The sequence below is a fragment of the Grampus griseus genome (assembly GCF_964374135.1).
Source record: "Grampus griseus genome assembly, chromosome: 15".
Classification (NCBI taxonomy): domain Eukaryota; kingdom Metazoa; phylum Chordata; class Mammalia; order Artiodactyla; family Delphinidae; genus Grampus; species Grampus griseus.
Window position 1 is genome coordinate 14,598,321 of NC_139009.1, and position 117,428 is coordinate 14,715,748.

General features: G+C 44.9%; 2 protein-coding genes, 1 long non-coding RNA gene and 1 pseudogene across 5 annotated transcripts; 1 reads left to right on the forward strand and 3 right to left on the reverse strand.

The window, feature by feature from the left end:
- Positions 1 to 1,383: 1,383 nt before the first annotated feature.
- MATN3 (matrilin 3) lies at positions 1,384 to 21,646 on the reverse strand (the record flags this gene model as incomplete). Of its 2 annotated transcripts, none has more annotated exons than XM_082672527.1 (8): positions 1,384 to 1,741; positions 3,387 to 3,493; positions 8,308 to 8,433; positions 11,139 to 11,264; positions 12,879 to 13,004; positions 13,815 to 13,940; positions 16,721 to 17,287; positions 21,436 to 21,646. In XM_082672527.1, 8 exons carry the CDS (start codon positions 21,644 to 21,646, stop codon positions 1,682 to 1,684), a joined length of 1,449 nt encoding a protein of 482 aa, XP_082528653.1. In that variant the 3' UTR covers positions 1,384 to 1,681. The 2 variants fall into 2 exon arrangements, with proteins under 2 accessions (XP_082528653.1, XP_082528652.1); XM_082672526.1 differs by having other exon boundaries at positions 1,384 to 1,737; positions 3,383 to 3,493.
- Positions 21,647 to 32,956: 11,310 nt separating this feature from the next.
- LAPTM4A (lysosomal protein transmembrane 4 alpha) lies at positions 32,957 to 51,718 on the reverse strand. Its single transcript, XM_082672529.1, has 7 exons — positions 51,469 to 51,718; positions 42,474 to 42,594; positions 39,367 to 39,443; positions 38,496 to 38,618; positions 35,482 to 35,577; positions 34,867 to 34,965; positions 32,957 to 33,560 (listed from the first exon to the last, which is right to left on the reverse strand). The coding sequence occupies exons 1-7, from the start codon at positions 51,577 to 51,579 to the stop codon at positions 33,486 to 33,488; spliced, it is 702 nt and encodes a 233-aa protein (XP_082528655.1). The 5' UTR covers positions 51,580 to 51,718; the 3' UTR covers positions 32,957 to 33,485.
- Positions 51,719 to 51,888: 170 nt separating this feature from the next.
- On the forward strand, positions 51,889 to 81,520 carry LOC309833962. Its single transcript, XR_014297827.1, has 5 exons — positions 51,889 to 52,148; positions 79,441 to 79,574; positions 79,653 to 79,713; positions 80,111 to 80,227; positions 81,443 to 81,520. It is a non-coding gene; the product is annotated as an uncharacterized lncRNA (long non-coding RNA).
- LOC309833959 (nucleosome assembly protein 1-like 1) lies at positions 55,301 to 56,729 on the reverse strand (annotated as a pseudogene). Its single transcript has 2 exons — positions 56,421 to 56,729; positions 55,301 to 56,161 (listed from the first exon to the last, which is right to left on the reverse strand). The product of its transcript is annotated as a nucleosome assembly protein 1-like 1 (transcript).
- Positions 81,521 to 117,428: the final 35,908 nt, after the last annotated feature.

Consider the following 117,428-nt stretch of genomic DNA (forward strand, 5'->3'; position numbering starts at 1 on the left):
GTGTATCTTTTTCAGCACCAACTACATCCCTAAGATATGTTTGTTGGCACCGGATCACGGGCTCCCTATACTGGACTCAAGAAAAAAATCAATTATCTAAGCCAGGGGATTCCAGTCAACTGGTTAAGCTTAAGACATGATTAGTTCAAGCTATTGATGGTCACACTCTTGAAAATTTGTCTCTCTTTAAATACCTTTCCCTAGTTCTTGCACATGAGCTCTCATTTATTCCTCCTATAACACCATTTCTTTGTGATATATTAATATAACTAATTTGTGCTCAAATAAGTTTGGAAAATAATACTTGCTCTATGTCAGGTGCTTTCAAAAATGTTGAGCAATAACAATAAATGTTTCATATAATATTTACTGCCTTTGATGTGTTCATTTTTCATGTCTTCCCTTTACAGTTTATATTTTAGATTTTTTACTGTTTCTGGGTTTGCATCTGTAGGTTATATTTTCTTTTCAAGTGCATATATTAATGTACCCTCATCATTATTTTATCTGAATTTATGTAATTTTGTTTTATTCCCTCTCCCACAACAATCTTGATTAAAGCCTTTCTGTTTAACCTGAGCTTAAATTTTTAATTTTAAGAGCATGAGATTAAATTATAGGAGGAGTCACAGTATTGTGTCCTTTGACAAGAAACTGTTTCATTCAAAATAATTGTAATTCAGCTTAATTTAAGAAAATATGTTAATAGGCAAAGTTGATATAAGAGTTACCAAAAAAAAGCATGACAATAATATATAAAGATATTGACATTTTTATTATACTAAACACAACATAAACCAAGAAAAGAATGAGTAGTATACAATTTAAAGAACTATTTTTTCTAAGTTATAAGCATAAAAGCTGAAAAAAATTTATCAAATATGTAAGTGAAAAAAAGAGTTAGTCTTATCATTAACATTTTAAAAGACATTAGGTTTTGTTACTTATTATACCAGTATTTATAAATATATAATTTTATTGACTGGATCCTAGAGTAAAACAGCAAAGTAAATTTAGGGTTTTTTGTCCTTGGTAAAAAGTTTAACACTTAATTCACAACTAGTTGTGTGTTTCTTTCTAACATCAGAATGAATTGAAAATGACATATAACAGTTCACTTAATCTGTATTAACTATATTTAGGTATGTGTATTACAATTTCCTGATCACAGCTTCAACAATACTCTGGCAAAAATGAGAAAAAAACAAAAAGTGATAAAGATATAGTTCTAAATTGTAGTCATCTCAATTTCATTATATGAACTTTTTATGTGTAAATACCCTGTACAATTTACACTCTAAAGTAACAGGACTGGTTTACACTATAAATACTATCAAGAAAACATCAAAAGTTCGCATTTTAAGCCTGGTTATCTTACTAATATAAACATTTAAAAATTAAATGGCTCAATTAGTAAAGAAAGAAAGAAAGAAATTATGAAACTTTTCACTCTGTTTCCTACCATTTCACAGTAATAGCTTAGAGACACTAAAATTTGCTCTTAATAAGGGACATTTATTTCCTTAGAAAAATGATACAGATTCTCCAGAAGATCCTCATACTACTTATCCAGTAACATTAAAGCATTAGTAATGGCAGATTACTAGCAGGAACACTGGAGTATGCCAGAGTATTAAATACACCAAATGCTTCATATTTCCAGGTAAAAACATTGAGGAATTTAACGATGTATTTGTCCATATTCATTTGCTTGCAACTTCTCCAAAATGTCATCAAGTGGCTAAGTTGTTAAGGCTAACACCGTATATTTTTAGACATTAGAAAATGCAAACACACTTTCAAACACTTCAATACAAGATTATATATATATATATATTTACGTTCTATTTTGAACAAAAAGAGTGAAATTGTTTTCTCACCAAAAATCTAATCTATCTAAAACTCAGATATTCCGTTCTTTAGCGAGCATGATATAAAGCAGTGGTCTTCAAACATTTTTCGTTCATATGGTCCCTAAAATAATTTTGACAAATAAGTGAATCTTGTGCATGTTTAGATTACATGAAAATTTTCATCATAAGTTTTAGTTGCAAATATGCAATTTCTGCTATATTATAAATATTGATGCTTTAAAACAAAATTTAAATCAGTCTTTTAAATGTATCCCATGTAATATTAATACTGTACTGAATTGTTACTACTGTTGTTCTTCTAAAATAAAATATTTCCTTGAATTTGTATTTCCTTTCTACTTCCTCCACAATTTTATTCTACTTTGAATCTTGGAAATCTGTTCTTTATCACTCTATTATACTTCTCTGATGTAAATTTTATACAAACAACAAGCACATACACATTTATATTGAAATTACCTTTGAATTAATTTTCTTTGACCATAAGGTGCTAAATTTTTTTAATCGTCTCAGTTGAGCTACCATTACAACTATTATGGGGACACAATTGATCCAAACAACGAGTAAGTCACAATTTTGACATAAAATCATTAAAAATAAAAGGTGAATTGTAATTAGAAAGGTATCTCCTAATGGGATGAATTGGGGGAGATGTGTTTATGAAGCTTAATTTAAAAGCTCTCTGGAGAATTTACCTTTCCAAGATATTCACCTTAGTAAAGTTCAGGGTAAGTAAGAGGTATGCCTTTCTTATATAAATTTAGGAGAATGGTGACACTGAAGTGAGAGATGGGAAAAGAGAATGCCAACTGACCCCAAGTTGCATTGTAGGCAGATCGATTTAAGGAAGTGAAGGATTTGGAAATTGATTCCTTTAAAATTTTCTGTGTCCCCACATACCCCTGGAAAGTCTCTGCATACCCCTAGGGTATCCCTATCACAGTCTGAATACCATGCCTCTAAGATCCCTAGGAAAGGTGTTGTTAACTTGAACTACGCTAAGAAAAAGTACTTTTCCTGAATTACTCCTTTGGCTAAAAAACTGATTTTGAAAGTTTCTGAGGTAGTACCGTGTTACATTTTGAAATCTGCTTTTGGACCACTTGGCTAGACAAAGCACACAGCTATGTGTCGTCTGAACTATCACACTCCATTAATCAGCTGACTCGTTTTGTACATGTACAGATTCTGAATAAGAACATCATATTAAGGAATCAGGATAGTAGCACTGTCAAATAGAGCGCAATTAGGAGCTTATATTGCTATGGAAAAGCACTAGAAAAATAAATAATTACACAGCTCTTACATGTAAATAAGAATGGGTGTAATGGTCTTAAAACATTTTAAAAGAACTCTAAAGTAAAAAAATTAAAGCTGTGTATTACTATGGCTCATCTTAAAACTTAATGAATAAGGCACTTATCCTGTGGAATGTCCTAAAATGTCAGCTCAATTGTAGTACCTAAGCTGGCTTCAAGCAGAAGCAGAAAACCTTCCAGAAAGGATATGCTTGGTGTTCAGTCTCTGCAGATATGAGCTGACCTTATCCTGGAATGCCAGTGTGGCTTCACATGCACAAGCATCTTCTGTGGAGATGAGTCTTCGTGCTTCTGCAATGGCTGAAGACAATGACAATACACAAAATGTTATAGCTAATTAGAAATCATAGCAAATCAGGATATCTGTGATTCAATACTTCCTTATATATATATATATATATATATTTTGTTTGCGGTATGCGGGCCTCTCACTGTTGTGGCCTCTCCGCTCCGGAGGCGCAGGCTCAGCAGCCATGGCTCACGGGCCCAGCCGCGCCGCGGCATGTGGGATCCTCCCAGACCGGGGCACGAACCCGTGTCCCCTGCATCGGCAGGCGGACTCTCAACCACTGCGCCACCAGGGAAGCCCAATACTTCCATTTTTAATTCTTACCTAAATGCATTTTCTAGGAGATAAAAGAACATAAGAGCACATGGAAAGAGGAGAAAGTACTGTGGACTTTGTCACCAAAGAAACTGAGTTAGAGATGTTGAGGAAAAGTTTACAATTGTCAAAGCTGGGTGATGGTTATATGAGAGTTCATTCTGTTGTTCTCTATACTTTTGTAATTGTCTGAAATTTTCCATGATGTAAAGTAAATATTTAAGTTAATGCAGGGAGAAGCCAAGAATGAAGAGATAAGACAATCCCTTGTGATACTGTGTACTCATTACGAAATGAAAATGTTCACTATGGAGAACAGTGTGAGGTTCCTTTAAAAACCAAAAATAGACCTACCATATGATCCTGCAATCCCACTTCTGGGCAAATATCTGGAGAAAACCCTAATTTGAAAAGACACATGCACCCCAATGTTCATAGCAGCACTATTCACAATAGCCAAGACATAGAAACAACCTAAATGTCCATCGACAGATGAATGGATAAAGAAGATGTGGTACATATATACAATGGAATACTATTCAGCCATAAAAAGAATGAAATAATGCCATTTGCAGCAAAATGGATGGACCTAGAGATTGTCATACTAAGTAAAGTAAGTCAGACAGAGAAAGACAAATATCATATATCACTTACATGTAGAATCTAAAAAAGTGATACAAATGAACTTATTTACAAAACAGAAATAGACTCACAGACATAGAAAACAGACTTATGGTTACCAAAGGGGATTGGGGGAAGGCGGAAGATAAATTAGGAGTTTGGGATTAAGATATATCCCTACTATATATAAAATAGTTAAACAACAAGGACCTACTGTATAGTACAGGGAACTATACTCAGTATCTTGTAATAACCTATAATGTAAGAGAATCTGAAAAGTTATTTATATATATATATATATATGTATATATTACTGAATCACTTTGCTGTATACGTGACACTAACACAACATTGTAAATTAACTATACTTCAATTTTAAAAAATGAAAATGAGGAAAACAGTCCTCTATTTGTGTGGCCAAAACATTTCAAGGTTTAAAACTAGATAATTCCTGAATTCCTATACAGACTATTATTCTACTGAATGGTTTGAACTGAGAATTCTTGTTCTTACCCATAAATACTTTGGAACTAAAAATTCAGGTTTGTATTGACATTTAAGCAAAGAACATGGAAGAATGATAATTCTAACTCCAATTGCTTCTGTAATTCAGTGAGGCGGCTATTCCGACTCAATATCATAGCCCCTAAAGTTGCCTAACAGAAATAAGAGTAACTTCCAGATCTGAAGACTGATGAATAATCTTCCAACTGAGTAGTAGTACTGCTTGGGGAAAAGAGTAGTCCTTTGCTCTTGCATTTTCTCCCACATTCTATCCGTAAAATGTTACACAAAAATCCGAACGAACTTTTTGGTCAACCCAATACAAAGATAAGATACAGGGCTGGAGGACCATAAATTCACTTGATTAATCTATCTAGCTGTCTAAATCCTATTGAAACTTTTAGGGACAGCCAGCTCAAATCCCCATCTCGATCAGTAAATTAATAGTAAGCCAAAAAGTATCTACTGAATATCAAGTACATGCCCATCATCCCTGTACAGAGTATAAAATTGGTACCTATGATACTTTTCCAGTATATCTTGCCTGATAGCCTATAAGCTCTGTGAGGGTAGGGGCTCAGTGTAATATTCTCATTAAAACACCCCATAGAAAACTGGAAAACTGCGATGTTGCACAATTGAAAGTTGAGAGATGGATCCATTCACACTAGCAGCAAAAAGAATAAAATATTTAGGAATAAATTTAACAAAAGTAGTGCAAGACTTGTACAGTGCAAACCACAAAACATTAATCTGTCTCCAGTTCCTTCCTCGGGACCTAACAGAGTACTAGATATAGAACAGAAGTTCCATGAATACTTGCTGAACAAATAAGTGAATGGCTAAAGAAATGAGGTCAGAGCCTAAGCCATTATAAACCATTCTGGAATCCTCACCTTCCAGGAGAAGAAAAAATTCCCAAGACTGATTTTTCTGAAGATTAAACACTGAAGATAGGAAGACAGCACCCAGAAATACTCACATTGTAAAAGCAAGCTGCTCCTTATTAACCCTCACCCTCCCCAAGAAACTGATCCACACTTTACTTCAAATGAAGAAGTATCTGCTGAGTAACTGTCACGCGTTACGGTAGATGCTAAGAGTACAGACAAAATCTACTACCCGTGGTGGTTGGGGTCTACAGGAGCATAAAACCACAAGTCCAAAACTTGCATTTTCTTCCCCAAATCGGCTTCACTCTCAGTCCCCTTAGTAAAGATACCCCATCCTTCCAGCTGCTCAAGTGGAATAGGAAAGCCATCCTACTCCGCCCCCATCCTATCCCCACATCCAGTTTATCACCAAGCCCTGTTCATCCTACCTTCAAAACATGTCAGGAATCAGTCTACTTCTATCACCTTGTCACCATCCTAGCCCAACTGCAATAGCCCCCGAACTGGTCTTCTTCTGCTCTTCATCCTCTTCAATCCGCTGTTCACACAGCAGCTAGAGTGACTTTTTTTTTTTTTTTTTTTTTGCGGTACGCGGGCCTCTCACTGTTGTGGCCTCTCCCATTGCAGAGCACAGGCTCCGGACGCGCAGGCTCAGCGGCCATGGCTCACGGGCCCAACCGCTCCGCGGCACGTGGGATCTTCCCAGACCGGGGTACTGAACCCGTGTCCCCTGCATCGGCAGGCGGACTCTCAACCACTGCGCCACCAGGGAAGCCCTAGAGTGACTTTTAAAAATATAAACAGCATGGTGCTGCTCCACTGCTAAAAACCCTCCATGACTTCCCATTTCTCATAGAATTTCCCATGCCCCAGAGCAGCAGCATGGTTTGACCCTGCCTAACTCTCCAAACTGCCTTACCCCACACTTATCCCTGGCTGGTCATGCTTCCGTCAGACGGGTGGCCTTTCACCTCCTCTCCCCACTAAAGCCACCACTCAGGACCTGGCGTTGCTCTCCCTCCTTCTGCCAGCACTCCAGTCTCAACCTACCTCAGAGAGACCCTCCCAACCTGAAATAGTGTCCCCAACCCCCATTCTGTTCTCTTCCATCACTGCTCTTAATTTATAAATGTGTTATGTACTCGTCTTTTCCCTCTAGACTGTTACCAAAGACCATGCTTGTTTTGTTCATGATTGTATACCTAGTGCCTAGAACATAGCAGATGCTATATTTATTGATTGGATGAAGGAATGACTGAAGGAACACACAAGTAACCACAACACAAGGCATCCAGTGCTGAAAAAGAGGACATGGTTCAATGGAAGAATAAGGGGAATTCTGGTAGAGGGGGTAAAAACTGAACTAGTCCTGGAAATTAAACAAACAGACATAATTCTGTAACATTTGATTCACAAAAAGTAATTTATAGGACACCGATGTAAGTTATGATGCATAATAAAGACAAATGCCTCATAATGCATAAAAACAAATGCATGATAAACCCACTGCACAACTTAAGAATTAAAACATAACGAATGCTGTTGCAGAGACGTCATTTAAGAAGTGGAAATATAAATACAATCTAGGAGAAGATATTTGCAACACATAAAAACAACAACGAATTTATATCCAGACATGTGAAGAGTTGTTATGATAAGTAAGAAAAATATAAATAACCCAATAGAAAAATAAAGCCATAAATAGATAAGATCTTATTTTCCAGATAAGAGACTGAAGTGACAAATAAATATAAGAAGAGAAGCTTAGCCTCTTTAGTAACCAGGAAGTGGGGAAAAGAAAGACTACAGGGAGATACTTCTTTACATCTACCAGACTGACAAAAGTTTAATCCAACAAAACCAAACGTTGGCAAGGATGTGGTTCTTGGATTTTGACAAGCAGAAGAGGCAAGGGAAGCAGATTACAGTAAAGGATGGAGACAGGTGAGTACAGGGCATGCTCCAGGAATATCAAACAGTCCATGTGGCTGGATCACAGGTCTTGGAGAGAAGGAGTGAATCTGGGGCCAAATGTAGTGACAAAATGAAAAAGAGTGGTTACCAGGGGTAGGGAGAGTGGAATGGGGAGTTTTTGTTTAATGGGTACAGAGCTTTAGTTTGGGATGATAAAAAAAGTTCTGGAGATGGACAGTGGGATAGTTGCACAACAATGCGAATGTACTTAACACCACTGGACTACACTTAAAATGGTTAACATGCTAGATTTTATGTCATGTATATTTTACTGTAATTAAAGAAAAACCTGGACTTAGGGAGAGACTTTAATTAGGGGAAAAAAATGGAATCAGACCATGGAGGGAAGGATGCCTGGTGGAAAGGTAGAATTATTTCATTCTGAAGACATTTGGGAACCACTGGAGAATTCTGACCCAGGAGCAAGACTCAGAAGCGTGCTTCAGACTTGGAGACAGGAAAGCTCACTCTTAAGACTGTCCTAGCACATGAATTAGGCTTAAAGGGACAGTCTTTACCAGAACATGTCTTCTTGTCTTCATTCAAGGTGTAGCCAGTATAACAATCGCAGTGGTAAGACGCGGCCCCGTCATTCACACAGATGTGCTGGCACCCATGAGAGCCCAGTGCACACTGGTTACGAACTGAGCAGGAATGGGTCAGGAAAGAGAATATTCACAAATTACAACTGGAAACTAAACACAGACTTCCGGGAGAAAGAAGCTTTGGTTCGGTGCCAACAAATGCAGCAAATGAATCCTACAGTCGTCAGCAATGCGTCTCCCATGTTTCAGAAGGAGAGAGCCTCTTTTCCCGTTCCCTATCCCACACCCCTTTCCTTGTTATCTCTTGCAGCTATCTTGATGCCTTCTCTTTTTTGCTATCTGCAGTCCTGGGGCTGCACTGAGTCTTGATTCTATTCCAGAACTTATCTCCAGCCTTTCCTGATGACCATGAATACCTCCAACCTCTCCAGCTATACACAGATCATCTTCACCATCACCAAAAATAAATTATTAGGGACCTACCTGCACATGGAGTTACATTTGATGCTGCACAAAAACTATGTTGACCAAGGGCCTGCCCTTGATGCTTAAAGTGGGACAGAAAACACTGGCCTGCACACACACACACACACACACACACACACACAGAGAAAAAATAATAACAATGATGATGATGATGGTGATGGTGTGTATGACTGGATAGGGAAGTATTTGTGTCTGTCACAAGTAAATACATTACAAGGAACAAGGGCTTCCTGGGATACATAGGTTCTTCCTCGGCCATTGCAGAAGCCAAACTACTTTATTTGTTCTCCTCTAACTCTCCTCTTAAGTGTCATTTTATGCTCACAAACCTTCCATGGCTCACTATTGCCTATAAAATAGCTGTTCATGAAGCATAAGGCCCTAGGTAATCTATCCATAGTGTCTTTCCAACTTTCACACTGATATTCCCCTTCACTACTACAATTCAGATGTTTCCAGCAAAATGCCTACTAGCAGAACATTTTGTTTTCCCCTCAGCCCAGCTTAGCAGCAACTCTGGCGATAACAAGTGGATGTGCCTGCAGCCCCTGGCCCGTGATCTGAGGCTCCACATTTAATTTACAGGCCTTGCCACTGCCCAGCAAGGGGAAGGCAGGCCATTAGAGGGGATCTGACCCAGTTTTAGAATGGCATCCATTATTGCTGTAAAATATATAAATACCAACTTCTCACCATCTCGTCTTTTCCTTCTATCTCCTTTTGCTGTCCTGTGCTTTGCACCATGAGACGTGTAGCTTAGTGTTTGAGAGCATATGTAACCACCAGAGCAAGTGCCTGGGTTCAGATCCTGGCTCTGCCACTCACTAGGCAAGTGACCATAGGCAAGTTACTTTGTCTGTGCCTCAGTTTCCTTGTAAAGTTGCTGTGAGCAGTAAATGTGTGACTGTGCCTAAAATGCCTAGAACCGTGCATGGTACCCAGTAGGCACTGAAGAATGTTGGCAAACCGTTATCTGGAAGTGTTGCCTGGAGTAGTCTGCCTTAACTGAAAATCTCCTTTGATTTCTTTCTTTAATAAAATGGTCCATTTTATGCCATAATATCTGTTGGTTTACATGTAAATGTGTTTCTGCTTAAAGTACCTGCTTAAAGTACCAAGAGGGATACTTGTAACAGTTTGAGAAGTGCAGCCTTGAGTCCTTTCCATCCAACTGACTTAGTCCCACCCCCTTAACAAACCAGTACAAGCCACTCCCCTTGCCCTTGCCCTCTCCACTCCTCCATCTAAGCCTTATCCGCCCTCCTGCCGAGGCCCACCTCCAGTCCCAGCCCTCTGTGTCCATCCCAGACCTCCTGCCTCCCAGCCCCTCCCGCCCTTAGTCACTGTCGGTCCCTCTCCCTGGCTAAGAGTCCCTGCTTTCTTAAGGTGCTGTTTCTCCTTGCACCCAGCCTGTACGTAGCTCAGAGGCAGAAGCTGACGCTTCCTTACAACCCCACAGTGCTTAGCAGAGTCCTGGGAACAAAATAGGTGCTCAGAACTCTTTTATTGATCTCATTGTTTTAAAAAAAGGGGAATTAGTGATATGCCACTTCCTTTAATCTCTCTTGAAAAGGTCACACATTACATCTCAAGGAAGAGGAAAGCATACATAAAATCTAGAAAAATATTGAATATGCCAAAACTAAACACCACCCTGAGAGCTAGGAATTTCTCTTAGGAGTGGTTTTACATTACAAATGCCACTCTGTTCTGCCAGTGAGTTTAAATCAAATTAATGAGGATTAGCAGTTCTGGCACGGGCTTCCTCGCCAAGTTATAAGTCTCACTTTCACCCCAGACTGATCATCTAGAAACTGTCAGGGAAAGACTTGTTTCAAACTTACTGGAATATCTGTGTGGGTCTAATTCAGTCATTTACAAAGCCTCCTTTACTAAAACGATCTGGCTTTAAGATTAACGCTACAGAAAAGTTCCAGGCCAAGTTTTAACTGGAAAAAGATCAGTTCAGCCTATCACACTAAATACTTACTGTCCAGCTGACTTCCTCTAAAGTTTCCTATTTGCTTTACAGAGCTATAAAATTTTCCTGGATTAGGACCGTACATTCAATTAGCTTTTCTTATATCCCCCACTCCCTACCCATTACCCAGTAATTTTCTGAAGTGAGCTATGTTTGGAAAACCTAGTGAGCTCACTGCCTCCTGAGCAATGTTTACCTTGGTCTGAAAAGCATGGTAGAATGTCTGAAGCCCGATTCCTTACATTACCTTTAAGAATCTCTCTCTTGGTGAAATGCAAGTTGGTTTCACTGCAGTAGAAAGAGCCCCGGATGAAAGAATTTACTGAGTGGACCTTACCTGAACACGTTTTTTTATCTTCATTCAGAGTGTAGCCCTCGTAGCATTCACAGTGATGAGACCCAGCTCTGTCATTCACACAAATGTGCTGACAGTCGTGTGTGCCCAAAGCACACTGATCTTGAGCTGCCCAACAAAAGTCCAGAAGAAAAGATGTTAAACGTGGAAAAGTCTTTTATCAGCCATATATAGAAATCTTCTTATTTGCAGCTAGCGATGCAGAGAGGAAAACTTATTAGAAACCACTCAAAGCCATCAGTAATATCTGTTCTCACTAGGAATTAGCTGAGTAAAACAAACTCCTACACACACAATACTTATGCTTCTATTTTTCCCCACCCCTTTTCAGAATCATCTATACTGAGCTTTTTTTTTTTTGCAGTACGCGGGCCTCGCACTGTTGTGGCCTCTCCCGTTGCAGAGCACAGGCTCCGGACGCGCAGGCTCAGCGGCCATGGCTCATGGGCCCAGCCACTCCGCGGCATGTGGGATCTTCCCAGACCGGGGCACGGACCCGTGTCGCCTGCATCGGGAGGTGGACTCTCAACCACTGCGCCACCAGGGAAGCCCTATACTGAGCTCTTATAATCGAAGTATCTCATGAATACTTTCTAAAGCGTTCCTTTTAGATTTGTTGTATTTATGCTGAATCAGAGGGATTCTAACAGCTGGGGGACGAATTATACTAGAATCAGAAAGACATAGAATTAGAGTTTGAAGAAACTGTAGCTCGACCCTCTCCTGTAATAAATGAGGAAACTGAGTCCAAAGGAGACCAAATGACTCAGAACAGCATCAGAACTCAAGACCCAAATTGCTACTCAATGTATTTTTCTCTGTACTGACATGATATTTTTTAACTTTTTTTTTTATCTTTGAGCTTTTTGTTTTGAAATCACTTCAGGCTTATGAAAAAGTTTCAAAAATAGTGAAAAAAATCCAGTACTTCACCCCGTTTCCCCAAATGTTAACATCCTATATAAGCACAGTGTAATTACCAAAACCAGGAAACTAATACTGATACAATGCCATTAACTAACCTACAGACCTTATTCAAATTTTGCCAATGGTTCCACCACTAATGTCCTTTTTCTGGTCCAGGATCCAATCCAGGATCACACATTGCATTAAGTTGTCACATCTCCTTAGTTTCCGCCAATCTGGGACATTTCTTTAGTCTGTCTTTGCCTTTCATGACTGTGACACTTTTGAAAATTACTGAAAAATTAGTTTGTAGAATGTCTCTCAATTTGGGTTTGTCTGAGGTTTCCTCGTGATTCTGAATTTTTAGCAAGAATACCACAGAAGTGCTATTGTGCCCTCAGAACATCATGTCAGGAGATGCATGACGTCACTGTGTGTTATTGCTGGTGATGTTAACTCTGATGTCTTGGTTGAAGTGGTGTCTGCCAGGTTTCTCCACTATGGAATGACTGCTTTTCTTTCTGTAAGTAGTAAGTTCCTTGTGGGCTGTTATTTGATTTTCACATACTAAATTGTCTTTAGATTCTGGAAAGGACTCTTAGGGCTGGGTACAGAGAAGGAAATAACACACTCACACATGTGGGTCATGAGAGACACATGCTGCCATTTGTAACTTTTCTAATAAGAAAGGGGAAAAGCCCAAGATGGCAAGAGAGGAAAAGAGACCGAGCTCCCCGTCGATGTGACCCCCGCCAAACACTGACTAGGGAGACAGGTAAACAGGGAGGCAACAGTAAAGCCTCTGCCCCCACTTACCCGAACACGTTTTCCTGTCTTCATTTAAGGTATAACCTTCATAGCACTCACAATGATAAGAGCCATTTCTGTCGTTCACACAGATGTGTTCACAGCCGTGAGTGTTAAGAGCACACTTATTAATAACTATCAAAAGATGATCAGGACAAATGTCAACACATGGAAAACATGGCAAATAAATAACTACGGGCCACACCACACACACACACACACACACACACACACACACACGCACACAGAGTGCTAATGAAATGGGACAGCTTGGCACGAGAGGAAGCCTGCTGGACGGGGTGGGAATCCACTTCGTCTTGACTCTTTCACTAACAGACCCCATGACATGGGTAGGTAAGTCTTCTCCCTTCTTGTGGAGGTCTCAATTTCATTTTCTATAAAATGAGCAGGTTGAATTAAATGATCTCTAAGTTTTCTTCCTCTCAAAAGCTTTTTTCTAGGATTTAACAAATTGGACCTAATTCCCACTCTTCATTGATTGTACGTGAGTATTCATAGAGCAGATGAGTGAGAACCTCCCTAGATTTTCTTCCACTTCTAGATTCCATGAATCTTCTACGGTCACAGACAGGTAAGAGGAGCTTGTATTTAATGAAATAAAACCCAGGAAAAAAAAAATCCAAAACCTCAAAAGGACGAAGAGTTTTGGCCCCCTTCCTCACTAGCCCTTTTCCCTACTAACCCTTCTCTCTAAACCTAGTAATAAGTACTGTAATAGGTACTTATACTATTACATTACTTATAGTATTACATACTGTTTTAGGTATTACCTCACTTTTCTCCTCATGTTCCTTTTCAAGAAAAGTCATTGATAACAGTAAATCCCCCACAGGGCAGTTAGGAGAAAAGCATAATGCCAGTCCAAAGCCTGGGGTGAGTCCCCAGATAAGTTTCCATCAGCCACCACCCCTTAAGCAGCCTCACCTGAACACGTCTTCTTATCGGCATTCAAGGAATATCCTTGGCTGCACTCACAGTGGTGCTTGCCTTCCCCGTCACTGACACACACATGCTGGCACTGGTGTGTGCCCAGCGCGCATGGGTCCAGAGCTGTGCAAAGGAAATTTACAACAGTCAGCGTCGACAGGTAAGAAGCATTTCAGATACTTCCTCCTGTGTCAAAACAACATCACTCTCCAGGTTCCTCTCTGATTCTATCTTTAGTTCACTCTAAAAATTGGCTACTTGTTTCCTGCCCCTGGTTTATTATAAATACCACTCTCAGTAATGTTTAAATTGTAACTAATTTAAAATCATAGATCTTGTGGTTGACTTTCTCAAAAAAGAAAGGGAATTTTGAATTTGGAGCTGAAGCCAAACACTTTACATGAATCAGGCAATTCAATATTTTATTCAATGTATCCACCTAGCCAGAAAAAAAGACTTTTGCCTCCCAACAGAAAGAAGGGAACAGTAATGTACTTCCTGAAGTTCTATGAGCTAGTGGTCCCACTGCCACCAGAACCCAGTTTCCAACGGTTCTATAGTTTGTGTCTAAACAGAATTCACACCCAGGCTTTCCTCTAGGCCTGGAACCCACTCACTCTTGGGCAGCAATACATGTTTGAAGTTGCAAATGGTGGAGGGCAATGTAGGTAACTGCCTTCCGAATATGCGGCATGGGTTCCTAAGCCCAAATGTGTACGCGTGCGACTCTCATATCTGCCAGCAGAATAAACTTACATGCTATATACAAACCAGTAAAAAGAAAAGGAAGAAAACAACAATTAGATTACATTAGCTAAACTGCATCCTCATCTTTTTGCTCCTGGAGCCATTTTTAACCTCAGATTTTTTTCCCCCAGTGACATGTTTTGATAAAAGAATCAATGAATTTAGTCATTTCTGAGAAACCAAGGAGGCCTGTTGCAGGAGGCTGGCACCCCTGTGGCAGGTCACCCAGCCTCCACTATTTTGGCAACAGGACAGGTTAATATTTTCCCAAGAAGGGCCTTCTCATGGAATAATCTTTCCAGCTCGTTAACTACAACAGCTACCTCTCAGTCTTTTTTCCATAGAGAGGATATTTTCCCCCCAGAACAAGCAGATCTTTCGTACCAGAATGAAAAGATGACCACTCACCACTTGTTACTTTATGTCCTTCAAGCCCAACCCCAGGTGCTATCTTTGAGACCCAGCCTTGCCATAGACCAGCATCTTTATGGAAAAGTTCTCACCCACAAACACAGGGGGGTTTTCTGGGAGAAAGAAAGCTATTTTCTTTTGGGAAACCAATGAATGCTGAGTCAATGCCACCGAAGCCAAGGACAGCTTGTGAAGACCCAGTGTCCTAGGGCAGGAAAGATAAAGGGTCCCTGGCCAGGTCTGGTTGAGATGAGGCCAGACTTTGCTCCAGACCGAGACTTCGTCTCTCATTTCCTGACAAATTGTTGATTGCTGAGTTTCACATTCATTTATATATAAAGTCTCCTTGAAATTTACAATTGTAATGATTGGTTCACTTGTTTGTCTCACCCCCAGCCGCAGACTGCTGCTTGATGGTAGGAGGGACTACCTTATCTTTGTATCATCAGTGATCAATAAACACATGTTGAAAAAACAAATGTGAAATAGATTATATAGCAAAAGGTATCTACATTTTAAAATTCACCTGAACTAGAAATTTGTCCACACCTGCTTAGATAATTCCACAGAGGGCTTTGAAAGATTATCTCCAAATGATAAAAAATAAAGCATGACTATAGAAAGAAAGAAACAAAGAAACAAAGGAAGACAGAAATTTTTAAAAGAAAAACAAAAATAAATTTAAAAGTAAAAATTAAAAAGTTTGAGTCCCACAAATTCATAATCCTGGTCAGTGACCACAGATAAACCCGAGCCTTGAATGGATTCATATTCATGGGTTTGGCTGATTCATGCTAAAGATTCTAATTAAATCAGCATGTTTGGATTTAAGCTCCATCCTAAAGGAAGAAAGGAGAAGAACAGTAACAGAATAATTAAAAAATTTAAAAAAAACAAAAAATACCCTGCTTCTTGCTATCTCACAAGTGAGCTGAAATCCTAACCTTCCTGGTCCCTAAGCCTCTCCCTCCACAGGGAATAATCAGACACCGAGCTGAATCTGAAAACTGGAGTATTCACTAAGTGTACACACTGACTGACAGTTACACTGGGATATAAGCCGGCTGATCTTTCCACAGACAGACACAGTCCCCGACTTCTGCCCCAAAAACAAGCAGAGTTCTGTTAAATCTAGAGATGGAAAAACTAAAGAAAATATCTGGAAAAAATGTGGTGGGCAGAGGGGAGAAGAGAGGTGTCTGGAGATTTTTTTATTTGTATTTTTTTCTGACCCCATCAGGGAATAGCAGGATCATGTACCTTGGATATTTCCAGAATTTCACATTTCTAATGCAAACACAAAGATTTTTATGAGCAAACCAAGTTATATATAAGGCAGCTCTATATTTCTAAACCAACAAAGTATGTTTAAGTTGCTAAAAAAAAAAAAAAAAAGAGGGCTTCCCTGGTGGCGCAGTGGTTGAGAGTCCGCCTGCCGATGCAAGGGACGTGGGTTCGTGCCCTGGTCCGGGAGGATCCCTCATGCCGCGGAGCGGCTGGGCCCGTGGGCCATGGCCGCTGGGCCTGCGCGTCCGAGGCCTGTGCTCCGCGACGGGAGAGGCCACAACAGTGAGAGGCCCGCGCACCGCAAAAAAAACAAAAAAAAGAAATACACACATATGAAAAAGTATTGCTTATATTTAAGTTTTCCATAAATTTCCACCAAAAAAGAATAAATCTCTTTTTTTTTGGATACACAATGTCTGACTATATAACATCTTTTCTAGTTGGAAGCAAAGACTTACCACAAAAGGTTTCCTGGAATCTAGAGGAAAGTTTCTCAATGACCCCATAGGTCTCCACATAGAAAACGTGCTCGTCCAGGGGCTCACTGGCCATCATCCTGAGGGACTCCATGTCTGCCCGGTCCACGCCCACGGCGTACAGCTCAATACCGGATGCCTGGGCCCGAGCCGCCACTTCATTCACCTGATCCTGGGGCCGCCCATCTGTCACAATGATGGCCACCTTAGGGATGTTGGAAGCGGGTCCCCGAGCTCCTGCCTCCACTGTGAAAGCTTCGTCCATCGCTGTCTGGATGGCCAGGCCCGACATGGTCCCTGTGGACAAGGGTGTGATCCGCGCCACGGCCTGTTTCAGGGACTGCTTATCCGAGTGGGTCTGGAGATGGAACTCGATCTTCACGGTGCTGGCGTAGTTCACCACTGCCACCCGCGTGTCTGCCGGCCCGATGTCCAGAGTGTCAATTACCCGTGAGACAAAGGTTTTTACTTTGGTGAACTCCAGAGGCCGTACACTACGAGAACTATCAATGATAAACACCAAGTCCAAGGGCATGCTCTTGCAAACACCTGCAAAGAAGGGTGTGAGAAACAGACATGACTAAGCGATGAGCAGACCACAGTCAAAAATGGGGCAGTTCTGGGACTTCCTTGACAGTCCAGTGGTTAGGACTCCACGCTTCCACTGCACGGGGCGAGGGTTGATCCCTGGTCCGGGAACTAAGATCCCACATGCCCGTGCTGCCAGGCCAACACAAACAAACAAAAAAAAAACAAGAAAGAAATGGGGTCAGTTCTCCCACCCAGAGAGTTCTGGCCAGCATCCCTTGATCCCAAATACCCCACTGTCTGCTGTCTTCCCCAAGACCACCCTCCCTTTGGATGTTGAAAGCACTGAGGCCTTCAGGATTCCCTAGTGAGAATTCACATAGAGGTGTGACATTTCCCCAAATATCTCCCCTACAGGCTGGCTGAGTCTTGAAATTTCACTGGGAACCTTATCCTTCTGCTTAAAGTTTTGTTCAAGGGTTCCTCTAGACTCCCAGGAATGAATGGATTCCAGACCTCTCTTGGGCTTCTTGACCATCAGAGGCAATGGGACAGTGACCCTGAATCGTGTGAAAGGTGAACTCAGGGCACCCTCACTGCACCCTCCCCTGCCTGCCCAGGCCTCAGAGCCCCTCGGGCAATGGCAGAGTGTGAGGTAAGGCACACTGGTGCTCTCGTGCTGGCCTCCTTCTTTTACTCCACTTCCAAGGCGGTGAAAACTGCTCCAGAGTAGCCCTAAATTCTCCCTCCATCTGGTCATTCACTCACGTTTAGTGAACTTTGAGGTCCAACTAGCCCTGAGTTACAGTTTGAAAGTGGAAAGAAGGATAACAACTTAATCTGGTCCCTGTTGACTTCCATCTTTGTCAGTATGTCTTGTTTTAAGAAGCAGAGATTTTGACCTAGTATCTGTCCTACTGTCCCCACCAAAGTGTCTTAGTCACCTCTCTTTCATTTTTTCATTCACCAAATATATTTTTTTGAGAGCCTACCATGTATTAAGCCATGGGGCTACAAAAGCAAATAAGCCAGATTCCCTGCCCTCAAGAAACTTGCATCGTTCCCACACAAAAGTACCTGGCACATTGCAGCAACACAATACATTTTTGTTTTCAGCACATCCTTCTTATCCTTTTTTCCTCTAATCTCGTTCTATACTCCTCCCTCTCCTAGCCACCCAAATCAAATCCAAAAGTCAGGACTAGCTAAGAAAGAAGCCATTCCTCTTCTTTCAACACACACACACACGCACGCACACGCACATGCACACACACACCAAGCCCTGAATGGAAATGAGATCCTTGGGCATGAAGTGTCATTCAGGGTTCTTTTCTTTCCTAATAGGGGGCTGGAAATTGATGCAACTCTAAGAAGGCAATTTACTCAGTGTGTAGGGGGAAAAGGTATAGGTATTTATTCATTCAAAATAAATTCCTAGGCTAAGCAGTTGATGACAGAAAAAGCCCAGTCTGGAGCAGGAATTATGCCTGTTTTCTTTTAAAAACTGAAAAGTATCCTCTTGGTTTTAGCCTGATTCCTAGAGGTATTAACTAAAACAATAAATAATATCCTACTTTCAATAACACTGAGGGATCACAGGATTCCAACACAACAACCCTGTGAAGTTAGAGATGCAGAGGTTGTTTTTATACCCATTTTACAGGCGAGAAAACTGAGTCTCAGGAAGCTGTAAGACCTAGAAAGTGGTAGAAAATAGCAGTAGATTGCACTCCAGGTTTCCTGACTCCCAGCCCAAAGGGACCTTTCATTTCATGGTTGCCTCTCTCTGAAGGAACATTTTCTACTACCAAAATTAACATTACCTCATGTACCTAGTAAACATCCTGCTTGGTGACTTTGAGCCACCAGCCTGAAATATGCTGTGCGTCATGTATTTAGCTAGGTCAAAAGGAATTAATTCTTTAAAAAAAAAAAACCCTCCAGAATTTCATTTCGTCCCTAATTACCATGCATCGAAAGCAAAGAAGAAGAAAATCCTTCCAGGAGTTGGATCTGGATGTTTTTGCATAATTTGAGTAAAGGGAAAACTACATGTGATACAAACCCATATCTGACAATGCTGTCACTAACACCCAAGTGGTGTCCTTACTAATATCGAGGCTATGTTCTTGTAAGTAAACATGCAGGATTCCTTGCTTCTTCACTTGATTTTTCACATGGAATCATCTATGGGAGGTCACAGGGGTGTGGTGGGCAGGAATAATGCCCCCCAAAGATGTCCATGTCCTAATCCCCAGAACCTGTAATTATGTTAATTTACATGGTAAAGGAGACTTTGCATGTGTGATTACGTTAAAGGCTTGAGATTGAGGATGTTGTCCTGGATTATTCTGGTGGGTCCAATGTAATTACAACAGCTCCCAGAGTGGAAGAGAGAGGCAGAAGAGGAGATCTGAGAGATGACATGTGAGGACTCATCCTGCCTTTGGTGGCTTTGAAAATGGAGGGAAAAGGCCATGAGCCAAGGAATGAGGGCGGCCTCTACAAGCTGAAAAAGGCAAAGAAACGGATTCTCCTCTAAGGTCTTTCCAAAAGGAACATGTCCCTGCTGACACCTTAATTTTAGTCCAGTGAGACTAGTGTCAGACTTCTGAGCCACAGAACTCTTAGATAATAAATGTGTGTTGTTTTAAGCCACTAAGTTCATGGTAATTTATTACAGCAGGAATAGAAAATACAGGGGGCTTGACTCAGATGGCAGGACATTCTGTGAGCATCTGCTTACTTCCTGATTCAGACCCCCTCATCATTAATTGTTTTTGAATCTCACTCCCTTTTACTAGATAACAGCACTTTGATTCTCAGAAACCAAGAAAATGAGAATCTGAATTTCCTAAAATGTTTCCTTACTCACAATAACTGTCCATTTCTGATAGCTCTGCTAGAAATAAAAGCCCATAGCAAAGCTTAGCAGTTTCTGGGTGCAAAAAGAAGTGAATTTGAAAAAGGGTGGAATGTTGTGTTTATTAAAGAATTATCATTCAATATTGGTTTGGGTTTCAGGTAATAAAGGACCAGTACTGCATAGGAGGAACATTGACCACCCCACGCAGAATCCCTCCTCTCCCTCCCAGATGCTTCCCCAAGGGAGGTGGATCAGGACAAGAGGTAAAATTAACTTCTAGGAGAAAGGCTTCTCCCCTACCCCCATTCCTGGCCTGGAGCAACCAACTGATTACTAACTGAATTGAACGGTGGTGAACCCTGGCACTCCCTGTCTCAATGACAATGCTCTCGCCATATCAAATCCAGCCCACTGGAGCTGATGCAGGAAAGAATCCTTTGTGCTCTTCCTCAACATTATCCAGAAAGGTGCAGGAGGGGTAGACAACACAAATCAACCTGGGCCATGAAGCATCACTGGCCAGATGAGACTGGACATCCAGAAAATGGTTTGATGTAGCCTCTCTTTAAAGCAGGACTTTAACAAGTCTGATGCTGGACTTTTTGGTAATGAAGATAAAATCTTATGTAAACCATATTGAGAGCTTGGTAGCTTGAAGCAGTGGAAAGTTCCATGCTTGGGTTATCTGAGCCCTGAGTTTTATTCTGGGCTCTGACACTGATTTGCTGGGTCCCCTCCCCTTGACGAGCCTCAGTTTCCCTATATGTGCTGTCAGGGGCTGTGTCAGATGATCTTCCCTCTCTGCTGCTCTAGGATTTTTGCTCAACCAGAGAACTAAAAGCAGAATCTCAGGAAAGGTTTACTGAGCTGAACCAGAGGTGGGTCTAGGACAGAGAGCTGAGAGGCGCCTGGTGTTCCCACGGCTGCCCCATCCTCCCTGCCCAAATCTCAGGGGGCAGTTGCTGGAGTTTGACCTTCAGGAGACCCAAAGTCTAGCTCTGACTATGAGTGACCTTGGGCATCTCTCTCTTCCCTTCTCTGGACCTCAGTATCCCCACAAGATTCATCGGGGAGGGGATCTTTCTCCTGCACCACAGTCTGGCTCCGGCTGGGATGGAGGGAATACCTGGTGGATGACGGAGGCTCTTCCTCCTCATTCAACGCCTGATGCCCCTGCCCACCCAACATCCCGCCCGGCCCCGGCCGGGGATCTCCCTCCTTCCTGGAGGGTGTCCCTCCCTGAGGCCCTCTCAGGTCCCTCTCAGCCTGGGGTCCCTCTCCCGTCCCCGCCCAGGCCGTGTACCTGCGCCGCGGGCCCCGCCGTGCTGGCCGGCCCCAGAATAGGGCGTGCCGGTGGGGGCGGCCGGAGCGGGACGGCGTCCGGGGCTGCCCCCTGGGCCGCGGGTCCCCAACCTCAGGAAGCCGGGGCGGTCCAGGGGGCCGGGGACGGCGGGGGGTGGCAGCAGCAGCAGCTGCCAGAGCAGCAGGAGCAGTCCCGGCAGATGTCGCAGCATCGTGGGCTTGGCGCTGCTGCCCGTGTGCGTCGGGGGTCGTCGCTCCCTCGCTGGCTGGGTCAGTTGTGGGCCCGTGCGCCGCTCCCGGGCGGCCAATTTAAAGGTCCCGCGGCCGTGGGCCCCGCCCCGCAGCCTTCGGTCCCGCCCCTCGGCCGTAGGCCCCGCCCAGCGAACCCGTCCGGGGCCGCGCGCCGCCTGCTCAGTGCATTCCCGCGGCTGGCGTGGAATGTCTGGGGCCTCTCGGCCGGCGGCGCGGTGCCCGACTCCGGCCCGCCGCCGCCGCCGCCCCTCCCGCCCCTGCCCTGCGCCGGCCCGGTCTCGTCTGGGTGGTCTCGGCCCGGTGCCTCCCGGCCGGGCTCTGCTTCCCTCCAAACTTATGCCTCGCTGTACACCCGGGGCCTGGTCGACCCCACTCGTCTGGCCAGGGCCCCAGGCTCCCGGTTCAGGAGGCCCGAGCTCTGCCGTCCAGCTCCGTTCAGGTTTGCCTGCCTCAAGGTTTCACCTCCATCCTCACACCACATTCCTTTCCCCTACCAAGTAACCCAGGTTTTTCTGTGGGCTCTCTGTAAAAAAAATTAAAACTAAAAAAGGCTCATAGATTCTACCGGCATGAATAGACATGCTTTCATCGCAGCTTCAAAAATCCATAAACATTTGAACTTACATTACCAGGACTAGAAAGTCAAACATACATTCCCCAGAGAGCCCCCTGTGAGCTGGAAGGACAGCCTGTACCACAGGCTTCGAAGGCTCTCCCTTTATCCCACTTCCTCCCCAGAAGAGTGATGGTGGCAGCACAGGACTGGAGGCTGCCCAGGGGACCCTCCAGGAACTCACAGTCTACTGGCAGAGAAAGATGCATAAATGATGTACCTGTCTAAGGGAACAAAACACACTGAATTCAAGGAGAGACTGGCTCTGCCTGAGGAAACCAGTAAGGCTTCTAAACTAGCTTTTAAAAGCTACACTCCACACAGTAACCTTAAAACCACTTCTCTTCTTAAACCTTGCAACTTCACTTCCAGTAAAATCCGAGCTCCTTTTCATGGCCACCTCGTCTACTGAACTGACCACATCTGGAACTGTACTCTGCTCTCCATGCGTCAACCACACTACCCTTCCCTCTGTCCTGGAGGACACCAAGCTTGTTCCCACCTTGTGGCCTTGGCACCTGGTTGTCCCACTTCCCATCTGCCATCTTCTCCCCCCACCCTAACACACCCGTCTCCCTCTCATCACCTCAGAGCAGTGGTCCACCCTAACACACCCGTCTCCCTCTCATCACCTCAGAGCAGTAGTTCTCAAACAATTTCTCATCTCATCAAACCTCACAGAATCTACACACTCCGTCAGTATCCATGGGAGCAGCTTATTAGGACATTGAGAGTCATAAGGAGGGAAAACATCTCTCAGCTCCCAGTGAGAATTCACCAATTTCAAAGAATCTTAGAAGAAGCTAGAATGTTATCATAATGGGAAAGGGACACTAAGAAGATTGAAAGAAGTTATGCCAAGGTGAGAAGGGCTTGCCAAACACAATGTCTGCCAGCTCTATGGACATATGTCATTTGTCAGTCATCATACTCTTTGGATGATTCTCAAAGCCTTTGAACACTCTTACTAAACTTGAGGATTCCAACTTTATGAGTCAGCACCTCCCCAAGTAGAATCCAGCAACTTGCTTCCCAGCATCTCTTGCAGCTATATATGCAAGGGACCCAGACTTCACTGACCAGATGAGCTCAGCCATTCTGTTTCAGCAGCTAGTGGTGAAAAGAAGCAAGCACTCTGTAGACTTCACTCTGACAAGGGTGGGGAGACAGCTAGCTTTCAAAGCAGCCATGGAGAGGGTAGAGCTGGATTCAGTGCCTGGGGAAAGCAGGGTGAGCTCTGTTGTCTGTGCCCAGCAGCAGTAGCTGTAGATGTCCCCTAGAACTGACCTGCAATATCATCTGGGAGTGTTTCATGACTGTGTGATCATGATTCTATTAAGTCTTTGAGAATAAGCAGAAAATGTGGGAATTAAGTTTAAACTTTATGTTCTAATGTCTGTGCAGTTTTTAATGCCAGCTTCCTTGCTACATGAGAGTTGGTTGAAGGCCATGTTGGCTGCTCTGGAAAAGAAGAGGACTACTTTTGAAACTTAGGTAGCACATTTGTATCATTGCCAATAAGTTCTGAAGAGGTCTTTTAATGACCTACTGCTATTAATTAACATTTAGAACTCAAGACGTATTTCTATTCAAAACAATTGAATTAATATTTGAAAAGAGCAACTCACAGCAATTTTGATTCCTTTAATAAAAGATTGGCATTGATTTTTGTTGTTTCTTTTTTTGTTGTTGTTTTGTTTTGTTTTGTTCTGTTGCGGTACGCGGGCCTCTCACTGTTGTGGCCTCTCCCGTTGCAGAGCACAGGCTCCAGACGCGCAGGCTCAGTGGCCATGGCTCACGGGCCCAGCCGCTCTGCGGCATGTGGGATCTTCCCGGATCGGGGCATGAACCCGCGTGCCCTGCATCAGCAGGCGGACTCTCAACCACTGCGCCACCAGGGAAGCCCTACTGTTTCATTTTATAGATATAAGCATGAGTATTAAGTTTCATTACTTAATAAAAAAAAATGTCAACCAATTTATTAGTCATCAATGTAATGTCTTCCTCTTCAGAGCAGTCTTTCCTGAGGCCATATCTTAATTAGTTTTTTCAAGCTTATTTTTACCACTATCTACTATAACAACTACATTTTATATCATGAATCAGGTGCTACATAAATATACGATAGGGATATATACAACAGAAGTAGTAATTTCCTGAAACAAGTTACCCTTACCACATATGACATACTCTAATGTCTTCTGTTTTATTCATGTCCATTCGGTTCTATTTCATTTTTTTAAAAAAATCTGGTCATCAACATCTAAACAGAGTTCATGATTCACTAATGTTTCTCAGTCAGCAGTTTGAAAACTGTTTTAAATATTCTTTCCTAGTGTCTCTTCCTTTCCAATCTATTACAGTATCCTGTTTCTTTTATATATTTTTTAAAAAGATTAAATGTATTTATTTCTATACCCCACTAGACTGAAGGCTCTGGGAGCGCAGAGCTGACGCCTGTGTTGTCCGCTGCTGAATTCCTGTAAGTTCTCCCTCACTGCGTGCAGGTTCATGGTCTATGGTGGGACCAGGACTTCAGGAAATGAAAGCTCATAGAACAGGGCTGATATTTAGCTGTGCCTTGGCAGGACAGTAAACAGGCATGTCAGATTGTTTGTAGAAGAAATTAATTGGCATTACTTTTCCAAGAGTCAAATGATGCTGAGGAAATGGCTTTTCTCAGTTTCACTCCACTGCCTGACAAGAGCCGGCTCTGTGCTGGGCATGGGCCCCGCAGACAGGCCCTTCCTCTGGCCTCCTCTAGCGGGGGGAGTTGGTGCTCCTCTACCACAGGCTCTTTCTCTGAAGAAATGCAGGCGGAGACGCCACATGAAGCATAATGGTCTGTTTCAGCACATTCGCATGTAGGCACATGTAGAAATCAAGACCATTTCGGTTTTGATAAAGAGGTCTAAACTGTTTCGGCTAGTGAATAAATTATGGGTAACTCTCTTTAAAAATTCGTCACTACTGCTATGTTGTTTGTACAATTCTAAAAGACTGTTTCTTTATCATTCAGCTCTAGCTAGGTTATGCTCTGATAACTAATGACTCCAAAATCTCGGGGTCTTATAGCAACAAAGATTTACTTCTTGCTCTGTTATGTGTCTTTCCTATGGCTACATCTTCATCCTGGCACACAGACTTAAGGGGCAGCCTCAATCTGGAATATGCTGGTCTTGTGACAAAGGGAAGAAATGAGAGATGGCAGAACCAGATGACAGATCTTGACGTTTTTGCAAGGAAGTGGCTTCTGTTAATTCCACTCACGTTACCCCAAGTTAATGAACCCCAAACCAAAACCCCATCACGTGGGCAAGCCTGATGTCAGTGGGTGGGGAATATAAGCCTTTTACAAGAGGTATACCAAATTGCTAAAAGCCATAATGCGATCTAGCACGATGTCTTCATACATCTTTTATAATGCGATGGATGGGTACCCCCTGGGGTTTCCTCTCTTGGTTCAGTAAGAACTTTTGGGTTTTTTATCCAGATCAGTCTCTCACCAAGAGGCCCCTGGCTTGGTCTGATCGAACCACTTTCTAATAGCTTTTCGGCTCCAGAGTGAGAGAGCCTCCATGGGTTGGTCTCCATGTTCTTGCTGCTTGGTGACTGGTCAGTAAGGGAGCTGCACCAGCTCCCCCGCCCAGGCCAGCTGGCAAATCAACTGAAAGCCTTGTCATCCCTCCCAGGAGCCAAGCCCTCTCCTTCTGGTCACGTGCTGCTGCCCAGCTTCAAAGGCTCCCAGGACACATGCAAGGCTGTGGTGTCGGTTGGACTCCGAGAGAGATTTTCTCCATATTCTGGACTTACTGATTTATGACAAAAATGCCCAGTTGTGCTATTTAGAGAAATTCTCAGGTTCAGTCCTCTCTGACTCTGCTGGAAACCTAGAGAAGTAGGCCTGTTGAACACACAACCTAACCCATGCATAAGAATCACTGGGGAGACTTTTAAAGGCAGAGTCCTGGGTCCCCACCCCAGATATTCTGATTCAGATGGTTTGGGAATCAGCCAGGAATCTGCATTTAACAACCTCTGGAGGCAACTGCCACACTGAGGGAGTCTGCAACATGGTGGTCCTAAAGATCTTGGCAACAAGCCTGGACGGAGACCCACTGCAGGGGCAGGGGCAAGAAAATAGCCACCCAGCATGGAGGGTGCATGGTGGGACGGCGTTCCCACACCAAATGGGCCTTGCCGAGGGACCAGCTCTGTGGTCATGGGACATCTTGGACCAGGGAGTGACTGCCCTCTCTCCTCCTTCTCTCCACACTTCTCAAGAGCAGTCACTGATGACTTGGATCACCAAATGCAAAGGCCCCTTGGGACAGTTCAGACAGTTCCACTTTGGCCGATGCTCCAGTTTCAGCCCCTTCCTGCCGGGCTGGGGTATGACCCCGATTCTGTACCAAGTGTCTATTTCCTTCGCCACTTCCTTTTCTGCCTTCCACACTCTATACAGTCTGGAAATCCACAGGCTTTTTTCTAGGTACTTTTAAAAAATTATAATAGGTGGTTTTCCTTGTTGTAAAAGTAATATAACACTGTATAGAATCTAGGAAATGTAGGTAAGCAAAAATAAGAAAAAAGAAATATCCATGACACTACCACCCCAAAGATACACTATGGGGTATTATCTCTTTTTCTCTGCTTATATATTCATCTATTTTATTTAAAATGAGATCATACTGTATATTGTGGTCTTGTAACTTGCTTTCTGTACTTAATGCATTGCGAACAATGTTCCATTACAATTATTCTTCTAAGACAACATTTTTAATGGCTATACTGTATTCCATCCTATATTCCATTTATTTAACCAATTCTCCATTGTGGGACATTTAGTTTCTACTTGTTTTTAAATTATAAACGGTGCTTCAATGAATCTCCTTTTATGAATTGTTGTGAATTACTGTTCCTTCCCTAGAATAAATTGCTGGAAGTGGAAAGTCTGAATGACCAGGGCTTCTTTGGTTCTTTGTGTACCATCTCTGTCAGGAATTTCATCTGATGCGGTTTCAGCTACCACTCCTCTGCTGGTAATTACAAAATCTGGGTCTTTTGTCCCAATCCTGCTCCTGGACAGTAGACCTCCATTAATAACCCTGCCGGTTGTACTCTCTATTCACAGGTCACAAAAGCACTCCAAGCTCAAGCATTTCCAAGGGTGAACTCAACCTCTTCCTCTTTAATGAACTCCCTCTCCTTTATTCTCATTTCTGCCAGTGGTACCGGTATTCTCCCAGCCACACAGGCATGAAGTCGGTGTCCTCTTTCCTCTCTCGAGCCCTTTATATTAAATAACTTACCAATGGGAATTCCCCAGCGGTCCAGTGGTTAGGACCCCATGCTTTCACTGCCGAAGGCCTGGGTTCAATCCCTGGTCAAGGAGCTAAGATCCCACAAGCTGTTTAGCGCGGCCAAAAAATTTTAATAAATAAATAAAGTTACCAAGTCTTCTACCCACATCTTCACCTGTTCAGATCTGTCCAATTCTCAAGGCTTATCTCTAATCACCTAACTGTAGGAAGTATATTCTTATCTTTCCAGCCAGACATGAGCCCCAAAGGAGAGGAAGGGGAAGACAAGAAGAAATATTTGAAGAAATAATGGCTGAAAACATTTCTAAACCTGATGAAACCTATAAATCCACAGATCCAAGGTCAATGAACCCCAGCCACAAGAAACACACAAACACAGAACATAAAAAATGCACATAATGTAAAAACTGTACAAATCAAAATGTACAATCAAGGAACATCATAAAAAACTGCTTGAAACCAGTGATAGAGAAAAACTTTTAATCACCTGGAAGAAAAAAAAAACAATTTCCATACAGAAGAACAAAATTAAGCAAGACAGCAAATTTCTCAATGTAAACAATGTGTGCAGAAAAACAGTGCAGCAACATCTTTAAAGTACTGAATGGAGAAAAACCTGACAACCTAGAATACCATATCCTGGGAAAATATCTTTTGAAAACAAAGGTAAATTAAAGACAGTTTCAGACATGCAAAAGCCAAAAGAATCCAGTAACAGCAGAACCACACTGCAAAAAAATGTTAAAACACGTCCTCTGCCTTAAAAAACTAAAAATAGAATTACCATATGACCCAGCAATCCTACTGGGCATGTACCCAGAGAAAACCATAATTCAAAAAGACACATGCACCCCAATGTTCATTGCAGCACTACTTACAATAGCCAGGTCACGGAAGCAAACTAAATGCCCATTGACAGATGAATGGATAAAGAAGATGTGGCACATATATACAATGGAATATTACTCAGTCATAAAAAGGAATGAAATTGGGTCATTTGTAGAGACGTGGATGGATCTAGAGACTGTCATACAGAGTGAAGTAAGTCAGAAAGAGGAAAACAAATATCGTATATTAACGCATATATGTAGAACCTAGAAAAATAGTACAGATGAACCAGTGTGCAGGGCAGAAATTGACACAGATGTAGAGAACAAACATATGGACACCAAGGGGGGAAAGTGGCGGTGGTGGTGGTGATGTGATGAATTGGGAGATTGGGACTGACATGTATACACTGATATGTATAAAATGGATGACTAATAAGAACCTGCTGTAAAAAAAATAAAATAAAATTCAAAAAAACCCCAAAAAACCGTCTTCTGGCTGAAGAATGTTAACAGATGGAAATGTGGATCTACAAAAGGAATGAAAGCACCAGAAATCGTAGCTAAATGGGTATATATGTAGGATTTTATAAATTTATTTATTATTTATTATTGGCTACATTGGGTCTTCGCTGATGCGTGTGGCTCTCTCCAGTTGTGGTGAGCGGGAGCCACTCCTCGTTGCAGTGTGTGGGCCTCTCATTGCGGCGGCCTCTCCCGTTGCGGAGCTCGGGCTCTAGGTGCGCGGGCTTCAGTAGTTGTGGCACGCAGGCTCAGCAGTTGTGGCTCATGGGATCTAGAGCGCAGGCACAGTAGTTGTGGCGCATGGGCTTAGTTGCTCCACGGCATGTGGGATCTTCCCAGACGGACACGAGCCCGTGTCCCCTGCATTGGCAGGTGGATTCTTAACCACTGCGCCACCAGGGAAGCCCTAGGTTTTTAAATTGTTTTTCTCTTTAAAAGATAATTGTTTAACCAAAAATAAGAGTCACAGAAGGTCAGAGGAAGAAGGAATCTTGGCAGCCACTTGTTTGTAGAGTTATTTACTAATATCATTCAACTGATGGGAGGGCCAGGAATATAAATCAGGTTTCCTGATGCCTTGTCCAGATTTTCAGCTACCTAACTGAATGATGACAGATACAAAGCTCCTTTCCAACAGACCAGAAAACAGTTACTCTTTTTCTGGTTTCCAGGTCAAATACTTTTCTTCTTCCTTTTCAGACCTTCCTCTAGCCATTCTCGCTCACACGCCCCCTCATGATAATATTTGCATAGGGCTTTATAGCTGCCAACCCTCCCACGTCTGCTCCCTCACTTGATCCTAAGAACAACTCCAAGAAGTCTGTAGGCCAGGAATTTGCATCTTGTGGATTTTACAGATGAAGAAACTGAAGCTCAGACCCCAGTGAAATTTCCCAAGATGAGGGAATAATATCTTGGTGAAATTAGGAATTGAATTTCAATCTTCTGTCTCCAGATCTTGTGCTCATTCCACCAGCGCCATTCTGCCTCCCTCATGTGCCCGAATTTCATGTTATTTGGCATCATTCACCTTGCTCTTATTTTCTCATACTTGAAGTCATGACTTTTCCAGAAAAACAAAGCAACCTCAGAAAAGCAAAGGCACAACTTTTTCTTTCAGTCAACTCTTGAGCTTATTTATAACATATGCCTTCTCTGAAAGCAAAAGGAGACCTGAAAATGGCACACAGAGCATTTGCCTGCAAGGAACACTGGAACAAACGGACTTACAACTAAGTTCCACAATGACTGAACAAATTAGCCTGGAAAACAGAGCGATTAGTACACCATTCAACAGAAGGAACAAAATGTATAGTTTAACAGTGGAAAGTCTCTTGGTTTCATATTGTAAGACCCTTTAAATGTAGGTGTGCTGTACCCCACATTTAGATAACCCAACTTACACTGAAAATAATCTATTAGCAGTGAAAATTCTGTGGCGACTAATTGTTACATTCAGTAAACATTTACTACTCCCGACCCCCCGCCCCCGGTTTGCATAGGTCATTGAACTAAATGCTGTGGATGGAAAAAAAAAGAGGCCCTTATTTCCAAGTTGTCCACTAACAGGGACACAGATACAATATAACATGAGCTATAATGGAGGTAGGTGCTGGAGAGGAAAGGAAGCAGCCCAATTCACCAAATCATTCTCCAAAGCCAATTCATTGAAAGTCCATTTGTCAAATGATCAGAGGAGAGAATGACCAATGTACAGAATTTACCACTTAGTAAAATCTTCTTTTAAGTAGTATTTTTAAAATATTTCAGTATATAAAAATGTATTCTTCTGAGTACTTACTACAAGTCTGCACTTGTGCTAAACGCTGTACACACTGGCTTCATCTTAGGAAGTTATTGTATGAATTAAAGCTCACAGAAGTTAAGTAACTTGGCCACACTTACATGGTAAATCAGTGGCAAAACTGGGGTTTAAAACCAAGTTTATCTGAATCCATCATGTGATTTCTCGGCAGCTCCCTATACAGTCTGTCTTACAGCAGCTACTGATTTTCGGTTATGTACTAGGCACTGTACTAGGGTAGGTACATGAATTACAGCATTTATTTACAACTCTGTGAGTTATGAGTCCTTTTCCAGGTGAGAGACTCCAAGAAGCTGTATAATTCATTTCAGGACTCTCATCTGTTTAAAACCCGTAGCTTCCTGTCCACTAAAAGACAGTCATCAGGGACTTCCCTGGTGCCGCAGTGGTTAAAAATCCACCTGCCAATGCAGGGGACACGGGTTCCATCCCTGGTACGGGAAGATCCCACATGCCGTGGAGCAACTAAACCCGTGCATCACAGTTCCTGAGCCTGCGCTCTAGAGCCTGCGAGCCACAACCACTGAGCCTGCACACCTAGAGCCCGTGCTCCGCAACGAGAAGCCACCGCGATGAGAAGCCCGCGCACCGCAACAAAGGGTAGCCCCCGCTCGCAGAAACTAGAGAAAGCCCGCGCACAGCAACGAAGACCCAACACAAAAATAAATAAATAAATAAAGACAGTCATCATAATGACCTGCAATGGCCAATTCAAAAGCTCTCTGCACTGTCTCCCATCATGCCCCACTCTCCTCCCTCTCCACTCACCAAGCTACTTTTTGAACATACCTGGCGTGCTCCTGCAGGTCCCTTGGCCTGGGATATTCCTCCTTCCTCATTCCCCAGGTCTTACTCACATGTCACCTTCAAAGTGTGGCCTTTCCTGACACCGTTTAAAACTGCACTCTCCCTCCCCCAACCTTTCCTTGTTTCTTTTTTTTTTCTCCATAGCTCTATCACTAACTTACTATACAGGTTATTTTAAATCATCTGCCTCTCCCCACTAAAATAAGACCAGGGAATTTTTTTTTTTTTTACATTTTGCCCATCCCTACATTTCTTGAACCTGGAACAAAGTACATGCTCAAAACTTATTGAATTGCATTAAACTTTTGCTCAAGATTAAATAGAAGTGAGAACTGGGTATTGAACCCAATAGAGGATGCCAGAGAGAATGTATATTCTGGTGAGCTCAATTTTGGGAACAAGGGCCTCATGGGACCCTTGAGCTGACAGATCTCAGAAACACTTGGAACTTTACAGAGCTTTTGCAGCTATACAGTGTTAAGTAAACGTTGAGAAAGTGAAGCAAGATAGCCAAAACCACAATACAGAGTGGCATGGACAAGTGTAGGTGTGGGTGAAGATAGCTAGAGAAGGAAATTGAGTAATTAAAAAGATAAGCAAACCTCAATACAATATTTTGAAGGCCAAGAGAAGAGTGACTTTGAAGGTTAGGTAGTTGGTAACACTGAATGACTAAAAAAAAATGAAGTTAGAAAGGATAACAGAACTTTGTGATTTAGGAGGGCATCAGCATCTCACGAGACATTTTTGTGGGAATGCGAAGAGAGTATCAAACTTATGAGTCAGAATGGTGAAATGTATGAGCTACTCATGGTGAAGTTGCTTATTTTAAAAAACAGGACTAAGCATTTATCTTTCAGTGTTACCTCTATCTGAATTTCAGAATCAAATATACTAAGTAACCTAGTGTTTCTCTAGCACTAGCAGAAGGAAAAAAATGAACTTTTAAAGGCAAACAGTTTGGGTATATTTACTGGGATATTTAACTGTTACGTGACAACAGTTTTCCCTCTGATGGAAAATGATCCCTTAACAATAACATTTTCCCCTTCCTTGGTGGAAGTAATTGGGATTAATATATTATGACTGTTCTCCAGTTAAAAAGTGTAAGGCCTGTGTCCTTTCCCAGAAGACAAACCTGCTGCGAATGAAGTAGTGATCAGAAGCTGTGATGGTCCACATATCCACTCCAGGGAAAAGAACAGGCCCAGCTGGGTCCACCGAGCTTGGCTATGGCTATTCTCAAAGTACTAAAAAACCCTGGCAGTCTGAGTTTATTGTAATAGAAAATGTTGGGTTTCACCTATCAAAAAAGGATAACAGATTTAAAAAAAAAAACAATAAATATTTCAGAGATTTATTAAAGCATCTTATCACAAAGATGGAAACATACAAAATTAGAAACATGCAACCATCATCTTCCACAGTCAAGTTAAAATGTTATATATTTTTCCTGTTTTCAGAGCTGAAAATCTCGGATCTTATACCGAACTCGCTCACCCTGAATATTTCATTCATTCTTCCTGGAAGTATCCAGGGCAGCAAATAACCAAAATGCAAACTATTATATAAAGAAAGTGCAGTTAAAAAAGAATATGTGTAGAGAATGCCCGCTTCCCACCCACCCCCCAATCAAAGGCAAACAATGGCACTTTGCTCTTGCTTAACCTAGATTGTCTTCAAAAACTATTAAAATGTAATACACTTAACAACAACAAAATCTGACTTTTAATAGCTATCCAAAAAGCTTGTTAGTGTTTAAACAAAGGAAAATGTACTTTATATCCAATAAGTTTGAAGAGCCCTGTGTTGCAGCATTTTGTAAAATAAACAAGACAAAAAGCTGGTATAGGGTTTATTGACAAAGGCAGAATTTCTTCAGGCAGGTATGTAAGGAGGTGGTGGTTCCTTCTCAGGCATCTTCACTGCCATTTCATAGGTTGGCAAAACATACTGAAGAGAGACAAAAAATTATATTAGACTTAATTCTCCTTTAAAATTCTATCTGAATAATTCAGCTTTCAGAATTAATACCTTTAATAGGGGTATATAAACCTACGGAAGAGCTGAAGAAACCATTAGCTAAGTACACTTCACCCTCGAGTACACCTGACCCTTGAGCAATGTGGGCATTAGGGGCGTCGACACTCTGCACAGTTGAAAATCCACATATAACTTGTAGATGGCCCTCCGTATCTGCAGTGCCACATCTGCAGATTCAACGCAGACTGTATAGTACTGTAGTATTTACTACTGAAAAACATCTACATATTAGTGGACCCTCGCAGTTGAAACCCATGTTGTCTGAGGGTCAATTATAGCTCCTGAGAGTAGAGGTGACTAATAACCTGGAGCTTTTACACGCAGGTGAGACGTCTGATCCAAGATCACTAGAGATGGATGATGGAAAGAGGGAGGGCAGACAAAATTTTGCTTCTGAACTGACCCTGAGGCCACCAGGACGCCTTGACAGGCGGTATGTGCCGCCACCCTCCCCTCGCTCCACTGTGACTGATAAAGCAGCAGTGCCAAGTACACCTCAGGAACTTAGGATCTCGGTGAAGGGTCCCGCTGAACCACGCTAAAGGAACGCTCCATTATGAGGCTGTATTTCATCAGAATCTGTAGGCAAAGGATCAAGTACTTGTGTCTTCTGCTCTAAGGTAAAGGGCACATCTGTGTAGAAGAGTGGCATTTTTAATCTAAGTGACTCCAATGTGACAGGCTGGCCCTACATGGGTCACATATACTCTACATGCTGGAAACCTGGGAAAACAGTACAGCAGCAACTAGAGGGCCTGAGAGGTAGGCCTCCCAACAGACTCCTGGAATCCACTGCATTCATCTCCCCACAGGAAAATCAGCTTCCCCACTGGATCATATGGATGTTTTCGGAAAGCAACACAAGCTTCAGTTGATGGTACCCTATCCTTAGAAGTTCCAGAAGCCAAGAGCCTGGCTCGCCCACACTGCGGTTCCCTGTCTGATCTCCCCCTCAAAATGTAACGCTTGGAGACCGATTACGAATCAAACCTATTGGCCAAACAGAATGAGATGAGCAGTGCAGGGTGCCTCTAGCCCATGTACCCAGGATTCCAAGTGGGAAAGGCTGAAACTTGTAGATACAAGCTATCCACAAGTTTAGGATTATCCCTAAACCACAGTTATGGCATTGAAGAGAAAGTCAAGATCCAGGGTCTTCTCTTTGGAATAACTGATAAAGGCTAGTGAAGATTTAATACTGTAAAGGATCATTCACCTGTGGAGGTGCTTCAAAGGCAGGGTACACAGCAATCTCTGGCATGTTTCTGTTGTTGATATATTTATAACAGTTCCAAACACAGTTGATTAGATAAGCCTAAAAGAATACAAACAAAATTTACATATGCTCGAAACTCAATAGACCACCTGCTCTAAAATGAAGGTGACTTATAATGCTCTCCCCACTTTTCTCCACGGAGAAGGAAACCGGCATCCACTTGGACCTAGCACAGGCCAGGTGCTTTCCCTACCTGCCCTCACTTAAATGTCACAGGTTTTATTACCACTGTTTTACAGAGAAACCAGAGTTTGGGATTCCAATTCAAGTGTGCAACCATTGTGCTGCAGAAGAAATTCTATTTCTGAACCTTTGGAATTTTAACAGATTTTCAATCCAAATCATGAACCACATCCAAAAACACAATGATGTTCCTTAGGAAGAATCCTGGCGCTTCCAACCACTGCCTGGAAACAAGAGGGAGGACGTTCCCTGGAAGCTGTCTCTACCACTACATCAGAATAGGAGAACTGTAAGGAGACACAGCAACAAGAAGGTTTAGATGGACAGTGTCACAGTCCAAATGGCCCCCCAAATATTTAGTGAGCAACTCACCTTAAAAATGATGAACAAGGCAAAGAATACAAGAACAATGAACAGGAGGCAGCTGGAGTCCAAAGCCAGGAGGTCATCTTTATAGGGAAAATCAGGCTGTAAAAAAAAAGGGGGGGTGAGGGATGAATAGGCAGAGCAGAAAGGATTTTTAGAGCAGGGAAACTATTCTGTTATGATATCACAATGGTGAGTACATGTCATTACACACTTGTCCAAATCCCCAGAATGCACAACACCAAAAGTGACCTCTAATGTAAACCACGGACTTTGAGTGATAATGATGTATCAGTGCAGGTGCATCAACTGGAACAAGTATCCACTGTGGCTCAGAATATGGACTGTGAGGGAGGCTGGGTGGGCAGGAGGGGGTATATGGGAACTCTGTACTTTCTGTTCAATTTTTCTATGAACCTAAAACTGCTCTAAAACTAAAGTTTATTAATTAAACATATACACACACACTTATAATTCAGCCATGGCACCTGTATTTTGTGATAACCTAGAAAGCATCTTAAGAATACAAAAGGCACCCAAATCAGAACTGATATTCCAATAAAAATTTATAAACAGAATTTAACTCAAAGTGCTTTTTAAGCCTCAGCATCACTGATGCATGCTACTGATCACTTAAAATATATGTCTGAACACTCAGAATACTCCTAAGAGTCTATACTGAGCTCATTTTACATCTTCCTGGCCTTTGGGAACACACTGTCTCCTGTACATGACCCCAGATTTGTCCCTGGGTCACTAAGTCAGGAGGTGCTGAGATTTACCTAAGTTTCATGGGCCATTCAGTCCTACATGGGGAAAATGATTTTTTAAAAGCCAAGTGTCAGCAATTCCCTGGTGGTCCACTGGTTAGAACTCCGTGCTTCCACTGCGGTAGCCGGGGTTCCATTCCTGGTCGGAGAACTAAGATCCCACAAGCCTCACGGCGTGGCCAAAAAAAAAAAAAAAAAAAAAGCCAATTGTCAGTCTCAATGCTCATCAGAAAGGGGCCAAAAGAAGGCACGTCCCTGGTTATGAAGCCAGGCAAGCTTATACTATTTACTGGACACATAAAATGTTCTGAAAAAGATCAGCTGTATTTTTTTTTTAATTTATTTATTTTTGGCTGTGTTGGGTCTTCGTTTCTGTGCGAGGGCTTTCTCTAGTTGTGGCGAGTGGGGGCCACTCTTCACCGCGGTGCGCGGGCCTCTCACTGTCGCGGAGCACAGGCTCCAGACGCGCAGGCTCAGTAGTTGTGGCTCACAGGCCTAGTTGCTCCGCGGCATGTGGGATCTTCCCAGACCAGGGCTCGAACCCGTGTCCCCTGCATTGGCAGGCAGATTCTCAACCACTGTGCCACCAGGGAAGCCCAGATCAGCTGTATTCACTCAAATATTTCTTTAGCATTTACTGTGTGCAAGCAATGAGCTAGGTTCAGGGAGAAAGGCATTACAAACTAATTTAGGATTTACAAGCTGGCCAACAGAGAAAGCATCTTCCAGTCTGGGACACCAAGTGAATAACAGAACAGAGAAACCACTGGGGTTCTGCCAAAGGAATAGTAAATTCCTTTTGATGTTCTTCTATAAAGTTCATTTAATCTTTTAAAACTTCTAACTGTTTTTAATGGAAACATCAACACAAAGGCCCAAATAATTTTACATTTTCATTAAAAGAGCACACAGAAATCCCAAGGACCAGAAGAAAATCGTATCCACACACCAACCCCAAACCCTAGCTACGAAGTGTCTCCTTGGAACAAAAGTGTTCTTTAAGCCTTCATCTATAAATAAGAAAAGGACAAAAACTCAATGGGACCGGCTCCAGGGGGGACGTTATAAATTTTATTCAGAAGCCTTGCAAATTTTCAGCCAAGGACTACGTGATCAGGGAGAACTATGCTCAGGAAGCTGCTGACCAGGCCAGCAGGCCCTGCCCCGGGCCACCTCTCTCCAGCCCCATCACAGGCTGCTCCCACCACGTCTGCCGGGCCACCGCGGTCACCTCTGAGTTCCCTGACTATGCCACGTTCCTTCCTGCATCTCTTTTACCTGGAACTTTCTTCTGTACTTTTCCTATCTCAAGTCCTGCTCAGACTCTTGAGTGCAATTCAAAGTTCACTTCCCACCCCAGGTGTGGTATCTGTGTGATACCCACTCACAAAGCAACCGACACTTTTACTTCACTGTTTTTATCACAATTTTAATTCAATAACCGTCAACTTCCCAATTCTTTCACTAGAAAGTAAGTTTTAACTGATGTAGCCCTAGGACTGAGCAGAGTGCCTTGCACACAGGAAGCCATCAACAAATGTTTTTTGAATGAATGAATAATAAATTTGTGGTATGCAAAATGGACTATCTGAAGTGGGTTTCAAGAAAATTCCCCAAAAGACAGCATTTGTTAAATAAACTTCCATTCATCTGGATCCCACACCTCCATCCAGACCTTACTTCAGCCCACAGTGTTCCCTGCCTCTCCATCCCATGTCATTAACTTATGCTCATTTACTGCTGTCATGGGACAGCCCTAGCTTATTATCACAAATGAGATCTTCATGTCTTGACTCCCCAAACACATGCTTTGCTCCTCGAAGAGAAGGAAGTTATGTTTCTATTTATACCATTCACTAACAGTTTGCCTAGAATAGAGTGAAGGCTATAGAAGGCATCAAATATTTGCTACAGATGCCTGCAAAGACAGAAAGCTACAACTCCAATAAGTGCCAAATACAGTCAAATTATTATGTTTTTCATATACCCAAAACAAAAGATGAACTACTCCTGAAGTTCTATGATATCCATCTTTAGGGACTTTTAATAGTGGATTGTCCACGTGGTATGGCAAGAAGATATTCTATTTTCATCTTTTTGGTTTCAACATGGTCATTAAGAGTAGTAATAATAATTGCTTTAAAACATTTTAAAAAAGAAACAGGGGAGGTTAAAATAAAAATAGTGCCCAAAAGCTGACTCTGAATTTCAATGAATGAAAAAAAAAGTTTAATTAGCATACACACTTACTAACTGATCCAGATATTCTTTGATTCTTGGCAAGTAAGTGAGAGAACTGATAGCAACCAGGCAGCTGAGAACGAAGTCAAAAAGCCGGTAACAGAAGAACGGAATCAGCCAACCCACTTGATACTGAAGGAAAGAAACAGCAACCACAACATCACATCACGTATATGCAATGACTGGGTACCATTCAGTAAAACTCAGAACTAACACACCATTGTAAAGCAATTATACCCCAATAAAGATGTTAAAAAAAAAAAGAAGATGTGGCACATATATACAATGGAATATTACTCAGCCATAAAAAGAAATGAAATTGAGCTATTTGTAATGAGGTGGATAGACCTAGAGTCTGTCATACAGAGTGAAGTAAGTCAGAAAGAGAAAGTCTAGTACCGTATGCTAAAACATATATATGGAATTTAAGAAAAAAAAAATGTCATGAAGAACCTAGGGGTAAGACAGGAATAAAGACAGACCTACTAGAGAATGGACTTGAGGTTACGGGGAGGGGGAAGGGTGAGCTGTGACAAAGCAAGAGAGTGGCATGGACATATGTACACTACCAAATGTAAAATAGATAGCTAGTGGGAAGAAGCCGCATAGCACAGGGAGATCAACTCGGTGCTTTGTGACCACCTAGAGGGGTGGGTTAGGGAGGGTGGGAGGGAGGGAGACGCAAGAGGGAAGAGATATGGGAACATATGTATATGTATAACTGATTCACTTTGTTATAAAGCAGAAACTAACACACCATTGTAAAGCAATTATACTCCAATAAAGATGTAAAAAACAATACAAAATAAATTTTTTAAAAAAATTAAAGAAAATAAATAAACAGCAAAAAAAAAAAAAGTTAAAATCATAGAATACTTACAGAAATTGCTCCATATACCAGCATTGAACTGATGATAAACATAAGAACAGAGACGGCAAAAAGAACACAGGCATTATCTAAGAAAACAAAAAGAAGAATCTAATTAAGCTACTTATATAACAAAAAGAATAAAACTCTTTATGACAAAATAATGTTATTAAGTAATGAAGTTTGAGAAATCCGTGCCTTTTTCTTGTTTGTTAAATGGCCACAACTCACTGCCACTTATTTAGGATGGCACATGAAGCGGGTACTCTGCCAGCGACAGATCTCTGCTCAGAGTCTAACTTCTGAAGATGTGAAATAGATAATTATAATTCAGTGTGGCAAGTGCTACAACAGAAGCAGAAACGATTAGTTTTGCCTGTAGAATCAGGGAAAAAATATGAAAGAAATGGTACAAGTTGGGTCTTGTGAGATAAGCAGGGTTTGACTGGAGTAAAAGGCTGGTATTTGCTTAAGAGACAGATGTATTAAACACAGGGTTATACAGATGCCCCCAACTGCCTTAGATAAAATACACAGCCTGAAATTCAAGGTTCTCCCTTAATCCCCCACTCCCATTTCAACACCCAAAATCCCTGCTCCGCATCCCTTCAACCATGGCTTCTCTGCTACATCCTGGTCTATTTTCTTCTTTGTTCCTCAACCCTTCCTCAGATTGCTGCCTTTCTCTACATTCATCCATGTTCACTAAATTTTCTCACAAAGCACTCATGTAATCTCAAACAAAACAAAAACAAACCAAAAGAGCCCCCACACTTGACTTGATGAGCTTCTCAGCACAAATCTAAAGCTGATTCTCTGACTCTGGCTAGTTAAGAACCTGAAAGGCACTAATAATGATGAATGATTAGACTAACTGCTGAATGTCCACACTACTGGATAAACGTTATGTATCATCTTGTCACTTGGCAATGCACACAGCATCAATATCTGGCACTAAACTAAGTAAGAACAGCCCTCTTTAAATTTTCCTAGAGGACACAGGATAGCTAAACGTTAAGGACTTAAAGAACTTCCCTGCTGCAGCACGCAAAATGGCACTCAAAGGGAAGAATTCAAATATAAACAAACTTGAAAGCAAAATTTATCATTCAAACAATCAGCTTTCAAAAATCTGTTACTGGAAGACTAGGAGTGGATTTTGACTTCTTAAAGTGTCGGAATAATTAAAGTGAAGTTCAGGGTCTTTCGCTGGAGCAACAAAAAGCAAAACAGGAGAGATGGGGTGGTGGGTGGGAAACACATTTCATGCCTGGAACAAGGGACACTCCAGTATGTGTGAATCAATAAGGCAAACAAAATATGAGAGGCTAGATGCCAGAGAAGAACCTCAGGTTCCCAGCCACCATTACATTCAGCACCTCCTTTGGAGGCCCCAAGTGTCCACCCATCTCCAAAGTGAGTATAAATAAGGATGAATTCATATTTGAAAAACAGCCTGCATATGCTGCAGAAGTATTTCCTATAAACTGAGTGTCACTGATTTGGCTGATTAAAAATAACTATTTGGCTGATTAAAAATAACTAATCACAAACCTCATTTTAAAAAATCAGTTATCAGGCCAATGATTAGAAATTAACTTACCTTTGCAATACTGGGTCTGTAGGAAAGTAAAATCTTACCTTCCAAAGAAACACCAACTACCATATGACCAAGAACTATGTATTTTTTTTATATTTGCTCAATAACAGGGCTTCGGTAGAATATAATCAACAAACATATGATAATGAATAGATCTGATTTTCTCTATAGCAGCAACAACACTCACGCAACATGCAATGAATCTGTGACTTCTTCCCTGCAGCTCTAACAAGAGTCAGTTGTACAGACCTACGAGAATCTCAATAACCATAAATCTTTTTCTACACCTCAATTTTAAGAGAAACACACATGACAAGGGAAAACGCTGACATTAGCAGGTTCAGTAAAATTTTACAGCCTAAAGTAAAATTGTATAAATGCCAAAAAACGTCACCGGAAGCTAAAGTTTTATTTATTGTTCTAGTCTGGCTTTTAAATAAAAACAGATTACTCAGAAGAAAAAAAATCAAATGCCAGAAAGTATGTTTCTGTATGTTCTTGGTATTTCTGCTATCAATTTGACAACAAAATTAAAGGATTATATATACTGTATTTGGAAATACAATCAGGAAACTCATTTAAAAAAAAAAACACTTTAAAAACACAGTATGAACAACTGTTAGTGTTATCATACTACAATGTATAACAGATGGCCAGAAAACTCTACTTGGCTCCTAAAATAGGTTAGCCCTGAGGACAATGAATCATTTGAATTAATAACCAAATTTTTTTTAAAACTTCATTAATGGATCAGAGAAGATCATAATGTACAGAAGTACAGAACTTTATGATAAAAGCTAATCTAAAAAGAGCCTACAATATAAATACAACACACATGTGAACTGGGAACATTTTTCTGAAATGAAATTTTTCTGAAGAAGAAACTGTTCACACTAAAAAGTTTGAAGCATAATTTTCTGTTCAAATATTAAATGTTTAACATAATTTTAATATAAAATTAAACCTGTATGTTAGAGAAAGATAAATAATGAAAAATACTGCTATCAGGGAATAAATAGGTTTAAAAAGGTAATTTCCATGAACATTCATTCCATGAATGTTCTAGGAGTACTCTATTTTTAACGCCAATGTCAAATCTTCATCTAAACAATAAAAATATATTAAGAATTGAGGCCCTGGGCAAAAGATACCACCAAATATTCAAATAATTCACATTTTATACTTTACTGTAAGATTTTTGCTCCATGAGCAAATCCATCCTCTACTACAACTTGTCAGCTAACCCTCAAAGGCTCAGTCTTTTTTGTAATTCCTTCTCCCCTCCTCTCTCCACAGTACCCAAATGTATACAATACACATTTCTCAAAAATCTTCTAGCAGTCTATTACATTTTCTGGCTACAAATGCTCAATTATAATGCTCAATTATAATTTTTAAAAAACCTACAAAAACATTTTGTGCCTCGGCAAGTATAATAACAAACATAATTTAATCAATCCTCCTCCAAGTTAACTGTATGTGTATAATCAGCAGGAGATATTTTCAACTAAAAACATACCAGCCATTCTCTCGGACGAATAGTAATTGCCAATGACTTCATACTGAATGTTGACAGCGGGCATTGAGTTTGGATGTGTTACTTCCACAGTCAGCAAAATTGCCATCAACAGGTTGACCACCTGTGAAAGATAACATTTTACCAATTATACTACTAGCCAGGGAGTGAGCGGTCCTCAGCACAATCTTTAGATGTCTTCCCCTATTTAACACTGTTTTCCCTGAAGTAACAGAGACACAAAAAGGGGACTACCTGTGAGACAAAATACACAATACCATTTTAAGAATACTTTAAAGTTGGGGGCTCCCCTGGTGGCGCAGTGGTTGAGAGTCCGCCTGCCGATGCAGGGGACACGGGTTCGTGCCCCGGTCCCGGAGGATCCCACATGCCGCGGAGTGGCTGGGCCCATGAGCCACGGCCGCTGAGCCTGCGCATCTGGAGCCTGTGTTCCGCAATGGGAGAGGCCACAACAGTGAGAGGCCCGCGTACGCAAAAAAAGAATACTTTAAAGTAAATATTTCATAAAGTGAAAGTACAAACTTAATCATTTCAGAGAAAAGATGTTTGACTGATCCTGTGTCAATATAACAGAAGAAGGCACAACAATGAAAAATGAGAGATCATCACAAATTGTTCATTTGAATCACATATTTATTCATATCCCAGTCTCAGAATTTCCAGATTTGAAGAAGCTAATCTATCAGATAAATATAATTTCAATGGGCTAAGTATGTAATGATCCATCAGATACGCCTAAAGCCCCTCCACAGTTATCTCCTGTCCAGCGATAGGTAACTATAAACTCTTGAGCTACACTCAAATGCTTAAAAAGATTCTGACTGTGCCATTTAACTTTCACCTATTGGTCTTAATTCTACAGTTTGAGATAATTTGCTACCCCTTCTGAATAAGTGCTCCTCTGACACGTAAGGGCAGCCAACATATGCCTCCAAATATTGTCTTTTCTAGAATAAACGCTCAGGTACTTAAACCAGTTTTCTAACCAGCATATTTTCCAGCTGGCTCACTAGTTCCTCTTTGCTCCCCTCCATACACACATTCCAGTTTGTTCAACATACTATTAACATGAGAGAAGATCAGCCTGATCACAACACATCTGGATCTCAGTTCCCATATCCTGGGCTAACAAATTTCAATTAACGCAGCCTGAAACGGCACTGGCTGCATAAATCTTTTAAATGTCACATGAGTGACTCCCTAAAACTCCCAGTTCTTTTTCACATTTGATCCTGCTAAGCTACCACCTGTATCTACACGTAGAGTTGGATTCAGAGGCCCAAGCATAAGCGCTTATATATGTTTGCAATCAAATTTCATCTTATTAACATTCTTGCCTATCAAGATTTTCTCCATCTAGATTCTGACACCCTGCGGATAGACTTACTCTCAGCTGCCTGCATTTGAAAATATGATCATCATATAATGCGAATCTCCAACTAAGTCATAAACAAAAGAACAGGGCTGATGACAAAGCCGCCAGACAGAGGCTGTTCTCTTCCCATCAGCCAGCAACCTCTGAATAAAAGTCTTTATCTAGTCCAGAGAAACATCTTGAGACTTTGTCAAACATCTTGCTGAAATCCCATCATTGGTATCTGGCGAATTTTCTTAGTCTACCAGGGTGTAACTCCAATTCAAAAAGGAAATTCTCTAGGCCTCTAGTTGTTAGTGAATTGTACAGTTATCCCAGGAGGCACCACTTCCTTTAAGTGATCAAAACAACACTAATGATTTGAGGATTGGAGTAGGCTTCCCTATCTAGAGTTCACAGAATCTGTCTTCCTTCCCTTTGTGAACATTCGATACTTTCAAGGGATATGGGAGCTTTACCAACAGTGTTTTAAACAATCTCTATTATGTAGCTCTCTCCTGTCCACCCTGAATAACACAGCTTATCAGCTGAAGGCATTTCACATTCTATAAGACATGCAGCCCAAGTTTTATCTTTAAATAAGATAAACAGTGTCACAATACCTAATTCAGAATCAATTGATATTTCTGACTATATACTATAAATAAGTAAATTCATCTATATTACTTCACTTATTCCTCACAACAATCTTGTGAAGTAAATATTACTTACACCCATTTGCAGATGGGTAAACTAAGGTTCAGCAAAGTGAAATAACTTGTGTTAAGTTCACTGAGCTGAAGAGCTAGGATACAAATCTGGTTCTTTTTTAGGCATCCTTCTTCTTACCACTATAGGATTACTTATAACCATTCCTAAGCAACCCTTGTTTCGAGATCTTTCCAAAATAAACCATTATTTAAGGCTATAAAATGTTTATACTTTACCCTCTAAATAAATATGTTCAGTAACGTGCCTTTTTTCTTGCACTGCTCTAAAGCAAGGTATTTTATCCTTCAATGCTTGAAAGGTCTTACAAGGGACAATCATATTTGCAAGGTGACTCTCCAGTTGAAGGCTGACTTTTTTTTTTTTTTTTTTTGCCCACTTCTATTGCAATGGGTTTTGGACAGTATATGTGGTGTATGAGTATGAGTTAATACAATCACATGAATTAATTATTGAACAATCAGATATATCTACTAAAACACTGTATATTCTGTGTATGGAAATGAGTTAGAAATCAATTCACCAAACTCTTCTTTGCTAAGCACAATACGGTCATAGTTTAAAAGCTCTGCACTGCGCAGAAAAACACTTTCATGTCAAGAAAAACATGCAAACTCAATTACTAAGTGAAGGACATGACACAACAAAGATATTCAGGAGTTCAATTTTCCCTTCTTAAATATTTGTATCACATGTAGGATTTATAAAAATCTCTTTTCTTCTCCTCCATGGGTAAGTCACAGACTCACCCATTATTATCTTCTAGTATTAGTGACACTTCAAATTTCTTTTCACTGTGAGTCATACCCCCGAATATTAAACAAAACAAATATAGGTCTAATCAAAAGGACCAAGAAATGGTAAAATAAATTCAGCACTATTTCATTAAATGCTCAATTTTTCAAATCTTCATTGAATTAACTATATTTCATTAGCACCCCAACTTAACATTTTAAAGTACTAATCTGGAAAACCCATCCTTGTGATCTTAAAAGACACATCACTGAGCACCTATCCTGTGCTCATAAGCAGGCCCTATCCTATTTACTTTTGATTACAGTTGATATTTCTACTAAGTTCCATGTAGCGTTTTTCAAAACACACATAAAACTTTATAGTTTTGTAATATAAAATTTCTATGAAGAGAGCAACTATATACAAACAATTCCAGAATATTTATTCCTGATTCATTTTTCCCTTTTACTGCATTCATGAAAGAAAATTAGTAAAAATGTAATTAAAATAATGGTCAACTTCTAAACCTAGTAATATGGAGAGGTATAGAATGCAGCAAATATGTCAACAGCATGGGCAATGGACACACCAATGTAGGAGCAGTACTGTATTTAGTGAGATAAACAATATGGTTTGTGTTATAAGCCTAGTGCACACTTTATATAAGTAAACATACAGCAGTTGAAGACCAGATGTGTTAGATTTCACTTGTTTCAAAGGAATAGTATCAGATCCTTGGAAGCACTCAGCCTGGGGAGAGTAATTCCTCTTTGCTTCTCATTTCATCGCCACACCCATCCCAGAAGACCCTTGAGGACCGGTTTTGTTTCTGTTTTATTTTTTAATCATTATTCTTTAGTTTTCCCACAGCATATTTTGCCACAACCTAATATCTGCGAAGACTATAATTAGAACAGTGTTTTAGGGCAACCTGATGGGGTCTCAAGCAAGTCAGAGAGCCGTCATCAGAGAGAGACCAAAATGGACTATCTTTAAAAATGTTGTTAAATGTATATATAGTTGAATGTATGTATACAGTTGTTGTTTACCATTATGTGCAGTTACAAATGAGTTATTCCTACTATTTTTGGAGGAGATAATTCATTTAATAAATGTCTAATAAGTACTTCAAATGCTCTAATAAGTTACTATTAAACACACAGTTTATAGAGAAAGGCATACCATCTTCCTCCCTCAAGGAGGACATCTTGCTGTAGGGGGTAAAAATTTTTAAAAAGATAATCATACTAATGTGTAATTAGTACTATTTAGTAAGTACATACAAGAGGTATGCAGTAACTTTTCCAGGTACACAGTAAGGAAACCAGATCCCTCTGCCTGGGAGTCAAGGAAGCTTCATCAAGAAAACAACTGAACTATTAAAAAACTAACTGTATAGGAAAACATAGGAAGAACACTCTTTGACATAAATCACAGCAAGATCTTTTCTGACCCACCTCCTAGAGTAACGGAAATAAAAACAAACAAATGGGACCTAATGAAACTTAGAAGGTTTTGCAGAGCAAAGGAAACTAAAAACAAGATGAAAAGACAACCCTCAGAATGGGAGAAAATATTTGCAAACGAATCAACAGACAAAGGATTAATCTCCAAAATATATAAACAGCTCATGCAGCTCAATATTAAAAAAAAAAACCAATCCAAAAATGAGCAGAAGACCTAAATAGACATTTCTCCAAAGAAAACATACAGATGGCCAAGAGACACATGAAAAGATGCTCAACATCACTAATTATGAGAGAAATGCAATCAAAACTACAATGAGGTATCACCTCACATTGGTTAGAATGGGCATCATCAGAAAATCTACAAACAATAAATGCTGGAGAGGGTGTGGAGAAAAGGGAACCCTCTTGCACTGTTGGTGGGAATGTAAATTGGTACAGCCACTATGGAGAACAGTATGGAGGTTCCTCAAAAAACTAAAAATAGAATTACCATATGACCCAGCAATCCCACTACTAGGCATATACCCTGAGAAGACTATAATTCAAAACGACACATGCACCCCAATGTTCATTGCAGCACTATTTACAATAGCCAGGTCATGGAAGCAACCTAAACGCCCACTGACAGACAAATGGATAAAGAAGATGTGGTACATATATACAATGGAGTATTACTCAGCCATAAAAAGGACTGAAATTGGGTCATTTGTGGAGACAGGGATGGACCTAGAGACTGTCATACAGAGTGAAGTAAGTCAGAAAGAGAAAAACAAATATTATATATTAACGCATATATGTGGAATCTAGAAAATGGCACAGATGAACCAGTCTACAAGGCAGAAATGGAGACACAGGTGTAGAAAACAAATATATGGACACCAAGGGGGTAAAGTGGGGGGTTGGGGGTGGGATGAATCAGGAGATTGGGATTGACATATATACACTAATGTGTATAAAATAGATAACTAATAAGAACATGCTGTATAGCACAGGGAACTCCACTGTACAGTAGAAACACAACATTGTAAAACAACTATACCCCAATTAAAAAAATAATAAATAACTAACTGGAATTGGCAAAATGGTTGTTAATGGTTGAAGCTGTATGATAAGTAAATGAAAGGTTTTTATACTATTTCATTATTTTTGTCAATTTGAGATTTTTCTCAATAAAGTTTTTAAAAAGTGACTTGGGGGAGAGCATTTTGGAGAGCATATTCAAAGGCACTGAGACAAAAAAAAAAAGGTATTTGAGGAAAGATACTAACTTTTAAATATACACAAGTTATCCTTATTTAAAGGAGTCGGGGGTGAGGATTGGAAAGGAACACAGCTTGAGGGAGCCTGTCTTCACTTCTACCTCAGCTACCTACCTTTTAGACTGTTTATGGTGAAGACACTCATGAAAAATTAGCCATATATTAAATCTTTCCAAGACCTAAAATTATAACAAATGCTCAAAATGTCTTCTTGTAGTACACCATTAACCATGAAAGAGGACACCCCTGCAGCAGACTTTTAAGCTCATTTTCAATCGTTCAATAAGCATCTGCACTTACATCACATAAGAAACTGTTGTTTAAAATCACATGGCTTCAAATTTTTCAATAAATGATAGAAAAAACAATTTATGAACGTCAGAGTTTAAACTGGAGCTCATTCTGAAATTTCATATTACTTAAACCAGGTATTAAGCCAGGCATGCTTCTTTCAACTGGCTCTGGCGTCTCCGTGTCCTACTGCACTACTTAATACCATACAATTAATCCTTTACTATACAGTGTGCAATCGCCTAACATGCGACCAGTAGAGGCAGTTCTAGAAGGCAATGACACTATATCAGATACAAAGTCGTTGCTACAGTGTCTGCACCCGGCAGGAGGGAGGACTGAACCCCTAGGTTCCAAACAGCACAGGGCAATCTAAAGAGAATCATATTCTCCCACCTGGAACAGAAGAGGAAGAGTATCCCCGACAAGGTACTTGGAGAGGGAAGTGACATTCCAGTTCACCCACCCACTCCCATATTATTTCTCTTAGTAAAGAAGCTTCTGGCAAAAAAATGCACTGTTCAGACAACTCCTCTTCGTTTTGTGTCTTGGTGATCTTGTTTTCTGAATGTTACATGTCTCCCCAACTAGACAGATATTGTGTCTTTGTATTGCCAGGGTCCTGAAGCCACACTTTTTAAAGTCACCAATACAATTACAATACTGTAATCCACAAAACCAATGGCCTTTTCCAGTTCTTAATGTAATTTGAATCTGATATTACTGATCACCTTCTCCTTCTCCCTTGACACTGTACCGTTAAGTTTCACTTTTGTATCTTTGCTCCAAAGTTCTTTGCAATACCATCAGTATCTTAATGGCAGATGCCATGGCCAAGACAAGAAACACTTCAGAGCCTCTGTGTAGCAGCTAATAGGAACACAAAAGACGAATAACACATCTCTGTAATTTACTCTTTTTGTATGTGCACCACAGCCATTTACACTGTAGATAATCAATATATGTCTTAAAACAGATTAACTGATGTAAGCAGCTTATAATATTCTACTAACCAGAGAAATCCATGCAAAGAAAGAACAGCTACGGCATCTTTTTATAAAACTAAAGCACGCAAAAAGGATGCTATGCAAAATGTCTTCACATCAAGTCCTTCCAGTGGGAAACAGATTTACAACTCCCTGTTCCCTATGTTGGGAGAATAAATGCCCTTACTAAAGTTCTTCTCTCTGCATTTTGAGTTTCATGGTTTATAACTCCTAATTTTCCTTGCTATTCCCTTAATTTTTATGAGCTGAGCCCATAGCATCAAAAAAACATCTGCCTTGGAAAGAAATACAGCCAATTACATTCGGATGGTTGAAACTGAGATGGTGCTTATTTTCTTCTTGAGGAGTTAGAAATCCTTTGTTCTGTGAATGGAGGCAAGGATATGAGAAGAAACAGGAAGAGTAAGTTTGCAGGTTGAGTTCCAGGCTGCTGAGCTCTTTCTCAATTAAGTAGGAGGGAAGGTCATCTTCTAGGGATGAGGGAAGCAGGGTTGACTAAGAGGCCTGAGGACCCTAAAGATTTGAATTATTCATTTAGGGAAGGCAGAGCTAAGGACAAACAAAAGAAACTGAAGACCCAGACCCTTAGCAAAATGAAGAAATAAAAAGTTAGAAATACAATGCTGCTGTTGCCCTGATCTGATCAATGTCCAGTTTTACAAATCAGTTAAAATACAAAGGGGGGGCGGTCTTCGTGGGGAAATGTGATATAATTATAGCAATGATGTTTCTGAATATAAAAATAATGGAAATATTAAAATAAGCTTAGAAACAACCCAATAAGCCTACACATTCAAGTTTTGTTGTTTTTCATGTGCATTCATGAAGCAAGACTGTAAATAACAACATGGCAATTGGGAATAAAGTAGAGTTCCAATGGTCCTCTGCGGGTGGGGCATGAAACTGTATCTGCCTAACTGAAGATGATTCTCATCTGGTGTTTGCCAAATGGTGATGATTTCGATCAAACCTCTGGGTTGGGAAGAAATGAGAACAGAGAAAGACAAAAAGATATGCCTGTGATAAAGCTTTTCCTTTTTCGCAGTTCACAGATGTTATCAGAAACTGCAGTATCACTAATGCCACAACCTCCCAAACCAAAAACAAAAACTAAAAAAATCACAAAGTCATTAGCGAACATGACCGAGTCGGCAATATGAGAACTTTGTCAAATCTTCTGTAAAGTCATCATAACCTAAAACTACCTAAACAGAAGCACATATTTACAAGTCACAAATTAGATTCAATGTATATGGATACTGGAGATGGTGGTAAGAAATCACAAAGGTATTACTAGTGAACCACCAATCAATAACACTGCCAACTTGGTTCTGACATAGAATTACATAGATCTTGGCCCCCAGGGAATGCCAGCATATGTGACCAAAACGGAGTAAGCCCTCAACAAAGGTCTCAAAACCGGAATAGGTCTTTTATGAAAAGCGTCTCATGAGCACGGGATGGGGGAGTGAGGGGATCTACTGCATTAGGAAAAGGCAAATCGAGTGTATGTAAATCCTGGCAAATGGTATTACCTCCAAGCGTACTTCCACACTCACAACAGAGGCCTTTCTGCCTACATCACAAACACGCTGTAACATCACAAACACACTGTAACAAATAAGGTCCAGGAACCACAGACAACTGCGTTAAAAATGTATATGTCGCCTTCCCTTCAAGCAAGAAGTAATGTTAAAACTAGGCTGCATCTATCAAGGTGCATTCCTAATTGTTTCGCTGGGGAAAAAAAAAAAATTCCAGGAAGCACTGGGGGAAGGGAGAGTTCTTTCAGGTCACGGAAGCACACAAAAAGATCCCGAAACCTGGTCATTTCCAGAACTCCCCAAACCAAAACCTAGCACCCTCATCCCGCCCCCCAAGCCCCCCTACTTTTCCCAGTCCCGCTTTCCTCCTCTTACTCTCGCCCAAAAACCATCTCCTTATTCCCACCTACCACCACTCCGATTCCGCGACACAAGTCTGCCCCCTCAAAGTTAGAGGCCCCTAAAAAGGTCCCCCACGCCTTCCCGCCCCACCCCCTCCCAGTGGATCCTCCCTTTCGGACCACCCCCCACTTCCCGCTCCTGGCGCATTCCCCCCAGCGCCGTACCCTCCCGCCTCGCCAGCTCTTACCATGTACCAGGTCCCCAGGATGATCGTCCCGGTGCGGACATGGCAACAACCGCAGCACCGGGTGCTGTAGAACCGGTCGCTGCGGCTCCGCTTGAAAGTCATGGACACCATTGGGAATCTGGCGGGCCTCGTTCTTGGCCGGGGCCCTGACAAACGCCTTCTGCCCAGCGGTTGAACCCAGATAACTCCGTCACTGTCCAAAATCAAACGACGCGTTTTCTAGCCCGCCCCCGGCCCGGGCCCCAGCCAGACTCTTCGCACCTGCGCACTGAAGACCCAGCGCTGCTCTCGCGCGAGCTCGGTTTACCCTTTTCCTCCACCTTCCCCGCACACAGGCCAATGGAAGAGCGGAAAGCTAGGTGGACCCGGCCCTTGATTGGAAAAACTTTGAGATTGACAAGATCTCACGCCCAATCAGAACCGCAACTCGCCTTAGCGCTCATGGATCCCTGCCTCTTACTTGAGGGAGATGGGGGGCTTATAGGCCTAGGGTAGTTCGGGTTGAGGGGAGGCGGGTGGTTCAGCATCCCCGAGATGAGAGCGGCAAGAAGAGAAGCATTTAATGGGAAAAAAAAGAGGGTCGAGATGGAGTAGGTGGCAGAAACCGGGAACGAAGGACTTTCCTGAGTGACGTCTGCCACGTACTGCTTCGGAGACGACACGGGACCACGACTGCTCACGTGAGTTTTGCGCGTAGCTCAATTATGGGGCTGGCCAGGGGCGGTGCCCGAGGGAAAGGGGGCGGGGCTAATCCCTGCTCTGGGGCCTTCCCGGCTAAGGGAATCGGGGATTTACTGGAGGGAGAAAGGGTTAGCTTTCCACTCTCACTCACTTTGACGCCTCTTTGGTGGGAGCAAAGAAATACCATCCAGCCCTGCCAAAGGCAAGTATGAAGCAAAAGGGTTGACGAAAATGGAAGCAAAAGGGTTGACGAAAATGAAAGCAAAGTAAAGCGGAAGAACTGCTTAGCTGCTGAGTGTTTACAGGTAGAGTGATTTTTATAGGGAAAAATTGTGAAACACGATGCAATGGACTAAAAGATTCCCGGGTGTTTTCAATGAAAAACCAGCCATAGTCTGGCTCACCTTTCAGGGTATTCTGAATCTATAGGAGCTCTCCATCTTTCTTTGTGGAGCTAGGTGTGGACAAAGAATGTAACCTGCTATTTCAGTAAACAAAGGCTATTGTGGCCATGGAGCCAATCAGCCTCTGCAGCCACCACAAGTGGCGCATCCTGAGGGGATTCAGGATGGAGAAAAATAGGTTACGAGCCCTAGATGGTTATGGTGCATATCAAAGGAATAATTTTAATAAGCCCAGACTCTTGCATCTTCTCATATGTGGAAAAACACTAAATTCATTGACCTGAGATATCTGGTTTTCTTTAATTAACAGTAATTATTTGATGTTCTGACTACCTGGAATTTTTTTTTTGAAAAAAACTCCAGTATCTCCTGGCTCCTCTGTTACCTTTTTGGAACAGGCCTTCAGAGCTATCTGAGAGGATGTCTCCTGGGTTTAAACCCTCAGTAAGTACAACAAATAAAACATAATTCTCAACTTACAGCTGTGTGTATTTTTTTCAGTCAACATCTTTCAACTCTAAATGTAGGTAACAGATAGCAAGAAGTACTCGTGTCCGTTGAACTTCATATTGAGTCCCCCTCCTTGGAAAAGGCCATTTTGCAGCTATTTGTAAATTCATTTCCCAATCCTGATTTGAACAATGTAAGTGGGTACATTACAATGTGCTTTAAACCAGTTCTAAGATTTTACTGGTCCCGTCGTTAATCAATGAGTAAACAAAATCTTTGACACATGTTCATTTTGTATTTGTATGAGACATGACTTTTACCTTTTTAAGAAAATATATCGTTTCACTCTTTGGAGAGTACTCTTCCTTTTAGGGAACAGAAATGACTTCCCCTTTGCCATTCTTAGCTGAAAACCACAGTGAATTCAGTGTAAAGTTTATTGCATTGGCATGGCTTCAATGAACACTGCCTGAAATTATATATTGATTTGTTGATTATTTATCTCCCCCACTAAAGTATAAATTCTAGAAGAGCAGAGACTCTGTTTATTTCTGCAACACTGAAGGAATTGTCTGTGGACAATTATCCTGGTTTGGATAATACTCTCAAACTATCTAGGAGGCCATAGTTAAGCCAAGCTACACTGAAGAATGGAATGGGGTGGTAGAAGTTTAACTCAGAATGAATTATGATGTTTCTCCACTTGGTAGGGAGACGACTAATAATGCCCACACACACACCAAAAAAAAAAAAAAAAAATTCCATAGCCTTTACTGTGTTCTATGCATGGACCCCATCACTTTATTTTGAATCATTTCATCCTTAAAACAACTCTATAAGGCAGCCACTTTTACATAATTTAACTCCACAAAGAAGTTAAATTACATGTCCAAAGTTAGAAGGCCAGTATGTGTCAGAACTTAGATTAAAACCTAGCACACCGGTGGTTTCCAATCTTGTGGCACACTAGAATCACCTAAGGATCTTTAGAAACCACTGCTGCCTAGCTACTACCCCCAGACATTATGATTTAATTGTTATGGGGTCAGACCTGGACATTCAAACTCTCCAGGTGATTTTTTTCCTCCACTGAAGAATTTACTGGGGCTCTTTGACCTGTGAATATAAGTCTGAGCTTACAGAGCAATGTGGGGTTTCCTAGCTCACTGAGCATGTGCTTTCCTACACAGTCATCAGGATGTACAGGACTGGGGGTGATGACCAACACTGGAACCCCCCTGCCCAGGTGCAGTTGCCTCTCCCTGCTCTCTCTGCCCAACCAGCTATCCCTGGGGCAGAAGACAGCTCTGTGTGCCTCCAGTCATTCTGGAGGCTAACTCTGGGTCTGTCCAGGTATGTCTGTGTGTCCTCTGGGACCTGCCAATTGGTAATAATATCTTCCCTGTCCATGCCTTGTTTGCAGTCACCAGCCCTACCTTGGGGTAGCACAAGAATGGACTTGCCTTTCAGAGTGAAGATGACAGAACCAGCTAAAAGTTCTGTTTTTAAATTTTTTTTTAAATTGAGGTATAGTTGTTTCACAATGTTGTGTTAGTTTCTACTGTACAGTGAAGTGAATCAGCTATATGTATACATATATCCCCTCTTTTTTGGATTTCCTTCCCATTTAGGTCACCACAAAAGCTCTCCTGGGGATTCTAATGACCAGCATTATGTTATTCTGTCTTGATATAAAATGTGGCAGACAAAAACAAATACAATACAATCAAACAAAAATAATAAGATAGAATAGAAAGATAAGATGGGGGAAAGTTATCTGTTTTATCTAGATGAGCCAAAATCAATCCATATTCCAAATTAAATATATTTAACATGGCATCACATCAGCTCTTAAGGTCTGCTTTCCCTGTGCTAGGACTCTGTGTAATGGACCATGAGATGGTAGCTAAGTGTCAATCACCAGAGAACATACATACTGTTGATTAAGGGGGAAAAATATGATTATGGAAGTTTTGTCTGAATAATTTTTATCTAATATGCACACCATTTTGAAGGAGAAAATAATTTTAAGGTATTATTAGCAGCTTATCTTTTTTTGGTTATTTCTGGGAGAAAATCATATAGAAACATCCACAATATAAGAAATTAGGGCAAATTTGGAGCTCTTCAAATAGCAAAGTTTAACCTACTTTTCGCTTTTAAATAATGCCTTCAGCTTATTCACAGGCCTTTAGCACATTTTTTTTTGAGTTTTGCAATTTATTGAAACCATACGTACATTGTTTGGCTGTAGAATTCTAAAATCGTATTTTTTTCCAAAAAGGTTTTTATCCCATATCACAGAGTAATGATTTATAGCAAAGGAATACACAAGTCACTCAATTTGCTTCTCAGTGTGTTATACAGAATTATTTGCTCATTTGGTAAACATTACCTCATCTACTTCTTCACCTTCTTCATCATAATCATCATCATCATCTTCAATAGCGTCTCCAGTAAAGTATATCACTGATTTTAGGATTATATGCTCACGTAAAAAGTGACCAATTTCAAAGTCCGCAGCAAGGATAGCTTCAGCAGCATCATCCAGGTCTCCACTCTCGGGAACTTCAGGAGGAGCAAAAAAATTAAAGAGTCATTAGAAACTGTTTTGGTCACAGTACGAACTGTTCCACGTCCCTTGTGTTTCTGCTGCTTCTTAATGGTTTTCAAAGTGACATTCTTCCCTTTTTTCCTATCCATCTGGCACCCTGTACAACCCATCATTTCTGGTCCATCAAAAGAGAAAGGATGAGAATCCTCTGGTTCTGACCTCATCCTATATGTCTTTGTCAACGCTTCATTTGTGAATTACTCATTGGGTTCAAAGTGAAATTCTAAGACAAAACTCATAGGCTGACCAGCATCTGAGAACTTCACTTTAATATCTTTCAAGTGCTTCAGAATAGGTTCATCACGTTCCTGAACCATATCGCTGAGCAATTCTTAAAAACAGTCAACCAAAAGTCAGGAATTCCCTTGGGGTCTTCTTTTTCTTTATCCTTTTTCTCATCTTCAATCTTGGCCTTTTCTTTTAGCTTCTCTGAAATTTCATCTTCCTCATCTGGTTTCCATTCACGTTCTTCTTCTTTAGGTTCATAAATGGCATTAATGATCTCAAATCTCTTATCAAATAGAGGCTGATAGAGAACAGCATACTTTTTTTTTAACATCTTTATTGGAGTATAATTGCTTTACAATGGTGTGTTAGTTTCTGCTTTATAACAAAGTGAATCAGCTATACATTTACATATATCCCCATATCTCCTCCCTCTTGCGTCTCCCTCCCACCCTCCCTATCCCACCCCTCTAGGTGGTCACAAAGCACCGAGCTGATCTCCCTGTGCTATGCGGCTGCTTCTCACTAGCTAGCTATTTCACATTTGACAGTGTATATATGTCCATGAGAACAGCATACTTTCTTTCAAGATCATGAACTTCCTCATAGAACTTTGCTTCTATCTGTGCCCATTTAACTTGAAGTTTTTTGAGAGCATTCACGCGTCTTTTAACTACCCTAGGCAAACTTTCAATGTATCCTGTTGGTGTTTCTACCAGACCATCAGGTCTTTCTTGAAGGGCTGCAAGAATCTGAGGATTTTGCATCATCTGAACAGTCAGCTGATGCGCTTTGATTTTTGTTTCTTCACCAGTTTCTTCTACTTCTTCAACGTCATCCAAATCTTGACCAAGTTCAGGCTGTGCTTTGTTGTCGATGTCTGCCATGTTGTATGAACGCCAAAAATCTCGTCCCTCTTGCGTGGTACCGGGAAGGGTGAGGGCGGCGGGGTGGGGGGGCCAGCCATCTGGTCCCGGCTCTCAGCATCCTGACGGCGAGCGCTCCTTAGTCCCCGACCCTGTCACGGCCTGATTCCTGCAGCTCTCCGGTCCCCGGTAACCATTTTCTCTTCCCGCCCATTTTGTCCCCCTCAGAACAACAGTTCTTTCCTCTGACGTGACTTTAGCACATCTTGATTGATATACCATGTGACGGGGATACGAGAATGAACAAGACAAACAATGTGCCTTCCCCCGTAGTTTTTTACAGTCTGGAGGGGAAAGGATAGAAGATAGTCGTCCATCATGGTCATTATGGTAGACACGCTATCTGCTATCACAGGGTAATAAAGGGTGTAATGGGAGCACGGAACAAGAATACCTAACCTATCAGGATAGGTTTCCCAGGGGAAGTGATACCTAAGCTGATAGTGGAAGGAAACTAGGCTGGGGACAGAGAAAGCCTGAACCAAGTCAGAGGCAATACTATGGAAAAAGTGTAGTGGAGAGAGAGGGAGGACAGAGTAGGGGATGTTTGTGCAGCAGAAATGGTGTCTGCCCTGCCAGGGGCTACATTACCTAGCATCCGTTTTCCAGCACCCCTTCTGTCAAGGTGGCTGACTGAATAGTTATTACCAACGGAATATGAGCAGAAATGACGTGAGTCAAGCAGGACCAGGGCTTTTAAGGAGGGTGGGATAGTTCCCCCCATAATATCTTTGCTATCCTTTTCCCTCTTTCTCCGCTGGCTGAATTCAGAGAACTCTGAGGCCCTGGAGCACGGCAGAGTCACCAGATAGAGCCTGCGCACTTGAATCACCAAATAAGGGGAGGCCACAAGATGACAGTGGATGGTAACACAAATAAGAAGTAAATGTTAATGGGATAAATCAATACTGTTTGGGGGGTTGTTTTTTATAGCAGCTAGCGTATCCCAATCTGAAAGAAATTTAGTACAATTAGAGAAATGTGGGGTTGGGAGAGGAATGGGAAGAGAAGGGTAAGAGCTTGGGTCAGACAGGAAAGTTTGAACCAGATCAAGAAGACCTGAAAAGTGTAGGGGAAAGTTGGGAAAGGTTTTGGCATGGACCCAAAAGCCAACTGGGTACACTGTCTAACTCACCTTTCTGGATTATCTGATTCTAAAGTCTCTGTGCTTTTCTTTGTCTTTGGAGCTATTTAAAACTCTTAAATTATAGGTAACTGTTAGTTATTTTTATTCAGTAGATATGATTGACAGAGTTGATGACAGAAGGGTTGAGACTGGGAAACAGAGGAGTCAAAAATGGCTTCTAGAGTTCTGGCTTGAGCAACTGATTAGGTGCATACTAGCTGGGGTCTGGGAGTGGAAGACAAGATGTAACTAGGGAATGGGCATGTTGAATTTGTTATGGTTAAAGGCTCTCCAAGAGTCTTGTCAACTTAGCAACAGGATAAGTGGGCTTAAAGCTCAAGAGTGAGATCTGAGCTGGTGATACTTATGGGAGAGTCATTTTGTAAATGTCACAATTGGGAGAAGGTAAAATGAGAAAAGAAAAGGGTCTGTCACAGAACCCTGAAAAACACCAACATTTATGAGATGGACAGTGGCAGAGAGAACTTCAGAGGAGAATGAGGTGGAGCTGCTAGAGAATACACAGAAAACAAGAGGAGGTGGTTAATTGGAAGCCAGGAAAGAATTTCTAGCACTAAGAACAATCAACGTATAAAATGCTGTAAGAGGTGAGATGGAGGCTGAAAATGCTCGTTGAAATGAACAAGATCTTGGATATCTAGTTAAGAGCAATTTTATTGGAGAGGTAAGGACTGAAGCCAAGCTGCAGTTGACTGAAGAGTAAGTAGTTAGTGGAGACAACGAGGAGAGACCACATTCTCAGGACGTTTTGTCAAGGAAGGGGGTAAAGGATGAGAGCTGGAGGGAATTCGAGTCCAGAAAGTTTGTTTTATTTTTCTTTTCCTTTAACATGATGGAAACTTGACTATAGTATATGCTGATGGGAAGGTGCCAGTAGAGAGGGAGAGTTTACAGACAGAAAAGAGAGAGAATACTTTCGAAAGGGTTTAAAGGAAACCTACATAAATGGGAAGACATCCTTGTTAGTGGATTAGAAAACGATATTGTTGAAATGGAAATACTCCCCAAATTGATGTACAGATTCAGTGCCATTCCAATCTAAATCTCACCTGTGTTTTTCTAGAGAAATTGGCAGGCTAATTCTAAAATGCATATAGAAATGCAAAGGGGGAGGGGTAATTGGGAGATTGGGATTGACATATACATACTACTCTATATAAAATAGATTACCAATAAGGACCTACTCTATAGCACAGGGAACTCCACTCAGTGTTCTATAATGGCCTATATGGGAAAGGAATCTAAAAAAGAGTGGATATAGGTATATGTATAACTGATTCACTGTGCTGTACACCTGAAACTAACACAATATTGTAAATCAACTATACTCCAATAAAAATTATTTTAAAAAAAAAGAAAGAATAAAAATGCAAGGGACTCAGAATAGCCAAAACATTCTTGCAAAAGAGCAGGGTTAGTGGAGTTCCAGTTTTCACATCTTACTACAAAGCTATATAGTCAGAAGGGTGTGGCACTGGTATAAGGCTAGACATGTGGATCAATAGAATAGAATTGCGAGTTCAGAAGTAAACCTTTATATTTATGGTCAACTGATCTTTGATAAAGAAGCCAAGATGTTTTATTTATTTATTTTTTTGGCCGCGCCGTGCAGCTTGTGGGGACCCCGACCAGGGATTGAACCTGCACCCTCAGCAGTGAAAGCAAAGAGCAGAGTCCTAACCACTGGACCTCCAGGGAACTCCCAAGAAGCCAAGATATTTCAATGGGTTAAAAGAGTTTTTTGACCAAGTAGTACAGGAACAACTGGACATCTACATGCAAAACTGTGAATTTGGACTTCTGCCTCATACCATACACAGAAATTAAATCAAAATTGATAAACTCTTGAGTCTTTTAAAGAGAAAACTGGCAAATTAGAAGACTGCAATGGTAAATTGAACCAGTACCCAGCACAAAAGAGAGAAAAAATAAGCATTGATGACATGGAAGGCAGATTAACAAGATATAGGAGCAGATTCCAATTCCTATAAAATGGACTATAAAACAGAGATGATAATAATACTTTTCTGGTGGGTACTGTGAGGATTTCATGAGTTTATTCACATGAAGGCTTTCAACAGGGCCTAGTGTCAGCATTCAATAAATATTAGCTATAATTGATTTGAAATTTGTTTGTGTAAGTAGTATGAGGTAGAAAGCTAATGATATTTTTAATATAGACTGTTTAAATTATATTAGCGCCTGGAAAAAGATTTCTTACATCTGTTCTAAGCTTCCCGGCAGATTTTTTTTTCCTTGTTTTAATATTTCCCTGCAGATTTTTATAATCCCATTTCTACCTCCTCCCTACTCCCACCCCAACTAATATTATTTCATTACATGTTATTTTTTTAACATCTTTATTGGAGTATAATTGCTTTACAATGTTGTGTTAGTTTCTGCTGTATAACAAAGTGAATCAGCTGTATGCATACATATATCCCCACATCCCTTGCCTCTTGCATCTCCCTCCCACCCTCCCGATCCCACCCCTCTAGGTGGTCACAAAGCACAGAGCTGATCTCCCTGTGCTATACAGCTGCTTCCCACTAGCTATCTATTTTACATTTGGTGGTGTATATGTGACAATGTTACTCTCTCACTTCGTCCAAGCTTACCCTTCCACTTCCCCATGTCCTCAAGTCCATTCTCTATGTCTGTGTCTTTATTCCTGTCCTGCTACTAGGTTCATCAGAACCATTTGTCTTTTTTAAGATTCCACATATATGTGTTAGCATACGGTGTTTGTTTTTCTCTTTCTGACTTACTTCACTCTGTATGACACATTCTAGGTCCATCCACCTCACTACAAATAACTCAATTTCGTTTCTTTTTAGGGCTGAGTAATATTCCATTGTATATATATGCCACATCTTCTCTATCCATTCATCTGTCGATGGACACTTAGGTTGCTTCCATATCCTGACTATTATAAATAGTGCTGCAGTGAACATTGTGGTACATGTCTGGTTTTGAATTATGGTTTGCTCAGAATATATGCCCAGTAGTGGGATTGCTGGTTCATATGGTAGTTCTATTTTTAGTATTTTAAGGGACCTCCATACTGTTCTCCATAGTGGCTGTATCAATTTACATTCCCATGAACAGTGCAAGAGGGTTCCCCTTTCTCCACACCCACTCCAGCATTTACTGTTTATAGATATTTTGATGATGGCCATTCTGACCGGTGTGAGGTGATACCTCATTGTAGTTTTGATTTGCATTTCTCTAATGATTAATGATGTTGAGCATCCTTTCATGTGTTTGTTGCCCATCTGTATATCTTCTTTGGAGAAATGTCTTTTTAGGTCTTCTGACCATTTTTCGATTGGGTTGTTTGTTTTTTTGATGTTGAGCTGCATGAGCTGCTTGTGTATTTTGGAGATTAATCCTTTGTCAGTTGCTTCATTTGCAAAAATTTTCTCCCATTCTGAGGGTTGTCTTTTTGTCTTGTTTATGGCTTCTTTTGCTGTGCAAAAGCTTTTAAGTTTCATTAGGTCCCATTTGTTTATTTTTGTTTTTATTTCCATTTCTCTAGGAGGTGGGTCAAAAAGGATCTTTCTGTGATTTATGTCATAGAGTGTTCTGCCTATGTTTTCCTCTGAGAGTTTTATAGTGTCTGGCCTTACATTTAGGTCTCTAACCCATTTGGAGTTTATTTTTGTGTGTGGTGTTAGGAAGTGTTCTAATTTCATTCTTCTACATGTAGCTGTCCAGTTTCCCCAGCACCACTTATTGAAGAGGCTGTCTTTTCTCCATTGTATATTCTTGCCTCCTTTATCAAAGATAAGGTGACCATATGTGTGTGGGTTTACTTCTGAGCTTTTTATCCTGTTCCATTGATCTGTATTTCCGTTTTTGTGCCAGTACCATGCTATCTTGATTACTGTAGCTTTGTAGTATAGTCTGAAGTCAGGGAGCCTGACTCAAGATTGCTTTGGCTATTCCGGGTCTTCTGTGTTTCCATACAAATTGTGAACTTTATTGTTCTAGTTCTGTGAAAAATGCCATTGGTAGTTTGATAGGGATTGCATTGAATCTGTAGATTGCTTTGGGTAGTATAGTCATTTTCACAATGTTGATTCTTCCAATCCAAGAACATGGTATATCTCTCCATCTGTTTGTATCATCTTTAATTTTTTTCATCAGTGTCTTAGTTTTCTGCATATAGATCTTTTATCTCCTTAGGTAGGTTTATTCCTAGGTATTTTATTCCTTTTGTTGCAATGGTAAATGGGAGTGTTTCCTTAATTTCTCTTTCAGATTTTTCGTCCTTAATGTATAGGAATGCAAAGATTTCTGTGCATTAATTTTGTATCCTGCTACTTTACCAAATTCACTGATTAGCTTTAGTAGTTTTCTGGTAGCATCTTTAAGATTCTCTGTGTATAGTATCATGTCATCTGCAAACAGTGACAGTTTTATTTCTTCTTTTCCAATTTGGGTTCCTTTTATTTCTTTTTCTTCTCTGATTGCTGTGGCTTAAACTTCCAAAACTATGTTGAATAATAGCGGTGAGAGTGGGCAACCTTGTCTTGTTCCTGATCTTAGAGGAAATGGTTTCAGCTTTTCAGCATTGAGAACGATGTTGGCTGTGGGTTTGTCATATATGGCCTTTATTATGTTGAGGTAGGTTCTATGCCCACTTTCTGGAGAGTTTTTATCGTAAATGGTTGTTGAATATTGTTGAAAGCTTTTTCTGCATCTATTGAGATTATCATATGATTTTTATCCTTCAATTTGTTAATATGGTGTATCACATTGATTGGGTTACATACATCAAAGAATCCTTGCATTCCTGGGATAAACCCCACTTGATCATGGTGTATGATCCTTTTAATGTGCTGTTAGAGTCTGTTTGCTAGTATTTTGTTGAGGATTTTTGCATCTATGTTCATCAGTGATATTGGCCTGTAGTTTTCTTTTTTTGTGACATCTTCGTCTGGTTTTGGTATCAGGGTGATGGTGGCCTCGTAGAATGATTTTGGGAGTGTTCCTCCCTCTGCTATATTTTGGAAGAGTATGAGAAGGATAGGTGTTAGCTCTTCTCTAAATGTTTGATAGAATTTGCCTGTGAAACCATCTGGTCCTGGGCTTTTGTTTGTTAGAAGATTTTTAATCACAGTTGTGATTGGTCTGTTTATATTTTCTGTTTCTTCCTGGTTCAGTCTTGAAGGTTGTGCTTTTCTAAGAATTTGTCCATGTCTTCCAGGTTGTCCATTTTATTGGCATATAGTTGTTTGTAGTAGTCTTTTATAATCCTTTGGGTTTCTGCAGTGTCAGTCATTACTTCTCCTTTTTCATTTCTACTTCTGTTGACTTGAGTCTTCTCCCTTTTTTTCTTGATAGGTCTGGCTAATGGTTTATCAATTTTGTTTATCTTCTCCGAGAGCCAGCTTCTAGTTTTATTGATCTTTGCTATTGTTTCCTTCATTTCTTTTTCATTGATTTCTGATCTGATCTTTATGATTTCTTTCCTTCTGCTAACTTTAGGGTATTTTCTTCTTTCTCTAATTGCTTTAGGTATAAGGTTAGGTTGTTTATTTGAGATTTTTCTTGTTTCTTGAGGTAGGATTGTATTGCTATAAACTTCCCTCTTAGAACTGCTTTTAACTTTTGCTTGTCTGTAAAGGTTTTAATTTCTCCCTCGAATCTGAATGAGATCCTTTCTGGGTAGAGTAATCTTGGTTGTAGGTTTTTCCCTTTCATCCCTTTAAATATGTCCTGTCACTCCCTTCTGGCTTGCAGAGTTTCTGCTGAAAGATCAGCTGTTAACCTTATGGAGATTCCCTTGTATGTTTTTTGTTGCTTTTCCCTTGCTGCTTTTAATATTTTTTGTTTGTATTTAATTTTTGATAGTTTGATTAATATGTGTCTTGGCATGTATCTCCTTGGATTTATCCTGTATGGGACTCTCTATGCTTCCTGGACTTGACTGACTATTTCCTTTCCCATGTTAGGGAAGTTTTCAACTATAATCTCTTCAAATATTTTCTCAGACCCTTTCTTTTTCTCTTCTTCTTCTGGAACCCCTATAATTCGAATGTTGGTACGTTTAATGTTGTCCCAGAGGTCTCTGAGACTGTCCTCAATTCTTTTTTTTTTTTTTGGCGGTACACGGGCCTCTCATTGCTGTGGCCTCTCCCATTGCAGAGCACAGGCTCCAGACGTGCAGGCCCAGCAGCCATGGTTCACAGGCCCAGCCGCTCTGCAGCATGTGGGATCCTCCCGGACCGGGGCACAAACCCACAACCCCTGCATCGGCAGGCGGACTGTCAACCACTGTACCACCAGGGAAGCCCTGTCCTCAATTCTTTTCATTCTTTTTTCTTTATTCTGCTCTGCAGTAGTTATTTCCACTATTTTATCTTTCAGGTCACTTATCCGTTCTTCTGCCTCAGTTATTCTGCTATTGATTCCTTCTAGAGAATTTTTAATTTCATTTATTGTGTTGTTCATCATTGTTTTTTGTTCTTTAGTTCTTCTAGGTCCTTGTTAAACGTTTCTTGTATTTTCTCCATTCTATTTCCAGGATTTGGGATCGTCTTTACTATCATTACTCTGAATTCTTTTTCAGGTAGACTGCCTATTTCCTCTTCATTTGTTTGGTCTGGTGGATTTTTACCTTGCTCCTTCATCTGTTGCATATTTCTCTGTCTTCTCATTTTGTTTAACTTACTGTGTTTGGGGTCTCTTTTTCGCAGGCTGCAGGTTCATCGTTCCCATTGTTTTTGGTGTCTGCCCCCAGTGGGTGATGTTGGTTCAGTGGCTTGTGTAGGCTTCCTGGTGGAGGGGACTGGTGCCTGTGTTCTGGAGGGTGGGACTGGATCTTGTCTTTCTGGTGGGCCACACCACATCTGGTGGTGTATTTTGGGGTGTCTGTGAACTTAGTATGATTTTAGGCAGCCTCTCTGCTAATGGGGTTGTGTTCCTGTCTTGCTAGTTGTTTGGCATGGGGCGTCCAGCACTGGAGCTTGCTGGCCGTTGGATGGAGCTGGGTCTCAGTGTTGAGCTGGAGATCTCTGGGAGAGCTCTCGCCGATTGATATTACATGGGGCTGGGAGGTCTGCGGTGGTCCGATGTCCTGAACTCGGCTCTCCCACCTTGGAGGCTCATGCCTGACACCAGGCCTGAGCACCAAGACCCTGTCAGCCACATGGCTCAGAAGAAAAAGGAGAAAAAAAGAAAGAAAAAAATTTTTTAATCAAAAATTTAAAATAAAATAAATTATTAAGGTAAAAATTAAATAAAAGTAAAAAAGAAGGGAGCAACCAAACCAATAAAAAAATCCACCAGTGATAACAAGTGCTAAAAACTGAACTGAGATAAACATAAAAATCATTACATGTTATTTTAATTTGACCTTTCACACCATAATTTATGGTTAAAATGTGGTCTTCTATATTATACTTCTTTATCAACTTTAACCATAGCATTCTTGAAGGGAATAATTTTTAAAGACTTCTACCAAGGAAAATCTGACTGTCAATAAAAGCATTTAGGGCTTCCCTGGTGGCGCAGTGGTTGAGAGTCTGCCTGCCGATGCAGGGGACGCGGGTTCGTGCCCTGATCCGGGAAGATCCCACATGCCGCGGAGCGGCTGGGCCCATGAGCCATGGCCGCTGAGCCTGTGTGTCCGGAGCCTGTGCTCTGCAACGGGAGAGGCCACAACAGTGAGAGGCCTGCGTACCGCAAAAAAAGAAAAAGCATTTAGAGCAGATGAATGAACCTGTAATATGATGTATTCATTACTTCCCAGAAATAAAAGGATTAGTGAAACATCAATTCAAATCCTTACTAGACCCCTCATTAGACTATCTTATCAGTTCTGAGACATCTGGAAAATATAGCTGGAATATTCAAGATAGTCTGTCCACACGTCCTCTTCATAAAGCAAACATTGTTTTGGCTGGAAATACTCCGTAATAAAATAGAAACCAGCTGCTTTCCTTTAATATTCTATTGAAATATTTCAAAAAGAACTTCATTTCATTTTCTCAAATCATTCCCATAACCATCACCTCAAATGTTTTTTTTCTTATAAATTCTTGATGGCATGTGAATCTTTAAAAAGTCCCACTTGGCACATTTTGTGGTTTTGTTGAAATGTTTGCCTTTTAATCACGCAGGATGGAGGCTTCAAAACAGCACAACTACTTTATAGAAATAATTAGTGGTCTGCCCAAAGCCTGCAGTTCCATAGAATTGTTATTCCCTTAATATGTATAGTACTTAAGGAATTTATTATATACCTGAAAGAAGTTTAACGGAGATAAAGAAATTTGGAAATTTGTTTTTGTTTTTTGGCCATGCTGTGCAGCTTGTGGGATCTTAGTTCCCCAACCAGGGGCTGAACACAGGCCCCGGCAGTGAAAGCACCAAGTCCTAACCACTGGACCGCCAGGGAATTCCCAGAAATCTGGAAATTTGAATTCTGCTTCATAGAGTAGTTTATTAGTAAAAGTCAGTAGAACATTTAAGCTATGTTATAAATTAATTTCTTTTCCCCTCCTCCCCAAAATTGTGCTTTGGAATAAGGAAAAATACGAAAGAAAATGCACTAAGGGCAAACAATAGTGGGAAATAATCTATAACAAACTGAATGATATCTTTGCTATCAAAATGTATCACAGAAATTCAGGGACTTCCCTGACGGTCCAGTGGTTAAGACTCTGCGCTTCCCCTGCAGGGGACACTGGTTCGATCTCTGGTTGGGGAGCTAAGACCCTGCATACCCTGCATGCCTCCCCCCCAAAAAAAGGAAAATCACAGAAATTCATAAGTAAATGTAAAACAATGCCAATCTTCTTGATTATTTTTTATTTTGAAAAATAGTTATTTTTCATAAAATTATGTTGTCTGTGTTAACATCTAATGGATTTATTATTGTTATTTTTAAATCAATGTATAAATATTTTAATTTTTAAAATAAATTTATTTAGTTAGTTATTTTTTGCTGCATTGGGTCTTCGTTGCTGCACGCGGGCTTTCTCTAGTTGTGGCAAGCGGGGGCTACTCTTCATTGCAGTGCACGGGCTTCTCATTGAGTTGGCTTCTCACTGCAGTGGCTTCTCTTGTTGTAGAGCACAGGTTCTAGGTGCACAGGTTCTAGGTGCACAGGCTCAGTAGTTGTGGTGCCTGGGCTTTGTTACTCTGTGGCATGTGGGATCTTCCCGTACCAGGGCTTGAACCCTTGTCCCCTGCATTGGCAGGCGGATTCTCAACCACTGGGCGACCAGGGAAGTCCCCCTAATGAAGCTTCAATCTCTTTACTCTCATGAAAACAGAAGGCAATCAGGCCTTGAAATATTTCTACCGCAATTTAATTATTCACCTCCAGTCCCTCAAGGTATTCCTTGTCTCCTAATATTGGTAATTATCTCCTTCAGCCAAATAAAAATGTGTGATTTTTATTTGTAATTGCTCCAGGTATTAGAAGGAGTAATTGTTAAGTGTTGCCCAAGTACCGTGAAGATGAAAAATGCTATTTAATTATCACCGTGGGAAAATGACTTTCCATGCACTTAGCTGAAATCACTACCTGGGCTTATGGAGTTAAATCTGAACCTTCAGGACTTCTGGGATGAACGCGGTGACGTAGGTTTAGCATCTGTCTGGTTTTTCTCAAGTCATGCAAAAGCATCAAGAAGGATGGCCAAATCAATGAACTTTTGTTCAGCAAAATTGGGAGCAGATCCACAGCCTTCAAAATATGAATCGGAGCTGCTAAGAGCAGCTGAGATCAGACAGAAGCCAGAACGAAGGAGGTGGTGATGCGATGGGAGGCCCAATCAGCAGCAGCATAGTCCAGGAAGCATCAGCAAACATAAGCCTCCGAAGATGAGGGTGTCACCTTGAAGAGAAGGTGTGCATCTCCTCTTATCCATGGACTTGGGTAGCAGGACTGGAGGTAGGAGTCCTCCCGGAACCTGATTTATTTCAGAGTAGAAGAGGAAGGGGTCTACACAAATAATTAAACAGAGAAGCCATAGGCATTAGTCTGCTAGGGCTGCCGTAACAAAGTACCACAAACTGAGTGGCTTAAACAACAGAAATTTATTGTCTCATGGGTCTGGTGGCCAGAGGTCTGAAATCGAGGTGTTTGGAGGGCTGGTTCCTTCCGAGGGCTACGAGGGAGAATCTGTTCCGTGCCTCTTGCCTAGTTGCTGGTGATTGCTGGCGATCTTTTGGACACAGGGCAGTGGGCTTCTCAGGAGATACACTTTCCAGCAGAGCACAGAGCAGGCAGACCCAAGGAGGGGACCACTGGCCCTTCCTGGAGACCCAGTTTCTATTGATGCAGCAAAGCTGAACAAACAATTCACACCAAGGTAATAGCAACTAAGTACTCTCACCTCCTTGTTGGCCTTTCAAAAAAAGGGAGCCAGGGTGGGTGCTACTTAACTCCATTGGAATTAAGCTACCATGGTAAAATTTTAGTACAATTTTTAGATAAATCTTCCCCTCTGGAAAGGCATGAGGGGAGGTACTTGGAAAAGCCGTAACTACTTTGGTCCCTTACATCACATAATTGGTTAGAGAAATGGGAAGTGGCAACTGGCCCCGGTAAGCATGGTGGAGAGCTGGCTCCAGTAAGCCTGCTGGACGGCACTTGCGAGGGGCCAGCCGGCCATGACGGAGTGATGCCACGGAAGATGCCGAGGAAATCTGCATGAATGCTGAATTCCTGTCATGCTGGTGCCCTCCTTCTTCAGGCGCTTCACCAGGCCCGTCACCAGTGTTCCTACCCTCTGCCATTGGCAACAGACCCAGCCAGTGACTGCCAGCAGTAGAGAGGAAGGGGAGGGATATGGGCATTGAACAGCCATCCTCCCCGGCCGGCCCAGCCCACTGGGATCTACTCCTCCTCTGAGCTCCCCTGCCTTGACCACCATGGCCAGGGCTTCCATGACGCACAACTCCAGAGGACGCCACTCACTTGCAGACCCAGGCTGGTTTTGTTCAGTATCTGTGTATGAGTTTGTCTTACCACCTCGGCTAGACAGCTCCTGGTGGGCCAGGACAGATTTGTAAATCTTTTTATACACCAAACCACCTAGCGCTAAGCCCAGCCCGATAAATATTTGCTGATGGATGGGCAATCCAGAAAAGGGGTCATTGACCCTGAATCGCAGATAAATGCACGGTTTAGTCTTGTAAGAGCATCTATTTTAGAGCTCTGCAAACCTGATTCTGCCCAGCTTTGGCATCTGGTACAGCTATTAGTCATTCAGAAATGTGACCTTTCCTGACACAGGGTGTCTCCGAGCAGGAGTGTGACTTGACGCACAGCGGCTTTCTGCCCGTGCTAAGGTCAGTTTCCTCTTCCCTAAAAGGGTTCAGTTTTGAGCAGGGATTTCACGAGCCACAGGGAGAGCTGACGCACTCTGCAAAGCTCTGAGTGGGGTTTGGATTAGTCATGGTCGTAACCGCTGTTTATGCAACCTTGGCGCGGGCCCAGGCTCTCATTTCTCCCAGAGGCCCATGGTGCTTCTCCCTGTGATTTTTTTCTCTATTTTTTTGAAGCATGGGACCTCAAAACCATACTTGAATACTTGTCCTCTAATGTAAGAGTTTGAGCAGCTACATGATACCTTATTGGGCCCTTTCAAGCCTGCCCACCTTCCATCGGGCAACGAACACGCAGTAAAAACACTTTCAGACACTTTCACAGCACTGTCTGTGTGCTGGGCTGCCCTGCTGGAATCAATTGTAAGTGGGTGAAAAACAATGGGAAAAAACCAAACAAACAAAAGCAAAGATGCTGAACTGAGAATTAGAGGGCCGGTGTTTTAGTCAGTAGCTTGTTGCACGGCCTTGAGCTGATTACTCCTCTGTGCTCCATGTTTCCATCTGCACGGTGGAGCACAGAGGAGCGTGCTCCACCCCTGCCATCCACAGGGCGCCTGTTCTGAGCCATGTGTCCCTCTGGGAATGAGAAGTAGGAGGGTGGGACGGGGCAGGCCAGCACCAAGCCCCCTAGCCCTTCCCTGGTGCCCTTGGCATGCATGACTGGGGGTGGGGATGTCATCTGTGGCCACAGGACAGAGGTGGCTATGTTTTTCCAGGTCAGAGACTGAGTTTGGAATTGTTCTCAAGACACAGTCCCCAAGCTCTCTGGTTCCTAAACTAATTATTAAGACCAATAAATTGATTCTTCCTTTCTAAGAATGCCGGTCTCCAAATGCCCAAGGGTGAGAGGGCAGCCTTTAGTGGCTCCAGCTGCCTGGGAGGGCAGCGGGGACCCAGCACCATCCCAGGAGACATGGGCTTGGCTTGGGTTCCAGTTATACCCTCAACTCACAGAGTGACCTTGAGGGAGTTCCTTCCCCTCCTAGGGCCTCAGTTTTCCCATCAGTGCAGTGAGGGGGTGGACTGTGGGAACCCCAGGGTTTCTTTTGACTCGGAGGTTTAAGGATCTGTTTGCCTTTCCTTCTCCATCAGGCCTTTTTGCTTCCTTGCTTCTCCATCCTCTCAGTCTTCTAATTCCTTTCCCCATGCTTGCTGGAGATCTTTTTCTGGCTGATCTTGGCTGTTTCACTGATACGGGCCCCAGTTTTCTCAGTGGGCAATGAGAGTTTGACTAAGAGGCTCTAAGGGCTCACCCAGCTCTGGTGCTCTGGTCATCCTGGGATCCCATGGTGTAAAGTCCCATCTGGTGCACAGCCGGGGTGGTGCTGGATAATCTGTGCTGGGCCCCTCCATTCACCCATCGCAGGAGGACTCATCCCTCAGATGCCCCAGCTGCTACCTCACCTACTGGCCCAGACTTCTCAGGAGGACTCCATGGACATGTCTTAGACTGAGGCCAACAGGCAGACTCTGTTGTGATTACTTTTTTACCTGTCAGCTTGATTTATAGTCTCCACTTATTCAGTCAAACACTAACCTAGGTGTTGCAGTGAAGACATTTTATAGATGTGATTAAAGTCCATAATCAGTGGACTTTAAGTACGATAGATTATCCTAGATAATCTGGGTGGGCCTGAGTCAATTGCTCGAAAAGCCTCAAATGCAGAGCTGAGGCTTCCTGGGGAGGAAGAAATTCTACCTGTAGACAGTAGCTTCCATCCATGCCCCTGAATTCCACCTGCCCTTCTTAATGACCTTCCGTATAGATTTCAGTTTTGCCCAGCGGCGGCTTCTCTTGTTGTGGAGCACAGGCTCTAGGTATGCGAGCTTCAGTAGTTGCAGCACGTGGGCTCAGTAGTTGCAGCACTCAGGCCCCAGAGTGCGTGGACTTCAGTAGTTGTGGCACACAGGCTCAGTAGTTGTGTCTCGTGAGCTCTAGAGTCCAGGCTCAGTAGTTGTGGCGCACGGGCTTAACTGCTCCACGGTATGTGGGATCTTCCCAGAGCAGGGATCGAATCCGTGTTCCCTGCATTGGCAGGTGGATTCTTAACCACTGCACCACAAGGGAAGTCCCTGCTGTGACTTTTAATGGTAGAACCTTCTAAATATATCTTGCTGAGAATGGAATATTCTACCACCCTCACTACTCAATTTAACAGCTATTCTTGAATATCTAAAATGAAGGCAAACAGCCAAGCATAACCAAGCATGTGAGGCTCCAGGGAATACAAGGATCCTGGGTCTGTGAGCGAAAACAATCCTGCACATTAGGAGAATCTGTGGAATCAGGGGCTGGAAAGGGATCTTGGGCAATTGAAACTCAAGTACCCAGAGTTCTTTGCCTTTTTGTGTTCAAGATCTGAGCTTTTAAGCATCTCTCTCTTTATCCTACAAACACAAACTTACCAAATACCTGAAGTATAATTTTTAAAAGTAATAAACGATGCAGATTCCATTAATGTTTGTCCCTGTTGGGTGAGCAGGAAAGGTCGACCTTTTTTTGTACAGTTTATAAAATGGAGAATATTGTCCTCTGAAGTCCAAGAGAAACACAATGCACCTAGCGGATCCTTCCGTCAGGGGCTGAGGGGCTAGGAGTGGGCTGGGATGGGGAGTGACGGGGTCCCTACGACAACAATGGTTGTCAGTGAAAATTACGTAGAAGACAAGCCAAGTTTCCCAGAATCTTCTTCTGCTCTCAGACAATCCCAGGCCACGGGGTTGAGGGCTTGCTGAGCTACAGTGAGCAGAAGACTTTGAAAAGGCTCCTGGCCCTCCCTGGTGTGCAGCCTTGAAGCAGGGCGGGACAGCTAGTGTTGAACCTTCTCAGCCCTCACCTGGAGCATGCCGCTCTTCCTCCTTCACTCGTGCATCCATTTTCTTCTTGCTTCGGGCCAGTGCCGACACGCAGAAGGGACTGGCTGCTTCATAACCGGAGCTTCCGATTGCTCAGCCGGCACCCCGTCCTATATCTGGGGCAGCTGCTGAGGGCTTGTCTGGGCCAGGCAGGTGGGCATCAGCACAGGCTGCCAAGCATGAGGCGTGCCCCAGCTGCTCAGCTGGCCTCTTGCAGGCTGCGATGGGGGCACTGACTCACCTTTCTCCTCCCACAGCTTGCAGCCAGGCAAGGAGAGCTCAACTCAGAGCAAGGAGGGGCATCAGCCCCTTGGGCCTCCTTTCTGCCTTCAAGGCTGGCAGTGAGCTCCTGCTGTGAACACTTCGCAGCTGGTCTCAGCTTTGCTCTCTCGACAAGTCACAGTGACCTCAGCTGGTGGATCTGGGGAGCTGGAGGTTCAGTGTGGTGCAGCTTACCTGGCCTTTTGGGTGTGCTGGGAGATGAGCAGGGGGTGGCGTAGGGGGCATACTCGCAATTTAAACGTGTAACTCACTGGGGGTGATATTTCGGAAAAATATTAATGTGCTTTTCCCTTTCTGAGTATGTATATTTTCTAATTTTCCTGAGGCATTCATTTACATGGATGAGATGAAGATTGTTCTAGAAGGAATGCAGAAAGGAAGAAAGCATTAATATTTACTTTTTGACACTCAGGATCTTCATAGCCTTGTTAAAATATTGAAATACAATAACTGTACATATTCAAAGTGTACAATTTGATGAGTTTTGACCTACATATACATCTGTGAAATGGTCATCACAATCAAGGTAGCGAACCGATTCATCACCCCCAAAAGTTTCCTTGCTCTCCCACCAGTTCCCCAGGCAACCACCAATTTTCTTTCTGTCACTATAGATTAATTTGCATTTTCTAGAAATTTATACACATGGAGTCGTAGTACTTACACCTGTTTTGTCTGTTTTCTTTCATTCTGCATAATTCTTCTGGCACTCATCCCTGTCATTGTATGAATTGGTAGGTCATTCTTCTTTACTGCTGAGTAGGTATTCCATTGTATGACTACCCCACAATATGTTTATTTACCCCTTGATGAACATTTGATTGTTTCCAGTGTGTGGCTATTATAAATAAAGCTCCCGTGAACGTGTGTGTATAAGTCCTTGTGGGCTATATGCTTGCATTCCTCTTGGGAAAGTTCCTATGAATGGAATGGCTGGGTCGCATCATCAGTCAGTGTATTTTCATCTCTTTAAGAAACTGCCAAGCTGTTTTACGAGGTAGTTGTAATTTTTTCTACTCCTGCCAACAAGGTAGAAGAGGTCCAGTGCTTCACATTCTCACCAAGTCTTACGCTGCTCAGTCTTTATCATTTTGGCTATCCTAGTCCATGCTAATGGGTGCAAAGGGGTATTTAATTATGCTTGCAATTTGCACTACCCTAATGACTAATGACATTCAGAGTAAGATTTGTAGCGAGACATTACTCCAGCTAGCCTGGCTATTGCTTGGGAGGATTTTCTACATTCCTTTATACTGAAGCAAAAGACCACTGGTGGCTAAAACATGGGTGTGGCGTGTGCATAATGACATACATACACGGATATTCATTGCAGCATTCTTTGTAATAGCAGAACAATGAAAAAGCTAAGTGTCCATTAATAGAGGCCTGGTTAAATAGATTATAGTATTAGGTTCTCCAGAGAATTAGAACCATAGGATGTGGGTATATATAGAAAGAGATTTATTTTAAGGAATTGGCTCACATGATTGTGGAAGTTTGGTGAGTCCAAAATCTGATGAAGGAGGCTGGCAAGCTGGAAACCCAGGAAAGTTGCAGTTCAAGTCCAAAGGCCGTCAGGCTGGAAACACAGGAAGGAGTCAATGTTGCAGTTCAAGTTCGAAAGCAGTCTGCTTGTAGATTCTCTCTTGCTCAGAAGAGGTCAGCTTTTTGTTCTTTTCAGGCCTTCAACCAACTGGATGAGGCCCACCCACATTATGGAAGGCAATCTGCTTACGCAAAGTATACCACTTTAAATGTAAATCCCATCCAAAACCACCCTCAGGGAAACATCCAGAATAATGTTTGACCAAATATGAGGTCGCCCCATGGCCCACCCAAGTTGACACATAAAATTAACCATCACAGGTATGAATGGAATACTATGTAGCCATTAAAAAGGAAAGGTAGGGCTTCCCTGGTGGCGCAGTGGTTGAGAGTCCACCTGCCGATGCCGGGGATATGGGTTCGTGCCCCAGTCTGGGAAGATCCCACATGCCGCGGAGCGGCTGGGCCCGTGAGCCATGGCCGCTGAGCCTGCGCGTCCAGAGCCTGTGCTCCACAACGGGAGAGGCCACAACAGTGAGAGGCCCGCGTACCGCAAAAAAAAAAAAAAAAAAAGGAATGAGTATATCTCCAAGATAAATTACTAAGTGAAAAAAGAAAACAGCTGCAGACAGTAAGTAAAATATGCTACTATTATTTAAAAAATTTTAAATAATGTGTGTGGTTATGATTGTAGATGCATAGTACATATCTTAAAGGACATACAAGACATTATTATGGGGGAGAAGGCAGTTGCCTCCAAAGAGAGGAACTGAGTGGTTAGGGAATAGGAAAGAAATAGACTAATTTTTTAAATTTCATCTACATCTTTTGTAGTTTTGAAATTTTATGGCATGTACAGAAGCCTTTGCTTTAAAGCCCAGCTCCATAGATCAGAGATGTGTCTCAGCCTTTCCTCCCAGAGGGCTGCAGGCACAGGGGCAGCCACTTTAGAGCAAAAGTGATGACAAGGCGGGATGGGTGGGGATGGAGACCAGAGTATGCTCCGGAGCAGCATGGACAGGATTCAAGAGTACAGCTCACCCGTTTGCTCTGGGGTGGACAGCCCAGGCCAGGGGCTGGGGAAGGCAGGCCTGGAGCTTGGAACAGGGGGGACAGGACGCTACAAGAGCTGGGATGAGGTTGAGTTGGCCAAGGAGCACAATGGCTCCACCAAGCATTACTTTTCGCTTTGCAGTGAAGTCTGGCCTGTTCACTTCTCGGTCCAAGGATGGGAAAGATGACATAGGTCCCACAGGCCTTTAAACCCACCCAGAGGAAATCTCTTTCTAAACTAGACTCTCCCCGACATTTTGGGTTTGTAAATCTATGTAAAGACCCTCCCTCCTGACAGGGGGCCTGCAGAGGAAATCCCTGAACAGGGTGGACTGGTGAACCCTCTGCTTTATAAGGTCTTTAAGGTTTGGACTCCACAATAATAGGGCTTTGCTCAAAAAACAAACAAACAAAAAAAGCCAGCCTGTGTTGCAACTTGATGGTCAGCATATGGTAGTGGTTAATGGTGTGCTGTCAGTGTGCTGTGCGATTCCAAATTCCTCCAGCCCTCTTCCCGCTTTCCCATGCTCCTCCCTCCCTATTCCCTTCTCCCATGTCCCCTAATTTCCCCCAAACCCTGGACTGACTTGATTCCCTACTTCCCCATCTCATCTTGACCACCCCACACCCTCCTTTGTCAGATGTTTTCAAAGCAGTGAACAGAACCCCAGTCCCACTGCCACTCACTCAACCAACACCCACCCCCACACACACATTTTAAAGCAGACCTTTAGTGTTTCTGCTGTTTTGTTGGAGTTTCTTCAGGGAGGAGGGGGAAGGGAGTTCCTTTTTTTTTTTTTTTTTTGGCTGCGTTGGGTCTTCGTTGCTGTGCACAGGCTTCTCATTGCATTGGCTTCTCTTGTTGTGGAGCACGGGCTCTAGGTGCATGGGCTTCAGTAATTGTGGCTCGTGGGCTCTAGAGCGCAGGCTCAGTAGTTGTGGCACACGGACTTAGTTGCTCCACAGCATGTGGGATCTTCCCAGACCAGGGATCAAGCCCGTGTCCCCTGAATTGGCAGGCAGACTCTTTTTGTGTGTGTGTGTGTGTTACGCAGGCCTCTCACTGCTGCGGCCTCTCCCGTTGTGGAGCACAGGCTCCGGACGCACAGGCTCAGCGGCCATGGCTCACGGGCCCAGACGCTCTGCGGCATGTGGGATCCTCCTAGACCGGGGCACAAACCCGTGTCCCCTGCATCGGCAGGCGGACTCTTAACCACTCTTAACCACCACCAGGGAAGTCCCGGGAATTCTTTAATAGATTTTTCTTTTCTTCTTTTCCTTTCCCTCTTTCCAGAAGACCAGCATTTCATGGCTCAGGACTCAGTAAAGAACCAACTGCTAAGTCCGACTAACTCAGAAGGAAAAAGTTAAAAACAGAGTTTTCCCACTGGTCTAGCTGTATTTAAAAATGTTTCTCTTTTCTTTGTAACGTGTAATTAAAATTTTGTTTATTTCCTGAACTCTTTTAAGAGGTTTGAGTGCATTTGGTGCATTTTTGAGAAAAGTACAGCTTGTATCTTCACTATCTTGCATCATGTGTCCAGTGCTGCATTCCACAAGACAAATATAACCAAGGCCTCTTAGAGCTTCCAAGATATGAAACTGCCGGTGGCAGCTCATTCACGTTGCTGTAACCGCCACCCTCATGTGACAGAGCTGTCCCTTGGATGGACAGCCCAGTTCCACACCCCCTGCCAGAGCTTTCGCATTCAAGGCAGAAATACAGGGCCTGCTATACATTCTTGTCTGGTGTGTGGTCACATGCCCCGAGTCTCCAAATCAGAAGTTATTTATACCAAATGCTCAAACCAAAAGGATTACTTAAGCCGTGATCCTTGAGTCCTTCTGTCCTCTCATCTCCCACCTCCAGTAGTATGTACCATTGGTCCTATCACCAAAATATGTTTTACAAGCGTCCCTTTCTCTCCATCCCCACTGCCATCATTCTAATCCAAGCTACCATCTCTGTCTCCTAGAATATACCATAGCTTCCTAACTTGTCTCTCTGCTTTCACTCATGGCAGAAAAAGTTTACTGAAAAGTCCTCTATTTTTCCCTTCTTTGCTTCATTCCCCTGCCCTGCATTTCATTTTTCAAGCAGATAGACAGACTTCATAATCCCATGGTCCTGGAATCATAGGAAAGCTGTAAAGCAACCTAACGATGTCTGTACTTGTGGGCGCCTGAATCACAGATGCTTCTTTGCTAGAGGTTCTGGAGGATAGAGAGTATGTCTGGATCCAGCAGCAGAGCCAGAGGTGAGATTTTCTCAGACTGGGAAGGGAGACAGTTGATTGGCATCTGAGAGCAGTGAGGAGCCCAGCCAAGGCTCCAGGGAACGAGATCACCAGATCAGATAACTTGGCAGCCTGGGGTGCCAAGGGGGACTTGTGGGGCAGAGGCATTGAAGGGACTACCCTTGTCTTGAACAGTCAGGGTACCTGCTGTAACCATGACAACTAGAGGCCCTCGCCCAGTTTTCTGAGCACCTAATAAGGATTCCCTCTTGGTCCTGAAAGGGGAAGAAATCTCAATAATGACCTGTCCGGAAGGAATGGCCTTAAGGCAGAATAAGGCAAGATCTGGATGTGAACCAAGATTTGCATCTACTATACACTTACCATGACCAGTCTTCCCAGTTTTCTCTGTCCTGACGGATTTCCTAGGACATGGGACTTTTAATCCTAAAAGGCAGTCTAGGATGAGTTGTTTACCTTGTTCAAAGTTCCTTCTACAAAATGGTAGATTTTTTAAAGATAAAATCATGTTACGTCTCTTATTCAAATCCAGGTTCCTTACCATGGCCTCCAAGCCCTTTGTGAGCTGGATCCCACCTCCTTCCGAAGTTATCTCCAAGTGCGCCTAGACTACTCCTGGCCTCACTCCTGTCCATCAGCCACCCTACCTCTGTTCTGTCTTCGACAGCCCAAGTTAATTTTTTTGTTCCTTTTTTTTTTTTGGCTGCGCCATGCACATACAGGATCATAGTTTCCTGGAATCTCACTTCCCTGACCAGGAATCCAACCCATGCCCCCTGCAGTGGAAGTGCAGAGTCTTAACCTCTGGATCGCCAGGGAAGTCCCAGGCCGAGTTTATTTTTATCTCAGTCTGTGACCTACTGTTCCCACTGCCGGGACCACCTTCACCTCTTCCTCCTTACCCTTTCCAAGGCTGTCTCCTCCTCTCCTGCACATCTCAGCCCAGAGGAACTGTCTCTTGCCATCCCCTTTAAAGTAGTTTCCCCCCCACCCGGTCCCAGTGCCTCTCGCTAAAGCACTGTCTTTAATGTGCTGCTGATCACATGTGGAAATGGTGGGTCTGTGTCTTTGTCTGTTGTCTGTCTCCCCCTTAGCTTGGAAGCCTCAAACTCTGGCTCAGAGCTTTACACAAAGCTGGTGCTTAATGGATAGTTGTCGCCTGGCTGACTGCAAGTTTTTGCAATTTTAATTTTTTCACTTCTCTTTTCTTTTTCGTATTTTACTAAACAAGAGCAGTGAATAAGCAGATGTCAGTGTTTTGAGACTAACATGTATTTGGGTGGATCAAGTGAAAATCAGTCACTCAGCCTGCTTAGTGTTGGGGTTTGTTAGAATAAGCGTTGTTTTCTCTGGCGAACATTGTAGGCTATTTCCCTTTCTTCAGTCCTCCTTGGGGATTTTCTTTCTAATCTCTATGACGGATCTAAAGAAGCCATCAAAGGTAATACAGGAAGGGGGAAAAAAACAGAACAATGGGGCACAAAGTAAGATGGTTAAAAACAAATCCAAATGCATCAAAAAGCACAATAAATTTATTTGTTCTTAATTTTCCATTTAAAAGACTGTGATTATCAACTTGGATTAAAAAATTCAGCTATATGCTTTTTACATGGGACCCACCTGGGAATAAGGGTACAAAAAAGTTGAAAATCAAAGAATGGGAAAATAGGTCAGGCAAATAGTAACCAAAAGAAAGTTGACAGCGGCCAAAAATGATTTTCAAACCAAAAACATCAGCAGGGAAAAAGAAGATCATGACATAGCGGCAAAATGTTCAATTGATCAGGAAGATACAGCAGTTCTAAACCCGTATACCACTATTTAAGTAGCCTCAAAATACATATTTAAAAAAACGATAGAATTACAGGGAGAAATGAACAAACTCGCCATAATGATGAGCGATTTTGACACACTGCCATCAGGTATTGATATGTCAAGCACAAAGAATGTTAGAGATTTGAAAAAGTAATTAACAAGTGTGACTTAATATACTTACTAGTATTTGGGAAACGATTCTCCATTGGTCTCTCATGCTTCTCCAAGTCTTGTGAGTGCAGATTTTGTTCTGCACATCTGTTCAAGGATGGCTGTGTAGTGGACAGCCTTGGAGTACAGAGACAGTGTCTCCCTCCAGAGCAGTTCACTGTCTAGTGTAATAAAGGTTAATGTCTCCCTCCAGGACAAGATTTGAGCTGGTTTGCTTGCAGCCCATAATAAAAAATTGGAGCTTCCTAAACTTGTGGTTCCTCAGCTGTGAAACAAACCCACTGCATGTCCAGCATCCACAGGATTGCCTCATATTGCCCTCGAGGGGTAAGAAGAATCGGCATAAGCATGAAACTCAGGCTGCCTGCTCTGCCCTGACTAATAATGTCTTTGTCTCTGATTCAGGAGTCTCGTGTTTCCTGTCAGCATCCGTGACCCTGTAGCGGGCTAAGTTACTGGACTGCAGGTAAGATAAAATAAATATGAGACCCTTCACAGTTCTTGATATGTGGACCCCTTGCACCCAGCCGTGGACAGTACACCATCTTCCTCGAGCAATACACATGGAACGTGGACAATCTACCTAGCACAGTGCCTGCCGCCCGAAAGACAGTCAATGAATGTTAGTTCTCACTTGCCTCTAGCACTACTGTTCCGCTCACTTCCTTAAGCAGTCAGCAGCCAAAGGGAAGAAATGAATTATGTGAACAGAAATCATAGTGTTAAAACCGTCTGAGAGATGGAGATAAGTGGGCACACAGGGTAGAACAACCCCTTCTGCGTTGGCCTACATTGTGACTTCATTATTTGATTTGGGGCAAGACCATTCCCAGGAACACAAATATTGGATTTCTTTTTTCTAGGCCGCACCGCGCAGCTGATGGGATCTTTAGTTCCCCAACCAGGGATTGAACCCAGGCCATGGCAGTGAAAGCGCTGAGTCCTAATCACTGGACTGCCAGGGAATTCCCAGATATTGGGTATTTATATTCAATTGTCAAGACACTTTCCCAAGGTCCTATGGAAATTAAATCTATATTAACCATTTTCTTATCACTCAGATCAGCAATAACCTAGCTTATTAAACCATTATGAGCTCATGCTTTTAAGGGCCTTCTGAGAATGTGAATTTCTTTCTTTCTTTCCTTTTTTATTTTTTTTTTCTGGCCGTGCCGTGGCTTGCAGGACCTTAGTTCCCCAACCAGGGATCGAACCCAGGCCCTCAGCAATGAGAGCTCAGAGTCCTAACCACTGGACAGCCAGGGAATTCCCAGAAAGGGAATTTCTTCATCCTGCCTCCTCCTAGAGCTACAAATGCTTAACTCATCTTGGATGAGCTTTTTTTTTTTTTTTCTGAAACTGGCTTCTTTTCTTTCTGTAGCAATTTTTGCCACCTACACTCAGATACGGAGGAATTGCACGTGTTAAGTCTCAATCCTATACCTAGAAGCTCACTCTTAACTGACTGGGCAGAATCTCCCGTGTATAAGAGTCTAGGTGTCTGCAAGGAAACTCGAGGTCCAACCCCTACTCTGTAGCCATGCTCCAGGGAGGAGGGGTGTCAAATGGTCCAGGCTTTGAATCCATGCGGGAGGGCTGTTATGCTTCTCTGTTACATGCCTGCTATACTCCTTTCCAAATCATCCCAGCCCCATGTAGTCCAATGTGACTAGGGCTTTGGGGACAGTCGTGATCTTCATCAATTTCCCTTGTGGCCAGTCTCAGCTCGTCACTGTAGCCCCTTAAATAGCATATCGACTGCCAAGACACTGGCGCCTAGGGTAAGTCTTACTGAGGATCTCCTGGCAAAGAGGAGATGTTATTCTGCATGTACTCTGAGACACCTGCTATAAATATTCTTCCCCCAAGTTCTTCTCCCCAGAGCAGCTCCTCCTTCCTTCTCTCTCTCTGCCTCCCAAATCTCCTCCTTTTTCCTCTCCAACCAATCTGCTCCAGCGAGCACTCTGTACAATTCCTCCTTCTCTAAACCTGGGGCTGTCTGTGTACTCCACTCAGCAAATCCAAAGCCCAACGAAATAGTCCATCTACCGTTTTGCCAGACACCTTCCTGGGGGGCCACCACTCCCTTCTATCTGTGTGCGGGATTTGTAACACTAGGACACACCTAGCTGGACTCCCGCCATTATCACGTTTCCTTATGGGGCCAGGTTCTCCACATCCGTTCTTGTATTCAGTTCTTCTTGCAGATGAAGAGGCTGAGAGGCGAGAGCTGAAGTCAGTTGCTGAGGGTTACCCAGGGACAAGCAGTGGAGCCTGGATTTCAGTCAACGCCCCCTGACTCGAGGCCAGATGCTTCTTCCACTTATTAACCTCAGCAAAGGAGACACCTGTGAAGTGAGCTCATTTTCCAACCATTGAAAATCCTAGGGGGATTTCCCTGGCGGTCCAGTGGTTAGGACTCCGCACTTCCACCGCAGGGGGTGAGGGTTCGATCCCTGGTCGGGGAGCTAAGATCTAAGATGTTTCTGTTTTTCTGTTTCCCACTGGTCTTCAGGGAAGGCAAATGAAACTGTCTGGATGAATTTCTTGGATTTGATCCTGTGCAAATTAAATTTGAGGCATGTTTTGTGATACATACTCAGTGAACATCTAGAAAATGTTGCCTTGCCTGATCCAAGTCCTGATTGAGCGGACGGAGGGCAGCAGGCAAACCAGTAACTAACACAATGTGATGTGTCCCCACACACTGCGGGGCACAATCCAGAATTGATTGTGCTGAGGAAAGGAGACCTCGCAGGGGAGGTGACATTAGAGAACTCGGCTGGGTCTAGAATAATTCTGTCAGGTGGAAAGTGAGCAAACTCTCAGCTTCCAGTTTGCAGGTGTCTAAGGTGTAAAGTTCCCTTCGTTGTTCTGGAGCCCCGTTTACCCAAGCCTCTGCCACATGTGACCCAAATTTGACCTCAGTGCTCTTCTGGTCATGTTTTTGAGGTAGTGACTACGATGGTGATGGTCAAGGCGGTGTCATATCTTCCCAGGGTCCTCAGATCGATCCAGCGGGTTGGTCTCCTAGAAAGCTTACTATGACTTTGCCAAAGCATCCAGTGACTAGAAAAGTCTTAGAAATAGAGGGAAGGTGATCGCTGTGTGCGGACAGGCCCAGGCAGAGGTAGCAGCTTCCAAACCTTCTCAGATAATCAGACGGCAGAGGTCCGGGGGGAGGGGAATCTGAGAAACGCAGTAGATAACATCAACATTGCCCAACAGCTGAGACCCAGTCTTTAGCCTGGGGCTTTTCCTAAACGATCGTAGAGACCCTGGGGTGTCCAGTGTGTTAGAAGAGCAGTGAGGGCCTCTCTGAGGCTGCCTTCCTGGCAGGAACTCGCAAAGGTTTAACTGCAAAGAATTAGAGGACCGGTCAGAGGTGTGGGCGGAGTTAAGAGAGCCAAAGGGATGTCAAAGCCCCTAGAGCCATACACACTACTATACACAAAATAGATAACAAGGACCTACTGTAGAGCGCAGGGAGCTCTACTCAATATTCTGCAATAACCTAAATGGGAAAAGAACCTGAAAAAGAATAGATATATGTATATGTATAACTGAATCACTTTGTTATGCACCTGAAACTAACACAACATTGTAAATCAACTATACTCCAAAAAAAAAAAAAAAAAAAAAAAGCCCCTAGAACCAGCATAAGAGGAAGCGTGAATGGTTCTAGGCTGAAGGGACCAGGGGAGGGAACTGTGTCACCTGCAAAGAGGGTGTGTGTGTGTGTGTGTGTGTGTGTGTGTGTGTGTGTGTGTGTGTGTGTGTGTAAGGTGGGGATGAATACCTAGTTCTTTCTTTCCTCCTGCCCTGTTATCTTATGTTAGTACCTCCCAAACGTGAGCAGAAGCGAGGGAGCAGGGGCACATGTGTGATGCAGTCCTATCTGTCAGCCTCCCAGGGGAGATCAGGCAAAGAAGGGGTGGCAAGTGGAATATGTAAAAAATTAATAAACAGAAATCTCAACTAATAGAGTTGGGAGAACGGAAGGGGGAGCTCTCACATCCTGAGACTGTAGCAGAGCCCAACAGGAAGAAGAAAGATTCCTCCTCTTTCCTGGCAAGGACTCAGCCAATGAAAAGCCATGGATTCTTTGCTTACTAGAGCCCTCCCACCTTCCTTTCCCCTCTATAGAAGCATTCTCCTTCCCTTGCTGTGCAGGGACTTGCACATGGCTGGCCTGGTTGCAGATCCCGAGTTGCAATTCTCTGCTGACCCTGAATAAACCCATTTTTGCTGACAGTCTATTTCTTTCAGGTCATCAAATATAACCAGCACCACCGATGCAAGAGAATGGGAAGGGTAGGAGGAACAGACACTGCTGAGTGAGAGAGCTCCTAAATTGGCAGGGGAGAGGCAGACTGCATGATCTCCAAGGGCTGTGCGAGGCTCCTTGCCATCCTTTGAAAAAGGATGAAACATGTCACTCGAAGATCCCACCAGACACCCAAATGGGTCCAGGATGACGCATTTCAGGGAGAGGGTTGGGTGTGGGGGGCTATTTCAACCATGGTCAGCAGAACCCCCTCCAGCCCTCCAGCAGGTCTATAACCACACACAGCTGTTCTCAGAGCTGTGGCCACCTGAAGTCACACCCTGAGCTCAGGTCCTCTAGCCCCTGACATGTGGCCACAGAGAGACAACTTGTTGCTAAAACGACCAAACAAAGAGAACTCAAACGATCTCTATGTCATGGCTCAAGTCCACTTTACAACAGATGTAAAAGTATGCTGCCCTGGACACCAGCCTGGGAAGTGTCCTCAAAACACCCTTGGTTCCCTCAGTGCCTATATGAGTGTAATTCTTGACTTTATCGAAACACTTTCTCCGTTTGCCACAGGGTCCCAAATTGATCCATACCACAGCTCAGACTTGCAAAGAAAACAGGTTTTTAAATTTCGTAGAGGGTAGATTCAATCTTCCCAATAAGCTGCCACCCACGGGATAGAAAGAAAAGCAAAACATCTTCAGTCCATTCCAGAGACTTCGTCTGATGCATAAGTTTAAATGGCTCCTCCAGGTGATGGCACCTGGGCAGCTTATTCTCGGCTTTCCATCCCCTCCTCCTGCCTCCCTGCAGAAGGGCATCTGGGATGCGGATGGGGGTGGGGCTCGGGCTTGTGGCCCCATAGCAGAGGGATGGGCCCTCCAATCTTCCAGGTGGTTCCGATTCTCCCTGGTCTCCACTGGTTTGCCTCTGTCCTGGCCTGACGTGGCCCCAAGCATTGAATTTAGTGAGATGTGGGCCTGGGGAGCCCCGGAGGTCTGAGGCTAGGAGGGGTCTGGCCTTGTGTGGCCAGGTGTTGCCGACTGTGTTTATTTTGCAAAGACCAGATGAAGCCTGTGCTGGGTGGCCCGTGATGGAGCCCACACCCAGCCTGACGTCAAACCAGGAGTCAGCTGGCCCAGCGGTAGAACTAGGGTCCTCAGAAGCCCCATTGTCACCTAAAAGTAGGGGTGTCTGTGCTGTACCTCCGGGCTCTGTAAATGGAACTCTTTCACCTTATATAATCTACCTCCTGGGCTCCTGGCCCAGGGCATCCGAGAACTGGTGAGCAGGCTGTGAGCCAGGGGAAACCAGCCGCGATCAGGCTGGTCCTGCCAAGCTGCGGCCCTGGAGGGGAGTCCTGGCTCTCGCGAGGAGCGGAAGGTCCCAGGCTACGCGAGGGACTGACTGCTGTCTGGCAGGAGGTCTCCTGCCCCAGAAATGCCCTGCCCCAGTCCCAGCTCCCACTACCAGATCACGTAATACGTAGCTAAAGCTTACACTTAATGCAGCCGCAAAGCTGGATCACATGCACAAAAAAGCTGGGGGAGGGGGTACTGACAGCTGGAAAAAAATCATGCAAATGATCGCGCTAACTCTGTTCTTCACGCTTAGGGTTCAGGGCCTCGAAAAGTCTGGATCTGGCCCTGATAATGAGCTCTCCCTCCCAGAAGCTTAACTCAGAGAAAGAGCATTCTCTTGCTCATTCTGCGACCTTTGTCAGAGGGTGAACGCAGCCCAACTCCTGCTTCTTTGACATTTCCAAGCCCTGCCCTCGGCTGGGCCCTGGGCAGACGCTGAGAAGACACGGTTCCGGCCCTTGAGTGTTCACAGCCTCACAGGGGAGACAGACCTATAGGATGAACGATATTTACAAAGAATTTCTAGTTTTGAAATGCCCTCCACATGCCAAGATTTTTACATATATATTCGTCCCGACGACCCTAGGGGTGAGTATATCTCCAAGTTACCGATGGGGAAACACACTCAGAGCAGCGGTCAGGGCCACCCAGCCCAAGATTTGCATCTATGGGTTCAGGGCTGCTCCGCTGCCTTGTGCCACCTTCAGCCATGATGCTTTGGGCATCCTGAGGGTCTCCTCCCAGACATCCAGGACTGCAGGGCAGGCTAAGTCTGTTCAGCTGTCCTCCTCAGGCACAGGCAGATCGGGCTTGGCCCCATGAAGGGAGCCCCGCCTCTTGATTGACATGAGGGTCCCTCAGGGCCTCCACACATCATGCATTGTGGGAGGAGGGAGTGTGTGCTCGCTGACCTGGACTCGGTGGCTGGGACTGGCAGAGCCCCACCGTCAGTGAGGGCAGGACCGGCTGCTGCTGCAGCAACACCCAGAGCCTCAGTGGAAAGCGGACGGCTGTGTGTGAGTCAGAAATGGCAGGAAACGGAAGACCCCAACAAAGGTTTAATGAAGGGTCCAGTACAGCCTGTGGGCGGGTTCAGGGGGATTCCAATGCCAGATTTAGCACATAAAAATACAGGATGTCCGGTTGAATTTGATTTTCATCTAAACAGCAAATGATTTTTTTTTTAGGATAAATACTTGTATCTCTAATGTTGGGGACACACACTAAAAAATTATTTGCTATGTAAGCAGATAGGGTAGGGGGTCTCCCCCAAAAGAGAACTAAGCGTCACTTTCTTGACATAAGAGAAGCCATTTTAGCCTGAGCCATTTTGTGAGCTAAGCCTGGCCACAATGCTTGTCCTGGAACAGGTCTCAGTAATAATGATCTTAAGAAAACAAAAGGACAAACTTATCAGGTGAGAGAAGTAACCATAGCAAAGATAACACATCAGTTGTAAAGACTCCCAGTCCTATTTCAATGGTAAAGACTAGCCTGAAGCTCTGTCTTGAGCTGTTTTGCAGAATTTAAATCCCCCCTGGGCGCTCAACCACCAGATCAATAGGACCTAAGGGATAATAATGTCGACGTTTTCTGACCCTCAGGACTTCAATCAACTAAAGCTTGGACTCTGCCCACTGCCCAAGCTCCTTCATGAATATACATGTACTCTTAGTTTAAAACTGCCCCAATTTTGCTGTTCCGGGAAACACTGCTTTGGGAAAGATCTCCGCGTTCTCCTTGCTTTGCTGCCAAGTAATAATAAATCTTTCCTTCTCCCGATCTTTGGCTCAGTTGTGTCTTTTGACTCAACACCCACCAAGAGGCAAACCACAGTTTTCGGGTAATAGTTATTTCTCTGAAATTCAAATCTAATGGGGAATCCTGTTTTTTTGTTTTGTTTTGTTTGGGGTTTTTTTTGGCAATACAAAGTTAAGGACATCCAAGGAATAGCTACAGCAGGCAGCTGGGCGGGGAGGGTGATGGGAGAGACGGTGGGAGGGAAATGCCCCCCAGGAACCTGGTGTAGCTGGAGGTCCCCAGGGCCAGAGCTCAGCAAGGCAGGAGGGAATGGGCAGAGGGGGTGGCAAGAGGAGGAGTAATTAAATGTATGACTACCTCCCTCCTCTAGGACCTACAATTACTACTCTCGCTGCCTACAGCACCAAGTTCCATGCTTTAGCATTAGGGAGTCTTTCCCCTCTAATCTCCTGAGACACATCACATCCACTGCTCTGAGCAGGCAGTACTCCTGGGTGAACCTTCAATTCACTGTGGCTCAATCCAGCCTCAGGGCCTTTGCTTATGCTGTCCCCTTGGGCAGTCTTGGAATTTAGAGTTGGAACAGTCCTCAGAGGAATCTGTTCTCACCCCCTTATGGGCCAGAGAGGAAACATCAGGCTTGGTACGTTGAAAGGACACACGTAAAGTCACTTCTTTTCCAGCCAACCAGCTCTCCTTGGCCTTTAAGGTCCCACCCCCGTCTCTGCCAGGGAGCCATCAAGGTTCTGCCCGGCCTGCCCTTAGACAAGTAGCTATGGCTCTCTCCCTTTCATCACGGGCTGTTCTGTCCTACTTGCTGCCTGTCTCTGTGTCCCTTTTCCCTGACCAGAGTATAAAGTTCTTTTTCTAAGCCTTTGCTCAGCACAGTGCTGGGAATGTAAATGAAATGATTTTCTTTTTAAATTATACCCTTTGATTATAGTTCAACAATGTAATCATAGTTATTAAATCATTAAAGATCTGCCTAATTTGGTACTTGTGGTAAATGGGGGGAAAAAATCAGGGTTTGGAATCAGATAACCTGGATTTGTTTACTTTTTTTTTTTTTTTGATAAATCTTTGCTGAATCTACTCTGGTGAAAGAAATTCTTATTGCAACTGGCATTGTCACACAGGATGGGGGAATCCCATGTCCTGTCCTGGTAGAATGAGGACCTTTCTGATGGATGTTTAAACTCCTGCTTTCTTCACCACTTCTAGGATGTGACAGCATTTGAACAAGATTAATGTTTCGACATAAAGTTTAATTTTTAAATTAAAACCAAGAGTACCAAACATTGTTTTCATTTATTTTCTTACAAGGATTGTTGATGCAAATGATTTGTGCTGATTTTTCCATGGAGAAAGAATTTACTCTGGCTTTTTCTTTTCTTTCTTTTTTTAGATGTGCTGATTTTTTAAAAATTATTTTATCGAAGTTAGTTGACTTACAATGTTGTGTTAATTTTTGCTGTGTAGCAAAGTGATTCAGTTATACATATATACACATTCTTTTTCATATTCTTTTCCATTATGGTTTATCACAGGATATTGAATATAGTTCCCTATGCTATACAGTAGGACCTTGTTTATCTGTTCTATCAATATATATAGTAGTTTGCATCTGCTAATCCCAAACTCCCAATCCATCCCTTCCCCACTGCCCTCCCCTTGGCAGCCACAAGTCCGTTCTCTATGTCTGTTTCTGTTTCATAGATAAGTTCATTTGTGTGTCATATTTTAGATTCTACATGTAAGTGATATCATATGATATTTGTCTTTGTCTGACTTACTTCACTTAGTATGATAATCTCTCGGTCCATCCATATTGCCGCAAATGGCATTATTTCATTCTTTTTTATGGCTGAGTAGTATTCCATTGTATATATGTAATACATCTTCTTTATCCATTCATCTGTTGATGGACATTTAGGTTGTTTCCATGTCTTGGCTATTGTGAATAGTGCTGCTGTGAACATTGGGGTGCATGTGTCTTTTTTAATTAGAGTTGTGCCAGATATATGCCCAGGAGTGGGATTGCAGGATCACATGGTAACTCTAGTTTTAGTTTTTTGGTTTTTTTGGCCACACTGTGCAGCATGCAAGATCTTAGTTCCCTGACCAGGGATGGAACCTGTGCTCGCTGCAGTAGAAGTGCAGAGTCCTAACCACTGGACCACCAGGGAATTTCCTATCTTTCGTTTTTTGAGGAACTTTCATCCTGTTTTCCATAGTGGCTGCATCAACGTACATTCCCACCAACAGTGCAAGAGGGTTCCCTTTTCTCCACACCCTCTCCAGCATTTGTTATTTGTAGACTTTTTAATAATGGACATTCTGACCGGTGTGAGGTGGTACCTCGTTGTAGTTTTGATTTTTCTAATAATTAGCAATATTGAGCATCTTTTCATGTGCCTACTGGCCGTCTGTATGTCTTCTTTGGAGAAATGTCTATTAAGATCTTCTGCCCATTTTTATTTTTTTTTTGGCTGCACCATGAGGCTTGCAGAATCTCAGTTCCCCAAACAGGGATTGAACCCAGGCCATGACAGTGAAAGCCCAGAATCCTAACCACTAGGCCACCGGGGAACTCCCGTCTTCTGCGCATTTTTCGATTGGGTTGTTTTTTGTTGTTGTTGTTGAGTTGTATGAGCTGTTTGTATGTTTTCTTTTGGTTTTTGGCCACAACACACAGCTTGTGGGGTCTTAGTTCCCCGACCAGGGATCGAACGCTTGCCCCTGCCGTGGAAGTGGGGATTCTTAATCACTGGACCGCCAGGGAAGTCCCAGAGCTGTTTGTATAGTTTGGAAATTAAGCCCTTGTAGGTCACATGATTTGCAAATATTTTCTCCCAATCCGTAGGTTGTCCTTTTGTTTTGTTTATGGTTTCCTTTGCTGTACAAAAGCTTGTAAGTTTGATTAGGTCCCATTTGTTTATTTTTGCTTTTATTTCTATTGCCTTGGGAGATTGACCTAAGAAAACATTGGTATGACTTATGTCAGAGCATATTTTGCCTATGTTCTCTTCTAGGAATTTTATGGTGCCGTGTCTTATATTTAAGTCTTCAAGCCATTTTGAGTTTATTTTTGTGTTAGCTTTTGCTTTTCTTAACTTGGGGGTTCCCTGGATGAGTTTCAAGGAGTCTAGGAACTCTTTTAAATAGTGTAGAGAACGCTGTTCTTTGGTGTTCCCAGCAGCCCCCTCGGCTTCTTCCCGCTTCTCATCCTGCACGCCCCTGGGAGCCCTCTCCACGTAGGGTGGCCAGCTGTCACCACACACGTGCAGAGCACCGGCCTGGGAGGAGTTAAATGCACAGTGTTTATTGACAATATATCCCTACACATATCAACTATTAATTCATGCTTGCTGATAGAGCAACTTGTATAATATTTTTATTTTCCAGAAACAGTTCCTTTAATTCAAAACAATGTTATGCAATTATCTGTCAGCAAGGATGTGGCTTTTGGTTTTTGGGGTTTTTTTAATTAATTAATTTATTTATTTTTTGGCTGCGTTGGGACTTCATTGCTGCATGCGGGCTTTCTCTAGTTGTGACGAGCTACTCCTTGCGGTGCGCGGGCTTCTCATTGCGGTGGCTTCTCTTCATTGCGGAGCACGGGCTCTAGGCACACGGGCTTCAGTAGTTGTGGCTCACAGGCTCTAGAGCGCAGGTTCAGTAGTTGTGGCGCACGGGCTTAGTTGCTCCGCGGCATGTGGGATCTTCCCGGACCAGGGCTCGAACCCATGTCCCCTGCATTGGCGGGCGGATTCTTAACCACTGCGCCACCAGGGAAGCCCAAGGATGTGTTTTTTATGTATTTTGAATTTCCACATTCCTGAAGAAAAAGCTTTTTAAAAAAATCACAGAGGTCTGGTGCAATATTTCCTATTGCAGCAATCACCCTTTTCCTCAGGAACAAGCGACAATTAAGGTGCAGTGTTGTCATCTATGCTACAAGCTTCCAGAGCTTTTCTCTCCCCTTCCTTCTGTGACCATCCCTGACCCTCACACACATTGCCAGAGCTTTGGTGACACAGTGCAGCACGTCCATACACAGTCCTTTATGAGTTAATAACTTTACAGTTTTCCCCCAAGAATAATGGTCATGTTTGTGGGACTCAAGGGCCATCTCTGGTGATGAAGGAAAGAAGGAAGGGAGGCAGGAAAGAGGGGAAGGAAAAAAAGAAAGGGAGAGAGAGCGAAAGAAAGAAAGAGGGGGAGAGGGAGGGAGGGAAGGAAGGAAGGAAGGGGGCTGACAGTGTTGAAAGGCTGCACGAGGCTCCCTTGGCCAGTCCCCAGGATCCATCTGCTCTGCTCTCGCTGAAATATCCTCCCTCTGCCATTTCCACCTCTTGAGAACCTCACAGTCCTTCAAATACACCTCCTCCTTGTGTGACACTTTCCTTCCTTCTACTGTGATCACTTTCTGTCATCGGCTGGGACCTTTAAGGTGACGGCAGGGCCTAGTCCTGAGCCAGAAGAAAGGATATTGCAAAAGGTAGGCGGAAGGGAAGGGGTATCACGGGACCTGTATCGGGAATGACCGCCAGGGAGAAACAGCATAGAACAGATCTAACCTTGTTACTCATGGTCGGAGCCTTGCTGGTGAGGGAGCAGCTGGGTCCCCCATCTAGCAAAGGCCCTGGTTTGGCCAGTGAGACTCAACATCACTCATCCATCACTCATCCATCACTCATCCATCCAAAGGAAGGGCATTAAAGGACCCTCTGGATCTGATTTCTCTCTGTATCACATTTTCTAAGGCTTGAACATCAAATACTGAGGATATGAGCATCTCAGTTTTCTTCTTTATATTTTCCTAGATTTTAAAAATGTTTTGCTCTGATCAGAATGCTTCGCCATGACGTCCCCATTCTCTTCCCCCATTCCTGCACATTTGGTTCTCCAACGGTGTTTCACTCCCGTCCAGGGTCATTGTCCAACAGAGCCTGGTCTCGGAGCAAGGCTGAAATTCAGCCTGGGCCCCATCGGTCAAGCCCTGCTTCAGAACAGAGGAGGGGTGCCTTTTCATGGTTCATCTGCCCAGATGGGGCACCTGTTTCTAATTCTCTCAGAGGTACCCTATGTGTTGGCCGAGGCTGGGCTGACATTCCCTGGGGATCGAGTCTAAATGAAGGTACCTCTCTGCCACCATCACCCACCTGGGATGTGCTGCTGGATCCCAGTGGACTCGGCCACGTTTGCCAGGCACCCCTGCCATCGCTAGAGGCACAGCCTTCAGCCCAGGACACCGCCATGACTGTGAGCAGGGCCCTCGTGAGGTGCACAGTGGCTCTGCTTTCTCTGAGATCCTCGAAGCCACATTATGCCAGGAAAATTGCTACACATTGTCAGGTGGCTTCAAAGCCCCAGTCACACAGAGCTGTAGTGAAGCCCTGCATTCTATGTTAACTTCACTCTGGGATTAACTTAACTGAGGACGAGGGGGTGCTGGGAGAGGGAATACATCTGAGTGACAGGTGATCTTCACTGCTGACCTTCAATTATCCCTCCACTTTGGGGGCTGAGGGGTCCTTACTGAGTCTAGCTTGTCGTGTCTGGGCTGTCGTCTGGAGGATACACTCTGCCTCACATTTTAATGCTTTCTGGAGACTCCCCTGTCCCCCAGGCAGACAGATATCTGGTGGCTGGTCCCACCAGTGACCCAGACAGGCCCACACCTGGCTGCTCCCCGCTTAGGGACAGCCATGCTCCTCCCGCCTCCTCTTGTTACTTCTAGAATCAGAAAGAACAGGTTCGTCCATCTTCTTTCCTTCCTTTCAGGTTAAATGACAGCTACCACACAGTTCAGAAATGCTCAGGGTGGAACCCAGGGGAACAGGTGTGAACAGACACTGGTGGCTTCCTACCCTACAGCGCCCCCTTTCTGTCTTGGTCAGTAGCAGGCGGCCATAAATTCAAGGACCCCTTTCCAGCCTCAAGAGATGAATCTTAATTCGTTGAAAGCAGTGGTCTTGGGGGAGTTCCCTGGCTGTCCAGTGCTTAGGCCTCATGCTTCCACTGCCAGGAACCGGGGTTCAATCCCTGGTCAGAAAACTAAGATCCACAAGCCGTGCAGCACAGCCGAAAAAAGAAAGGAAGGAAGGAAGGAAGGAAGGAAGGAAGGGAGGAAGAGAGGAAGAGAGGAAGAAAGGAAGAAAGAAAGAAAGGAAAGAAAGGAAAGAAAGGAAAGAAAGAAAGAAAGAAAGGAAGGAAGGAAGGAAGGAAGGAAGGAAGGAAGGAAGGAAGGAAGGAAGAAAGAAAGAAAGAAAGAAAGAAAGAAAGAAAGAAAGAAAGGAAGAAAGGAAGAAAGGAAGAAAGGAAGAAAGAGAAGAAAGCAGTGGTCTTGGCACCCAGGCACCCAGTCTCTGCTCTGGGCTGGCCATCCTGTTCGGCGTGGCCACCCCAGGAGGGAGTCTCCCCCTGTCCCCAAGCCTGGCCTCTGCTCAGATCCAGGCACATCCTGGGATCCACATAAAGTGTGAGGCTCTTCTGTCTCACAGCTTTACCCCCAGCCCCCTTACACCCCTGCCAGGACTGTGTGGAAACTTCAGAGACCTTCCCTCTCTCATCCATCACTGGCCTGCACTGTTTACCACTGGGACACCCGCTCCCTTAGGCAGTGACCCTTCAGGCCAGGTGGTGCTGCGCTTTCTGTACAATGTTCCCAATTCAGGAGTATGTGGCAAGGCAGGAAGGCCCCGGGCTCCAGGAGCACCTGGTGCACCTCGGGGCCGGCCCAGTGTTCACAGGCCTGTCTGTATCTCCCCCAGGCTGGGGGGGAAGAAAATCTCTCTTCCGTACTACTGTCAAAGGCACCCCCTGCCGGACACCAGCAAAGCTCTTCCTTGACCTTGGGCATTTGTTAAAGGCACATCAGGCCTGCTTTGTAAAATTCCCTGAGGCTTGGGCTTCCCTGGTGGCGCAGTGGTTGAGAGTCCGTCTGCCGATGCAGGGGACACAGGTCCGTGCCCCGGTCCAGGAAGATCCCACATGCCGCGGAGCGGCTGGGCCCGTGAGCCATGGCCGCTGAGCCTGCGCGTCTGGAGCCTGTGCTCCGCAGCGGGAGAGGCCACAACAGTGAGAGGCCTGCGTACCACAAACAAACAAAATTCCCTGAGGCTCGTAACAGGGAGGAGAAAGCACTGGGAGAACACATGTTAGTGTCTCAGGGAATTGTCCCTCTGCCTTTTCCGAGGAAATCTGCCTCTTCCTGTACCAACCTGCCTTAGGTTTGTGCCTAGTGGGAAGGGCTGTCTCTGATCATAGGGGCACAGGGACTGGGCTGTGAGCGGGAGTGTTGGGATTGGCCAGTGGGTGGGGGCGGAGCTTGCTGACCAGTCCAGCAGTGGGAGGAGGGGCAGGAGGTCACAGTCAGCTACCCGCCAAGGCCAGGGTTTGGCTTTCCGGAGCTCCTGGGACCACCATGTATATATGCGTCTGGCTCTGATGCAGAGAGCTGAGATCCAACAAGTCCCGCGGGGGCCAGACGCAGTGTGCTGGGCCCTGTAGGAGAGATTGACGAGGCTCTGGCTCGTTCAGGATCCCGCGGCCTGGTGGGGAGGCAGCCTCAGGCACTGACACGCAGACTGTGGAGAGAGAGGCCTGACCTCGGTGCACCTGAAAAGTTGATTCCTGTTTGGGGGGCGGGGGTGGGGTCTATGGAATCTTAAAAAGCTTCTCAGATGGATGAGGTTGGGCTTAAGGCGACCTTTGTTAGGGAGCTGACAGGAGTCCGAAGGGGGCTGGGGTGGGGGGAATGGGGGAGTGCATTTTAGACAGAGGTGACCGCTTCTGGGTGGCAGATATAATCAGGCTGAAACATCATTGGTATGTGGGGAGGGGGAGGGCCATGGAAATAAGCTTGTGGCCAAATCACAAAGAGGACTGAATGGGGAAGGGGGGGCGGCAGGGGGTGTATTTAACTTCAGTTTGAATTGTTATCACCCTCACGGTTTAAAGGCCCTTGTCCCCAGGCCCAGCTCTCACCTTTTCCTCCCCTCCAAGTTTTTAGCCAGTTCTTTCAGTATTTACCACCATAGGTCTAAATATTACACATATATTACTCCTGCTTGATTTTCCGATTTTAAATGCCATTCACTGTAAAAGATGATTTCACTCCTTCCCACTATACAGAAACATATTTCCTATCCCTTCAAATATAGTTACACTATAATTCTAGTTAGAAACATATTTTGTGTTTATGTTATTACTGTATCAGTGATATTCAAGCTGAATTACACAGTGTACCGTGGTAAGTTTTCCTTTCTCGCTTATTTTTATGCTTTTCCTGAAATTCATCAGTCTTTGTTTTGTGTTGTTTAAATTTCTAAGTACTCATCACTAATTAAACTCCAAACTTCGTGTCAAGTATATAAATCTCTGTTCAAGATGTTCAGAAGCCTGTGGTGACCTACCAATTCAGTCTTCCTGGGAAGCCCCTGCTCCCGTCTGTAAAGCTCCCCCAGAAGCCCATGCACAGCCATCACTGGGAGATTCCCATCACCTCTCTCCTGGGTCAATGTCCCCTGGTCTTCTTCTTTCTTGTTTGACCCCATATTTTGGTGGGGCACATCCCCCAATAGCTTCCTGAGACAAGGTGCATTAGAGGTAAATTTTTTGACACTTGGAGATCTGGAAAACTCTTCATTCTATCCCTGCACTTGATTGTTTGGCTGGATAAGGAATTCTTGATTGAAAAGCGTTTTCCTTTAGAATTTTGAAAATATTGCTCCACTGCCTTAAAAAAAGTTGCTATTGAAAAACTGGGAAACATTTTGATCTCTATTTCCTTTGTCTGCAACAGAATTTTTCTTTTAAATCTTTTCTCTTTGTCCCCATTGTTTTGAAATTTCACAATGACCTGCCTTGATGTGGGTATCTTTTCATCTACTTTGTTGCAATGGTCCCTTGCAATATGGAAACTTTCCCCTCAGGTCTGGGAAAGTTTCTTGAAATATTTCATTGATGATTTCCTCTGACAATAGGGTTTTGTTTTGTTTTGTTTTCCTTTTTCCAGTTTTATTGACATACAGCACTATATAAGTGTCAGGTGACTTACATACATCATGAAATGATTACCATAGTAAGTTTAGTGAGCACCCGTCATCTCGTATGGATACAAAATAAAAGAAATAGAAAAAAAATGTTTTTTCCATAAAGCAATGTTAAAAAAATATTTATCATATCATATATTACATCCCTAGTACTAATTTATAACTGGAAATAAGTACCTTTTGACTGCTTCCGTCCAATTCCTCCACCCCACGCCTCACCTCTGGTAACCACAAATCTGATCTCTTTTTCTGTGAGTTTGTTTTTTTTTTGTTTGTTTGTTTGTTTTCGGTAAGCAGGCCTCTCTCACTGTTGTGGCCTCTCCCGTTGTGGAGCACAGGCTCCGGACGCGCAGGCTCAGCGGCCATGGCTCACGGGCCCAGCCGCTCCGCGGCATGTGGGATCTTCCCGGACCGGGGCACGAACCCATGTCCCCTGCATCGGCAGGCGGACTCTCAACCACTGCGCCACCAGGGAAACCCTGTTTGTTTGTTTTTGAAGTATAACTGACCTACAACACTATGTTAGTTCCTGGTGCACAATATTATGATTCAATATTTCTGTACATTTCAAAATGATCACTCCCATACTAATACCATCTTTGTTTTTGAAGTTTTGAATTTTATTTTATTTATTTTTTATACAGCAGGTTCTTATTAGTTATCTATTTTATACATATCAGAGTATACATGTCAATCCCAATCTCCCAATTCATCTCACCACCACCACCACCCCGCCACTCTCCCCTCTTGGTGTCCATACGTTTGTTCTCTACATCTGTGTCACAATTTCTCCCCTGCAAACTGGTTCACCTGTACCATTTTTCTAGGTTCCACATATATGTGTTAATATACGATATTTGTTTTTCTCTTTCTGACTTACTTCACTTTGTATGACAGTCTCTAGATCCATCCACGTCTCTACAAATGAGGGATTTTGTTTTTTTTTTTTTACACCCTCTGACTATAGGTGGAAATACCGTTTCTCCCAGAATGTAACCAGATCTTGTGGTCCTAGAATATGATCAGGGAAGTAAGTACTGGGAGAAAAATAATCAAAGACATCCCGTTAAGTCTGTCTGGAGTAGGAATCAAGGCGTCCACTGACTTTAGAAAGGGAGTTCTGTGGTCCCCTTTCAGTCCTTCCTGAGGTCCTTCATGTCAGCCCGATGCCTGGAAGGTAGGGAGTCCCACATTGCAAGACTTTCTCTGGGCAGCCCATGTAGGATGACACCTTGTCTTAGTCTCTTCAGGTTGCTATAACAAAATACATAAACTGGCTGGCTTATACACAACATTTATTTCTCACAGGCTGAAAGTCCAAGATCACGATGCCGGTGGGTTCTGGTGGGAGCCTTCTGGTGGGGTTCCGGGTTGCATACTGCTGCCTTCTCCCTATGTCCTCACATGGAAGGAGGAGCCAGAGTGCTCTCTGAGGTCCCTTTTATAAGAGCATTAATCCCATTCATGAGACCTCCACTCTCATGACTCCAGCGCCTCCCAAAGACCCCACCTTCTAATACCATCACATTGGGGGTTAGGATTTCAACGTATGCATCTGGGGAGAAACACCAATATTTAGACCATAGCACATGCCATCCATCAATCCTTGGCATCTTACTTTGCTTGATTCTATTAACTGCATGGTAGGTGCTCAATGTCTGTTGAATTAGGTTAAGTTGGATTATCTGGGCTACAATTTCTCCATCTTTTTTTTTCTTTATTTTTTGGGCTGCGTCAGGTCTTAGTGGCAGCATGCAGGCTCTCTAGTTGAGGTGCACGAGCTCAGTAGTTGTGACGAGCAGGCTTAGTTGCCCCTTGGCATGTGGGATCTTAGTTCCTTGACCAGGGATCGAACCCACGTCCCCTGCATTGGAAGGCTGATTCTGTACTACTGGTACCACTAGGGAAGTCCCAATTTCTCTATCTTTAAAATGAGGGGTTAGACTAGAATTCTTAGGGTCCTACCTACTCTAATGTCCCTGGGTTGCCCCTATGGGAACAAGATAGTATCTGTAAATGTGTTTGTCTGCTTACATTTAATGAATTATTTAGCCCGATGTTTATGGGAGCGTGTGTCCATCACATAAAGCCACAAAGCCTGCACCACCTTCAGCAGCGGGGCAAACCCAGAGAGGCTGGAGCCAGTGAGAAAAATGACCTCCATCTCCAAGAACATGTTACTCCTTCCCCTCCAGACACCCTGGGAGTTGTCCCAGGTTATTCCTGTTCGGAACTCCTTCCCCTCTACCATCTAATCAGTTACCAGGCCTCCTCCATTCTGCTTCTGACGTTTCTCACCCTCCTGCCCCCCTGCCCTCCATCCCTGGTACCTGCTTAGGATGGCTTTCATCACCTCTCACCTGGCCACTAATAACTGCTTCCTAACTCATGTCCCTCCACTTGTGCTGTTCTCCAAAAGAACCTCCCACCAGCTACCAGAGAAATCTAAGCCACAAGACAGGCTATGCCCTTTCCCTACTAAGAACTCGTCATGCCCACCACCTCCCACCACAAAGTGGGAGAGATAAGAGAATTCCATAAATACCCACTCTTTATACATTAGTATCTTTTTTTTTTTTTTTTTGGCCGCACTGCGCAGCTTGCGGGATCTTGGTTCCCTGACCAGGTATTGAACCCAGGCCACGGCAATGATAGCCCGGAATCCTAACCACTAGGCCACCAGGGAACTCCCATATATATTAGTAGCTTAAGGTTGACGACGCCCATTGCACTGTTGTGCCATCTGATTCCCATACGGCCCTCTGACCCCAGCAGGAGGAACCCTTTGAAAAGTGAAAACCTGTGACCCAGGGCACTCCAGAAGGCATGTCTGGACGCTAGATCCCTGACCCCAGCCAGTCCTCTTTCTGATGCTGCTTCCCTCCAAAGACTAGGTCTAATTAGTTGCTATGAACCAGTCTCACATGTGGATATATCCACAAGGATAGGACAGAGGCAAACCCCACGGAAAACAGCCTGTGACATCACAAAGCTAAGTGCTGGATGTCACCCTGACAGGGGTGGCCCACCACAGCACTGTGGCTTCTAGGGGACTTCCTGTAGTAGAAGTGTCCTTCCGTCCTCACCAGGACTCCAGGGGAGACTGGAGTTTCAGCAGCCACTTCAGGAGGTACAGAGTCAGATGCATGATGTCGTGCCTCCCTGACTAGTAATCCCAGCAACATGTAAACCCAGTGCAACATGAAATCTGCTGGCTGGTAAGGGCGCCCTCATGTGTTACTATGGGGTAATGTCAACTTGGTCTTCCAGCGGCAACACGATTCCCCTTGGCATCTCTCGCCTTCCTGCATCTCTCTCCTCCCTGTGTTTCTCTCCTCCCTGCATTTGTCTCTTTCTCGCTCGCCTGTCAGACCACTTCATGTGCTCGGAGAAGAAACACAGGCCGGGCTTCTGAGTGTGACCCCTCTAGCCAGACTGAACGTTTCGTCCCTTCATACTCTACACATATGTACGTAAAAATGATTGAGGATCCCAGTATGCGTATGTGAGTTTTTATTTAATGATTTATACTGTAAGAGAAACTAAAACTTAAAATTATTTATTGATTCATTTAAAATAGCAACAACAAACCCATATTAACACGACATTTTAGTGAAAAATAACTAGGCTTTGAAAAGCAAACACAAAAGAGTGCAAAGCATGGCACTGTTTGATACTTTTGCAAATCTCTCGAATGTCTGGCTTAGTAGAAGCTAGCCAGGTTCCTATGTCTGCTTCTGCATTCAGTCTGTAGCCACGGCACACGTCATGTAGCCTCTGGAAAACTCCACTGTACACTCGTGAGAGAATGAGTGAAAAGGGCAACTAACGTGTTAGTATTTTTACGAAAACAGTTTTGACCTCAGCACCCCCTGAGAGGGTCTTGGGAACCCCGAAGGGGCCCCAGAGCACTTTGAGAACTGATGAATTAAGAATATGGTCACATGAGCCACAGGCCTGGGTATGGATCCGGAATCTAAAAAAAAATTTATGGCTATACATTTTTGTTATTTTGCGGTACGCGGGCCTCTCACTGTTGTGGCCTCTCACGTTGCGCAGCACAGGCTCCGGACGCGCAGGCTCAGCGGCCATGGCTCACGGGACCAGCCGCTCCGCGGCATGTGGGATCTTCCCGGACCGGGGCACGAACCCATGTCCCCTGCATCGGCAGGCGGACTCTCAACCACTGCGCCACCAGGGAAGCCCCTACGGCTATTTTTGACGTTCAGGTTCCCTTTGCTTTGCTATCTGAATAACCTAGGTTGCACTGAGAGGGGCGGGGTTCGTCATGCTCCTGTGATGTTCTGGGTTCTCTGTTTTCTGCTTCCCTGGGCTGCCTAGTCAAGGCCTTGAACCCTAAACTTCATCAGGATTTAATCACTCTTTTCACATAATGGCCTGCAATGCCCTACCCCTCAGAGAATCTCTAGTGATGGGGATTTCAGACACGTGCAAGAGCCACCAAAGGGGACTTTTTAGGGCAGGAGATTTGGGGCGTGTTCACAGCAGTCTTTGCCCCCTGGGGCTGGCCCCGTGACAGTGTCAACTGAGATTTCTGGGGAGGAGGTGGTCTGTAGTGATACGCAGGGCCTTGGCACAGGGGCTCTGGAGCATGGCTGGTGTGGTTCTGAGACAAACGCTTACTAGCTGGGTGACCTTGGGAAGGTCTCTTTGTCTTTCTCCACTTTGGTTTCTTCATCTATGAAACAGGACTCTTTTTACCCACCTCCCTGGTTGTGGTAAGACCTACAGATAACGTATGCAAAGCACTGCAGTGTTGGCCAGGAAATCAGTAGCCGTGGAGCCCCAGCCATATCATTTCCTAATTGCTTTCAGGAGGACTCGACCTTCAAAATGTTTCTAGTCTCTGAGCGCTTCTCACGTCTGTTCTGTTATCGCCCTTGCCCCAGCCATCATCATCTTTTGTCTGGATTAATGCAGGAGCCTCTTAACCCATCTCTCTGCTTCCACTCCAGCCCTCAACCGTGATCTACTGTCCATGTAGTGACCAGAATGAATTTCTCAGTCAGATTATGTGATGGCTCTGCTTAAAACCCTCTAATGGCTTCCCCTCTCACTCAGAACCAAACTCAAGTCTTACAGGGGCCTTCTAGGCTCTACAGGGTCTGCCCTGTCCCCTCCCTGACCTCACCTCCTACCTCTCACCACTGTATGTCTCAGCCACACTGGTCGCTTCCTGTTTCTTCAACATGCCAGACATCCTCTGACCTCAGGACATTTGCACGCACTTCCCTCTGCCTGGAATCTCTCCCCCAAATATCACATGATTTTCTTCTCATTTCCTTCAGACCTTTGCTCTAAAGTCCCCTTTCAGAGAGGCTTCCTCTGGACACCCTATTTAAAATAACACCCCATCCATCAGTCCCTGGCATCTTACTCAGCTTGATTTTACTCACCACGTGGTAGGTGCTCAATGTTCGTTGAATTGGGTTGAATTGGATTATCTGGGCTATCACTTCTCCATCTTTATTTTTACTTTATTTTTTATTTCTTAGCCGCGCCACATGGCGTGTGGGATCCTAGTTTCCCCACCAGGGACTGAACCCGTGCCCCCTGCACTGGAAGTGTGAAATCCTAAACACTGGACCGCCAGGGAATTCCCCACTTCTCCATCTTTAAAATGAGAGGGTTGGACTAGAATTCTCAGGGTCCTACTAACTCTAACATCCCATACTTTTGTTTATATCCCTGTGTTGGAAAATGACTTGTGAGTGAGAACCAAATTGTATCTATAAATACGTTTTTCTGGTTACATTTAATGAATTATTTAACACGGTGAGTAACAGGCCTGTTACAGTCTCCTGATTCAGCAGACATCACAGGAACAGAACCCCTGCCCATCTCAGTGCAGGGTAAGTTCTTTGGGTGAACAGACAAAAGGGAACCTGAACTCCAGTATAAACATCACAATTTTTGGGGGGGGGGGGTTCTAGATCTGTTCCCAGGTCTGTGGCTCACATGACCATATTCTTAATTCAGCAGTTCTCGAAGTGGTCTGGGCCCTCTTGGGGTCTTCAAGACCTTTTCAGGGAGCCCCAAGGTCAAAACAGAGGACCTGGCAACAGCCCAGTTCCTTTCCTGGACTCCTGGCTCTTCTCTTCCATTGGAGCAGCCAGAGTGACCTGTATCCAGTGCCACCTGACCTCCTCCCTTCCAGGTACTTCCCAGGGCTTTTCCAGCATTTCTACAGACATACTCTCAGGGCAGGTGGACAGAATGGTGTCCTCATACCTGGGGGCACATCCTGAAGCAGCCCACCACAGCTCAAATGCAATGGAAGTCTCCTGTTTCTGCTTTAAATGCACGGGGATTTTGCATTATTGGTTCCATAAGATAACCATTTTTAAACAGATAAATTTATGTATTTAATTATGTGACTCTCAAGCAAACTCAAGAAAGGCAAGTCCCATTTATCTTGTGACTTCGGGATTTCCTTGCATATTATCAAATGCCTCCTGAAGCAGGGGTGCCGCCCCTCTTTCGTTTGAGAAAGGCTAATATCCAGGAAAAGTCCTCAGTGGGGCGCTGGCGGGCCTCCCTGCCCCCCCACCCCGCGCTGGTGACCCTGCCCTGGAGCCTGGGGCCTCGCCCCTCCGACCTTTGCCACATTCTGGCTCGTCTCTCCCCCTGCAAGTCCCCTGTCCCCAGGGATACGTCCTCCTGGGTCTCTGGTGTCATTCCCTCCCGAATACTCCTCTCCTGCCCCTGCCTCTATTTGGCATCGGTCGCTCCACTGTCCATTCTGTCACTTCGCTCGGGGTTTGCTCCCTTCACGGAGGGCGCACCGAGTAAAGTAAGCGGATTCTTTCCACCCGTGAAGATCAGGCCTGTGGAGTCGGGAGGTCCGCGGTCGGGGGCGCCGCCGGGCCTGGCGGGGCGGGTGAGGGACAAGGGTCCGGTCGCCCCGTGCCCGCAGTTCCCGCTCGGGCCGCACGGTGGAGCGCGCTGGGCGGGAACGCGTGGCCCGCGCCACCTCTGCACCCCGGACCGCCGGGTGCTCCGCGCTTTCCCGCCTCTCTCTGGGCGCCTCCCTCCGGGAAGGGTCGGCTTGGGCGAGCAGGATACCGGCAGGAGGCAGAGCCTATGGGGTGGGACCCAGCTGGGGACGTGCGGCTTGACCGGGGCCCTCACATCTTGTTGACGCCTTCTGGAATGCAAACAGTGACAGTTGCCATCGCTGTCCCCCGACGGCCTCCGCATGTCATCTTGGGCCTGAAAGCTGCAGTGAGTGTGCTTTGCCACTTAGCAGCTGTGCGACCCCGAAGGAGTGACTGCACGGGTCTAGGCCTGGATGGCCTCGTGTGAACAAAGTAGAGATGCGACTGTCTACGAAGAGGACTTAATAGAAGGCCAAGGGTGTTCTGGGTGCCATGTGGGCACACCGTTCCTCCTGTTCTACTCCTGGGGTCTCTGGAACAACAGCCAGAACTCCACGTGGACGCTACCCTCTCCAGAACCCCCATGGGGACCAGGCCCCTGCAAGTGCTGTCTTTCCTCTTAGGCCCGCAGAGCACTGTGGGCCGGGAGCCAGGCACGCGGGGCGAGGCCAGGCCTCCTGGGCATGGATGGTGCACTGATCATCTGAGTTCCAACAACGTCAGGGGAAGCACAAGGAACGTCCTGCAAACTTTCCAGAGCCTTTCTTGGGACCTCTGAGCACCTGGGTCGTTTCTGACCTGTAACCAGTGTGCTTTGTTGGGGGAGGGCGGGTCACGGAGTGGGGAGGAGGACCTGCCTCCCAGCTCTCCCTGTGCGTGTGCCAGTGTGCTCACTACCGCCTGTAAATTTGCAAAAGGGAACTCTCATTTGTTGAGCAGTGTGGGAGGTGTGGGAGGGAGGAAGTGTTAATACTGTTTGAAACCAATTTGGATGTGATTGAATGAGAGGCTTCCTGTTTCCATTTCTCTTTGATAATTGCCTATTAACAACAGGCTGGAGTGACCGGGCACCCCAGCCAGAGCCTTAGCTGTTGGCAGGTTCCCCTAGCTTTGAACTAGCTCTGTCTGAGCTCAGCCTGGGATGCTGGGGGAGCTCCGGCACCCCTCCTGCGGCGGGCAGGTGACATCTCGGCCCCCTCCTGACCTCCCGTGCTGCCTTCACGCATGGCTCCCCCAGCCTGGACTTTGACTTCCTGTCTCCCGCCCTTCCTCGCCCTGCCTCTGCTCAGATGCCTTCTGCTCGTGTTTGTTTCCTGGTTTTCTCCCCATCCCAACCGCAACCCCAGATCTCCCAGAGGGAGGCCCCCAAGTTCTCCATCAGCCAGTCCTGAGGGGCTCCAACCATGCTTCCTGACCTATCCACCCCTCACTTCTCTCAGGGAACCCTGACCACACTGCAGACCTGCCAGCATTCTCTGGAACCTGAGCACTGCTCGGGATTAGCTGTCCTTCCAGCACGTGGCATCGCAGGCCTCCCCACAGCCTTCCTTGAAAGTCCCAGCAGCCTTCCTCCTGACTGCCTATGGCACTAACCCACCCACCGCATGGGGCCACAGCCAGCCAGTCTCTACTTCTGGCCTTCCTGTGTGTTCCCTAACTGGTTCCGTGTGTGGACCTTGGTTCCTCAGCCAGACAGAGAGCTCCTGGAAGGCAGGCCATGGCTCAAGCTGCTCCAACACTCCCACTGAGTGCCTGGCTGGGTGCTGGGCATAGAGGGGCACTTAGAAGACCTTGCCAGGTATAACCTAAGGAGGCTGGGTCAAGGTTGGGGAGGGAGGCATGGACTGAGGCTGCGGGACTGAAGGAGTAGTGGTGGCCCTGAAGTTTTTGTAAATCACAACAAACACCAATTGCAGGAAGGAAAAGAAAGAGTTCTATATTTTAAAAAAAAATAATAATAATAGAGAACTAAATCAAAGAGAATCACTGACAGGTCACTAGCTACAGTAACACCTCGCTGACCTGGAGCATCTGGAGCCGTTGAAATTCACAAAGGGAGCATCAAGTGTCTCAGAATAGTCAAGATTGACGTCATCAACTCCCGTGCACTAATGCCCACACACTTTACCCTGAGTTGAACCCCTCGGTACCCTGAACTTAGGAATCCCTGCTTTTATGAACATTTGTAATAAATGTGGGCATCTGGTTTGTAAATCACAACAGATTAGGAGCACAAGTCAAAGTGTCATTAACCGGCTTTGGGCCGACATTCTGACAGCACGGAGAGGTGACAGCTGATGGCCATAGTAAGGGATGAGGCTGATAACCTATCCAGGGCTATCAGCAGAACTCCAAAAGCCCAGCAGCCCAGGGCCATCCGGCAGGGGCACAGAGCCACACCCAGACAGGACGCGCCCTCTAAGCCCGGCATCACTGTGCAGCTCAATATGGAAACGGGTGTTCATAATGATTAAACTTGAGTCACGAAGAAAAGTTAAATGATATTCAAATGACTCGTTTAAAAAAAAAAAAAAGAAGTTAAGGAAGCACCTTATTCATTTTAAGTTAGTTGTCCTCCAAAACAGATAAAATTTATTTTAGGAAGCTTAAAAGAAGACACCTTTTGCTAACTAGAATACCAAGTGGTAGCTTCCATTTCCAGTTTCCTGAACATTTTGTACACATGCTCTCATTTGGGAGCTGCAAAATTTATCAACACTTTAGAGATGAGGGCAGGTGACTCACTGAGGGTCCCACGGCCTAAGTAAAAGGGCCAGTCTCAATGTCAGGTGTCCTTGACACGTCCACCAGCCTCACTTCCTCAGTCTCTCCAGGATGACTCCGCCCCCTCTTCCCCACCTTCACGGCACCCTGACTGCCCGGCAAGGGCTCCAGATGGATGTTTCTGTCCTGATACTGAAAATGTCCTCTTCCTCAGCTGTTCCCTTCTCTCCTGGTCTGTCACCCCACCACCCCCAGCAGCCCAGGGCCACTGGGCGTGACTTTCACCCACACCGTGTCTTCCCTATTAGCACACCCCAGCGCTGGGCATCTCACCACTGATATCACTTTGGTTCAAGCGCTGGATCTCTTCAGACAGGTTCTTCAGGAAGACGATGGGCTGGACACTTATGCCACCAGCACCTCTAACCCAGAGTTAACCATTTACCGAGAGACAGTGTGGCCTAGTCAGCTCTAGGGTCAAACTTCCTGGGTTCAAATTCCAGCTCTGCTACCTACTGTGTGGGAGAGTTACGTAATCTCTCTGTGCCTTGGTTTCCCCCATCCGTAAAACGCAGATGATAGTGATACTTAACTCACGACGTTATTGTGACTATCAAAAGAGTTAACATGAGCAAAGTGCTTAACATTTTTCCTGACGGGAAGCCTTTGACGAACATCATTCGTTATCGCTCACACAAGGCAGTTTACATAGATCATCCCCAGAATCTGCCTCAAATCCTTTTTGTAGGGTGAGACTGGTTTAAAGAATCTCGGATTGTCATGCCAATCCACTAGGGTAGCGATGAGCTTTCCCATTTTGTAGCGGAGGCTCCTGAAACACAGAGAAGTAAAGGGACTGACTCTAGGACAAGAGTGCCGGGAAGCGGCAGAATTGAAACTTGTACCTGGGTGCCGTGGTCTGGATGTTTACGTCCCCCCAGGGTAGGGTATTAGGAAATGGAGTCTCAGGGAAATCATTAGGTCATGAGGACAGAGCCTCGTGACCGGGTTAGTGCCCTGATGAAACCTGTCCCTTCCACCATGTGAGATTACAAGTAGAGGGCACTGGCTGTGAACCAGAGGCGGGCCGTCACCAGGCAACACATCTGCCAGGGCCATGGTCTTGGACTTCCCAGCCTCCAGAACTGTGAGCAATAAATGTTTGTTGTTCATAAGCCACTCAATCTCTGGTACTTTTATGTGGGATCCCGAGCAGACTAAGACACTGGGTCTACCTGACTTTTCACTCATGACCTTGCCACGACGTCATAACTACCTCTCTCAGTAAAAATGTTCGAGAGAAGAACTTCCTCGGGAACGTAAGAGAGCAGTCTTCCCACTTCTGAAAACTGGAGTTCCCACTTTCAAATCCTGCTTTGAGAGATTCAACCACCCAGATGTTACATTTTCAGAACCTGAGAAGGACAGTTTGGGAGGAGGCAGTACTTCCATCTTTCAATAGCAGAGAAGCCCAAGACCATCCTCATTGCCCCTGGGTGTTCTGCTGATCCGTCACTGTGTAACCATGGCCTCAACTCGTAGTGGCTGGAAACAATGCTAATCACTTTATTATTCTCTCTTGCACTTCTCAGGGTTGGCCAGGCTCAGCCAGGTGGTTCTCATCAGGGTCCTCCATGTAGCTGCCGTCAGATGTTGGCTGGGCCTAGAGTCATCTGGAAAGTCTCCTCACTCACATGCATGGTGGTTGATGCTGCTGGTTGGCTGGGACCTAGTGGGAGCAGAGGCTGGTGGTTAGTATAGGACCAGAACACCTACACACAGCCTTTCCATGTGGCCTGGGCTTCCTCACAGCATGGCGGCTGGATCCCAACAGCAGGAGTCCCTAGAAAATAAAGCGGAAGGCACATGGCGTTCTTCTGACCTAGCTTCGGAAGTCACATAAGTGTCACATCTGTGGTGACTTCTACTCGTCAAGGCAGTCACAAAGTCCCACCCAGGTTCAAGGAGAGGGCACAGAGACCACTACTCATGGGAGGAGTGTCAAGAGGAGTACGTAACGTAGGATATACCGCGAAGGCCGTCTTTGAAAATTAGTGTGCCACGAGGCAGGCTTTCCTGGAAGAACTTTCCATTTGAAGGAAAAATGTGATGAGTGGCAAATTGAAGCTCTAACAAGGACCCCTCCCTGTAGTCACGTCTGATGATAGCTCCTTCGGGGAACCAGCCACAAGAGACATGGTTGGCAGCAAGACTTACTGCTCTGCCAAAGCTGTCGTTGAAATAAATAGGATTAGGGCTGCAGTGACTTCACCATCCGGACTGTGCTAATAACATGCAATTTGCAGCCATGCTGTAACCAGCAAGGCTGAGGGGGCACGTGAGTGAGATGGCCTGGTCACCTTCTGTACGAGTCCGTTTGCTGGAAACCTGGCAGGTCCTAGACCTTGTCCCAGAAGACAGGTCTTAAATCCGCCCCTTACCAGCTTCTTTTGTTTCTTTGTTTTTTGGGGGTATTTTTTTGCGGTACGCGGGCCTCTCACTGTTGTGGCCCCTCCCGCTGCAGAGCACAGGCTCCGGACGCGCAGGCTCAGTGGCCATGGCTTACGGGCCCAGCCGCTCCGCGGCATGTGAGATCTTCCCAGACCGGGGCACGAACCCGTGTCCCCTGCATCGGCAGGTGGACTCTCAACCACTGTGCCACCAGGGAAGCCCTACTAGCTTCTTTTTATGAAGACAAATGCTGGAGGTGATTGAGATTTTGAAGTTCCTCAGTCAGCCAGAGCCCCAGGAAATGTCCTCCATCCTCCCCCAGCCCCTTTCTGAGGTCTCAGTCCCAAGCCTGGGAGCTCTGGAAACCCAGTCAAAGCAGTTGAGAGCTTTCCCGCTGGAGAGCACGGGTGCTGGGGCCTGGCTCCCAGGGGACCTTTGTCCAGCCTCCAGGCGTGCTCAGCATCCATCCTCGACCCGCTGCGGCAGGCCCTGCTGAGGGGTGGCTCCTGAGATGTGGAGCACAAGATGGTGGAAAGACCGCTACCCCAGCCAGTCCCACCCCTTTCCCCGTGGCCGCTTGACCCAGCCCGCTGCTGGCTTCCTTCCGGTCTCTCCCCTCCAGCTCCCTGGCCCTGCTGCGGGAAGCACGGCCTCCTAAGCACAGCACCTGTGGCCCTCCCATGCAGACCAACCTGACGTTGTCCCAGGCCCTGCCCCTTCCGGCCTGAGCAGTGAGTGGTAGGGCTGGCCTTCCAGAAGGGCCGCAGCGCAGAGCGTGCCGTCATCGCATCCTTGAGGCTCACACTCCTGTGAGGACTTTCTGCTCATGGGGGCCACGAGTGAGCAGAAGGGACCAAGGAGGCTCCCGTCCCTCGGGTAGGTGGGCTGCTCTACTGGTCTGGGATGTGATGTCACTGCCTCTGGGTTGCCTCTCTTGCCCCTGCAGAAGCTCATCTCACTGTGGGCCTTCCTGATCCCACAGGGGGTTCCCTTAGTGAGTGAATTGCCCCTGATCTCAGCTCCTCACCTGGGAATTCTCAATACAGAGCAGCAATGAAATCCGGAAGTTTCCTAAAGTCCTATAGGTAAATGACACCACCCAGATTATGCAGATCTAGAGAAATGTCAATAACAATCGTCACCGTTTTTTGAGCCCTACTATGTGCCAAGCACGACACCAGTGCCCTATTCTCAGTATTAACTCCTTGCCATAACCATTTTACAGATGAGACCACCAAGGCTCAGAGATGTTAAACAGATTTCTCATCGTGTCATACCAGTGATGTTGGAGTCACTACATGAATCCAGATGTGTATGTTTGCAAAGTCCTCAGGAGAAGCCGTGAAGTATTTCTGACCTATGCTAGGCCTTGGCAGGTAGCGAGTCCATGGAATAACCCAGTCTGGAGCCTCCCGTTTCATCCTCGGTCCCCACCGGAACCAGTGGGTCTGGGCGCAGGGAGGACAGTAAGAGTGGCAGGCAGGCTGGCAGGCTGGGGCTGGTCTGGGGATGGGCTTGCCCACCATGGGGTCCAGCTCATGCTGTTGTGGAGGGAAGTCAGGTCTTAGATGCTAAAGTTCCAAAGATAAAGGGATTTCTGAAGATGACTCCACAAGGCTGGGGTGCTGCTGCCTGTTTTGACAGCTTAGCCATTACCCAGGGGAAAGCCCCTCCCCATGACTGTCCCTGAGATGGTTCCTCGTCTTCCCCTTCCCCCACAAGAAGTACTTTCGGTAGAAGGTGCATGGACTTGAGGTTCAAGTCCCTAATAGGCCACTTACTAGCTGTGTGATCTCAGGAAAGTCACTCAACTTCTCTGAGCCTCAGTTTCCTCCTCTGTGACTGTGGATAATAATACCCATCTGGGGGCTTCCCTGGTGGCGCAGTGGTTGAGAGTCCGCCTGCCGATGCAGCGGACACGGGTTCGTGCCCCGGTCCGGGAAGATCCCACATGCCGCGGAGCGGCTGGGCCCGTGAGCCATGGCCGCTGAGCCTGCGCCTCCGGAGCCTGTGCTCCGCAACGGGAGAGGCCACAACAGTGAGAGGCCCGTGTACCGCAAAAAAAAAAAAAAAACCTATCTGCCTGTTGTTGGGAGGATTTGAGATCTTAGTCATGAAGTCCTCAGCCCTCAGCACACGGGAGACGTGATGAGCTGGCATTATTGTCCTGGACCCCTGAGAGGGCAGGACACTGAGGACAGGTTGACCAAGTCCCTGCCGGAGTGTGGAGGATCCTGCACAGTCAGCAAAATTTCCAGTGCGAGCTTGGATGGGTCTCTGGACCCCCGGGCTGCCTGGCTCATAGGGCAGGCCTCCCTCAGCCCACTGAGAGCACCTGCCATGGAGGGCGGCGGTTTCCCTGAGGAAATCTGGTTCAGTGAAGAGGAAATAAGAAACGGCTTTGCGCCGGGCCCCAATCAGGAAGGGCCAGAACAGGGATCTGAACCCAAGACTATCAACTACTTTTCCTTGCCCCAGACAGGAGAGAAGAAGGAAAACGCAAGCTGGCCTGATGGGGCCAGACCTGTGTTTGCTGGGAGCCCAACCCAACAGAGCTTTGTGTGAGGACTGGAGAGAGTGCCCTGCCCTCACCCAGGGTGCCTGACAAGGGCTAGGAGCGCTGGACAGGAAAGGCAGGTTTCCTGCTGGCCTTGGGCTCTGGAGAGGCCAGACCAAGAATTTCCGGCAGAACAGGCCCACTTGCTGCTGCTGCCCCCGGCCGGGGCTGCCACTCGCAGCCCTTAGACGCGAGCACCCAGCCCAGGACTCCCGCCCCACGGTCACAGTCCCCGAGGGGTCAAAACACGGGAAACTTCCTTCTCCCAAAGAGCGGGAGGGAGGAGACGATGGGCCTGTTGGACCCAGGGCTCTCCGACCTCCCGTCCTTCGCAGGCCTTGCTCCACTTCAGCAGCCGGCGTTTCTCCAGGTGGGCCAGGAGTGGCCCCTGGGAGGGGTGGTGGCACAGCCCGTGTCCACTCATGGGGACGAGGGACAGAGTCCTGGAAGCCCCGGTAGAGAGGGACACATGACAGGAGAAGTGGCTGCTGTGGACGACTGGAGGCCTGGCTGGCGCAGAAATGTCCTTCAGAGGCCACCCTGGCATTGGGCCCTGGATGGCTCCCGCCGCACACCCAGCTCCCCCCACGCGGGGCCCAGCAGGGGCTAAAGGCCACATTCCCACGCCGCTCCCCCTGGAGCTGGGCCAGGCCCCAGGCAGCGCCTTTCCCTGCCGCCCCAGCTCAGAGCCCGGAGAGCCTCAGGGTCTGGCCTGGGGGGAACCAGGCGGTTTCAGGTACCTGCTGACGGGGCCCAGGCAATCAATGCCTCTCTATGTCCTGAAAGGTCCCACGCTCACAGCCGTGGGCCCAGGACAGACTTGCAATATCTTCCCAACCGGGCAAACCCCTGGGCTCCTGGTGGAAATAGAGAGGTGTCCCCCCGACACCGGCAGCGATGAACTGAATCTCAAGTCCTTGAACATGGCCTCTGGTTGTGGGGTGGGGTGTACTTAAACTACCTGAGGACCTGAATTTGTTTATTCATTCAACGGTTGCACTTCTGCTCGAATGTCAGGACGCTGTGGTTGCCTTAGGGCACAGCGGCCGTCCACGCAAACCCTGCAGAGCCCCGGGAGCTGACAGGAGACAGTGAGTTCTCTGTCAGTGAGAGGACTAGATGGAGTGGTCCTGGGGGCCATCCAGCTGGCAGTGTGCAGTCCTTGGTCACTAAGTCCTGGTCTCTGCTAGGAGGAGCTTAATCCCTGGGGCTGAATAGGAGAGGAGATTGCAGGTAGCCTCAGCCATTCTGGCTGTCATGGGGGCTGTGCCCGTATGGTCATTGACCGGCTGGCATGATCAGACCCCAAGTTGCCAGAGGACACTCTCTAGGGCCCCTGCTCCAGGCCCTTAAGTTGTTGCTTGGCTGGAAGAACCTGACAGTCAAAGATGAGCAGCTCTCCGGGCCCCAGTCCTCCCCCCAGGGACCCCTTACCCGCCACGGCCAGGTCAAGGAAGGACTTGCCCTCTGGCCTCCCATCCACCATGGCCATGGAAGCACACACAGGAGAGCCTGAGCTCCTTGGAAGTGTCTAGATGAAGCTTTCCAACAGGAAACCCCACCAAGGCCTTGGCCGGTGGGGTAAGGACGGCTGGTCAAGGCTCTCTGACCAGGTGGGACCAGGCAGAGCCACTTCAAAGAAGAGCTTCCAATGGCCATCATCAGAAAATCTACAAACATTAAATGCTGGAGAGGGTGTGGAGCACAGGGAACCCTCGTGCACTGTTGGTGGGAATGTAAGTTGATACAGCCACTATGGAGAACAGTATGGAGGTTCCTTAAAGAATAGAACTACCATACAACCCAGCAATCCCACTACTGGGCATATACCCTGAGAAAACCATAATTCAAAAAGAGTCATGTACCACAATGTTCATTGCAGCTCTATTTACAATAGCCAGGACATGGAAGCAACCTAAATGCCCATCGACAGACGAATGGATAAAGAAGATGTGGCACATATATACAATGGAATATTACTCAGCCATAAAAAGTAACAAAATTGAGTTATTTGTAGTGAGGTGGATGGACCTAGAGTCTGTCATACAGAGTGAAGTAAGTCAGAAAGAGAAAAACAAATACTGTATGCTAACATATATATATGGAATCTAAAAAAAAATGGTCATGAAGAACCTGGGGCAGGACGGGAATAAAGACGCAGACCTACTAGAGAATGGTCTTGAGGATATGGGGAGGGGGAAGGGTAAGCTGGGACGAAGTGAGAGAGTGGCAAGGACATATATACACTACCAAATGTAAAATAGATAGCTAGTGGGAAGCAGCCGCATAGCACAGGGAGATCAGCTCGGTGCTTTGTGACCACCTAGAGGGGTGGGATAGGGAGGGTGGGAGGGAGACGCAAGAGGGAGGAGATATGGGGATATATGTATACATATAGCTGATTCACTTTGTTATAAAGCAGAAATTAACACACCATTGTAAAGCAATTATACTCCAATAAAGATGTTAAAAATTTATAAAAATTAAAAAAACAACAACAAAGAAGAGCTTCCATGGCCTCCATAGAAACTGGCTGGCGTCCTGGAGACTGGGCATTCTGGCCTCCTGGCATCCGTCCATGCCCTCCCCCTTACCTGCCACAGCTGCCATTCCTCCTCAGGAGGCTCCTGGGAAGCTGAGCTCCTCTCAACCGAGAGGTGGGGCCCCAGCAGCACAAGGTTCACTGGCACGGGAGGGGCAAAGGCCCCCGGAGAGCAGGGCCAGAGGCTCTTCAGGGTGCAGCCGAGGCCGGATGTTCTGGGCCAGCTCAGGTCCAGAAGCCTGCACAGGGCCTCCGGGGGAGGTGGGCCCCATGGGGACAGAGCCCTGCCCTCTGGGTCCAAGGACCTGTCAGATCCTGGCAAATCATTGAGCTTGTCAGAGCCTAAAAATCAAGTGAGTCAGGGAGATAAGACACGCAATTAGCCAGAAAACTGGGCGCCTCATTAATCACTTCATGTCCAGGCAGCAGATTGCCACCTACATCCCATAGGTGGAGAACTCGCAGCTGACTGGTGGGCGTTCTTCCAGAGGTGAGGGGTGAGATCCTGGGACACGACCTTACTGGAAAGAATGGGGCAGGGAACACCCCAGACACCAAGGCGGCCTGGATAGAGGTTCTAGGGCTGCCCCTCGTCTGCTGTGTGACCTGGACAACTTCCTTCAGCTCATCTGTAAAATGGGCCTATAATGCCTGTCCTTCTTTGAGGCTCTGGGGAATATCAAGTGAGCCAAGGGAAGCAGACCTGTTGAGTGAATAGCAGGCTGCTGTGTACATATGCATGTGTGAGTACACACACAGACACACACGCAGACACACACACACACACACACACAGGAGGAACTGTCCCTCCTGCTGTTGGTGTTGTTATTATCTGGGTCCAGCAGTGCGTTTCCCTATAACATGCACAGTCAGGGACCATAGTCGCTGTTAGGGACTAAACTGTGTCTCCTAAAATGGGTATGTTGAAGGCCTAACCCCCAGTTCCTCAGAATGTGACTGTTTTTGGAGATAGGGTCTTTGAAGAGGTGATTAAGGTGAAATGAGGTCGACCCTAATACAATCTGACTGGTGCCCTTATAAGAGGGAGAGGACTTCCTTGGTGGCGCAGTGGTTGAGAGTCCGCCTGCTGATGCAGGGGACGCGGGTTCGTGCCCTGGTCCGGGAAGATCCCACATGCCGCGGAGAGGGTGGGCCCGTGAGCCATGGCCGCTGAGCCTGCGTGTCCGGAGCCTGTGCTCCGCAGCGGGAGAGGCCACAACAGTGAGAGGCCCACGTACCGCAAAAAAAAAAAAAGGAAGAAGAGGAAGAGACACCAGGAAAGGCCATGTAAGGATGCAGTGAGAAGGTGGCCAAAGAGAGAGGCCTCAAGGGAAACCACCCCTCCTGACACCGTGATCTTGAGCTTCCAGCCTCCAGCACTGTGAGAAAATAAATTTTTGTTGTTCAAGTCCCCCAGGCTGTGGTGCTTCGTTACAGCGCCCCCAGGACACTGATACCAATAACTCACCTCGCTTGTCCTGGAAACTCCTCTCAAAGCCTCCTCACGGGTGGTACTTCCTTGGACCTGGGCCCTGCTAGGCAGGGGCAAGCTCCTCTCCAGCCCTCACATTTGGGGTGGGGTCACCCTCACCGTCTCCTGTAGGGCGGCTCCTTCCCAGCCAGACCAACGGCCCTCTCAGGGGTCCCTGGCACTTAGACCCCTCTCTGGCCAGCAGCCTGCCAGCTGGTCCTGCACCTGCGCAGCAGGGCTTGGTTAGCCCCTCAGCGGGGGCCTGGGGCCAAGTGTGGGTGCCCCCAGCTGTACTGCTTCTGGACCCTCAGGCCACGTGGCCTTATTCTTTCTTCTCGCTCCCGGCCAGATTGAGAACCCCTTCAGGAAGGCTCAGCAAGTATTCCCTGAGGCTGGCATCTCCAAATTCTTCCAGAAATCCAGCTATGGTTTCCATTCCTCGTCTAGCTGACCAGGGCATTCAGGAGGATACTGGAGGCAAAGGAGAGGTGGGAACAGATGCAGGATCCAGTGGACAGGTGTGAGGGCCCATCTGCCTGCAGGCCCGGGCCCCCAGGGCCAGGTCTTCATCGGTACATCCTTCAGCCCGAACCAGGCCGTGAGCCTGGCTGGAAGCAGCAATGCCTTCTCGGCATGACCCCTGACCGGCTGACCTCTGATGCTGCAGTCGCTGAGGTGGCCATTCTGCTAGGAGGGTCCTAGTCTGAGGTCAAGAGCCTCACCACTGCTGGCGAGGAGCAGAGGCCAGGGCTCCGGAGGCTACTCTGGCCATCGAGGGGTCACGACCAGGAGGTCATGAGAGAAGGTGGTCAAGCTGGTGCCCACCACAGTGTCCAGAACTGAATTAACACCAGGCCCTTTGTACCAGACTCAAGGAAGGAAAGGGCCTACGTTCTCTCCTCAGCCCCCGAGGACACTGTCTGTCCTCCCTGCCCTTCCAGGAAAAACTTCCCTTGTACCGGGAGACCTTCCGGCTCTGCCAGAGCCGCTTTTGATCACCCCGGCTGCACTGCAGGGAGGCAATGGCGGAGGGGCTGGTCAGTCTAGCCGGGTCTGAACGAGGGTTTTCATCCCTTGACGGATGGTTGCCCTGATGTGTCCACTCATTCATTTATTCAATCAGAAACTACGAAGCATCTTTCTGACCCAGGCTCTGTGCTAGGCTCTGGCCCAGGGTGGGTGGGAAAGCTGTGGAAAGGCCCCGTGCTTTGCACAGGGATTTATGACTAACGTGAGGGATGAGTAGCCCTTTCTCCAGAGGCGGGCGGGTGCCTGACAAGGAAGGAGACACGCACGCGCCCCAATAGAACTCCTCTGAGAAGCTCTCTGTGGCCGGGCTGTTTGTCTTCCAAGCACATTGGGGGCCAGGGCTCAGCCCCACCCCGTGTTATCTTTGTGTTCCCAGGTCCTCCACGTGGGGGTGGTTACTCTAGGCTGTGCTGGGGGGGAGTGAAGAGGGTTGGGTGAGCAGAGGTGAGCATTCGATACAACGACCTTACCCTTCTAGCCCATCCCCAGGTGGTCCCCCCGGACACTGAAGGGGCTGGTGTTCCTTGAGCGCTGAACACGCCAGGGGCTGGCAGTGGTGGGACAGAGCTCTCGGCTGACGGCGGCCAAGGTCGTCAGGGGCATCGGGACATTTCATCCTCTTGCTCAGGCCCCAGCCCTGGGTTACCCAAAGGCCATGTATCTTAACTCTCTGCCTCGTCTGTGCCTACAGCCACGTGGCTGAATATGGCCTCTCACCATCATCCCCAAGTCCTGTGAACTCATCTCAATATATCCCGATCCCTCTTTTCTGCTCCATCTCCATTCCTGCCGCAGTCTCACCCACATGGCTGTTAGGGTCTCCCAATCCTCTTGTCCCCTACAATCTAGCCTACCATCACAGCCAGAGTGATTTTTAGAGTAAATGAGATCATGTCACTTCCCTGTGGTTACTGAAATAAAATCTGGATTCCTTACCGTGGCCTGTAGTTCTGTACAAAATAGGGCCCCTCCCGGCCTCTCTCACCACCCCTTCTCTACATCAGCCATCAGCCTATTGTTCAAACTCAGGGAGCAGGACATCGTTCCACCTTACGGGGAGCTCTGCAGCTCTTCCCCTCCTTAGAATATTCTCCCCCCAGATTTCGCCTGTCTCAGCACAAGCACCACCTCCTTAAAGCAGCATTCTCTGACCGCTCCAGGCTCTCTCGCGGCATCATCCTGATTTGTTCTTTTTTTTTTTTTTTTTTTTTTTTGTGGTACGCGAGCCTCTCACTGTTGTGGTCTCTCTTGTTGTGGAGCGTAAGCTCTGAACGCGCAGGCTCGGCGGCCACGCGCGGCATGTGGGATCTTCCCGGACCGGGACACGAACCCGCGTCCCCTGCATCGGCAGGCGGACTTTCAACCACTGCGCCACCAGGGAAGCCCTGATTTGTTCTGTTTATAACACTTACTGTCACTGAAATTATCTGTTTTGAGTATTTTTTTACTTGTTTTCTCTCCCCCACTAAGATAGAAGCTCCAGGAGGGCAGGAAATTTCTCTATCACTGTCGCTGCCATAGCTCCTGCATCTGGAAAAGTGCCTGGCACACTCGTGGGTATTCAATACATTGCTGTTGAATAAATGAACAAACGGAGACCAGGAAGTGGGAATAAAACCAAAACAGAATCTGACATGGTCCCAGCCCTGGGAGCTCTAATATGGGGGCATGGTGGTGAGAAATGGGCATTTAAAAAATGCACCGTGATAAGCATTTCTGTAAATGCCAGGACCACTGCTGTGGTGCCCCTGGAAGAGGCACCTACCCAGAGTGTGTGTGTGCATGTGCAGGGCAGGCTTCCTGGGGAAGCCATGTCCAAGTTGAGACTTAACAGATTGTAAGCTGGTGCAGGGGAGGGAGCGGCGCTTGTCTCAGGCAGGGACACCTGAACCTACAGAGAGCCAGAGGGAGAGAGAGCACAGGGAGGGGGTTCTGAAAACAGCACCTGCAGAGCATCTGACGTGCCCAGCTGGAGAAGGGCTGTCTTCACTTCCTCCCTGGGCTACTTGCAGGAGGGGATCCAGATCCCTCATTCATTCCTTGAACTC

What these genes read in the sequence shown, in the direction of transcription:
- LAPTM4A (XM_082672529.1), bottom strand. Translation starts at nt 51,579, where the DNA reads ATGGTGTCCATGACTTTCAAGCGGAGCCGCAGCGACCGGTTCTACAGC. An exon ending in TTCGTCCGAGAGAATGGCTG is followed by an intron (nt 39,444 to 42,473) that starts GTATGTTTTTAG and finishes TTGTTTTCTTAG; the next exon opens with ATAATGCCTGTGTTCTTTTT. An exon ending in CCTTTGAAGCACCTCCACAG is followed by an intron (nt 33,561 to 34,866) that starts GTGAATGATCCT and finishes GTCTCTCTTCAG; the next exon opens with TATGTTTTGCCAACCTATGA.